This window comes from Lagenorhynchus albirostris, chromosome 7 (assembly GCF_949774975.1).
Source record: "Lagenorhynchus albirostris chromosome 7, mLagAlb1.1, whole genome shotgun sequence".
NCBI classification, from domain to species: domain Eukaryota; kingdom Metazoa; phylum Chordata; class Mammalia; order Artiodactyla; family Delphinidae; genus Lagenorhynchus; species Lagenorhynchus albirostris.
In genome coordinates this window covers 90998568-91142746 of record NC_083101.1, presented here as the reverse complement: position 1 = coordinate 91142746, position 144179 = coordinate 90998568, and the positions used below count along the sequence as shown (strand labels likewise).

The following is a 144179-nucleotide window of genomic DNA, read 5'->3' as shown; positions in this document are numbered from 1 at the left end:
TCGCACGGCAGGCATGGCTGCGAGAGGGAAGAGACGGTTTCACGAGGAACCGGGGCATTCCAGTTTCTCGGTCAGAGCTCATCCTGTCCTGTTCCGTAGCTAAGGGGAAGCTCCAAGTGAGGCCTAGCTTCGAAGGAGGGCCCTGATACGCCGTGCAGCCGGGTAGGAGTGCAGCAGCTCCCAGGAGGCCTTAGCTCTCTCTTCTGCTTCGGTGGAACGGTAGTAAGCTTTTCGGGTCCCCTAGACTCCTCGCGGCAGCACCCGTTTCCGTACAAGGACACTGAGGACCCCCGGGCTCTCCTGAGCTGAAGAGCCACATTCACACCCCTAGACACTTCGGAGTACCCGTGTGCGTGCCGAGTGAAGGGCAGCAGCTTTCACGCTGCCTCAGGGGAGCTAGATTGCCTCAGCTCACCAACAGCCTCAGGAACCTACTTGTAGCTCTAGTTGCAGAAGGCCATGGAAGTGTGCCTCATTACCGTAGTCAGAGCTGTCCTGAGAGAAGCACTTTGCTTACAATTCCCTCCAGGACCTCATACCTGAAGTCAACCTAACTCAAGGAGAATGTCGGCTTGGGGAGGGCGGGGCGGGGGTGTGTGTGTGTGTGTGGGGGGGGGGGGGGATTCCAAGTGCAACCGGAGCACAGTTTCTGGTGTAAAGCCGCAGGCTTTGGGACGATTCGCAGGACCCAAGAAACCTAGCGCACTCTTTCGTTCAGGCCGTTCACCTCAGGAAGAAGACCCTGCATAGAAAAGTTGATTGCGGAAGGACTCCGTGAGAAGCTAGGTCCCTTTGACTTGGTAGAAACCACGGAAGAGTCTGCCCCGTGTCAACCTGGAAATGGCCGTTTGAGACAAGCCTTGCTTTCCCGCCTTGAAAGCTGCATTTATGCGGCCTCGAAGCTACCTGGAAAGCACTGATGTGGCCCGGATTCTCATCCGCGCAGGCGTGGCTCTGAGAAGAGAAAGAGTTTCCACGAAAGAAACAGGGTGCCTTCCCGTTCCTGGTTGGGAGCTCATCCTCCCTGCCCTATAGTTACCTTAAAACTCCACTGAGCAGAAGCCTCAAAGGAAGGCCCTGAATTGCATGCAGAATGGTAGGCGCGCAGCAGTTTCCATGAGGCAGTCGTCGTTGCCCTTCCTTAGTGTAACGCTGCTAAGCTTCTCAGGATTCCTAGGCGCCTCGCGTCGGCCCGTGTCTCTGTACAAGGACGCCGTGTAGTGCACGGACCCCGAGCACTACCCCTGGGCCTCCCGAGCAACGTCCAGCCCAGGAAGCCCTTCGGAGTACCCCTGTGCGTACGCCTATTGATCGGCAGCATTTGCACACTCCCTTGGGAGAGCTAGATTTCCTCAGCTCTCCAGCAGTTTGCGGAACACGGTTCTAGCCAGTGCAGCGTGCCGTGGACTTCTGCCTCGCCGCCCTTGTCTGAGCTGCACTGAGAAAAATCCCTCTGCTTTTCAGTATCCCTAGCACCTCATCTCTGAAGTCACCCCACCGCAAGGAGGCATTCAACTAGTGCTCCCACTGCAACTAGAGCACCGTTCTCCGTGTAACACTGCCGGACTTTGGAAGCTGCCCTTCTAGGAACTCATACCCCAAGTCACCGTATCTCAGGGGGAAAGGCGGCTTGCCTTCCAACTTCCACGAAAGCACAGGTCTCTGTGTAACACTTCAGGCTTTTAGTAGAGGCAAGGGACCCTAGGAGACCAAAGGCATTCCTTGGTCTAGGCAGTTTGGTACACCCAGAGCACCCTGTGAAGAACGCTTGAAGCAAGTATGTACTAGGTCGCTTTTGCCTTGGATAGAAAGCACAGCTACTTATGCTCCGTGTCATCCTGGGGCTGGTGCCCGATGGGAGCAGCCTTGTTTCCGCACCTTGAAGAATCCTCTATCGCGCCTTGAAGCTCCCTGAGAAACACTGCTGTTGCCGGGCCTCTTCTCACGGCAGGCATGGCTGTGAGAGGGAAGAGACGGTTTCACACGGAACCGGGGTACTCCACTTTCTCGGTCAGAGCTCATCCTGTCCTGTTGTATAGCTAAGGGGAAACTCCAAGTGAGGCCCAGCTTCGAAGGAGCACCCTGATATGCCACGCAGCAGGGTAGGAGTGCAGCAGCTTCCACGAGGCCTCAGTTCTCTCTTCTGCTTCAGTGGAAGGGTTGGAAGCTCTTCGGGACTCCTAGACCCCTCCCGGCAGCACCCGTTTCCGTACAAGGACACTGAGTACCCCGAGGCTCTCCCGAGTCGAAGAGCAACATTCAGACCCGGAGGCACTTTGGAATACTCGTGTGTGTGCCGAGTGAAGGGCGGCAGCTTGCACACCACTGCCTCGGGGGAGCTAGATTTCCTCAGCACACCAACAGCCTCGGGAACACTGTGGTAGCCTGGGCAGCAGGCCACGGAAGGCTGCATCATCACTGTAGTCGGAGCTGCGCTGAGCAAAACGTCTTGCTTACAGTTCCTTCTAGGACCTCATGCCTGAAGTCAGCCTACCTCAAGGGGTAAGTCGGCTTGCCGTCCAAGGGCCTCTAGAGCACAGTTTCTAGGGTAACGCTGCAGGCACTCGGAAGATGCACGTGAGCCTACGACACCTAAGGCGTTCTTTCATTTAAGCAGTTCGCTACACGCGGGGCACCCTGCCTAGAGAAGGTGATTCTCGGGGGACCCAGTGAGCAGCTAGGTCTCTTTGGACTTGTTAGAAACCACAGACGCTGCTTCTGCACGTAAACCTGGAAAAGGCGGCCCTCTGAGGCAAGCCTGGTCTTCCCGGCTTGACAGCTCCATTCATGCGGCCTTGAAGCTTCCTGAACAACGCTTTGGTTGCTGGACTGGTACTCACTGCAGGCATGGCTCTGGAAGCAACAGAGTTTTCTCGAAAGGAAGGGGGGGCTTTCAGGCCCTGGGCGGGAGCATACCCTGCCCTGCTCTAGAGCGAAGGGGAATGCCAACGTGGGCCGTAGCCTCTACCTAAGGCCCTGATTTGCCATCCAGAAGGGTAGCTTTGCGGCCTCTTCCTTGAGGCCTTTGTCGCACTCCTGCCCTCGTGTAACGGTACTAATCCTGTCAGGACTCCTGGCCCCCTCGCGTCAGCACCCGTGTCCCTACGAGAACTCTGAGTACCCTCAGGCTCCCCTGGGCCTGCTGGGCCACACTCAGACGCGTAGGCCCTTCTGGGTGCCCCTGGCTAGGCCGAGTGAAGCGTAACAACACACCGCACTCTCTCCTGGGGGGAGCTAGATTGCTTCAGCTCACCAACGGATTCAGGAACACGGTTCTAGCAAGTCCAGCATGCCACGGAAGTCGGCCACGTTGCCCTGGTCTGAGCTGTACTGAGAAGAACTCTGCGCTTGCTAGTCCCTCTAGGCACTCATACCTGAAGTCACCGTAGCTCAGGTGCAAAGGCGGCCTGCGTTACAAATTCCGCCAAAGCACAGATCTCTGTGGAACACTTCAGGGTTTCGGTAGAGGCACAGGACCCTGCGAGACCTAGGGCACTCTGTGGTCCCGGCAGTTCGCTACACGCAGAACGTCCTGTGTAGGAAAGTTGAATCAGGGAAGAGCCAAGTGTGTCGCTAGGTCTCTTTTGACTTGACAGAAACCACAGACACTTGCGCTGCGTGTCTTCCTGGAGCTGCGGCCTGATGGGACTGGCCTTGTTTTGGCACCTTGAAAGGTCCTGTTACGCGCCTTGCAGCTCCCTGGAGAACACTGCTGTTGTCGGGCCTCCTCGCACGGCAGGCATGGCTGCGAGAGGGAAGAGACGGTTTCACGAGGAACCGGGGCATTCCAGTTTCTCGGTCAGAGCTCATCCTGTCCTGTTCCGTAGCTAAGGGGAAGCTCCAAGTGAGGCCTAGCTTCGAAGGAGGGCCCTGATACGCCGTGCAGCCGGGTAGGAGTGCAGCAGCTCCCAGGAGGCCTTAGCTCTCTCTTCTGCTTCGGTGGAACGGTAGTAAGCTTTTCGGGTCCCCTAGACTCCTCGCGGCAGCACCCGTTTCCGTACAAGGACACTGAGGACCCCCGGGCTCTCCTGAGCTGAAGAGCCACATTCACACCCCTAGACACTTCGGAGTACCCGTGTGCGTGCCGAGTGAAGGGCAGCAGCTTTCACGCTGCCTCGGGGGAGCTAGATTGCCTCAGCTCACCAACAGCCTCAGGAACCTACTTGTAGCTCTAGTTGCAGAAGGCCATGGAAGTGTGCCTCATTACCGTAGTCAGAGCTGTCCTGAGAGAAGCACTTTGCTTACAATTCCCTCCAGGACCTCATACCTGAAGTCAACCTAACTCAAGGAGAATGTCGGCTTGGGGAGGGCGGGGCGGGGGTGTGTGTGTGTGTGTGTGGGGGGGGGGGGATTCCAAGTGCAACCGGAGCACAGTTTCTGGTGTAAAGCCGCAGGCTTTGGGACGATTCGCAGGACCCAAGAAACCTAGCGCACTCTTTCGTTCAGGCCGTTCACCTCAGGAAGAAGACCCTGCATAGAAAAGTTGATTGCGGAAGGACTCCGTGAGAAGCTAGGTCCCTTTGACTTGGTAGAAACCACGGAAGAGTCTGCCCCGTGTCAACCTGGAAATGGCCGTTTGAGACAAGCCTTGCTTTCCCGCCTTGAAAGCTGCATTTATGCGGCCTCGAAGCTACCTGGAAAGCACTGATGTGGCCCGGATTCTCATCCGCGCAGGCGTGGCTCTGAGAAGAGAAAGAGTTTCCACGAAAGAAACAGGGTGCCTTCCCGTTCCTGGTTGGGAGCTCATCCTCCCTGCCCTATAGTTACCTTAAAACTCCACTGAGCAGAAGCCTCAAAGGAAGGCCCTGAATTGCATGCAGAATGGTAGGCGCGCAGCAGTTTCCATGAGGCAGTCGTCGTTGCCCTTCCTTAGTGTAACGCTGCTAAGCTTCTCAGGATTCCTAGGCGCCTCGCGTCGGCCCGTGTCTCTGTACAAGGACGCCGTGTAGTGCACGGACCCCGAGCACTACCCCTGGGCCTCCCGAGCAACGTCCAGCCCAGGAAGCCCTTCGGAGTACCCCTGTGCGTACGCCTATTGATCGGCAGCATTTGCACACTCCCTTGGGAGAGCTAGATTTCCTCAGCTCTCCAGCAGTTTGCGGAACACGGTTCTAGCCAGTGCAGCGTGCCGTGGACTTCTGCCTCGCCGCCCTTGTCTGAGCTGCACTGAGAAAAATCCCTCTGCTTTTCAGTATCCCTAGCACCTCATCTCTGAAGTCACCCCACCGCAAGGAGGCATTCAACTAGTGCTCCCACTGCAACTAGAGCACCGTTCTCCGTGTAACACTGCCGGACTTTGGAAGCTGCCCTTCTAGGAACTCATACCCCAAGTCACCGTATCTCAGGGGGAAAGGCGGCTTGCCTTCCAACTTCCACGAAAGCACAGGTCTCTGTGTAACACTTCAGGCTTTTAGTAGAGGCAAGGGACCCTAGGAGACCAAAGGCATTCCTTGGTCTAGGCAGTTTGGTACACCCAGAGCACCCTGTGAAGAACGCTTGAAGCAAGTATGTACTAGGTCGCTTTTGCCTTGGATAGAAAGCACAGCTACTTATGCTCCGTGTCATCCTGGGGCTGGTGCCCGATGGGAGCAGCCTTGTTTCCGCACCTTGAAGAATCCTCTATCGCGCCTTGAAGCTCCCTGAGAAACACTGCTGTTGCCGGGCCTCTTCTCACGGCAGGCATGGCTGTGAGAGGGAAGAGACGGTTTCACACGGAACCGGGGTACTCCACTTTCTCGGTCAGAGCTCATCCTGTCCTGTTGTATAGCTAAGGGGAAACTCCAAGTGAGGCCCAGCTTCGAAGGAGCACCCTGATATGCCACGCAGCAGGGTAGGAGTGCAGCAGCTTCCACGAGGCCTCAGTTCTCTCTTCTGCTTCAGTGGAAGGGTTGGAAGCTCTTCGGGACTCCTAGACCCCTCCCGGCAGCACCCGTTTCCGTACAAGGACACTGAGTACCCCGAGGCTCTCCCGAGTCGAAGAGCAACATTCAGACCCGGAGGCACTTTGGAATACTCGTGTGTGTGCCGAGTGAAGGGCGGCAGCTTGCACACCACTGCCTCGGGGGAGCTAGATTTCCTCAGCACACCAACAGCCTCGGGAACACTGTGGTAGCCTGGGCAGCAGGCCACGGAAGGCTGCATCATCACTGTAGTCGGAGCTGCGCTGAGCAAAACGTCTTGCTTACAGTTCCTTCTAGGACCTCATGCCTGAAGTCAGCCTACCTCAAGGGGTAAGTCGGCTTGCCGTCCAAGGGCCTCTAGAGCACAGTTTCTAGGGTAACGCTGCAGGCACTCGGAAGATGCACGTGAGCCTACGACACCTAAGGCGTTCTTTCATTTAAGCAGTTCGCTACACGCGGGGCACCCTGCCTAGAGAAGGTGATTCTCGGGGGACCCAGTGAGCAGCTAGGTCTCTTTGGACTTGTTAGAAACCACAGACGCTGCTTCTGCACGTAAACCTGGAAAAGGCGGCCCTCTGAGGCAAGCCTGGTCTTCCCGGCTTGACAGCTCCATTCATGCGGCCTTGAAGCTTCCTGAACAACGCTTTGGTTGCTGGACTGGTACTCACTGCAGGCATGGCTCTGGAAGCAACAGAGTTTTCTCGAAAGGAAGGGGGGGCTTTCAGGCCCTGGGCGGGAGCATACCCTGCCCTGCTCTAGAGCGAAGGGGAATGCCAACGTGGGCCGTAGCCTCTACCTAAGGCCCTGATTTGCCATCCAGAAGGGTAGCTTTGCGGCCTCTTCCTTGAGGCCTTTGTCGCACTCCTGCCCTCGTGTAACGGTACTAATCCTGTCAGGACTCCTGGCCCCCTCGCGTCAGCACCCGTGTCCCTACGAGAACTCTGAGTACCCTCAGGCTCCCCTGGGCCTGCTGGGCCACACTCAGACGCGTAGGCCCTTCTGGGTGCCCCTGGCTAGGCCGAGTGAAGCGTAACAACACACCGCACTCTCTCCTGGGGGGAGCTAGATTGCTTCAGCTCACCAACGGATTCAGGAACACGGTTCTAGCAAGTCCAGCATGCCACGGAAGTCGGCCACGTTGCCCTGGTCTGAGCTGTACTGAGAAGAACTCTGCGCTTGCTAGTCCCTCTAGGCACTCATACCTGAAGTCACCGTAGCTCAGGTGCAAAGGCGGCCTGCGTTACAAATTCCGCCAAAGCACAGATCTCTGTGGAACACTTCAGGGTTTCGGTAGAGGCACAGGACCCTGCGAGACCTAGGGCACTCTGTGGTCCCGGCAGTTCGCTACACGCAGAACGTCCTGTGTAGGAAAGTTGAATCAGGGAAGAGCCAAGTGTGTCGCTAGGTCTCTTTTGACTTGACAGAAACCACAGACACTTGCGCTGCGTGTCTTCCTGGAGCTGCGGCCTGATGGGACTGGCCTTGTTTTGGCACCTTGAAAGGTCCTGTTACGCGCCTTGCAGCTCCCTGGAGAACACTGCTGTTGTCGGGCCTCCTCGCACGGCAGGCATGGCTGCGAGAGGGAAGAGACGGTTTCACGAGGAACCGGGGCATTCCAGTTTCTCGGTCAGAGCTCATCCTGTCCTGTTCCGTAGCTAAGGGGAAGCTCCAAGTGAGGCCTAGCTTCGAAGGAGGGCCCTGATACGCCGTGCAGCCGGGTAGGAGTGCAGCAGCTCCCAGGAGGCCTTAGCTCTCTCTTCTGCTTCGGTGGAACGGTAGTAAGCTTTTCGGGTCCCCTAGACTCCTCGCGGCAGCACCCGTTTCCGTACAAGGACACTGAGGACCCCCGGGCTCTCCTGAGCTGAAGAGCCACATTCACACCCCTAGACACTTCGGAGTACCCGTGTGCGTGCCGAGTGAAGGGCAGCAGCTTTCACGCTGCCTCGGGGGAGCTAGATTGCCTCAGCTCACCAACAGCCTCAGGAACCTACTTGTAGCTCTAGTTGCAGAAGGCCATGGAAGTGTGCCTCATTACCGTAGTCAGAGCTGTCCTGAGAGAAGCACTTTGCTTACAATTCCCTCCAGGACCTCATACCTGAAGTCAACCTAACTCAAGGAGAATGTCGGCTTGGGGAGGGCGGGGCGGGGGTGTGTGTGTGTGTGTGTGTGGGGGGGGGATTCCAAGTGCAACCGGAGCACAGTTTCTGGTGTAAAGCCGCAGGCTTTGGGACGATTCGCAGGACCCAAGAAACCTAGCGCACTCTTTCGTTCAGGCCGTTCACCTCAGGAAGAAGACCCTGCATAGAAAAGTTGATTGCGGAAGGACTCCGTGAGAAGCTAGGTCCCTTTGACTTGGTAGAAACCACGGAAGAGTCTGCCCCGTGTCAACCTGGAAATGGCCGTTTGAGACAAGCCTTGCTTTCCCGCCTTGAAAGCTGCATTTATGCGGCCTCGAAGCTACCTGGAAAGCACTGATGTGGCCCGGATTCTCATCCGCGCAGGCGTGGCTCTGAGAAGAGAAAGAGTTTCCACGAAAGAAACAGGGTGCCTTCCCGTTCCTGGTTGGGAGCTCATCCTCCCTGCCCTATAGTTACCTTAAAACTCCACTGAGCAGAAGCCTCAAAGGAAGGCCCTGAATTGCATGCAGAATGGTAGGCGCGCGGCAGTTTCCATGAGGCAGTCGTCGTTGCCCTTCCTTAGTGTAACGCTGCTAAGCTTCTCAGGATTCCTAGGCGCCTCGCGTCGGCCCGTGTCCCTGTACAAGGACGCCGTGTAGTGCACGGACCCCTGGGCCTCCCGAGCAACGTCCAGCCCAGGAAGCCCTTCGGAGTACCCCTGTGCGTACGCCTATTGATCGGCAGCATTTGCACACTCCCTTGGGAGAGCTAGATTTCCTCAGCTCTCCAGCAGTTTGCGGAACACGGTTCTAGCCAGTGCAGCGTGCCGTGGACTTCTGCCTCGCCGCCCTTGTCTGAGCTGCACTGAGAAAAATCCCTCTGCTTTTCAGTATCCCTAGCACCTCATCTCTGAAGTCACCCCACCGCAAGGAGGCATTCAACTAGTGCTCCCACTGCAACTAGAGCACCGTTCTCCGTGTAACACTGCCGGACTTTGGAAGCTGCCCTTCTAGGAACTCATACCCCAAGTCACCGTATCTCAGGGGGAAAGGCGGCTTGCCTTCCAACTTCCACGAAAGCACAGGTCTCTGTGTAACACTTCAGGCTTTTAGTAGAGGCAAGGGACCCTAGGAGACCAAAGGCATTCCTTGGTCTAGGCAGTTTGGTACACCCAGAGCACCCTGTGAAGAACGCTTGAAGCAAGTATGTACTAGGTCGCTTTTGCCTTGGATAGAAAGCACAGCTACTTATGCTCCGTGTCATCCTGGGGCTGGTGCCCGATGGGAGCAGCCTTGTTTCCGCACCTTGAAGAATCCTCTATCGCGCCTTGAAGCTCCCTGAGAAACACTGCTGTTGCCGGGCCTCTTCTCACGGCAGGCATGGCTGTGAGAGGGAAGAGACGGTTTCACACGGAACCGGGGTACTCCACTTTCTCGGTCAGAGCTCATCCTGTCCTGTTGTATAGCTAAGGGGAAACTCCAAGTGAGGCCCAGCTTCGAAGGAGCACCCTGATATGCCACGCAGCAGGGTAGGAGTGCAGCAGCTTCCACGAGGCCTCAGTTCTCTCTTCTGCTTCAGTGGAAGGGTTGGAAGCTCTTCGGGACTCCTAGACCCCTCCCGGCAGCACCCGTTTCCGTACAAGGACACTGAGTACCCCGAGGCTCTCCCGAGTCGAAGAGCAACATTCAGACCCGGAGGCACTTTGGAATACTCGTGTGTGTGCCGAGTGAAGGGCGGCAGCTTGCACACCACTGCCTCGGGGGAGCTAGATTTCCTCAGCACACCAACAGCCTCGGGAACACTGTGGTAGCCTGGGCAGCAGGCCACGGAAGGCTGCATCATCACTGTAGTCGGAGCTGCGCTGAGCAAAACGTCTTGCTTACAGTTCCTTCTAGGACCTCATGCCTGAAGTCAGCCTACCTCAAGGGGTAAGTCGGCTTGCCGTCCAAGGGCCTCTAGAGCACAGTTTCTAGGGTAACGCTGCAGGCACTCGGAAGATGCACGTGAGCCTACGACACCTAAGGCGTTCTTTCATTTAAGCAGTTCGCTACACGCGGGGCACCCTGCCTAGAGAAGGTGATTCTCGGGGGACCCACTGAGCAGCTAGGTCTCTTTGGACTTGTTAGAAACCACAGACGCTGCTTCTGCACGTAAACCTGGAAAAGGCGGCCCTCTGAGGCAAGCCTGGTCTTCCCGGCTTGACAGCTCCATTCATGCGGCCTTGAAGCTTCCTGAACAACGCTTTGGTTGCTGGACTGGTACTCACTGCAGGCATGGCTCTGGAAGCAACAGAGTTTTCTCGAAAGGAAGGGGGGGCTTTCAGGCCCTGGGCGGGAGCATACCCTGCCCTGCTCTAGAGCGAAGGGGAATGCCAACGTGGGCCGTAGCCTCTACCTAAGGCCCTGATTTGCCATCCAGAAGGGTAGCTTTGCGGCCTCTTCCTTGAGGCCTTTGTCGCACTCCTGCCCTCGTGTAACGGTACTAATCCTGTCAGGACTCCTGGCCCCCTCGCGTCAGCACCCGTGTCCCTACGAGAACTCTGAGTACCCTCAGGCTCCCCTGGGCCTGCTGGGCCACACTCAGACGCGTAGGCCCTTCTGGGTGCCCCTGGCTAGGCCGAGTGAAGCGTAACAACACACTGCACTCTCTCCTGGGGGGAGCTAGATTGCTTCAGCTCACCAACGGATTCAGGAACACGGTTCTAGCAAGTCCAGCATGCCACGGAAGTCGGCCACGTTGCCCTGGTCTGAGCTGTACTGAGAAGAACTCTGCGCTTGCTAGTCCCTCTAGGCACTCATACCTGAAGTCACCGTAGCTCAGGTGCAAAGGCGGCCTGCGTTACAAATTCCGCCAAAGCACAGATCTCTGTGGAACACTTCAGGGTTTCGGTAGAGGCACAGGACCCTGCGAGACCTAGGGCACTCTGTGGTCCCGGCAGTTCGCTACACGCAGAACGTCCTGTGTAGGAAAGTTGAATCAGGGAAGAGCCAAGTGTGTCGCTAGGTCTCTTTTGACTTGACAGAAACCACAGACACTTGCGCTGCGTGTCTTCCTGGAGCTGCGGCCTGATGGGACTGGCCTTGTTTTGGCACCTTGAAAGGTCCTGTTACGCGCCTTGCAGCTCCCTGGAGAACACTGCTGTTGTCGGGCCTCCTCGCACGGCAGGCATGGCTGCGAGAGGGAAGAGACGGTTTCACGAGGAACCGGGGCATTCCAGTTTCTCGGTCAGAGCTCATCCTGTCCTGTTCCGTAGCTAAGGGGAAGCTCCAAGTGAGGCCTAGCTTCGAAGGAGGGCCCTGATACGCCGTGCAGCCGGGTAGGAGTGCAGCAGCTCCCAGGAGGCCTTAGCTCTCTCTTCTGCTTCGGTGGAACGGTAGTAAGCTTTTCGGGTCCCCTAGACTCCTCGCGGCAGCACCCGTTTCCGTACAAGGACACTGAGGACCCCCGGGCTCTCCTGAGCTGAAGAGCCACATTCACACCCCTAGACACTTCGGAGTACCCGTGTGCGTGCCGAGTGAAGGGCAGCAGCTTTCACGCTGCCTCGGGGGAGCTAGATTGCCTCAGCTCACCAACAGCCTCAGGAACCTACTTGTAGCTCTAGTTGCAGAAGGCCATGGAAGTGTGCCTCATTACCGTAGTCAGAGCTGTCCTGAGAGAAGCACTTTGCTTACAATTCCCTCCAGGACCTCATACCTGAAGTCAACCTAACTCAAGGAGAATGTCGGCTTGGGGAGGGCGGGGCGGGGGTGTGTGTGTGTGTGTGTGGGGGGGGGGGGATTCCAAGTGCAACCGGAGCACAGTTTCTGGTGTAAAGCCGCAGGCTTTGGGACGATTCGCAGGACCCAAGAAACCTAGCGCACTCTTTCGTTCAGGCCGTTCACCTCAGGAAGAAGACCCTGCATAGAAAAGTTGATTGCGGAAGGACTCCGTGAGAAGCTAGGTCCCTTTGACTTGGTAGAAACCACGGAAGAGTCTGCCCCGTGTCAACCTGGAAATGGCCGTTTGAGACAAGCCTTGCTTTCCCGCCTTGAAAGCTGCATTTATGCGGCCTCGAAGCTACCTGGAAAGCACTGATGTGGCCCGGATTCTCATCCGCGCAGGCGTGGCTCTGAGAAGAGAAAGAGTTTCCACGAAAGAAACAGGGTGCCTTCCCGTTCCTGGTTGGGAGCTCATCCTCCCTGCCCTATAGTTACCTTAAAACTCCACTGAGCAGAAGCCTCAAAGGAAGGCCCTGAATTGCATGCAGAATGGTAGGCGCGCAGCAGTTTCCATGAGGCAGTCGTCGTTGCCCTTCCTTAGTGTAACGCTGCTAAGCTTCTCAGGATTCCTAGGCGCCTCGCGTCGGCCCGTGTCTCTGTACAAGGACGCCGTGTAGTGCACGGACCCCGAGCACTACCCCTGGGCCTCCCGAGCAACGTCCAGCCCAGGAAGCCCTTCGGAGTACCCCTGTGCGTACGCCTATTGATCGGCAGCATTTGCACACTCCCTTGGGAGAGCTAGATTTCCTCAGCTCTCCAGCAGTTTGCGGAACACGGTTCTAGCCAGTGCAGCGTGCCGTGGACTTCTGCCTCGCCGCCCTTGTCTGAGCTGCACTGAGAAAAATCCCTCTGCTTTTCAGTATCCCTAGCACCTCATCTCTGAAGTCACCCCACCGCAAGGAGGCATTCAACTAGTGCTCCCACTGCAACTAGAGCACCGTTCTCCGTGTAACACTGCCGGACTTTGGAAGCTGCCCTTCTAGGAACTCATACCCCAAGTCACCGTATCTCAGGGGGAAAGGCGGCTTGCCTTCCAACTTCCACGAAAGCACAGGTCTCTGTGTAACACTTCAGGCTTTTAGTAGAGGCAAGGGACCCTAGGAGACCAAAGGCATTCCTTGGTCTAGGCAGTTTGGTACACCCAGAGCACCCTGTGAAGAACGCTTGAAGCAAGTATGTACTAGGTCGCTTTTGCCTTGGATAGAAAGCACAGCTACTTATGCTCCGTGTCATCCTGGGGCTGGTGCCCGATGGGAGCAGCCTTGTTTCCGCACCTTGAAGAATCCTCTATCGCGCCTTGAAGCTCCCTGAGAAACACTGCTGTTGCCGGGCCTCTTCTCACGGCAGGCATGGCTGTGAGAGGGAAGAGACGGTTTCACACGGAACCGGGGTACTCCACTTTCTCGGTCAGAGCTCATCCTGTCCTGTTGTATAGCTAAGGGGAAACTCCAAGTGAGGCCCAGCTTCGAAGGAGCACCCTGATATGCCACGCAGCAGGGTAGGAGTGCAGCAGCTTCCACGAGGCCTCAGTTCTCTCTTCTGCTTCAGTGGAAGGGTTGGAAGCTCTTCGGGACTCCTAGACCCCTCCCGGCAGCACCCGTTTCCGTACAAGGACACTGAGTACCCCGAGGCTCTCCCGAGTCGAAGAGCAACATTCAGACCCGGAGGCACTTTGGAATACTCGTGTGTGTGCCGAGTGAAGGGCGGCAGCTTGCACACCACTGCCTCGGGGGAGCTAGATTTCCTCAGCACACCAACAGCCTCGGGAACACTGTGGTAGCCTGGGCAGCAGGCCACGGAAGGCTGCATCATCACTGTAGTCGGAGCTGCGCTGAGCAAAACGTCTTGCTTACAGTTCCTTCTAGGACCTCATGCCTGAAGTCAGCCTACCTCAAGGGGTAAGTCGGCTTGCCGTCCAAGGGCCTCTAGAGCACAGTTTCTAGGGTAACGCTGCAGGCACTCGGAAGATGCACGTGAGCCTACGACACCTAAGGCGTTCTTTCATTTAAGCAGTTCGCTACACGCGGGGCACCCTGCCTAGAGAAGGTGATTCTCGGGGGACCCAGTGAGCAGCTAGGTCTCTTTGGACTTGTTAGAAACCACAGACGCTGCTTCTGCACGTAAACCTGGAAAAGGCGGCCCTCTGAGGCAAGCCTGGTCTTCCCGGCTTGACAGCTCCATTCATGCGGCCTTGAAGCTTCCTGAACAACGCTTTGGTTGCTGGACTGGTACTCACTGCAGGCATGGCTCTGGAAGCAACAGAGTTTTCTCGAAAGGAAGGGGGGGCTTTCAGGCCCTGGGCGGGAGCATACCCTGCCCTGCTCTAGAGCGAAGGGGAATGCCAACGTGGGCCGTAGCCTCTACCTAAGGCCCTGATTTGCCATCCAGAAGGGTAGCTTTGCGGCCTCTTCCTTGAGGCCTTTGTCGCACTCCTGCCCTCGTGTAACGGTACTAATCCTGTCAGGACTCCTGGCCCCCTCGCGTCAGCACCCGTGTCCCTACGAGAACTCTGAGTACCCTCAGGCTCCCCTGGGCCTGCTGGGCCACACTCAGACGCGTAGGCCCTTCTGGGTGCCCCTGGCTAGGCCGAGTGAAGCGTAACAACACACCGCACTCTCTCCTGGGGGGAGCTAGATTGCTTCAGCTCACCAACGGATTCAGGAACACGGTTCTAGCAAGTCCAGCATGCCACGGAAGTCGGCCACGTTGCCCTGGTCTGAGCTGTACTGAGAAGAACTCTGCGCTTGCTAGTCCCTCTAGGCACTCATACCTGAAGTCACCGTAGCTCAGGTGCAAAGGCGGCCTGCGTTACAAATTCCGCCAAAGCACAGATCTCTGTGGAACACTTCAGGGTTTCGGTAGAGGCACAGGACCCTGCGAGACCTAGGGCACTCTGTGGTCCCGGCAGTTCGCTACACGCAGAACGTCCTGTGTAGGAAAGTTGAATCAGGGAAGAGCCAAGTGTGTCGCTAGGTCTCTTTTGACTTGACAGAAACCACAGACACTTGCGCTGCGTGTCTTCCTGGAGCTGCGGCCTGATGGGACTGGCCTTGTTTTGGCACCTTGAAAGGTCCTGTTACGCGCCTTGCAGCTCCCTGGAGAACACTGCTGTTGTCGGGCCTCCTCGCACGGCAGGCATGGCTGCGAGAGGGAAGAGACGGTTTCACGAGGAACCGGGGCATTCCAGTTTCTCGGTCAGAGCTCATCCTGTCCTGTTCCGTAGCTAAGGGGAAGCTCCAAGTGAGGCCTAGCTTCGAAGGAGGGCCCTGATACGCCGTGCAGCCGGGTAGGAGTGCAGCAGCTCCCAGGAGGCCTTAGCTCTCTCTTCTGCTTCGGTGGAACGGTAGTAAGCTTTTCGGGTCCCCTAGACTCCTCGCGGCAGCACCCGTTTCCGTACAAGGACACTGAGGACCCCCGGGCTCTCCTGAGCTGAAGAGCCACATTCACACCCCTAGACACTTCGGAGTACCCGTGTGCGTGCCGAGTGAAGGGCAGCAGCTTTCACGCTGCCTCGGGGGAGCTAGATTGCCTCAGCTCACCAACAGCCTCAGGAACCTACTTGTAGCTCTAGTTGCAGAAGGCCATGGAAGTGTGCCTCATTACCGTAGTCAGAGCTGTCCTGAGAGAAGCACTTTGCTTACAATTCCCTCCAGGACCTCATACCTGAAGTCAACCTAACTCAAGGAGAATGTCGGCTTGGGGAGGGCGGGGCGGGGGTGTGTGTGTGTGTGTGTGGGGGGGGGGGATTCCAAGTGCAACCGGAGCACAGTTTCTGGTGTAAAGCCGCAGGCTTTGGGACGATTCGCAGGACCCAAGAAACCTAGCGCACTCTTTCGTTCAGGCCGTTCACCTCAGGAAGAAGACCCTGCATAGAAAAGTTGATTGCGGAAGGACTCCGTGAGAAGCTAGGTCCCTTTGACTTGGTAGAAACCACGGAAGAGTCTGCCCCGTGTCAACCTGGAAATGGCCGTTTGAGACAAGCCTTGCTTTCCCGCCTTGAAAGCTGCATTTATGCGGCCTCGAAGCTACCTGGAAAGCACTGATGTGGCCCGGATTCTCATCCGCGCAGGCGTGGCTCTGAGAAGAGAAAGAGTTTCCACGAAAGAAACAGGGTGCCTTCCCGTTCCTGGTTGGGAGCTCATCCTCCCTGCCCTATAGTTACCTTAAAACTCCACTGAGCAGAAGCCTCAAAGGAAGGCCCTGAATTGCATGCAGAATGGTAGGCGCGCAGCAGTTTCCATGAGGCAGTCGTCGTTGCCCTTCCTTAGTGTAACGCTGCTAAGCTTCTCAGGATTCCTAGGCGCCTCGCGTCGGCCCGTGTCCCTGTACAAGGACGCCGTGTAGTGCACGGACCCCTGGGCCTCCCGAGCAACGTCCAGCCCAGGAAGCCCTTCGGAGTACCCCTGTGCGTACGCCTATTGATCGGCAGCATTTGCACACTCCCTTGGGAGAGCTAGATTTCCTCAGCTCTCCAGCAGTTTGCGGAACACGGTTCTAGCCAGTGCAGCGTGCCGTGGACTTCTGCCTCGCCGCCCTTGTCTGAGCTGCACTGAGAAAAATCCCTCTGCTTTTCAGTATCCCTAGCACCTCATCTCTGAAGTCACCCCACCGCAAGGAGGCATTCAACTAGTGCTCCCACTGCAACTAGAGCACCGTTCTCCGTGTAACACTGCCGGACTTTGGAAGCTGCCCTTCTAGGAACTCATACCCCAAGTCACCGTATCTCAGGGGGAAAGGCGGCTTGCCTTCCAACTTCCACGAAAGCACAGGTCTCTGTGTAACACTTCAGGCTTTTAGTAGAGGCAAGGGACCCTAGGAGACCAAAGGCATTCCTTGGTCTAGGCAGTTTGGTACACCCAGAGCACCCTGTGAAGAACGCTTGAAGCAAGTATGTACTAGGTCGCTTTTGCCTTGGATAGAAAGCACAGCTACTTATGCTCCGTGTCATCCTGGGGCTGGTGCCCGATGGGACCAGCCTTGTTTCCGCACCTTGAAGAATCCTCTATCGCGCCTTGAAGCTCCCTGAGAAACACTGCTGTTGCCGGGCCTCTTCTCACGGCAGGCATGGCTGTGAGAGGGAAGAGACGGTTTCACACGGAACCGGGGTACTCCACTTTCTCGGTCAGAGCTCATCCTGTCCTGTTGTATAGCTAAGGGGAAACTCCAAGTGAGGCCCAGCTTCGAAGGAGCACCCTGATATGCCACGCAGCAGGGTAGGAGTGCAGCAGCTTCCACGAGGCCTCAGTTCTCTCTTCTGCTTCAGTGGAAGGGTTGGAAGCTCTTCGGGACTCCTAGACCCCTCCCGGCAGCACCCGTTTCCGTACAAGGACACTGAGTACCCCGAGGCTCTCCCGAGTCGAAGAGCAACATTCAGACCCGGAGGCACTTTGGAATACTCGTGTGTGTGCCGAGTGAAGGGCGGCAGCTTGCACACCACTGCCTCGGGGGAGCTAGATTTCCTCAGCACACCAACAGCCTCGGGAACACTGTGGTAGCCTGGGCAGCAGGCCACGGAAGGCTGCATCATCACTGTAGTCGGAGCTGCGCTGAGCAAAACGTCTTGCTTACAGTTCCTTCTAGGACCTCATGCCTGAAGTCAGCCTACCTCAAGGGGTAAGTCGGCTTGCCGTCCAAGGGCCTCTAGAGCACAGTTTCTAGGGTAACGCTGCAGGCACTCGGAAGATGCACGTGAGCCTACGACACCTAAGGCGTTCTTTCATTTAAGCAGTTCGCTACACGCGGGGCACCCTGCCTAGAGAAGGTGATTCTCGGGGGACCCAGTGAGCAGCTAGGTCTCTTTGGACTTGTTAGAAACCACAGACGCTGCTTCTGCACGTAAACCTGGAAAAGGCGGCCCTCTGAGGCAAGCCTGGTCTTCCCGGCTTGACAGCTCCATTCATGCGGCCTTGAAGCTTCCTGAACAACGCTTTGGTTGCTGGACTGGTACTCACTGCAGGCATGGCTCTGGAAGCAACAGAGTTTTCTCGAAAGGAAGGGGGGGCTTTCAGGCCCTGGGCGGGAGCATACCCTGCCCTGCTCTAGAGCGAAGGGGAATGCCAACGTGGGCCGTAGCCTCTACCTAAGGCCCTGATTTGCCATCCAGAAGGGTAGCTTTGCGGCCTCTTCCTTGAGGCCTTTGTCGCACTCCTGCCCTCGTGTAACGGTACTAATCCTGTCAGGACTCCTGGCCCCCTCGCGTCAGCACCCGTGTCCCTACGAGAACTCTGAGTACCCTCAGGCTCCCCTGGGCCTGCTGGGCCACACTCAGACGCGTAGGCCCTTCTGGGTGCCCCTGGCTAGGCCGAGTGAAGCGTAACAACACACTGCACTCTCTCCTGGGGGGAGCTAGATTGCTTCAGCTCACCAACGGATTCAGGAACACGGTTCTAGCAAGTCCAGCATGCCACGGAAGTCGGCCACGTTGCCCTGGTCTGAGCTGTACTGAGAAGAACTCTGCGCTTGCTAGTCCCTCTAGGCACTCATACCTGAAGTCACCGTAGCTCAGGTGCAAAGGCGGCCTGCGTTACAAATTCCGCCAAAGCACAGATCTCTGTGGAACACTTCAGGGTTTCGGTAGAGGCACAGGACCCTGCGAGACCTAGGGCACTCTGTGGTCCCGGCAGTTCGCTACACGCAGAACGTCCTGTGTAGGAAAGTTGAATCAGGGAAGAGCCAAGTGTGTCGCTAGGTCTCTTTTGACTTGACAGAAACCACAGACACTTGCGCTGCGTGTCTTCCTGGAGCTGCGGCCTGATGGGACTGGCCTTGTTTTGGCACCTTGAAAGGTCCTGTTACGCGCCTTGCAGCTCCCTGGAGAACACTGCTGTTGTCGGGCCTCCTCGCACGGCAGGCATGGCTGCGAGAGGGAAGAGACGGTTTCACGAGGAACCGGGGCATTCCAGTTTCTCGGTCAGAGCTCATCCTGTCCTGTTCCGTAGCTAAGGGGAAGCTCCAAGTGAGGCCTAGCTTCGAAGGAGGGCCCTGATACGCCGTGCAGCCGGGTAGGAGTGCAGCAGCTCCCAGGAGGCCTTAGCTCTCTCTTCTGCTTCGGTGGAACGGTAGTAAGCTTTTCGGGTCCCCTAGACTCCTCGCGGCAGCACCCGTTTCCGTACAAGGACACTGAGGACCCCCGGGCTCTCCTGAGCTGAAGAGCCACATTCACACCCCTAGACACTTCGGAGTACCCGTGTGCGTGCCGAGTGAAGGGCAGCAGCTTTCACGCTGCCTCGGGGGAGCTAGATTGCCTCAGCTCACCAACAGCCTCAGGAACCTACTTGTAGCTCTAGTTGCAGAAGGCCATGGAAGTGTGCCTCATTACCGTAGTCAGAGCTGTCCTGAGAGAAGCACTTTGCTTACAATTCCCTCCAGGACCTCATACCTGAAGTCAACCTAACTCAAGGAGAATGTCGGCTTGGGGAGGGCGGGGCGGGGCGGGGGTGTGTGTGTGTGTGGGGGGGGGATTCCAAGTGCAACCGGAGCACAGTTTCTGGTGTAAAGCCGCAGGCTTTGGGACGATTCGCAGGACCCAAGAAACCTAGCGCACTCTTTCGTTCAGGCCGTTCACCTCAGGAAGAAGACCCTGCATAGAAAAGTTGATTGCGGAAGGACTCCGTGAGAAGCTAGGTCCCTTTGACTTGGTAGAAACCACTGAAGAGTCTTCCGCAAGTCAACCTGGAAATGGCCGTTTGAGACAAGCCTTGCTTTCCCGCCTTGAAAGCTGCATTTATGCGGCCTCGAAGCTACCTGGAAAGCACTGATGTGGCCCGGATTCTCATCCGCGCAGGCGTGGCTCTGAGAAGAGAAAGAGTTTCCACGAAAGAAACAGGGTGCCTTCCCGTTCCTGGTTGGGAGCTCATCCTCCCTGCCCTATAGTTACCTTAAAACTCCACTGAGCAGAAGCCTCAAAGGAAGGCCCTGAATTGCATGCAGAATGGTAGGCGCGCGGCAGTTTCCATGAGGCAGTCGTCGTTGCCCTTCCTTAGTGTAACGCTGCTAAGCTTCTCAGGATTCCTAGGCGCCTCGCGTCGGCCCGTGTCCCTGTACAAGGACGCCGTGTAGTGCACGGACCCCTGGGCCTCCCGAGCAACGTCCAGCCCAGGAAGCCCTTCGGAGTACCCCTGTGCGTACGCCTATTGATCGGCAGCATTTGCACACTCCCTTGGGAGAGCTAGATTTCCTCAGCTCTCCAGCAGTTTGCGGAACACGGTTCTAGCCAGTGCAGCGTGCCGTGGACTTCTGCCTCGCCGCCCTTGTCTGAGCTGCACTGAGAAAAATCCCTCTGCTTTTCAGTATCCCTAGCACCTCATCTCTGAAGTCACCCCACCGCAAGGAGGCATTCAACTAGTGCTCCCACTGCAACTAGAGCACCGTTCTCCGTGTAACACTGCCGGACTTTGGAAGCTGCCCTTCTAGGAACTCATACCCCAAGTCACCGTATCTCAGGGGGAAAGGCGGCTTGCCTTCCAACTTCCACGAAAGCACAGGTCTCTGTGTAACACTTCAGGCTTTTAGTAGAGGCAAGGGACCCTAGGAGACCAAAGGCATTCCTTGGTCTAGGCAGTTTGGTACACCCAGAGCACCCTGTGAAGAACGCTTGAAGCAAGTATGTACTAGGTCGCTTTTGCCTTGGATAGAAAGCACAGCTACTTATGCTCCGTGTCATCCTGGGGCTGGTGCCCGATGGGACCAGCCTTGTTTCCGCACCTTGAAGAATCCTCTATCGCGCCTTGAAGCTCCCTGAGAAACACTGCTGTTGCCGGGCCTCTTCTCACGGCAGGCATGGCTGTGAGAGGGAAGAGACGGTTTCACACGGAACCGGGGTACTCCACTTTCTCGGTCAGAGCTCATCCTGTCCTGTTGTATAGCTAAGGGGAAACTCCAAGTGAGGCCCAGCTTCGAAGGAGCACCCTGATATGCCACGCAGCAGGGTAGGAGTGCAGCAGCTTCCACGAGGCCTCAGTTCTCTCTTCTGCTTCAGTGGAAGGGTTGGAAGCTCTTCGGGACTCCTAGACCCCTCCCGGCAGCACCCGTTTCCGTACAAGGACACTGAGTACCCCGAGGCTCTCCCGAGTCGAAGAGCAACATTCAGACCCGGAGGCACTTTGGAATACTCGTGTGTGTGCCGAGTGAAGGGCGGCAGCTTGCACACCACTGCCTCGGGGGAGCTAGATTTCCTCAGCACACCAACAGCCTCGGGAACACTGTGGTAGCCTGGGCAGCAGGCCACGGAAGGCTGCATCATCACTGTAGTCGGAGCTGCGCTGAGCAAAACGTCTTGCTTACAGTTCCTTCTAGGACCTCATGCCTGAAGTCAGCCTACCTCAAGGGGTAAGTCGGCTTGCCGTCCAAGGGCCTCTAGAGCACAGTTTCTAGGGTAACGCTGCAGGCACTCGGAAGATGCACGTGAGCCTACGACACCTAAGGCGTTCTTTCATTTAAGCAGTTCGCTACACGCGGGGCACCCTGCCTAGAGAAGGTGATTCTCGGGGGACCCACTGAGCAGCTAGGTCTCTTTGGACTTGTTAGAAACCACAGACGCTGCTTCTGCACGTAAACCTGGAAAAGGCGGCCCTCTGAGGCAAGCCTGGTCTTCCCGGCTTGACAGCTCCATTCATGCGGCCTTGAAGCTTCCTGAACAACGCTTTGGTTGCTGGACTGGTACTCACTGCAGGCATGGCTCTGGAAGCAACAGAGTTTTCTCGAAAGGAAGGGGGGGCTTTCAGGCCCTGGGCGGGAGCATACCCTGCCCTGCTCTAGAGCGAAGGGGAATGCCAACGTGGGCCGTAGCCTCTACCTAAGGCCCTGATTTGCCATCCAGAAGGGTAGCTTTGCGGCCTCTTCCTTGAGGCCTTTGTCGCACTCCTGCCCTCGTGTAACGGTACTAATCCTGTCAGGACTCCTGGCCCCCTCGCGTCAGCACCCGTGTCCCTACGAGAACTCTGAGTACCCTCAGGCTCCCCTGGGCCTGCTGGGCCACACTCAGACGCGTAGGCCCTTCTGGGTGCCCCTGGCTAGGCCGAGTGAAGCGTAACAACACACTGCACTCTCTCCTGGGGGGAGCTAGATTGCTTCAGCTCACCAACGGATTCAGGAACACGGTTCTAGCAAGTCCAGCATGCCACGGAAGTCGGCCACGTTGCCCTGGTCTGAGCTGTACTGAGAAGAACTCTGCGCTTGCTAGTCCCTCTAGGCACTCATACCTGAAGTCACCGTAGCTCAGGTGCAAAGGCGGCCTGCGTTACAAATTCCGCCAAAGCACAGATCTCTGTGGAACACTTCAGGGTTTCGGTAGAGGCACAGGACCCTGCGAGACCTAGGGCACTCTGTGGTCCCGGCAGTTCGCTACACGCAGAACGTCCTGTGTAGGAAAGTTGAATCAGGGAAGAGCCAAGTGTGTCGCTAGGTCTCTTTTGACTTGACAGAAACCACAGACACTTGCGCTGCGTGTCTTCCTGGAGCTGCGGCCTGATGGGACTGGCCTTGTTTTGGCACCTTGAAAGGTCCTGTTACGCGCCTTGCAGCTCCCTGGAGAACACTGCTGTTGTCGGGCCTCCTCGCACGGCAGGCATGGCTGCGAGAGGGAAGAGACGGTTTCACGAGGAACCGGGGCATTCCAGTTTCTCGGTCAGAGCTCATCCTGTCCTGTTCCGTAGCTAAGGGGAAGCTCCAAGTGAGGCCTAGCTTCGAAGGAGGGCCCTGATACGCCGTGCAGCCGGGTAGGAGTGCAGCAGCTCCCAGGAGGCCTTAGCTCTCTCTTCTGCTTCGGTGGAACGGTAGTAAGCTTTTCGGGTCCCCTAGACTCCTCGCGGCAGCACCCGTTTCCGTACAAGGACACTGAGGACCCCCGGGCTCTCCTGAGCTGAAGAGCCACATTCACACCCCTAGACACTTCGGAGTACCCGTGTGCGTGCCGAGTGAAGGGCAGCAGCTTTCACGCTGCCTCGGGGGAGCTAGATTGCCTCAGCTCACCAACAGCCTCAGGAACCTACTTGTAGCTCTAGTTGCAGAAGGCCATGGAAGTGTGCCTCATTACCGTAGTCAGAGCTGTCCTGAGAGAAGCACTTTGCTTACAATTCCCTCCAGGACCTCATACCTGAAGTCAACCTAACTCAAGGAGAATGTCGGCTTGGGGAGGGCGGGGCGGGGCGGGGGTGTGTGTGTGTGGGGGGGGGGGGATTCCAAGTGCAACCGGAGCACAGTTTCTGGTGTAAAGCCGCAGGCTTTGGGACGATTCGCAGGACCCAAGAAACCTAGCGCACTCTTTCGTTCAGGCCGTTCACCTCAGGAAGAAGACCCTGCATAGAAAAGTTGATTGCGGAAGGACTCCGTGAGAAGCTAGGTCCCTTTGACTTGGTAGAAACCACTGAAGAGTCTTCCGCAAGTCAACCTGGAAATGGCCGTTTGAGACAAGCCTTGCTTTCCCGCCTTGAAAGCTGCATTTATGCGGCCTCGAAGCTACCTGGAAAGCACTGATGTGGCCCGGATTCTCATCCGCGCAGGCGTGGCTCTGAGAAGAGAAAGAGTTTCCACGAAAGAAACAGGGTGCCTTCCCGTTCCTGGTTGGGAGCTCATCCTCCCTGCCCTATAGTTACCTTAAAACTCCACTGAGCAGAAGCCTCAAAGGAAGGCCCTGAATTGCATGCAGAATGGTAGGCGCGCAGCAGTTTCCATGAGGCAGTCGTCGTTGCCCTTCCTTAGTGTAACGCTGCTAAGCTTCTCAGGATTCCTAGGCGCCTCGCGTCGGCCCGTGTCCCTGTACAAGGACGCCGTGTAGTGCACGGACCCCTGGGCCTCCCGAGCAACGTCCAGCCCAGGAAGCCCTTCGGAGTACCCCTGTGCGTACGCCTATTGATCGGCAGCATTTGCACACTCCCTTGGGAGAGCTAGATTTCCTCAGCTCTCCAGCAGTTTGCGGAACACGGTTCTAGCCAGTGCAGCGTGCCGTGGACTTCTGCCTCGCCGCCCTTGTCTGAGCTGCACTGAGAAAAATCCCTCTGCTTTTCAGTATCCCTAGCACCTCATCTCTGAAGTCACCCCACCGCAAGGAGGCATTCAACTAGTGCTCCCACTGCAACTAGAGCACCGTTCTCCGTGTAACACTGCCGGACTTTGGAAGCTGCCCTTCTAGGAACTCATACCCCAAGTCACCGTATCTCAGGGGGAAAGGCGGCTTGCCTTCCAACTTCCACGAAAGCACAGGTCTCTGTGTAACACTTCAGGCTTTTAGTAGAGGCAAGGGACCCTAGGAGACCAAAGGCATTCCTTGGTCTAGGCAGTTTGGTACACCCAGAGCACCCTGTGAAGAACGCTTGAAGCAAGTATGTACTAGGTCGCTTTTGCCTTGGATAGAAAGCACAGCTACTTATGCTCCGTGTCATCCTGGGGCTGGTGCCCGATGGGACCAGCCTTGTTTCCGCACCTTGAAGAATCCTCTATCGCGCCTTGAAGCTCCCTGAGAAACACTGCTGTTGCCGGGCCTCTTCTCACGGCAGGCATGGCTGTGAGAGGGAAGAGACGGTTTCACACGGAACCGGGGTACTCCACTTTCTCGGTCAGAGCTCATCCTGTCCTGTTGTATAGCTAAGGGGAAACTCCAAGTGAGGCCTAGCTTCGAAGGAGCACCCTGATATGCCACGCAGCAGGGTAGGAGTGCAGCAGCTTCCACGAGGCCTCAGTTCTCTCTTCTGCTTCAGTGGAAGGGTTGGAAGCTCTTCGGGACTCCTAGACCCCTCCCGGCAGCACCCGTTTCCGTACAAGGACACTGAGGACCCCCTGGCTCTCCTGAGCTGAAGAGCCACATTCACACCCCTAGACACTTCGGAGTACCCATGTGCGTGCCGAGTGAAGGGCAGCAGCTTTCACGCTGCCTCGGGGGAGCTAGATTGCCTCAGCTCACCAACAGCCTCAGGAACGTATTTGTAGCTCTAGTTGCAGAAGGCCATGGAAGTGTGCCTCATTACCGTAGTCAGAGCTGTCCTGAGAGAAGCACTTTGCTTACAATTCCCTCCAGGACCTCATAGCTGAAGTCAACCTAACTCAAAGAGAAGGTCGGCTTGGGGGATTCCAAGTGCAACCGGAGCACAGTTTCTGGTGTAAAGCCGCAGGCTTTGGGACGATTCGCAGGACCCAAGAAACCTAGCGCACTCTTTCGTTCAGGCCGTTCACCTCAGGAAGAAGACCCTGCATAGAAAAGTTGATTGTGGAAGGACTCCGTGAGAAGCTAGGTCTCTTTGACTTGGTAGAAACCACTGAAGAGTCTTCCGCAAGTCAACCTGGAAATGGCCGTTTGAGACAAGCCTTGCTTTCCCGCCTTGAAAGCTGCATTTATGCGGCCTCGAAGCTACCTGGAAAGCACTGATGTGGCCCGGATTCTCATCCGTGCCGGCGTGGCTCTGAGAAGAGAAAGAGATTTCATGAAAGAAACAGGGTGCCTTCCCGTTCCTGGTTGGGAGCTCATCCTCCCTGCCCTATAGTTACCTTAAAACTCCACTGATCAGAAGCCTCAAAGGAAGGCCCTGAATTGCATGCAGAATGGTAGGCGCGCAGCAGTTTCCATGAGGCAGTCGTCGTTGCCCTTCCTTAGTGTAACGCTGCTAAGTGATTCAAACCAATAAGATGCAAAAATCTTTCCCATAAGAGGATGGGGGAGAATGCCTCCTTTATAAGAAAGCTTACTCCCAAAAATTGATCTCCCAGAGATCAATTTTCAAAACACATACAGACACAAACAGAACACCCTAGGAAGATCATCAGGTAGAATATTTACATCTCAAAGACACAGAAAGAGAAATGTAAGTTCCCCCTTGAAGGCCTTCATTTAAAATCAGAATTTTGCAAAGATATTTTATCAAGCCAGCTTATTAAACTTGATTTAATTTAACTTAACTGTGTATGAAATAAAAGAGGCCCCTCATTTTTAGAGTGAGGTTTCCTTTAATTTCCAACTAAGTAAGTACTTGTAAGTGTAAGTTTTGTACATACATAAACCTGACTGGGGTGTTAGTCGGAGGCTGGCAATCTGTTCTTTCTTTTTGTTTTTCTCTGAAAACTTTTATACCCCATTCAGAGGTTGGTTTGTTGAATTACCATCACTAGTATAGCCAATTCAAGGAAAAACAACAAGCCAGTCTTCCCACTAATTACCCAGTTCAACACCACTCAGCCTTTAACTGAGCAAAGTCTTCCCAGTCTTTCAACTGAGGATAAACCACTCAGTGTCTAAACTAAGCAAAAATCTTCCCGTTGTCTCTTACACTGAGGATAATCCAGGTACCTCTTCTTGACACTAAGTTTCAAGGAAGATCTACTCCTCCAGAGAGGAGTTTAACATAACTGAATAAAACTTAAGATCATCACCTAGATCTAGGAGATCCTAGAACCCGGAAAGATTCACCCAAATTCGTGGAAGGAAGTGGATGGGCCTAAGAGGCCTCTGCTGGTACCAAGGCTCTGGATACTCATAGAGTTCAGGCAAAGGAGAGAAGTCTGCTCTGGTCCCTTCATGGTTGCCAAAATACCAGAACTGTCAACTGAAAAAAAAAGCACAACCTAAAAGTTGAGAGTTATGTTTTATTCAGGAGACATTCTTAGGACTTCAAGCCCTGAAGAGAGCCTCTCAGATAAATGCTGAGAAAACTGTTCTGAAGAGGAAGGCGGGGAGGCCAGAATATATAGGAGTTTTTGCAACAATACCACATAGAACAAAATGTTACTGTTAATAAAACAAAACTAGATATCTCAAGTTAAAGAATTTTTTGCTTTTCTATGTATGGGAAGATGCAAGAGTCTAGATTCACTGAAGTCATTCCCTTGATATGCACCTCAGCTATCTGGGGCCAGTATCCTGAGTTTTCTCATCCTGAGTTTCCTCAGGCTGCACTATCAGGGGTGGCTGCAGTCTGATGACTGCAAGATGGTGGGCATTCCTTTTTGCCATCCTGAACTCCCTCAGAGCCCACTGTTTTGGGTGGTTGCAATTGCTGCAACATCCTTTGTTTACTGATATGGCAGGCAATATTTCATTTATCATTTTTATTAGATGAGATTAAGAATATTAATGATTTCCTTTCAAAACTTCAGCATTGTCATTTCTTTTTTCCACTTTTTTCCACTTTTTCCTTGTAACAAGTGACCCACTTTTGTTGAAAAGATGTTTCCATACCCCATTTCTGGTCATAACTGCAGTGCTACGTGGGAAGAACAGTTCTGCTTAGAAGCCACTTACAGTTTGTAACTCAGACAGTTTTACTTCCTCAGAAACTTCACAGAATCAATAAGCAGCTTATCTAAGAATGACTTTTAGTGATCTGCATATGAAATTGTGACCAGGATTGATTGCAGCATCAGGAAGAAGTTTCCCTGCCTCTGCAGAGTTAGGCAATGCAAAGGGTGTGGAGAGGCTAGTGTCTTGGGCCTCCAACTCAACAGGTTTCTCTGGGTCCCAGTTCTGTGAGCTTCACCAGTATCTAAGGTAACAAAGGCTGTAACAGAGGACAATATGATACAGTCTAAAATATATTTGGAGTTGGCTTTGTTTCCCTAGTAATCAGGCTCATTATCCAAGATTGTGGGCTTACCATCTAGCTAATATTTGTGGATGGTTAGACTGTATTTCCTAGCCACTCTCAGAAGAAGTCAGGGCAACCAAGACTTCTGTGGAAAAGGAGGGGGACTCTACTAAGACTCTGTCTTGTCTTAAGATTTTATGAATGAAAGGAAAATTTTTCTCCTTTTATCAGACCTTGTGGAGACACTTGGAAAGTCTGGACTCCTGAGGAGGAACATGCGGTTGAAGATCCTTTAAATTAAAGGGAGATCCTGGGTCTAGTATGCAGAATATATAAAGAACTCTTACAGGACAGAACAGTGGCTGCCAGGGTCAAGGGGTGTGGGAAATGGGGAGAGTTTGTCAAAATGCATAAACTTCCATTTATAAGATGAGTAAATTCTGGGGATGTAATATAAAGCATGATGATACAGTTAATAATACCACTTTATGTACATGAAGTTGCTAATAGAGTAAATTTTAAATGCTCTCACCAAAAAAAGGTAATTATGTGAGGTGATGGAGATGTTAACTAATCCAGTAAAATGGCAATTATTTTGCAGTACATACAGGCATCAAATCATCACCTTAAATTTACACAATATATATGTCAATTCTGGAAAAATCATATTTTAAGAATTAGAAAAAGAAAACTTTTACAACTCAACAACAAAAAGACAAGCAACTTAATCAAAATATGGGCCAAGGACTTGGATAGATATTTCTCCAAAGAAGATTACAGCCAATAAACACTAAAAGATGCTCAACATCATTAGTTGTTAAGGAAACTCAAGTCAAAACCTCAATGAGGTACCATCTCACACCCAAGATGATAACTATGACAAAACAAAGCAAAAATAGAAAATAAGTGTTGGCAAGGATGTGGAGAAATTGAAACCTTCCTACATTGCTGGTGGAAATGTAAAAATGGTCTCACCACTGGGGAAAACAGTATGAGAGTTTCTCAAAAAGTTACACATAGAATTATGATGCAACAATTGAACTCCTAGGTATAAAGTCAAAAGAATTGAAAAGTGTTCCAATAATTTGTACACAAATATTCATAGGAGCATTATTTATAACAATCAAAAGGTAGAAACAACCCAAATGCCCATCAAATGATGAACAGATAAATAAATGTAGGGTATACATACAATATTATTCAGTTAAAAAAAGAAGAAAATTCTGCAATATGCTACAGCACAGATGAATCTTGAGGATATTAAGCTAAGTGAAATAAACCAGTCACACAAAAAAAATACTGTATGATTCCACTTACATGAGGTTCCTAGAGTAGTCAAATTGATAGAGACAGAAAGTAGAATGGTGGTTGTCAGGGACTGGGGTGAGGAAGAAGTAAGGAGTTATTGTTTAGTGGATTCAGAGTTTCAGTTTCATCTTTCATTGGGAAGATGAAAAAGTTCTGGAGATGGATGGTGGTGATGGTTGTACAGAAATGCTAAAATACTTAATGGTGCAGAACTGTAAACATAGTTAAAATGATAAAATTTTATTTCATGTATCTTTTATCACAGTTTAAAAAAAAGAAATGAAGTATGCTACATACTACAATGTTGATGAACCTCGAAAATGTTATGACAAGTGAAAGAAGTCAATCATAAAAGGTCATATGTTGCATAATTCCATTTATATGCAATATCAAGTCGGTATAGCCACAGAAACAGAAAGCAGATTTGTGATTGCCAGAAGCTGGGGAGGAGGGATTGGGGAGTGACTGCTTGATGGATATGGGGGTCTCCTTTGGTGTGATAAACAATGTTTTTGAAATAGATAGAGATGATGGTTGCACAACCTTGTGAATGTTCTAAATGTCACTGAACTGTATGCTTTAAAATTGTTAATTTATGTTACGTGAATTTCACCTCAATTTTTTTTTAAATGCAGGTGAGGCACCTTCAGGGTTAGCAAAGCCCTGTAGACCAGTGTGCAGATCATGAAAAAGAGGGAAAAAAAGAGACTTTCAATGCAATGCAAGTGATGCAGGTGTACAGGCTAGGAGCTTGACCGGCCAGCCTCCCTTAATAGCACAGTTATTGACCATGTCATCCTTATCCGAAACCCTGGTTTTATTTTGTTATTTTCTTATCATAAGTACCGGTGTTACCTGCAAGCCTATACTAATGTTTTCTTAAATACTGCAACCAATATATTACCTTCAGAACCAAAATCCTTAGAAAACCACAGCAAGGAACTGTGTGTTGCAAACAGCATCAGACTGGAGAATAGGGAGCAAGAAGTGATATGCAGCAAATGGAGCAAGAGTTGAGAGAAAGAATGCAGAGCAAAAGAGAGCTTAGGCAACCTTCAGGAAAGACCTGTGGGACAAGCACAATTTCAGAGGCCTGATAAAGGGCTAGACTTCCAGCATTCACTCAAGGGGGCTAGACTCTTCTTATATAGAAATTAAAGACTAGAGAAGCTGAGGTAATCTGGTTTATACTGAAAAACATATACAGTGCCGAGGACCAGCCAGAGAAAGAGGATTTCACCGCCCAGGGTCAGAAGAGAAGGGGTAAGGAACTGAAATAGCACCGACAAGTGGGGTCAGAAGGACCAAGACAACTGATGGTTGCAAGGCAAATTTTATTATGCTACAGTTGCAGATTATATAGACTAGAAAAAGGAGAGTTGCCAGATGGTGGTTTACATTATCTACAGACTGTCTCGGCTCAAGGTTAACTTCCCTGGGAGAAAACCCATAAACCCAGAATCATTCAAAATAACCTGCACGTGCAGGGGGGAGACAGCTTTGCTTGTCTCATTTTACATTCTTTCTGATCTCTGGGCCCTGGTAATTTATCTCCCATGGAATGAAACAAGGAGAGGAACAAGTAGGCACAGTCCCTTCGAGCAGCGGTGGTATGCCTGGCATGTCCACAGCTTGCTCTCAAGGCTGACCGTTTCCCAGAATACAGAAGTTTTCCTGTGAAGTGGAATTCTGGAAAAGATCATGGCCCAAAACATAATGCATGCTCCCAGGCACAGCACCTGCCAATCCTGAAAGAGTGTCAATTCTCTATCTAGGCAAGGACTCTCCCATAACACCCAGGGAAGGGAATTCACATAAAGGTCAGACCAACTTCTCCAAATCTGCCTTAACCATCCTTGTCTATTGATGGTACTTGTGGGTACAAGGTGAAATCCTAAAAGCTGCAGGGAAAATGGTACAAAAAGTGTCACAACAGGAGTTTCCTGGGAAGGTTGGGGCTTGGTATAAACTGTCATTTGTTCTGGTTGGAGGCAAGTATGGGATGACAGCTTGTCCCAGCACCAGGCACATGAAACTCTCCAGTGCCTGAAACCAAGCAGGACCCTGTGGGTCCCTCATGGATACAAAAGCCTTTATGTTTCCCCCATTTCTTGTTTGTGGCAAAAGGTCTGTCAGCCTCCTAGACCTTCCCTGAGTTCCAAAGGGCAGATTCAAACAGTTACCAATTAGCGAAGTTTGGGCTTTTTGAGCATGAGCTGCCTGTTCTCTTTGCTTGGCCCTTGAAATAAAACTTTTTCTGCTCCAAATGTCGATGTTTCTGTTTGGTATCACTCCACGTGGGGCACACAATCTTGGGTTTGACAACATGTCCAGGACTTCTGATGATGACTCCAAAGCACAGTTGGGGAGGCACATGAAATGCAGACCCCATGTGGATAGGTCATTGGCTTTGTTCATGGCAGTGTTCCTAGTGCTGAGAACACTATCTGGCACATAGTAGCTGAAAAAAATAATTGTATGTACCTGAATGAGTGAGAGGTAGGGAAGAGGAATTGATCCCAGCTAGAAACTAAAAGACCTCATTTAAAAAAAAAAAAACCTCCTGTGTAGAAACACTAAAAAGAAAGCTCCTAAGTCAGAAAGAACCCAACTCCATCTCAGCACAAAATGGGGATCATCACTGCAGTCCCTTCACTTAAGTTGTTTTGGATTGCTTTGTATGTAATACCTCTGTTTCAAGATAGAAATCTCTCAAAATTCAGATTCAGTTTGTCATTTAAGTCCATAAAAATTCCTCTCACACAAAAAATATAGGAATCAGAAAAATATGGCTTAAGGAGTTTTACTTTGTGTGTCCCCTTCTAGCAGTTTCTAGTATACTCCACAAGGTGCAAAAACAGTTTACTTTAAATGTTGGATAAATTCCAGCTGTGGGATTGACTGGCCACACACTATGAAGGCGAAAGTGTGACAGAATGTTCTCAGTAGGTACCAAGTGCTATGAGCATAGTACAACCCCATAGGATTAGCCCTAATTTTCACATGAAGGGGATCTTCAAGGAGGTTGAGAAATTCCTTTAAATAGTATGAAGGAGCTAAGTCCTCTTTGATGTCAAAGGTGAAACTCATGCACCAGGCAGTGTGGTGTGTCAGCTTCTAGTATCCAAAGATATGGGATTCTGTGTCATACTCTGCTCCAAAACATCCTCTGCTCCCTTCTCAGCCAAAATATCTATATTTTTATTATTAAACATTGTACATAGAATATTGGTAAGTCCATAAGATTTCCATGACTACATTTTTGGAAGGTAACTTGACACTGTTAATTAATTATAACTGATAACATAACCTTATACTCAGCCATCCATTTCAGGCACTCTAAAAATGTATGTGCAGCCTTACTGATTATGTCCTTCCCCCTCCACAAAAAAAAAACCAAAAATAAAAATGAAAAACAAATTGAAAATAAGTTAATGCCTACCCACAGGAGAAAGATGAGTCAGTCATGATTTATGCAGACTATGAGATATGTGGAGGCTCCCAAGAATGGGTTGGGGCCATGTTGGCTGCCCAAGGCTTGCTGTTGAAAGTGTAATGACTTCACCAGGCTTTCAGATGACTTGGTGCTTGCTTCCTTGCTGAGACCATCCTGCTCTGACCTCCAGACTGTCCCTCATGTCCTGCTCACCTTTGACATATCACAGGATCCCAGTATCCTCATACAACCCATATCCACATGCTCTGTTCATGTACTCTGCTTTGTTCTGTCTCAGCCTTATATCCCATCCATCAAACTTTTCTTCCACAACACTTCAGAATTCAGCCACTCACAATCCCCATTACCACTTCTCATCTGGACTCTGGCAACAGCCTCCTAAGTGGTCTCAGTGTGTCCACTCTGGCCCCTACACTCTATTCACTATACTAGAATTGGAGAAATCATTGCAAAACAAAAATCATTGTGTCGCTCTTGAAACATTTGATGGCCTCCAGCACATTTGGACATTGACATTGCCTCATGGAGGCTACACCTCTTGGCTTCATCTTTCTCTCTATTGCTCTTAGTTATGATGCTCCAGTCACACTGGCCTTTGTCTCTCAACCACCATAAACTCATTTCATTTCTGGGCCTTTTACACAGGCTGTTTCTCCTGTTCTGACTGCTTGCCTCTCAGATCTCCCCATTGCTGCTTCCTCATCATCATTCAGATCTTAACTAAAATGTCTGCTTTTCAGAGAGGATACCTCAAACATCAGGCAAAACCACGCTCATAAATTCTCTACTTTATCTTTTCCATGGTAATTATCAATATCCTTAATGATCTTATTTGTTTGTTAAAATGTTTATTCCCTATCTTTTTGGCACAATATAGGCAGGACTCTGGCTTATGATTAGAACAATACCCAGCTCACAATAGGGAATCAATACACGGAGGAAGAAAAAAAGATAACACACCAAAGTGATCAAATTGGTCTCCCTGAGCACAGAGTGGGCAGGAGAGATAAGGGGGGAAAAGGACTGTAAAATAAAAAGAAAAATGTCCATTATAAGAATGCACACATAGTGAAAAATGTTTTTCACATGCATAAAACTGAGCATGTGTGAGTTTGCGTGTGTGCGTGTGTGTGTGTTATTAAAGAAAAAAATATTTATGACACTTGTTAAAGATAGTAGGGAAGACTTTATTCAAGGGGTCTACTACAATGAGGTTTTTTTTTATACATCTTTATTGGAGTATAATTGCTTTACAATGGTGTGTTAGTTTCTGCTTTATAACAACGTGAATCAGTTATACATATATATATGTTCTCATATCTCTTCCCTCTTGCATCTCCCTCCCTCCCACCCTCCCTATTACACCTCTCCAGGTGGTCACAAAGCACCAAGCTGATCTCCCTGCGCTATGCGGCTGATTCCCACTAGCTATCTACCTTATGTTTGGTAGTGTATATATGTCCATGACACTCTCTCACTTTGTCACAGCTTACCCTTCCCCCTCCCTATATCCTCAAGTCCATTCTCTAGTAGGTCTGTGTCTTTATTCCTGTCTTATCCCTAGGTTCTTCAAGACATTTTTTTCCTTATATTCCATATATATGTGTTAGCATATGGTATTTGTCTTTCTCTTTCTGACTTACTTCACTCTGTATGACAGACTAGGTCAATCTACCTCATTACAAATAGCTCAATTTCGTTTCTTTCTATGGCTGAGTAATATTCCATTGTATATATGTGCCACATCTTCTTTATTCATTCATCCAATGATGGACCCTTAGGTTGTTTCCATCTCTGGGCTATTGTAAATAGACCTGCAATGAACATTTTGGTACCTGATTCTTTATGAATTATGGTTTTCTCAGGGTATATGCTCAGTAGTGGGATTGCTGGGTCATATGGTAGTTCTATTTGTAGTTCTTTAAGGAACCTCCATACTGTTCTCCATAGTGGCTGTACCAATTCACATTCCCACCAGCAGTGCAAGAGTGTTCCCTTTACTCCACACCCTCTCCAGCATTTATTTTTTCTAGATTTTTTGATGATGGCCATTCTGACCGGTGTGAGATGATATCTCATTGTAGTTTTGATTTGCATTTCTCTAATGATTAATGATGTTGAGCATTCTTTCACGTGTTTGTTGGCAGTCTGTATATCTTCTGTGGAGAAATGTCTATTTAGGTCTTCTTCCATTTTTGGATTGGATTGTTTATTTTTTTGTTATTGAGCTGCATGAGCTGCTTATAAATTTTGGAGATTAATCCTTTGTCAGTTGCTTCATTTGCAAATATTTTTTCCCATTCTGAGGGTTGTCTTTAGGTCTTGTTTATGGTTTCCTTTGCTGTGCAAAAGCTTTGAAGTTTCATTAGGTCCCGTTTGTTTATTTTTGTTTGTTTTTTAACATCTTTATTGGGGTATAATTGCTTTACAATGGTGTGTTAGTTTCTGCTTTATAACAACGTGAATCAGTTATACATATGTTCCCATATCTCTTCCCTCTTGCATCTCCCTCCCTCCCACCCTCCCTATCCCACCTCTCCAGGTGGTCACAAAGCGCCGAGCTGATACCCCTGTGCTATGCGGCTGCTTCCCACTAGCTATCTACCTTACTTTTGGTAGTGTATATATGTCCATGCCTCTCTCTTGCCTTGTCACAGCTCACCCTTCCCCCTCCCCATATCCTCAAGTCCGTTCTCCAGTAGGTCTGTGTTTTTATTCCTGTCTTACCCCTAGGTTCTTCATTACATTTTATTTTCTTAAATTCCATATATATGTGTTAGCATACGGTATTTGTCTTTCTCTTTCTGACTTACTTCACTCTGTATGACAGACTCTAGGTCCATCCATCTCATTACAAAGAGCTCAATTTCGTTTCTTTTTATGGCTGAGTAATATTCCATTGTATATATGTGCCACATCTTCTTTATCCATTCATCTGATGATGGGCACGTAGGTTGTCTCCATCTCTGGGCTATCGTAAATAGAGCTGCGATGAACATTTTGGTACATGACTCTTTATGAATTATGGTTTTCTCAGGGTATATGCCCAGTAGTGGGATTGCTGGGTCATATGGTAGTTCTATTTGTAGTTTTTTAAGGAACCTCCATATTGTTCTCCATAGTGGCTGTACCAATTCACATTCCCACCAGTAGTGCAAGAGTGTTCCCTTTTCTCCACACCCTCTCCAGCATTTATTGTTTCTAGATTTTTTTTATGGTGGCCATTCTGACCGGTGTGAGATGATATCTCATTGTAGTTTTGATTTGCATTTCTCTAATGATTAATGATGTTGGGCATTCTTTCATGTGTTTGTTCACACTCTATATATCTTCTTTGGAGAAATGTCTATTTAGATCTTCTGCCCATTTTTGGATTGGGTTGTTTGATTTTTTGTTATTGAGCTGCCTGAGCTGCTTGTAAATTTTGAAAATTAATCTTTTGTCAGTTGCTTCATTTGCAAATATTTTCTCCATTCTGAGGTTGTTTTTGGTCTCATTTATGGCTTCCTTTGCTGTGCAAAGCTTTGAAGTTTCATTTGGTCCCATTTGGGGTTTTTTTGTTTGTTTTTATTTCCATTTCTCTACGAGGTGGGTCAAAAAGCGTCTTGCTGTGATTTATGTCATAGAGTGTTCTGCCTATGTTTTCCTCTAAGAGTTTGATAGTTTCTGGCCTTACATTTACGTCTTTAATCCATTTTGAGCTTATTTTTTTGTATGGTGTTGCGGAGTGATCTACTCCCATACTTTTACATGTAGCTGTCCAGTTTTCCCAGCACCACTTATTGAAGAGGCTGTCCTTTCTCCATTGTGCATTCCTAACTCCTTTATCAAAGATAAGGTGACCATATGTGCGTGGGTTTATCTCTGAGCTTTCTATCCTGTTCCATTGAGCTATCTTTCTGTTTTTGTGCCAGTACCATACTGTCTTGATTACTGCAGCTTTGTAGTATAGTCTGAAGTCAGGGAGCCTGCTTCCTCCAGCTGCGTTTTTCATTCTCAAGATCACTTTGGCTATTCAGGGTCTTTTGTGTTTCCATACAAATTGTGAAATTTTTTGTTCTAATTCTGTGAAAAATGCCAGTGGTAGTTTGATAGGGATTGCATTCAATCTGTAGATAGCTTTGGGTAGTAGAGCCATTTTCACAATGTTGATTCTTCCAATCCAAGAACATGGTATATCTCGCCATCTATTTGTATCATCTTTAATTTCTTTCATCAGTGTCTTATAATTTTCTGCATACAGGTCTTTGGTCTCTTTAGGTGGGTTTATTCCTAGATATTTTATTCTTTTTGTTGCAATGGTAAATGGGAGTGTTTTCTTGATTTCACTTTCAGATTTTTCATCATTAGTGTATAGGAATGCAAGAGATTTCTGTGCATTAATTTTGTATCCTGCAACTTTGCCAAATTCATTGATTAGCTCTAGTAGTTTTCTGGTAGCATCTTTAGGATACTCTATGTATAGTATCATGTCATCTGCAAACAGTGACAGGTTTACTTCTTCTTTTCTGATTTGGATTCCTTTAATTGCCTTTTCTTCTCTGATTGCTGTGGCTAAAACTTCCAAAATTATATTGAATAAGAGTGGTGAGAGTGGGCAACCTTGTCTTGTTCCTGAGCTTAGTGGAAATGCTTTCAGTTTTTCACCATTGAGGATGATGTTGGCTGTGTGTTTGTCATATATGGCCTTTATTATGTTGAGGAAAGTTCCCTCTATGCCTACTTTCTGCAGGGGTTTTATCATAAATGGGTGTTGAATTTTGTAAAAAGCTTTCTCTGCATCTACTGAGATGATCATATGGTTTTTCTCCTTCAATTTGTTAATATGGTGTATCACATTGATTGATTTGCATATATTGAAGAATCCTTGCATTCCTGGAATAAACCCCACTTGATCATGGTGTATGATCCTTTCAATATGCTGTTGGATTCTGTTTGCTAGTATTTTGTTGAGGATTTTTGCATCTATGTTCATCAGTGATATTGGCCTGTAGTTTTCTTTCTTTGTGGCATCCTTGTCTGGTTTTGGTATCAAGGTGATGGTGGCCTCGTAGAAGGAATTTGGGAGTGTTCCTCCCTCTTCTATATTTTGGAAGAGTTTGAGAAGGATAGGTGTTAGCTCTTCTCTAAATGTTTGATAGAATTCACCTGTGAAGCCATCTGATCCTGGACTTTTGTTTTGTTGGAAGATTTTTAATCACAGTTTCAATTTCAGTGCTTGTGATTGGTCTGTTCATATTTTCTATTTCTTCCTGATTCAGTCTTGGCAGGTTGTGCATTTCTAAGAACTTGTCCATTTCTTCCAGGTTGTCCATTTTGTTGGCATAGAGTTGCTTGTAGTAATCTCTCATGATCTTTTGTATTTCTGCAGTGTCAGTTTTTACTTCTCCTTTTTCATTTCTAATTCTATTGATTTGAGACTTCTTCCTTTTTTTCTTGATGAGTCTGGCTAATGGTTTATCTATTTTGTTTATCTTCTCAAAGAACCAGCTTTTAGTTTTATTGATCTTTGCTATTATTTCCTTCATTTCATTTTCATTTATTTCTGATCTGTTCTTTAAATTTCTTTCCTTCTGCTAACTTGGGGTTTTTTGTTCTTCTTTCTCTTATTGCTTTAGGTGCAAGGTTAGGTTGTTTATTCAAAATGTTTCCTGTTTCTTAAGGTAGGATTGTATTGCTATAAACTTCCCTCTAAGAACTGCTTTTGCTGTAACCCATAGGTTTTGGATCGTCGTGTTTTCATTGTCATTTGTTTCTAGGTATCTTTTATTTCCTCTTTGATTTCTTCAGTGATCACTTCGTTATTAAGTAGTGTATTGTTTAGCCTCCATGTGTTTGTATTTTTTTTACAGATATTTTCCTGTAATGGATATCTAGTCTCATAGTGTTTTGGTCGGAAAAGATACTTGATACAATTTCAATTTTCTTAAATTTACCAAGACTTGATTTGTGACCCAAGATATGATATATCCTGGAGAATGTTCCATGAGCATTTGAGAAAATTGTGTATTCTGTTGTTTTTGGATGGAATGTCCTATAAATATCAATTAAGTCCATCTTGTTTAATGCATCATTTAAAGCTTGTGTTTCCTTATTTATTTTCATTTTAGATGATTTGTCCGTTCATGAAAGTGGGGTGTTAATGTCCCCTACTAGGAATGTGTTACTGTCGATTTCCCCTTTTATGGGTGTTACTATTTGCCTTATGTATTGTGGTGCTCCTATGTTGGGTGCATAAATATTTACAATTGTTATATCTTCTTCTTGGATCGATCCCTTGATCATTATGTAGTGTTCTTCTTGGTGTTTTGTAATAGTCTTTATTTTAAAGTCTATTTTGTCTGACCTGAGAATTGCAACTCCAGCTTTCTTTTGGTTTCCATTTGCATGGAATATCTTTTTCCATCCCCTCACTTTCTGTGTGTATGTGTCTCTAGGTCTGAAGTGGGTCTCTTGTAGACAGCATATATATGGGTTTTGTTTTTGTATCCATTCAGCCAATCTGTGTCTTTTGGTGGGAGCATTTAGTCCATTTACATTTAAGGTAATTATCGATATGTATGTTCCTATTCCCCTTTTCTTAATTGTTTTGGGTTCGTTATTGTAGGTCTTTTCCTTCTCTTGTGTTTCTTGCCTAGAAAAGTTCCTTTAGCATTTGTTGTAAAGCTGGTTTGGTGGTGTTGAACTCTCTCTGCTTTTGCTTGTCTGTAAATGTTTTAATTTCTCCATCAAATTGGAAAGAGATCCTTGCTGGATAGAGTAATCTTGGTTGTAGGTTTTTCTCCTTCATCACTTTAAATATGTCCTACCAGTCCCTTCTGGCTTGCAGAGTGTCTGCTGAAAGATCAGCTGTTAACCTTATGGGGATTCCCTTGTGTGTTATTTGTTGTTTTTCCCTTGCTGCTTTTAATATTTTTTCTTTGTATTTAATTTTTGATACTTTGATTAATATGTGTCTTGGCATGTTTCTCCTTGGATTTATTCTGTATGGGACTCTCTGTGCTTCCTGGACTTGACTATTTCCTTTCCCATATTAGGGATGTTTTCAACTGTAATCTGCTCAAATATTTTCTCAGTCCCTTTCTTTTTCTCTTCTTCTTCTGGAATCCCTATAATTCAAATATTGGTGTGTTTAATGTTGTCCCAGAGGTCTCTGAGACTGTCCTCAGTTCTTTTCATTCTTTTTTCTTTATTCTGCTCTGCAGTAGTTATTTCCACTATTTTATCTTCCAGGTCACTTATCCGTTCTTCTGCCTCAGTTATTCTGCTATTGATCCCTTCTAGAGAATTTTAATTTCATTTATTGTGTTGTTCATCATTGTTTGTTTCATCATTAGTTCTTCTAGGTTCTTGTTAAATGTTTCTTGCACTTTCTCTATTCTATTTCCAAGATTTTGGATCATCTTTACTATCATTATTCTGAATTCTTTTTCAGGTAGATTGCCTATTTTCTCTTCATTTGTTAGGTCTGGTGGGTTTTTATCTTGCTCCTTCATCTGCTGTGTTTTTTTCTGTCTTCTCATTTTGCTTATCTTACTGTGTTTGGGGTCTCCTTTTTGCAGTCTGCAGTTTCGTAGTTCCCTTTGTTTTTGGTGTCTGTCCCCAGTGGCTAAGGTCTGTTCAGTGTGTTGTGTAGGCTTCCTGTTGGAGGGGACTAGTGCCTGTGTTCTGGTGGATGAGGCTGGATCTTGTCTTTCTGGTGGGCAGGTCCATGTCTGGTGGTATGTTTTGGGGTGTCTGTGGACTTACTTTGATTTTAGGCAGCCTCTCTGCTAATGGGTGGGGTTGTGTTGCTGTCATGCTAGTTGTTTGGCATAGGGTGTCCAGCACTGTAGCTTACGGGTTGTTGAGTGAAGCTGGGTGTTGGTGTTGAGATGGAGATCTCTGGGAGATTTTCACCATTTTATATTACGTGGAGCTGTGATGTCTCTTGTGGACCAGTGTCCTGAAGTTGGCTCTCCCACCTCAGAGGCAGAGCACTGACTCCTGGCTGCAGCACTATGAGCCTTTCATCCACACAGTTCAGAATAAAAGTGAGGAAAAAGTAAAAAGAAAGAAAGAAAGAAAAAACGGAAGAAAGAAAGAGGATAAAGAAACTAAATAAAGGTAAAATATAATAAAGTTATTAAAATAAAAAATAATTAAGAAAAAAATTTTTTTTAAAGTTAAAAAAAAATAACAGATGGATAGAACCCTAGGACAAATGGTGAAAGCAAAGCTATACAGACAAAATCTCACACAGAAGCATACACATACACACTCACAAAAAGAGGAAAAGGGGAAAAAATGATAAATCTTGCTCTCAAAGTCCACCTCCTAAATTTGGGATGATTCGTTGTCTATGCAGGTTTTCCACAGATGCAGGGTACATCAAGTTGATTGTGGAGATTTAATCCACTGCTCCTGAGGCTGCTGCGAGAGATTTCCCTTTCTCTTCTTTGTTCCCACAGCTCCCGGGGTTCAGCTTTGGATGTGGCCCTGCCTCTGCCTGTAGGTCACCGGAGGGCGTCTGTTTTTTGCTCAGACAGGATGGGGTTAAAGGAGCCGCTGATTCGGGGGCTCTGGCTCACTCTGGCTGGGGGGAGGGAGGGGTATGGAATGCGGGGCGAGCCTGCAGCGGCAGAGGTCAGCATGACGTTGCACCAGCCTGAGGCATGCCTTGCCTTCTCCTGAGGAAGTTGTCCCTGGATCCTGGGACCGTAGCAGTGGCGGGCTGCACAGGCTCCCGGGAGGGGATGTGTGGATAGCGCCCTGTGCTCGCACACAGGCTTCTTGGTGGCAGCAGCAGCAGCCTTAGCGTCTCATGCCCATCTCTGGGGTCCGCGTTTTTAGCTGCGGCTTGTGCCTGTCTCTGGAACTCCTTTAAGCAGTGCTCTTAATTCCGTCTCGTTGTGCACCAGGATACAAAGAGGGAAGAAAAAGTCTCTTGCCTCTTCGGCAGGTCCAGACTTTTTCCTGGACTCCCTTCCAGCTAGCCCTGGTGCACCCACCCCTTCAGGCTGTGTTTACACTGCCAGTTGTCTCCCTGGGCTCTGAGCCTCAGCTCCCAGCCCCACCCGACCCGGCGGATGAGCAGACAAGCCTCTTGGGCTGGTGAGTGCTGGTCAGCACCAATCCTCTGTGCAGGAATCTCTCCGCTTTGCTGTCCGCACCACTGTGGCTGCACTCACCTCCACGGCTGTGAAGCTCCCCCCCTTTGCCACCCGCAGTCTCCTCCCGTGAAGGGGCTTCTAGTGTGTGGAAACATTTCCTCCTTCATGGCTCCCTCCCACTGGTGCAGGTCCCATCCCTATTCTTTTGTCTCTGTTTATTCTTTTGTGCTACCCAGGTACGTGGGGAGTTTCTTGCCTTTTGGGAGGTCTGAGGTCTTCTGCCAGCGTTCAGTAGGTGTTCTGTAGGAGTTGTTCCACGTGTAGATGCATTTCTGATGTATCTGTGGGGAGGAAAGTGATCTCCACGTCTTATTCTTCCGCCATCTTCCCCCTCTCAACACAAAGTATTTTTTTCAAAAATATAAAAGTCTACAAAGAAAGAGAGGCTGTTTGGTACAAAAATAATTGTAATAAGGATAATAAAAAAGAAGTGTGCACAAGGAAAAAGGTAGCAGACACAGGGAAATTGGCCAGGAAATCTAAATTTTATGTCAATAGTAATATAATCCAAGCTACCTTGGTTGACCTGCACTTCCCAAACACATACCACAGGAAGCCAGGATGAGATCAGGTTTTAGGACCTTTCCACCCATTCAACTAGAGGCGTTAAGTAATGGGGACAGATATGTGAGTTTTGAGCGAACTTTCAGAGTGCTAAAATCAAATCAGTGGAAAAAAGATCAGCTGACCAGGCTGAAGGGAGAGGCAACACAAAACTAGTGAGGCACCACAATGCTCAGCAAGTCAACAACAAAAAGATGAGGGTGTTGACTGTGGCTTCAACTGGAGTTCAGATGTCCAGAATTTTCTTCCTAGGCAGTTGTCTTCATTTTTTTGCTTGTTGCCTCTTAAAGCAATATTAAACAAACAAACAAATAAAACCTATTCAACCTCACATACATTTTTAGGTTGACATTTCAATTGCTTTATCATTAGTTTACGGATACAAAGGATATATTTTCCAGGATATTGCAGACAGGATTTTAAAATTTTTTGTAAAATTCTTGGGGTCAATTTGGCTTTTTCACTTTATGGAAAATAAACACCCTTTGACTTATTTGCCAAAACTAATCATCATTGTCAAATAAGTCAGCCAAATTCAACTCACATTCTGACAGAAATGTTCTCATTTTATTGTTTAATCCAAATAAACATGGTGTTAGGAGTCTCTGTGACTGGAGACTTGACAAGAGCCTGTTGCTTAAATGAAATGTCACTCTCAGGGATGAAGCTTTCTCAAACTGTCCCCTTGTTTGGCCCTTGGAAGTATTTAAAACCAGGGTCTGTGGTCAGATTTGGAATGGGTGGAGAGGCTTTAGTGAAGTGGGTGAAGGATGACTATGGAAGGGGATGTGGGAAAGAAGAATATGCAAAGCAGTGACACTTTTTGGAGCAAGGTATCTGTAGTAAAGAGTACCTGCCTAAGGTGAGAATCTGGAAATTAGGTATTTAAAACTATCAATGGCCATATAACCCCTGGAAAGTCTTCTCATATCCCAAGGGGTACACATATCCTAGTCTGAATAACAATAATCTAAGTTCCCTCAAGTTCAGTGTGTGCCAGGATTGAATGAACTAAAAAGTACACTATCAAGGTAGTCAATAACAGTACTAATAAAAATTACTCCAATCTTGGAAATAAAGCAAGGAGATGCCATATCAATACATCATGCTAGAAGACAATTGTTGAAAAAGTCCATCTAAGGGTCATCTGACTCTTTAGGGAAAAGTTTGATTATTTATTTTTAACTATGTATTATTGACTAAGCCCAGATGTTTTACAACCCTGAAAAGTTAGAAGTTATCCCATAAGAAACTGATGAGATGATTTTCTTTATAATGGTGGGAAAATAAGCCCAAATGTTACATTTAATTACCCTATAGGACATAAAGTAGGGCTGCATCTAATTTAGCAGTCTTAATTCATTATTCCTTTTTGTTCTCATTCATTGTAACAATCAGTTTTTCAAATTCTCTTTGAACTCATTTCATGGGTTCCCTTAATAATGAGATAATGAAACATTGGCATGAGAATTATGTTTTAACATTTAGAGAATTACATGTTGACAGAAAAAGTATACACAAAGTACAAACAAGTTGCAAGGAAAGTGTATGTGATACAGAAGAAGACATATGAGGAAGACCTGGTAGAGATGATACCTGAGTTGAGGGAGAAAAGGAGGCTCTTCTACACAGGAAGAGCCTCAGGTTTGGGAGCACAGTGGCATGGTTGTAGGATGTACTAGAGGCTGAGAGATGGGAAAAAGTTATCCTGGGCCATGCATATCATGCTAATGTGTTGGAGACTTGCCTTGCATAAAAACAGGAGACCTTGAATAATTTTTAGCAACAAAGTGACATAAGATGGATTTGTATTATAAAGACCAATTCTGTTTGAGGAGAGCATGCATAGGTGGAAATAAACCCAAAGATAAAGACACTAAACTACTGAGAGATGAGAAGGTTATGAACTATGGCAGTGTCAGTAGGAATGAGCAGGTACAGAATAAATAGGACACGATCGTTGCTTCAATGTGGGGATGGGGAAAGAGAGATAGGAGGTGAGAAAATGCATAAGTATAAGTAACATTTGATAATTGATTATGAGGGGGTGCCAAGGAGCAGGAGGAGCTGACATATCCTGACATATCCATATCAACAATAATTACTGCTTGAGGCATAGAATTGTATCAGGTGGCAGGAACACAAATATCTAGCATGTGAAACATATAGAAGTAGGGCAAGGGGAAAAGGCTTTAAATTTCTAACTTTTTGCATAGTTCATATACATTGTAGAATAAACTCTTTTTCTGCCTGGATTACTCAAAATTCCATCCCTCCTTATGGAATGTTTGCTTAATTGATCTGATTCTGAATCATCTCAGTATGCATAACAGTATAACTTTTTTTTTTCAGAAGGTAAGTCACATTTGCCTTTTAGCCAAATTTGTCAAATAGAATGCTTTGCTGGATGGAATGTAAGGAACTGAAAAGATTAAGTAAGTATAGTCCTCCATGAGAAAAAAAGCCAACTAAAGTGAATCCTTTCAAACAAATATAAAAATATAGATTTGTGTATAAATTAAATGACCTAAAAGGATTGACACCTCAGTGACAATGAGCACACCCACCACCCAAATCTTGGTTTCTAAGAATCATTCTGTAATAAAAGAAACCAGAAATGGCTGATCCTAAGGCTGGGCTGAGAAAATACTAAATGAACCTGGAGCATCCTGTAGTGTCAGAAAGTAACAAAGTTCTAAAGAAAAAAAATAATTCTCAAAAGGACACAGGAGAAAAACTGAAAGAGCTCCCAATGGCCAAAGATGGAACAATTTGAACAACAAAATAAATAATGATAGAATTCTAGGGTGAGGTTGACTTCTTTTCTTCTTTCAGTACTCTACAGATGTTGCTCCACTGTCTTCTACCTTGCATTGTTCCCAGTGAAAAATATGGTCTCTTTCTTAACTTTGTTCCTCTGTACATAATTGTACATAATGTGTTTCTTTACTTGGCCTGATTTTAAGATTTTCTGTTTACAATTAATTTTAAACAATTTGATTATGACATACTTTGGTGTTTTCTTCATGTTACTTGTGCTTATGTATTATTGAGCTTCTTGGATCTATGGGTTTATAGGTTCATTAAATTTATACAATTTTGGTCATTATTTTTTCAAATACTTTCTATGCCCCTCCCTATTCTCCTTTGGGGACTCAAACTATAAATTAGACCAGTGTGTGTGAAGTTGTCACACAGTGAGGCACTCTTTATTTATTTCCAATCTTTTTTTCACATGGTATTTCATTTTGCATAGCTTCTATTGCTGTTTTCAAGTTCACTAATCTTTTCTGCCAGGTCTAAACTGTCATTAATCCCATACAGTGTACTTTTTATCTTAGATATTGTATTATATTACTAACTCCATTAAAAACCACACCAGCATCCCTATCAAATTACCAATGGTATATTTTACAGAACTAGAACAAAAAATCTTAAAATTTGTATGGAGACACAAAAGACACAAATAGCCAAAGCAATCTTGAGGGAAAAAAATGGAGCTGGAGGAATCAGACTCAAATATAGACTTCAAACTATACTACAAAGCTACAGTAATCAAAGCTATGGTACTGGCACAAAAACAGAAATATAGATCAATGGAACAGGATAGAAACCCAGAGATAAACCCACGGATCTATGGTCAACTAATCTATGACAAAGGAGGCAAGGACATAGAATGGAGAAAAGACAGTCTCTTCAATAAGTGGTGCTAGGAAAACTGAACAGCTACATGTAAAAGAATGAAATTAGAACACTCTCTAACACCATACACAAAAACAAACTCAAAAATGGATCAAAGACCTAAATGTAAGATCAGACACTATAAAACTCTTAGAGGAAAACATAATTTGACATAAATCACAGCAAGATCTTTTTTGACCCACCTCCTAGAGAAATGGAAATAAAAACAAAAATAAACAAATGGGACCTAATGAAACGTCAAAGCTTTTGCACAGCCAAGGAAACCATAAACAAGACAAAAAGACAACCCTCAGAATGGGAGAAAATATTTGCAAATGAATCAACGGAGAAAGGATTAATCTCCACAATATACAAGCAGCTCATGCAGCTCAATATCACAAAAACAAACAATGCAATCCAAAAATGGACAGAACACTGCAATAGACATTTCTCCAAAGAAGACATACAGATGGCCAAGAGGCACATGAAAAGCTGCTCAACAACACTAATTATTAGAGAAATGCAAATCAAAACTACAATGAGGTATCATCTCACACCAGTTAGAATGGGCATCATCAGAAATTCTACAAACAACAAATGCTGGAGAGGGTGTGGAGAAACGGGACCCCTCTTGCACTGTTGGTGAGAATGTAAACTGATACAGCCACTATGGAGAACAGTATGGAAGTTCCTTAAAAAAACTAAGAGTTATCATATGACCCAGCAATCCCACTACTGGGCATATATCCAGAGAAAACCATAATTCAAAAAGACACATGCACCCCAATGTTCATTGCAACACTATTTACAATAGCCAGGTCATGGACTCAACCTAAATGTCCACTGACAGACAAATGGATAAAGAAGATATGGTACATACATACAGTGGAATATTACTCAGCCATAAAAGGGAAGGAAATTGGATCATTTGTAGAGACATGGATGGACTTAGAGACTGTCATACAGAGTGAAGTAAGTCAGAAGGAGAAAAACAAATATCATATATTAACTAATATACGTGGAATCTAGAAAAATGGTACAGATGAACTGGTTTGCAAGGCAGAAATAGACACAGATGTAGAGACCAAATGTATGGACACCAAGGAGGGGAAGTGGGGGGGGGTTGGTGGGATGAACTGGGAGATTGGGATTGACATACATACACTAATATGTATAAAATAGATAACTAAGAACCTGCAGTATAAAAAATAAATAAAATAAAATTCAAATAAAAAGAGAGCTATTAAGCCACAAAAAAATAAAATGTTACTGCTACTTGCAAACCAACCAATGTTTGAAGTTTGAGGAATGTTAATTCTGTATGAGAATAGATCTATATTCAATAATAATCCTTTGTACCTCTAAAAAAAAAAAAACCAAAGCAGGATTTCTTTGTGTAACTTGGATGGCTGATTCTATAATTCTTCTTAGAAGAGATGTGGTAGATATGACAAATTTCTTTACCACTGGTGTTTTACCGGGATCCTTGTCTTTGAATAGCTCTTCTAGGAGCTGCCTAGAAGGAATACTGCAGGTCTGTGTATGTGGTTGAAGAAGTTCTTTTGGACATATGTATATTTATGTGTGTGTTAAGGGGAATGTAATGGGGAGTGGGAAGGAATGCTGGGATATCAAAGTAAGTAAGGCTTACACTGGTAGTGGAATCCTAGTATGTTTCACTCCTGCACTTCAAAGTACAGTTCCTTTTACTTTTTGTTTTCTTAGTGTCTGCCATGGCACTTCACTCACAGAACTTCAACAGTTTCTCTATTTCTCTTTCAAGCCCCATGAATCTACCAGGAGCACCAGTGTTTTTAGTAAACAGTTCACAGACTTTAGCCTCAGTGAAAATTTCACCATTCTAGGTGTTCCACTTCTACATAGAGAGCTGAGCAATCTGACTGTTTTAAGTGCACTTTATTAACTGCTCCCACATCCAGTCCATAAGCAAGGCCTTTTGGTCCTGTTTCCAATCCATCCTTTTCTCTCCATCCCCATTGCCATCACCCTATTCAAGTCACCACCATATATTACCTGGACTATTGAAGTAGCCCTGTACCTGGTTCTCTTCCTTCTGTTTTTGCCTACAAAGCTACCAAAAGATTTTTTATCCATTTGTTTAATTATTGACTTTGGGCAGATTCTACAAATTGTTAAACTTGTAGAATAGGTAGGTCAAAGGAATATTTATGTAAAAATTTGCTCATATTGTCTAATTCATTACCTCCAAAAAGTTGAACTAATTTACACTTCACCAGTATTTACACATTCACCAACTTTGAATATTATTATTCTGTTTAATCTTTGCTGTTCTTAAAATGGAAAGTGATGTTTCATTATTCTAATTTACATTTCTTTGGTTACTAATCAGAATGAATATATCTTTTTATGTTTTTTAACAGTTTGTATTTCTTATTTTGAAATTGCCCTGTTCATGATTCTTTGCTCATTTGGGGGGAAGAGAAGATTATGTGTCTTTTTAAAATTGATATATAGAACTCTTAGTAAAATACAGATACTAACCTTTTCACTGCCCTCTATGTTACATATTTTCTCCCCCAAATATATTTTATTGCTGCCTTTATTTATTATTTTTTAAACTAAGGATCCAATAAAGGTTGTTTATATTTGGTTGTTAGGTACCTTTAGTTTCTTTTTAATATAGAAGAGTCTCTCAAAAATTTTTGTATGCATATAGTCTCTTACTTCTCTCTGTTGCATAGTGTTCTATAGTATGCATCTGTCACATTAAATTTATCCAGCCATGGAGGCCTAGATTTTCTCCAACACCCTCATCCCACAAATAATGGTACAATAAAAATTCTTGCCACTATCCTTTTATGTGTTGATGTGAGAATTTCTCTGAGATACACAAGTATGGTTTGTTTGGTTGCTGAGCAATGCATATTAACATCAATAAGAATTACCTGATTTCTTTCCAGAAAGGCCTTACAAGCCTAAATTCCCACCAGCAGTAGACTACCAAGACTTGTATCTTGTTTAACCATTTACTGGCAGCAAAGCAAAGGTAAATTTCTAAATATATCTCATTTGGTTTTATCCATATGTAAATGAAGATTAAAATGCCTACCTTATAAAGTTAAGATGAAGATGAAAGGTAATATATAAATCACTTATCACCAATCACTCACTAAATGGTAGCCAGTGTTATTATCACGTCTCTTCTGTTAGACTGTCCGCTCTTTGATAGCATGCATAAGTCTTCAGCTATTTCTGCCTGTCTCTCTTCCCCCATTCCAAATTCTCTGAGTTACAAATTGTGATGGGGGTATCCTTATTAACCTGACAATTTACTTCTAGAAGTCACAAATTGAGTAGCAAGAGTCTAGGCTCTAGCACACATTATAAAACATTTTGCTTTGGAGAAATCACATTTAAGTTGTTTATTTTATTAGATTGTGTTCAGTGAAGGACTAACTCAGCAGGCCTGGCTCACCTAAAGCCTACATATTCCAAACAAAGGTTTGGCCTGGAGGAGCTTCAAGATGGCAGAAGAGTAAGACATGGAGATCACCTTCATCTCCACAAATATATCAGAAATACATCTACATGTGGAACAACCCCTATAAAACACCTACTGAATGTTGGCAGAAGAACTCAGACCTCTCAAAAGGCAAGAAGCTCCCCACATACCTGGGTAGGGCAAAAGAAAAAGAAAAAACAGAGACAAAAGAATAGGGATGGGACCTGCACCAGCGGGAGGGAGCTGTGAAGGAGGAAAAGTTTCCACACACTAGGTAGCTGTGGGTGGCGGAGGGAGGAAACTTCAGAGCCATGGAGGACAGCATAGCAACAGGGGTGCGGAGGGCAAAGCGGAGAGATTCCCGCACAGAGGATTGGTGCGGACCAGCACTCACCAGCTTGAGAGACTTGTCTGCTCACCCACTGGGGTGGGCGGTGGCTGGGAGCTGAGGTTCAGGCTTCGGAGGTCAGATCCCAGGGAGAGGACTGGGGTTGGCTGCATGAACATGGCCTGAAGGGGGCTAGTGTGCCACAGCTAGCCGGGAGGGAGTCCGGGAAAAGGTCTGGAGCTGCCGATGAGACAAGAGACTTTTTCTTGCCTCTTTGTTTCCTGATGCGTGAGGAGAGAGGAATAAGAACACCACTCAAAGGAGCTCCAGAGACGGGCGTGAGCCACGGCTATCAGCGCGGACCCCAGAGACGGGCATGAGACACTAAGGCTGCTGCTGCAGCAACCAAGAAGCCTGTGTGCAAGCACAGGTCACTATCCACACCTCCACTCCCGGGAGCCTGTGCAGCCTGCCACTGCCAGGGTGCCGTGATCCAGGGACAACTTCCCTGGGAGAACACACGGTGCGCCTCAGGCTGGTGCAAGGTCATGCCAGCCTCTGCCGCTGCAGACTCATCCTGAACTCCGTATCCCTCCCTCCCCCCAGCCAGAGTGAGCCAGAGCCCCCGAATCAGCGGCTCTTTTAACCTCTTCCTGTCTGAGTGAAGAACAGACGTCCTCTGGCAACCTACATGCAGAGGCGGGGCCAAATCCAAAGCTGAACCCCAGGAGCTGTGCGAACAAAGAAGAGAAAGGGAAATTTCTTGCAGCAGCCTCAGCAGCAGCGGATTAAATCTCCACAGACAACTTGATGTACACTGCATCTGTGGAATACCTGAATAGACAACGAATCATCTCAAATTGAGGAGGTGGACTTTGAGAGCAAGATTTATTATTTTTCCCCCTTTTCCTCTTTTTTGAGTGTGTATGTGTATGCTTCTGTGTGAGATTTTGTCTGAGATAGCTTTGCTTTCACCATTTGTCCCAGGGTTCTGTCTATCCATTTTATTTTTTATTTTCCTATTATAATTTTTAGCACTTGTTATCATTGGTGGATTTGTTTTTTGGTTTGGTTGTTCTCTTCTTTCTTTCATTTTTTCTTTTTTTAATTACTTGAAAAATTTTTTAATAATTATTTTTATTTTAATAACTTTGTTTCATTTTATTTTACTTTACCTTATTTTATCTTCGTTCGTTCTTTCTTTCTTTTCTTCCTTTATTGTGAGCCGTGTGGATGACAGGCTCTTTGTACTCCAGCCAAATTTCTACTGTCAGGGCTGAGCCTCTGAGGTGGGAGAGCCAAATTCAAGACACTGGTCCACAAGAGACCTCCCAGCTCCACATAATATCAAACGGTGAAAATCTTCCAGATATCTCCATCTCAATGCCAAGACTCAGCTCCACTCAACGACCAGCAAGCTACAGTACTGGACACCCTATGACAAACAACTAGCAAGACAGGAACACAACCCAATCCATTAGCACAGAGGCTGCCTAAAATCATAATAAGGACACAGACACCCCAAAAGCTACCACAAGAAGTGGACCTGTCCACTGGAAAGGCAAGATCCAGCCTCATCCACCAGAACACAGGCACTAGTCCCCTCTACCAGGAACCCAGCACAACCCACTGAACCAACCTTAGCCACTGGGGACAGACACCAAAAACAATGGGAACTACGAACCTGCAGCCTGTGAAAAGCAGACCCCACATGCAGTAAGTTAAGCAAACTGAGATGACAGAGAAACACACAGCGGATGAAGGAGCAAGGAAAAAACTGACCAGATCTAACAAATGAAGAGGGAATAGGCAGTCTACCTGAAAAAGAATTCAGAATAATGATAGTAAAGATGATCCAAAATCTTGGAAATAGAATGGACAAAATACAAGAAACGTTTAACAAGGAACTAGAAGAACTAAAGTGCAAAGAAACAGTGATGAACAACACAATAAATGAAACTAAAAATTCTCTAGAAGGGATCAATAGCAGAATAACTGAGGCAGAACGGGTAAGTGACCTGGAAGATAAAATAGTGGAAATAACTACTGCAGAGCAGAATAAAGAAAAAAGAATGAAAAGAATTGAGGACAGTCTTAGATATCTCTGGGACAACATTAAATGCACCAACATTCGCATTATAGGGGTCCCAGAAGAAGAAGAGAAAAAGAAAGGGACTGAGAAAATATTTGAAGAGATCATAGTTGAAAACTTCCTAATGTGGGAAGGGAAATAGTTAACGAAGTCCAGGAAGCACAGAGAGCCCCATACAGGATAAATCCAAGGAGAAACATGCCAAGACACATATTAATCAAAGTATCAAAAATTAAATACAAAGAAAAAATATTAAAAGCAGCAAGGGAAAAATAAATAAATAACACACCCAGGAATCCCCATAAGGTTAACAGGTGATCTTTCAGCAGAAACTCTGTAAGGCAGAAGGGAATGGCAGGACATATTTAAAGTGATGAAGGAGAAAAACCTAAAACCAAGATTACTCTACCCGGCAAGGATCTCATTCAGATTTGACAGAGAAATGAAAACCTTTACAGACAAGCAAAAGCTAAGACAATTCAGCACCACGAATCCAACTTAACAACAAATGCTAAGGGAACTGCTCTAGGCAGGAAAAACAAGAGAAGGAAAAGACCTACAATAACAAACACAAAACAATTAAGAAAATGGCAATAGGAACATACATATTAATAATTACCTTAAATGTAAATGGATTAAATGTTCCAACCGAAAGACATAGACTGGCTGAATGGATACAAAAACAAGAGCCGTATATACGCTGTCTACAGGTGACCCACTTCAGACCTAGGGACACATAAAGACTGAAAGTGAGGGGATGTAAAAAAATATTCCATGCAAATGGAAATCAAAAGAAAGCTGGAGTAGCAATTCTCATATCAGACACAATGTACTTTAAAACAAAGACTATTACAAGAAACAAAGAAGGACACTACACAATGATTAAGGGATCAATCCAAGAAAAAGATATAACAATTGTAAATATTTATGCACCCAAGATAGGAGCACCTCAATACATAAGGCAAATAGTAACACCCATAAAAGGTGTAACGACAGTAACACAATCACAGTAGGGGACTTTAACACCACACTTTCACAAATGGACAGACCATCCAAAATGAAAATAAATGAAAATAAATAAGGAAACACAAGCTTTAAATGATACATTAAACAAGATGGACTTAATTGCCATTTACAGGACATTGCATCAAAAAACAACAGAGTACACATTCTTCTCAGGTGCTCATGTAACATTCTCTAGGATAGATCATATCTTGGGTCACAAATCAAGCCTTGGTAAATTTAACAAAACTGAAATTGTGAGAGGCCCGTGTACCACAAAAAAAAGAAAAAAATTCAACATGCATTTATGACAAAAAAAAAAAAACCCTCCAGACAGTAGGCATTAGAGGGAACCTACCTCAACATAATAAAGGCCACATATGACAAACCCACAATCAACATTGTCCTCAATGGTGAAAAACTAAAACCATTTCCACTAAGATCAGGAACAAGACAATGTTGCCCACTCTAACCGCTATTATTTACATTGTTTTGGAAGTTTTAGCCACAGCAATCAGAGAAGAAAAAGAAATAAAAGGAATCCAAATTGGAAAAGAAGAAGTAAAACTGTCACTGTTTGCAGATGACATGATACTCTACATAGAGAATCCTAAAGATGATACCAGAAAACTACTAGAGCTAATCAATGAATTTGGTAAAGTAGTAGGATAGAAAATTAATGCACAGAAATCTCTAGTATTCCTATACACTAATGATGAAAAATCTGAAAGTGAAATTAAGAAAAGACTTGCATTTACCTTTGCAACAAAAAGAATAAAATACCTAGGAATAAACCTACTAAGGAGACAAAAGACTTGTATGCAGAAAACTATAAGACACTGATGAAAGAAATTAAAGATGATACAAATAGATGGAGAGATATACCATGTTCTTGGATTGGGAGAATCAACATTGTGAAAATGACTATACTACCCAAGACAATCTGCAGATTAAATGCAATACCTATCAAACTACCACTGGCATTTTTCATAGAAGTAGAACAAAATAGTTCACAATTTGTATGGAAACACAAAAGACCCCGAATAGCCAAAGCAATCTTGAGAAGGAGCTGGAGGAATCAGCCTCCCTGACTTCCAACTATACTACAATGCTACAGTAATCAAGACAGCATGGTACTGGCACAAAAACAGAAATATAGATCAATGGAACAGGAATGAAAGCCCAGAGATAAACCCATGCCCATATGGCCAACTTATCATTGATAAAGGAGGCAAGAATATACAGTGGAGAAAAGAGAGCCTCTTCAATAAGTGGTGCTGGGAAAACTGGACAGCTACATCTAAAAGAATGAAATTAGAACACTCCCTAACACCATACACAAAATAAAGTCAAAATGGATTAGAGACCTAAATGTAAGGCCAGACATTATAAAATTCTTAGAGGAAAACAGAGACAGAACACTCTATGACATAAATCACAGCAAGATCCTTTTTGACCCACCTCCTAGAGTAATGGAAATAAAAACAAAAATAAACAAATGGGACCTAATGAAACTTAAAAGCTTTGCACAGCAAAGGAAACAATAAAGAATACAAAAAGACAACCCTCAGCATGGGAGAAAACATTTGCAAATGAAGCTACTGACAAAGGATTAATCTCCAAAACATACAAGCAGCTCATGCAGCTCAGTATCAAAAAAACAAACAACCCAATCGAAAAATGGGCAGAATACCTAAATAGACATTTCTCCAAAGAAGATATACAGATTGCCAACAAACACATGAAAGAATGCTCAACATCATTAATCATTAGAGAAATGCAAATCAAAACTACAATGAGATATCATCTCACACCAGTCAGAATGGCCATCATCAAAAATGCTGGAGAGGGTTTGGAGAAAATGGAACCCTCTTGCACTGTTGGTGGGAATGTACATTGATATAGCCACTGTGCAGGACAGTATGGAGGTTCCTTGAAAACCTAAAAATAGAACTACCATACGACCCGGCAATCCCACTACTGGGCATATACCCTGAGAAAACCATAATTCAAAAAGAGTCATGTACCACAATGTTCATTGTAGCTCTATTTACAATAGCCAGGACATGGTAGCAACCTAAGTGTCCATCGGCAGATGAATGGATCAAGATGTGGCACATCTTGTTACAATGGAATACTACTCAGCCATAAAAAGAAACGAAATTGAGTTATTTGTAGTGATGTGGATGGACCTAGAATTTGTTATACAGAGTGAAGTAAGTCAGAAAGAGAAAAACAAATACCGTACGCTAACACATTTATATGGAATCTAGAAAAAAAGGTCATGAAGAATCTAGGGGAAGGATGGAAGTAAAGACACAAACCTACTAGAGAATGGACTTGAGGACATGGGGAGGGGGAAGGTTAAGCTGAGGCAAAGTGAGAGAGTGGCATGGACATAGATACACTACCATATGTAAAACCGATAGCTAGTGGGACGCAGCCGCATAGCACAGGGAGTTCAGCTGGGTGCTTTGCGACCACCTAGAGGGGTGGGATGGTGGGGCAAGGGAGATGCAAGAGGGAAGAGATATGGGGATATATTTATATGCATAGCTGATTCACTTTGTTATAAGGCAGAAACTAACACACCCTTGTAAAGCAATTATACTCCAATATAGATGGAAAAAAACACCCCAAGAAACAAAGGTTTGGCCCGTGACTGTCTTCTGGGAGATAACCTCTAAGCCCTTGGAATTTCCCTATAAGCCTGATAATAATGGCTTTGTTTACCTGGGGCCTTGGAGTATGCTAGGAAGCTTATGCTAACAATGTGATTTATGATGGGGTCTTTGGGCCACTTGGTATCAATATCATCTCTGGAGGGGCTGAGGACTGAGTACCTAAGGTCAGTCACTTGGTGCTCCATGCTATGTGACTGACCCCCAATAAACACCTTGGATACCAAGGCTTAGGTAAGCTTCCTGGGCTTCATGCATATTGTCACACATCATTGCTGGGGTAATTAAACGATATCCATAGCCTCCACTCAGAGAAGACAACTGGAAACTTGTTGCATGGTCTCTCCTGGACTCTGCCCTATGTGCCCTTTAACTTTTCTGATTTCAATCTGCATCCTTTCACTGTAATAAACCATACCATGAGTTTAACAGCTTTTCCTTTTCTTAATTAAAATGTTTATTAAATTATTTTTTATTAATTATTGCTCCAGCTTTATTGAGGTATAATCAATAAAAACTGAAAAAATTTATGGTGTTCAGTTGATGTTTTGATATTCATATAGACTATGAAATAGTCACTCCAACCAAGCTATTAACATATCTATCACTTCACAGTTGCCATTTTCTTTCGTTTTTCTTTTTGTAATGAGAACACTTAGGATCAACCCTCTTAGCAAATTTCAAGAACACAATACAGTACTGATAATGACAGTCACACTGCTGTACATTAGGTCTTCAGAACTTATTTTGCATAACTGAAATTATATACTCATTGACAAACATCTCCCATTTCTCTCTTCCTCAAACCCCTGGAAACCACCATTCTACTCCACTGCTTCTAGGAGTTTGGCTATTTTAGATTCCACATGTAAGTGACATCATGCAATACTTGTCTTTCTGTATTTGGCTTATTTCATTTAGCATAATGTCCTCCAGGCTCATCCATGTTGTCACAAATGGCCATATTTACATCGTTTAAAATGATGAATTATATAATATTGCAATATACATATATATATATATCACATTTTCTTTAAACAATCATCTGAAGATAAATATTTATGTTGTTTCCATATCTTGCCAACTGTGAATAATGCTGCAATAAACATGGGAGTGCAGATATCTCTTTGAGATTCTGATTTTATTTCTTCTGGATATATACCCAGAAGTGGGATTGCTGGATCATACGGTAATTTTGTTTTTTTACATTTGGGGAGAAGCTCTATACTGTTTTCCACATTGTCTGTACCAATTTACATTCCCACCAGCAGTGTACACATGTTCACTTTTATCAAAATTCTTGCAACACTTGTTATTTTATGTCTTTTTTATAACAGCCATTCTAACAGATTTGAGGTGGTATCTCACTGTGGTTTTGATTTGCATTTCCTTGATGATTAGTGAAGTTGAGCATCTTTTCATATACCTGTTGGTCATTTGCACATCTTCTTTTGAGAAATGTCTATTTAGGTCTTTTGCCCATGTGGTTTTTTTGGGGGGGTTTTTTGGGTTTTTTTGCGGTACGCGGGCCTCTCACTGTTGTGGCCTCTCCCTTTGCGGAGCACAGGTTCCGGACGCGCAGGCTCAGTGGCCATGGCTCACGGACCCAGCCACTCCGCGGGACGTGGGATCTTCCCGGACCTGGGCACGAACCCGTGTCCCCTGCATCGGCAGGCAGACTCTCAACCACTGTGCCACCAGGGAAGCCCTTGCCCATGTTTTAATCAGGCTATTTATTTATCTATTTGCTATTAAGTTGCATGAGTTCCATATATATTTTAGATATTAACCCCTTATTGGATATATAATTTGAAAATATTTTCTCCCATTCAGTAGGTTGCTTTTTCATTTTGTTGATTATTTCCTTTGCTGTACAAAAGCTTTATATGCAATCTCACTTGTCTAATTTTGCTTTGTAGCCTGTGCTTTTGGTGTCATATCAAAAAAATATTTGTCCAGTCAGATTTTTTCCCTGTTTTCCTTCAGTAGTTTTAGAGTTTCAGGTCTTATGTTTGAGAATTTCATCCACTTTGAGTGATGTATGGTGTAAGACAAGGGTCCAAGTTCATGGATTGCATATGGATATCCAATTTTCCAAATACCATAACACACGTATCCTTCAGTGAGTGCCATTATTTTCCTAGAGCCTAGGATGTTGAATTAAATTATGTGGAATCCTAGGTCTTTGACATTGATTAGTGCAGAATTAATTAGAAGGTAAGAATAAGGGTCTATTTAATTCCTATGGTATAACTATCAACACAATGCAATAAATAATTCATCTCCTAAAATTTACTTTTATGACTCTGCAAATCAAGGGACCAGACCTCACAGTGCCATCATCAAATATTACTTCCAGTGTTACATTTCTGGCAATGCATTTTAATTGGGATTTTCACAAACTGGTATGTATTTAGAATATAATCAAGAAAGATGACAAGTTCATTTTGGCATTTCAAACAAATGGAATTAGACATGTTTGTACAGATATATAAGGCAGAACCAGAATCAAAGTATGGATGAAATAGTTTTTGGCTTAATAAAAAGGACATAATTCCAAAATATGATAGCTATCCATAAATGGATTGGGCCTATTTAACATATCCTCTTTTCTGGCTATATTTAAGAACAGGATAGGGGACAACTGGTCTGAGGTATCGTTGGGGGAATTTCCTACTCACAATTCAAGGCTGGTGGCTTCTAAAATCCTGTCAGTTTCCTAGTGCCGACTAAAAAGCCTTCAGTCAAGGATAAGTAGCAGTAAAGTCCCTGATAGAAGGGGCAGTCTAGGTAGATGACCTGAGCTCAATACAAGAATTTCTATGTTCTTTCAGGAAAAACTGATTTTGGACATCAATATGCTTTGGGAAGCAATGTCTGATCAGTGAGTGTAAATGAAGCTATAACTCAGTACACCAAGTGCTATGGACTCAAGCCCTGGAAGGGACCTAAGCCAATGGATACACAATAGCAAATCAAACAAAAATCTTTAGGATTGTACAAGACCCATTTAAAACAACAACAATAATACAAGATGCAAATCAATAGTGAAATGACTGGACTTACTCCATTCTTCAGTTAAGTCCACCTGGGTCTCTTTAATAAGGAGGAAGACATAAGTTCTTCAGAGTTTCAGTGTTTGTCTTCTTTCAAATAGGCATCGAATTCTCAAACACCTAATAAAAAATATTCTGACTATATTTGTTCCCCAAATTCGTGGAGCAGGTCCTATCTATCACATTAACTCTTTAACTAGCCAAGCCACTTTACTTTTGGAGCTTAGGTTGGCATCTGCAAAGTAGGAATATCTCACAAGGTCCTTTCCAGCCAGTAATCATAACATTTATAGAGCCACAATTAGTGTTAGCTGATTTCTGTACATCAGCACTTTACCCAAACATGATCTGAGACTTTGAGTAATCAGTTCATATACACCATGTTGGTACCATCAAGTAGCTCTGGATTGGAACAGGAATCTGTATGTTTCCTAAGACTGTCCTTCCCATGAATCCCACAGCCCAGGTAAGCTCTCTGTCAGCTTCTTTATAGACTTTGAAGAGGAACAGAATATCGTAGTTATAGCATACGGCACTTCCCCGGTTCGGGATTCCAGATCCCGGGGCTCTGTATCCGTGTCTGAACGTGCCCATCCATATACTTGTTGGCGGCACCAAACCAAGACCACAAGTGCAGTCACTAACAAAACCCCCTGCACCTGACACCCTCAGCTCGCCAGGTCCGGTTCTGTCTCAGGAAAAAGAAACTACTCTTGGGGGCCTTGGGAGATGACGCATTTCCGGCGTGCTGCGGAGTCCTGACGCCAAGGAGGCCCGGAAACGTGGAGGCGGGGCCTGAGGTGGGCGGGCGCTGCTGAGGCTTTGGGCGCAGGCGACGAACTTGTGGCGGGAGCTGAGATCCGGGGCGGGGCTTCCTGCCCCTCGCCGGCTTGTGGGGAAGCGGAGCGGGGCTACCTCGGCCGCTGGAGACGCTGTTGGCAGCTCTCTGAGTTGAGTTCTGTTCGTGGCTGTGGCTTGTGCCCGCTTTTAGCTGCTCTTCTCGCCTCGTTTCTCTTGCTGCTCCGGCCTCGGCAGCGCTCACAGCCCTCGGAGTCGCCACTGGCGCCGCCGCCTGAACCGCAGGCCGCTTTGGGCCGCGGAGCCCATGAGAGCGCGGGCCCCGCCGCCGCATTTGCGGCGTAGCTGTAGTCCCGGAACACCCCTAGCCGGCGCGGGCATGGCAGCGGCATGAACGCGGAATCTCCACTGGAGAGGGAGGAGAAGGCGGCGTCGGAGCCCGAGGCGGGAGCCATGGTGGAGAAGCGCGCGAGCGCGCGGGCCGCGAGTGGCAGCTCGGTGAGCGCGGGCTCGGAGTTCGGACGCTTTACTCAGCCCGAAGCCCCAAGCCAGGGGAGGTTGGGCGGCGTCGCGGCCGGAGTCCGGGGACGCCTGATGCGGGGCTGGGGCCTGGGTCGCCTGGGGATGAGGATATACTGATCCTCCGCGTCGGCTCGAGGGGCTCTGGCTGTCGGAAAGCCTGTCCTTTTCCGTGTCAGCCAGCCGAATTCATCACTGCTAGGCTTTCCTAGCACTGCTCATCGCTAGACAAAAATGTAGGCGACTTGGTTACTGATTCAAAAGACACCCGACGTGGGACCGTGAATATAAGTAATTTGGTTCTTTCAGAGTTCTCCATACACGTGACAGTGGATACTATTTTCATGGTGCACTTTCTGGCTTGAGCCTACTTAGAAGATGTATGGAGAACCTTTAGAACCGGCATTGGGCCCTGGACCGGGAAGCTGGCGGTGGAGGCTGGGCAGCGCCTTCCTGTTCCTTCATGGTTCTCTAGGCGGTCGCAGAAGCGGTTGGTGAGCAGGATTTCAGAGGAAGCTGCCTATCCCAGGGCCCAACTGAGGAGCGTATTCAGGCTAATCTCTTTTAACAGTTTCACATGAGATTCAGATGGCTTCCGAAGCACTGGTTTAATTGGCCTGGATTCAGCAGAACAGGCTGTCAGTGGCGCTAAAGTGTCTGACGTTGGAACTCTAAGCATAGAGTGTCATTTCTCAAAGATATATTTTTTCTATTTAGGACAGGAAATATAGAAACAGTACAGTGAATAGAAACTAATGCCAAGGAGACTTTTCCCAAAGAAAATAGAAACTTTAGGGAAATTAAATTATATGCAGTCGGCTTCAGATTTAATTTGCTTTTAAAGAATGCTAAATGATGTTGAAGGCCCCTTCCTGCCCAAGTGTCTTCTTATTTTTGAGAAAAAAAATTAGGAGTTCTTCATTTCGAAGATAAGATTTCTGGAAAGTGGGAAAGTGTTTTTGGTAGGAGGAGGGAAATTCTATAGAATTGGTTTTTCTCGTTTTGTTTTTGATTACATAAAATGTAGACTTATCTTCCTGCCGACTAAGGGAAATGAAACTGCCAGCTCCTCCTCCTGTCTTTGAATTGATAGACCATAATTACCAGTGGCCAAGCTAGTAACCTGAGAGGTAGACTCCATCCTTTCCCATCCCTTCATCCAATAAGTTAGTAAGTCTAGCTAAGTTTACCAGGTAAAGATTTTAGGTTTTTTATCCTTTCTGCATTCCTGTGGTTCAGTTCCTTAGCATTTTTGACCTAGATTTTGACTATCTCTTGAGACCCTTGCTTACTTCATCATCATGCTGCTCTCCATAGTATTGATTAGTGTAATCTAACGTGTAAATATGATCATTACTGCTGTCCTTAAATATTTTCATTGGCTCTCTTTGGCTTATAGGATAAAAAAAATAACCTGGCAGGTTGAAGCATTAAAGCATAGTGATTAGGTGAGCATGCTTGGAATCCCAGTTCCCACTTTTTATTATCTGTATAACTTTGGGCAAGTTATATAACCTCTCCACATTAATGATAGTGTTTACCTCAGAGAATTGTGAGGGTTACTACAACCTGGCACCTGGTAAGTCCTCAATAAATATTAGCTTTTATTGTTATTATTTCTCAATATTTTAAGCATGAATGATTGGTCAGAATGTATGGTGATCCTTGTCTGATAAAAAGCATTCATTTCTCTCCCATTTACTAATCTATAGAGGAACTAGACCCCAACCTAAAAGTTAAAGTTGCTGATTTTATATGCTTAGAACAGGAGTTTTTGAGGAATGTGTACTCAAAGAAACTGAGACAGTTTATTCCCTGATTGCTTTCCCTGTGAGTTGATGCTAATTTAGGCACAAACAGATTCCTGTCCAGTCTTTCCTTACCTCTTAGGGTGTGTCTAGTCAGTATTGATAAATTGCAGTGAATTCTGACAGTGAGTTTTGGTGCTTGCTCTACTTAGATGACTATAGCATGCGTAGGTAGCAGGGTTCAGCCACTGGTGCTTTTTGTAATGTGTGTTGCCTGGGAAAGCAGTGAATGTCTTTAATCATATATGTTCGTGTCATATGCCAGTACCCCCAAATTATACATCTTTCCTGTTTGCAGTTTCTTTCTAGTATTGCTTCCAGGGGCTACATTCTTTGGCCTCCAAGACTTGACTTCATTTTAATGTGTTGGAATTTCCTTATAGCTTGATTCTAGTGTATTCATGGTTTCAGTTTCGATGCCAGAAGCACAAGCAAGACTGCCCACATACAGGAAATCAGCTGAAACTTTTCTACCTTGTTTGGCAAAGAGATGTATTGACCTGAATAATAGAAGGGAATCACATATTTATTCTAAGAGACGATTGCAATCTAGAAAAGGGAGTTTCGTATAGTAAATAAGTTCTTGTTTTATTGTCCTTTCTTTGCCCTATCCCTTCCTAATTGTGCGTGTACATACACCTTGAAATGTTGTGTCAGAATTATTTGCATTATCATTGAATGCATATCCTTTTGGAATCATTTACCTTTGAGCATCTGAAGAGAATTAAGGATTTTCTGCAAAGAAAACACAACTGAGTTTAGCATACTGTGTATTTCAGAATGTTCATTGACTCCAAAAAGCCAGTACTTAGATACCAGTTAAGATCTCTGATGTAGGGCCTCTCAGGATCAATGCCATTCTGGTGACATTTGATGTGTTTTTAGTTGATTTTCCTCAGACCGTTTCAGAGGGGCTCCTGTAAAGACTAATTTTGATTTATAAGGACAAGAATATTATATACTTTATAGGCAAAATGGAAATAGTACTCAAGGGCAGTTTGTTACCCCCAAAAAAAGGCTAAAATGACTAGATATGTTTTGTTTGTAAAGAGGTGAAAGAGGGGACTTCCCTGGCGGTCCAGTGGTTAAGACTCCACGCTTCCACTGCAGCAGGGCACGGGTTCCATCCCTGGTCAGGGAACTAAGATCCCACATCCCATGGGTGGCACGGCCAAAAAAAAAAAAAAAAGTGAGAGCGGACCTAGGGACATTTTAGGGGAATTTTTTTTTTAATTAGCTTTCAATTCTTAACACTGTTAGGAATCAGTATGATCATTTTAGTAATAAAATAATACTGGGACATTAGCACAACCAAACTCTGTTAAGTAAATTATAGCAGATAAAAGAAATGAAAAGCATTTGTGAGCGGTTGATCTATCGCAATTCATAAAAGTAAATGCATTGTGCTTTCATAGCAGAAACATTTATATTTCATATTAAGAATTATGCAGATCTCTAGTCAACTTTCAAGCCTTTATCAGAACACAGACGTTGTTGCTGCTGTTATGTTGTTCTTAGGCCTAGTATAGGCAGGATTTTGTAAAACTTGCTTCTTAGGATATCTGAGCATCCTTTCCCACTGGTTTTCTTACTAGATTAAGTCTTTGAAGACAGGAACTACAGCTGTGTATATTTTAATCTAAAATAGTCCTTTAATCTAAAATAGTCTAAAATGAATGTGTGTTAGAGAAGTAAATTAGTCTAGTTTAAACCAGTAATTATGCTTATCAATGAAATTAGCTTGTTGCTTTTATATAAGTTTTGGTTGGACTTATAAAACAGATTGGAGAGTCTGTTTTATTCTCTGAAGAGTTTGTGTAAGATGGTAATACAGTTGTAGAACTTTGTGGTTCTTCAGTTTTTTTGGCTAATGTAGTTCTAGAACAATGTAGATTTTCCGTTTGATTTTCTGTTTCTTTCTGTCAATTTTAGTAAGTTTTATTTTCCTAGGAATTTGTCCACTTCATCTAAAATTTCAAATTAATTGGCATAAAGTTGTTCCTAACAGCCTCTTAGGCTCTTTTTAATTACTGTAGGATCTTTAGTCTATTTTTTTTTTATTGCTGACATTGGTAATTTTTACCTTATCTTTAAAAAATATTCTTTAGGGTCTTCTGGATAAATATTCACGAATTTTTCAAGTGGCATTAATTTCATGTCTTATTTCTGTATTATATGAACTATATCCAGGAAAATGTTCAGTAGTAATTGTAAAAGTGCACAGCCTTCTCTGCATACCAGGAATATATACTTTTTCCACTGTCAAGGATGATGTTAGCTATACAGGTGAGATAAACATGCTTTATTACACTATGGAAGCGTCTTTTTATTCCTCATTCTCCTTCTTGCTGGTGTTTTCTCTCTCCTTTCCCCCTTCTTTCTCTTTCCTTCCTTCCCTCTCTCCCTCCTTCTAGTGTAGTGTCTCATAGAACCTTCACAAGTGGTTTATGAAATCTGAGATGTGCCCTGGGGAAAGAGGTTGTGGCGTAGCAAGGGCATTGTTATATGAAAATTGGAAGAGAAATTTGTCCTTAGTATCTGTAATCAATTATAAAAAATAAGAGTTTTTAACCCTGCAAAAAACATCATATTTGTGAAGTTTGGTCAATTTCCTATCTAGATGCCTGACTTTTTTATATGTAGCTTTGTATTTGCTTGTCTTTTAAAAACAGCTTTATTGAAATGTAATTATAAAAACTATATATGTTTACAGTGTACAGATTTGTGTTTTGACACTTGTGAAATCGTTACTGCAATCAACATAGTGAACATATCCATCACCCCTAAAAGTTTCCTTGTGCCCATTTGTACATCCTCTATCCACCTCCACCTTCCCAGGCAAGCATTTATCTACTTTCTGTTACTATATATTAGTTTTAATTATTTTAAGTTTTATATAAATGGGCTCATACAGAATATATTCTTTTTGGTCTGGCTTTTTTCAACTCAGATAAATTATTTTGAGATTTATTCATGTTGTTGTATAAATCAGTAGTGCATTCCTTTTTGTTGCTGAGTAGTGTTCAGTTGTATGGATGTATCAGTTTGTTTATCCATTCATCCCTTGGTGAACATTTGGTTTATCACCAGTTTTTGGCAGTTACAAATAAAGCGGCGATGAGCATTCATGAACCAGTCTTTGTATGGAGTATACTTTATTTTCTTTTATTTTCTTTTTAAGTAAATAAGTGGAATGGCTGGATCATATGGTAGGTGTATTGTTTAACTTTTTAAGAAACTGCCCAGCTGTTTTGAAAATTTTTAAATTTTAATTTTGCATTGGCACTAGCACTATGAGAGTTCATCTACATCCTCATCAACACTTGGTCAGTCAATTTTAGCCCTACCTACTAGAAGTAGGTCTGTAGTGGTATCTTACCATGCTTTTATTTTGCATCTCCCTATGGCTAATTATGTTCAACATCTTTCCGTAAACTTACTTGCCATTTGTATATCCTCTTGGTGAAGTGTCTGTTCACATCTTTTGCCTATTTATTTGTTGTTGTTGGGTCGTTTATTATTTTATAATTGAGTTTTAAGAGTTCTTTATATATTGGGTTTGTAAGTCTTTTATCAGATATATGTTTGCAAATATTTTCTTCTCAGCAGAAGTTTTAATGAAATTTAATTTTATCAATATGCTCTTTAGGGATTGTGTTTTTGGTTTCATATCCAAGAAATCCTAACTCAGTATCACAATAATTTCCTTTTATATTTTTAGAATGTTTTTAAATTTTACAATTAGGTTTATGACCCATTTTGAATTAATTTTTTATATGGTGTACAGTATTAGTGGCAGTTCTTTTTTTGCATATGGTAACGTGAATTGTTGCCTCTTCTGTTGAAAAGACTTATTCACTGAATTGCCTTTGCACCTTTGTCAAAATTCAGTTATCCATGTATGTGTCAGTCTATTCTGGATTCTTTATTTTGTTTCATTGATCTGTTTGTTTATCTTTACATCAGTACCATTCAATCGCTATTACTGGAGATTCATAGTAAGATTTGGAACGAATAGAGTTTGTCCTACAACCTTGTTCTTCTCTTTTAAAACTGTTTTGGCTATTCTGGGTCCTTTGCATTTTAGAATTATAGAATCAGCTTGTCAATTTCTACAAAAAAGCCTGCTGATATTTTCATTGGGCTTTTGTTGATCCAGAAGATCAGTTTAGGAAGAATTGAAAACAGTATAGTCTTCTGATCCATAAATGAGGTATTTCTCCATTTATTTTAGATCTTTAATTTCTTTCAACTGTGCTTTATAAGTTTCAACAGGTCTTTTGTGTCATTTGTCACATTTTCCCTATATCACATGTTTTAGGTGCTATTGAACATGTAAATGTAATATAAATGTAAATTATTAAGAAATTTTAAATTCACAACTGTTTGTTGCCAATATATAGAAATACAGTTGATTTAAGAAAAAATTTTAATTGTGATATAATATACAAAATTGTAAATTGTAACAAAATTTACAATTTAATTATTTTTATGTGTATAGTTCAGTAGTGTTAAGTATATTCACATTGTTGTGCAACCAATCTCCAGAACTTTTTCATCTTCTAAAACTGAAACTCTATATCCATTAAAGAGCAACTTCCCATTTACTCCAGCTCCTGGTAACCACCATTCTGCCTTCAGTTTCTGAGTATTGACTACTCTAGATACCTCATATAAGTGGAGTCATATACATAATTTGTCATTTTCTGACTGGCTTATTTCACTTAGCATAATGTCCTCAAGACATGTTGTCTTCAAGATTGTTGAAGGCATGTATGGCATGTGTCAGGATTTCCATTTTTAAAAAAAAATAATTTATTTATTTATTTATTTTTGGCTGCGTCGGGTCCTTGTTGCTCCCTGCTTTTGGCTGCGTTGGGTCCTCATTTCTGCTCACGGGCTTTCTTTAGTTGAGGCAAGTGGGGGCTACTCTTCTTTGCGGCGCATGGCTTCTCATTACTGTGACTTCTCTTGTTGCAGAGCACGGGCTCTAGGCACGCGGTATTCAGTAGTTGTGGCACACAAGTTCTAGAGTGCAGACTCAGTAGTTGTGGTGCATGGGCTTAGTTGCTCCGCGGCATGTGGGATCTTCTCGGACCAGGGCTCGAACCCATGTCCCCTGTGTTGGCAGGTGGATTCTTAACCACTGTGCCACCAGGGAAGGCCTTTCCTTCCTTTAAGGCTGAATAATATTCCATTTTCTGTATGTGCCACATTTTCTCTATTTATCTTTTGATGAGCACTTAGGTTGTTTCTGTCTTTTGGCTATTGTGAATAATGCCACTGAACATGAATGTACAAATATTGGGTTGACCAAATTGTTAACATATTATGGAAAAACCCGAACAAACTTTTTTGCCAACCCAATATTTCTTTGAGATCCAACTTTCAGTTCTTTTGCATATCTACCCAGAAGTGGAATTGCTAGATCATTGGATAATTCTATTTTTATTTATTTTTTTTTTTTGGCAGTACGTGGGCCTCTCACTGTTGTGGCCTCTCCCGTTGTGGAGCACAGGCTCCGGAGGCGCAGGCTCAGCGGCCATGGCTCACGGGCCCAGCCGCTCCGCAGCATGCGGGATCCTCCCGAGCTGGGGCATGAACCCGTGTCCCCTGCATCGGCAGGCGGACTCTCAACCACTGCGCCACCAGGGAAGCCCTATTTTTAATTTTTTAAGGAACCATTATACTGTTTCCCATAGTGGCTGTACCATTTTACATTCCCACCAACAGTGCACAAGGGTTCTAGTTTCTCAGGTGGAGAAACTCCTCATCAACACTTGTCATTTTCTTTCTTTCTTTTTTTTACAATACAGAATACAGTTAACTTTTATTTTTTTAATAAATTTATTTATTTATTTTTTACTGCATTGGGTCTTCGTTGCTGCACATGGGCCTCCTCCACTTGTGGCGAGCAGGGGCTACTCTTCATTGCAGTGTGTGGGCCTCTCACTGCGGTGGCCTCTCCTGTTGCGGAGCACGGGCTCTAGGCACGTGGGCTTCAGTAGTTGTGGTGCATGGGCTTAGTTGCTCCACGGCATGTGGGATCTTCCTGGACCAGAGCTCGAACCCGTGTCCCCTGCATTGGCAGGAGAATTCTTAACCACTGTGCCACCAGGGAAGCCCAACACTTGTCATTTTCTGTTTTGTTTTTGTTGTGGATAGTAGCCATCCTGATGTGTATGAAGTGATATCTCATTTTGATTTTGCATTTTCCTAATGATTAGCATGTTGAACATCTTCTCATATGCTTGTTTGGCCATTTGTATATTTTCATTAGATTTTGAATTGGATTATTTGGATTAACTCCTTATCAGATACATGTTTTGCAGATGTTTTCTCCATAGGTTGCCTTTTCACTCTGTTGATTCTGTCCGTTGATGCACAAGTTTTAAATTTTTATAAAGTCCAGTTTATCTATTTTTACTTTTGTTGCCTGTGTGTTTTGGTGTCATTGCCAAGAAATCATTGTCAAATCTAATGTTGTGAAACTTTTCCCCTATGTTGTCATCTAAGAGTTTTAGAGTTTTAGGTCTTATGTTTAGGTCTATTTTTTTCCCCGCTAATCCCAAACTCCTAATTTATCCCTCCCCATAGGTCTTTGGTTTATTTTAAAAGTTTGTAATTTTGTTGAAGCTCGATATATGTTGTTTCTTTTGTTGCTTGTCATTTTGGAGTCATGTCTAAGAATCCATTACTAAATCTAAGATTTTATCTCTGTGTTTTCTTCTAGGAGTTTTATGGCTTTTAGCTTAGTTCATTCATCTGTTTTGAGTTAATTTTTGTGTGTGGTGTGAGGTAGGGTTCCACCTTCATTCTTTATATGTGGAAATTGAGTTGTCTTAGCATCATTTGTTGGAGAGACTGTTGTTTGCTCATTGATTGAATGGGTTTGGCACTGTTGGCAAAAATCAGTTGGACATAGATATATGGATTTCTTTGTGGGCTTTCAGTTTTATTCAGTTGGTATATATGATAGACTCTCTCTTGCTTCTATGTCGACAAGTCACTGGTGTTTACTGTGTACTGTGATCCTTGAGTTGGGGGTTATGTGGGGGACAAAGGGAGTAGCTTTCAACCTTATCTTTTTCCAGTTGGCAGCAGATGACCTGATTGACAAAAGCCAGATGTCCTAGTTCATCTGGACTTTTTAGGTCATGTTGAGAAAGCAGGTGAAGGGGTTGGTGAAGATTGTCCTTTGCCTAGATACACACTATCCAGGCCAGACTTCTTAGTGTGGGTAAGGGATAGGTGGGTAAGTAAAGGTCTGTGCTTTACTTTGCCTGAGACTCCTATTACCACTTAACTCAGGTTGCTGCAGTCCAGGCTACCTACCATATGTATGTGCTGATTCTATTTGTGGAGAAATTCGGGCTCTCTAAGAAAGGCATTGTAAGTAATACAAGTGGTTAGTAGCACATACTCTGGAGGTATGTGACTCCCTGGATGTAATGCCAGCTTTGCCACTTACTAATCACTTGAATCAGGCAAGTACTTAAGCTCTGTGCATCTGAGTTTGGTCATCTATAAAGTGGGGATAATAATAGTTCCTGTGTCAAAAGATTGTAGTGAGGATAAAATGATAGTAATGTGCTTTGATCAGGGCTTGGCATGGTGTCTATTGCTGCTGCTGTAAAAGGATAATTTTTGCCTGTGTGTATCTCAGAATCCTTTGTAATAGACTGTCCCTCACCTGTGTCCTTGTCCTTCAGAGTGTTTATTTCCATTTTAAATTTTACATTTCATGAAGTGGGAGCCGGGATAGTTTCTTCTATTGCTGCCATGGTTCCCAGCATCTAGCTGACATATGGTAGAGCTCAACAAATATGTGTTGAATGAATTGATCCCTTGGAGTTTAATTTTTTTTTTTTTTTTTGGGCTGCGCCACATAGCTTGCGGGATCCTAATTCCCAGACCAGGGATTGAACCCGGGCCGCAGCAGTGAAAGCGCCAAGTCCCAACCACAGGACCACCAGGGAACGCCCTGGAGTTGAGTATTTTTATTGTTAAAGAATGTTGATAGAAATAGGAATATTTACAAAGACAGTTCTTGGGATCTTAGTTTGCTTTAAGTTGGTTGGTAGTTGATAAATTAAGTTTGAAAACTTGAGTGAGGGAAAAGCAGTTCTTTTACAAATATTTAATGAATGCTTGGTCTGTCCTACATGATAGCCATGTCATTTATTCAGCTATTTAATGTGAGACTGACAAATTTTTTTTTTTTTTTGCGGTACGCGGGCCTCTCACTGTTGTGGCCTCTCCCGTTGTGGAGCACAGGCTCCAGACACGCAGGCTTAGCGGCCATGGCTCACGGGTCCAGCCGCTCCGCGGTATGTGGGATCCTCCCGGACCGGAGCACGAACCTGTGTCCCCTGCATCGGCAGGTGAACTCTCAACCACTGCGCCACCAGGAAAGCCCGAGACTGACAATTTTCTTTGAAGTTTTGCGAAAAAGTCATTTCATCTGGAAAAATAAGCAGTAAAATTGTTTTTCTGACTTGCATTCCAATATTATTAGGTAGGAGGAAGAAAAGCAAAGCCTTTAGGTATAGTCATTTATTTGCTTTTTAAAACCATTTGTGTTCTCCTCGTGTTTATATTTAAAAGCTTTCTAGTAAAAAATTTATTTTTGATGGAGCATTTTACTAACCAGGTATATATGATATAAGCAGAAAGTACCATAAGTATGGATTATTAAAATATTGAGGGCTAATAGTGAAACATACTTTTCCTACATGTCTTTTATAGTAAAGCAGAGATGACTGACTGAATCTTGTGGCAGTACTTTCCAACTATGGAGTACCAATTTTCAATTAGAATGTATTTTAAAATAATTTTTTTTCTGTCCAGAAGTATGATGGAGCCAACAGTTTACATAGTTATAGACTTGGTTCCTTAAAATATCAAACTCAAATATTTCATTTTAACGTTGTGCATGACATAATAATGTATTTGATAAAGAGATTTATTATTATACATAAGAAATCCAGGAATAGTGTGCTGTGCTTAGCAGTTTAATATCACCAAGGACCTGGTGGGCTCATTACATTCATAAGCTTCACTCTTCTCAATATGTTGGCTTTTGGTCTTTAGGATTGATCCCTTGTGGTCTCTTAAGTTCAAGTGCATTTTAACAACCCTGCATTTTTAGTCCTGCCACCCCACATTTACTGTTTTTGACATTCTATTTTACATCTTTTTGTTTTGCGTATCCCTTAACTGCTTATTGCAGATATAGATGATTTTGCTACTTCTTTCTTTACACTTTCCCTACTAGCTTTATACATGGCAGATTTATTACCTTTACTGTATATTTGCCTTTACCAATGAGATTTTTCCTTTTATAATTTTCATGTTTCTAGTTGTGGCCCTTTTCTTTTTTTTTCCTCTTAGAAAAGTTCCTTTTAACATTTCTTGTAAAGTTGGTTTGATGGTGCTGAACTCTTAGCTTGCTTGTCTGTGAAACTTTTGATCTCTCCATCAAATCTGAATGAAATTCTTTGTTGAAGGTTTTCCCCTTTCATCACTTTAAATATCATGTCCCTTCCTTCTGGTCTGCTGAGTTTATGCTGAAAAGTCAGCTGATATTCATGGGAATTCCCTTGAATGTAACTTGTTGCTTTTATTCTCTCTTTATCTTTTATTTTTGCCATTTTAATTACTGTTTATCTTGGTGTGGTTCTCTTTGGGTTGATCCTGTTTGGGATGTCTGTGATTCCTGGACCTGGAGGTCTGTGTTTCCTTTCCCCAGTTAAGGAAATTTTCAGCTATTATGTCTTAAAATATGTTTTCTCTCTCTTCTCCTTCTGGGACCCCTATAATGCAAATGTAGTATGCTTGATGTTGTTCTAAAGGTCTCTTAGGCTGTCCTCCTTTCTTTCTTTTCCTTTTGTCTGTTCTGCTACAGTGATTTCTACTCTGTCTTCCAGCTTGCTGATCCATTCCCTTGTATCATTCAGTTTGTTGTTGATTCCTTCTAGTGTATTTTTCATTTCACTTATTGTATTCTTTGTCTCTGTTTGGTTCTTCTTTATATTTGCTTGTTATATGTATTATATACGCACAAAAGTTTAACTCTTTGTTAAACACGAGTTTTTAACTGTAATAGAGTCCAACATAACTTTTTCTTGCATGGATGGTGACAATAGTGTTGTGTATACAAACTCATCATGAAACTAAGGGACCTAATTTTGGGGTCTGTGATCTGTTTTGAGTTGCTTGTTTTTTAGTGTAGCAATATATACATAACATAAAATTTATCATCTTAGACATTTTTAAGTTCATAGTTCAGTGGCATTTAAGTATATTAAAGTTGTTGTGCAACCATTACCATTGTCCATCTCCAGAACTTATTCATTATCCCAAACTGAATTCGGTACCCATTAAACTATAACTCCCCAATTCCCTCTCCTCCCAGCCCCTGGCAACCACCATCTACAATCTATCTCTATGAGTCTGACTACTCTAGGTACCTCGTATAAATTGAATTATACAGCAACTGTCCTTTTATGACTGGCTTATTTCACTTAGCATATTGTCTTCAAGGTTTATCCGTGTTGTAACATGTCAGAATGTCCTGTCTTTTGTACTGCTGAAAACTATTCCCTTGCATGCATATACCATATTTTGTTCATACATTCTCCACCAATGGACACTTGGGTGGCTTCTACCTTTTGGCTGTTGTGAATAATGCTGCTGTGAACGTGGGTGTAGATACCTCTTGGAGACCCTGCATTCAATTCTTTTGGGTATATACCCAAAAGCAGAATTGCTGGACCTCTAGGTAATTCTATTTTTAATTTTTTTTTAGGAACCCCATACTGTTTTTCACAGTGGTTGTAGCATATTACATTCCCATTAACGGTGCACCAGGGTTCCAGTTTCTCTAAATCTTTGTTAACAATTAATTTTTTTTTTAGTCATGGCCATCCTAATGAGCACAGGTAATATCTCATTTTGCTTTTGATTTTCATTCCCCTAATGCTTAGTGATGTTCAGTGTCTTTTCATGTATTTATTTGTTCTTTGCCCAATTTTTTTTTTGTCCTTGAGTTGTAGGACTTTTAAAAAATATACTCTGTATGTTAATTTCTTATCAGATATGTGATTTGCAAATGTTTTCTTCTATGCGTTGTCTTTTTACTCTGTTGGTAATGTCCTTTAATGCACAAAAGCTTTCTATTTTGATCAAGTCCAATTTATCTATTTTTTTATTTTGTTGCTTTTTCTTTTGGTGTTATATCCAAGAAATCGTTGCCAAGTCCAGTGTCATGAAGCTTTTCCCCTATGTTGTCATCTAAGAGTTTTATAGTTTTAGCTCTTATGTTCAGGGCTTTAATCCATTCTGAGTTAATTTTTTGTGCATGATGTAAGGTAGAAAAGGTCTACATGTGAATATCCAACTTCCCCAGCACGTTTGTTGAAGAGACTGTCCTTTCTTCATTAAATGGCCTTAGCACCCTTGTTGCAAATGATTTGACCATTATGCAAGTGTTCATTTCTGGATTCTATTATACTCCTTAGGTCTATATGTCTGTCTTTATGCCAGTACCACACTGTTTTGATTAGCTTTGTACTATGTTTTGAAATCAGGAAGTGTGAGAACTACAGTTTTGTTCTTCTTTTTCAAGATTGTTTTGGCTATTCAGGATTCCTTGAGATTCCATGTAAGATCATGATATCCTCAAGCAAATAATTTTACTTCTTCCTTTCCAGTTTGGATGTCTTTTATTTCTTTTTTTCCCTAATTAGTCTGGCTAGAACTTCCACTACTGTGTTGAATAGAAACTGAAAGCGGGCATCTTTTTCTTCTTCCTGGTCTTAGAGGAAAAGTTTTTTCAGCCATTGACAATTTTGACATTAGGTGTGGATTTTTCATATGTGGCCTTTATATTGAGATAAGATAATTTCCTTCAATGCTAGTTTTTTGGAACTTTTTTTTTATCATAAAAGGGTGTTAATTTTCTCAAATGCTTTTTCTGCATCAGTTGAGATGGAGCATGTGGGTTTTTACCCCCCTTCATTTTAATGTGGTGTATTCCATTGGTTGATTTTTATATGTGAACTATTCTTAACATTCCATGAATAAATCTCACTTGGTCATGGTGTATAACCCTTTTCATATACTGCTGCATTTGGTTTGCTGGCGTATTGTTAAGAACTGTTGCATCAACAGCATAAGGAAAATTAGTCTCTAGTTGTCTTTTCTGGTAGGGTCTTTATCTGGCTTTATACAGGTAATGCTGTTTTCATAGAGAATGTTGATAAAATGTGGTCAGTTGTGAGAAGAGTTTGAGAGGGATTGGTGTTCTTTAAATGTTTGCTTTAAAGTGAAGCCATCAGGTTCAGGGCTTTTCTTTGTCAGGAGGTTTTTGATCACTGATTCAATCTCTTTATTAGTTCTAGGTCTGTTCATATGTTCTGCTTCTTTATGATTCAGCCTTAGTAGATTTCTAGGAATTTGTCTCTTTCATCCAGTTAATCCAACTTATTGGCTTACACATGTCCAAGTACTGCCTTATAACCTTTCTTTCATTTCTGATTTTAGCAATTTAAGTCTTCCTCTAGTTTTTTTTGGTTTTCCAAAGATTTGTCAATTTTTTCATATTTTCATAAATATCAACTTCATTTTGTTGATTTTCTGTGTTGCTTTTCTGTATTGCATTTATTTCTGCTTTAATCTACTGTTTCCTTTTTCTTGCTTTGTGTTTAGTTTTCTCTTTTCTAGTTTCTTACAGGGAAAAGTTAGATTGTTGATGTCAGATCTTCTGTAATAATCAGGCATTTACAGCTGTAAGTTTCTCTCTAAGCACTGCTTTAGCTGCATTTAACAAGCTTTGATATGCTGTGTTTTCCTTTTCCTTCATCTGAAAGTTTTGTAACTTTCTGTGTGATTTCTTTTTTGACACATGGCTATTTAGGAGTATGTTGAATAATGTTCATATTTATGAATTTTCCAAATTTTCTTATGTTACTGATTCCTAGCTGCATTGTGTTCAAGAACATAGTGTGATTTTTAATTCTTTTTTCTTTTTTTTTTTTTTTTTTTTGCGGTACGCGGGCCTCTCACTGTTGTGGCCTCTTCCATTGCAGAACACAGGCCCCGGACGAGCAGGCTCAGTGGCCATGGCTCACGGGCCCAGCCACTCCGCGGCCTGTGGGATCTTCCTGGACCAGGGCACGAGCCTGTGTCCCCTGCATCGGCAGGCGGACTCTCAACCACTGTGCCACCAGGGAAGCCCCACCTCATTGTGGTTTTGATTTGCATTTCTCTAATGATTAATGATGTTGAGCATCCGTTCATGTGTTTGTTGGCAATCTGTATATCTTTGAAGAAATGTCTGTTTAGGTGTTCTGCCCATTTTTGGATTGCATTGTTTGTTTTTTAGATATTGAGCTGCATGAACTGCTTGTACATTTTGGAGATTAATCCTTTGTCAGTTGCTTCATTTGCAAATATTTTCTCCCATTCTGAGGGTTGTCTTTTCATCTTGTTTATGGTTTCCTTTGCTGTGCAAAGGCTTTTAAGTTTTCTTAGGTCCCACTTGTTTATTTTTGTTTTTATTTCCATTACTCTAGGAGGTGGGTCAAAAAGGATCTTGCTGTGATTTATGTCATAGAGTGTTCTGCCTATGTTTTCCTCTAAGAGTTTTATAGCATCTGGCCTTATATTTAGGTCTTTGATCCGTTTTGAGTTTATTTTTGTGTATGGTGTTAGGAAGTGTTCAAATTGCATTCTTTTCCATGTAGTTGTCCAGTTTTCCCAGCACGATTTATTGAAGAGACTGTCTTTTCTCCATCGCATATTCTTGCCTACTTTGTCAAAGCTAAGGTGACCATGTGTGCATGGGTTTATCTCTGGGCATTCTATCCTGTTCCATTGATCTATATTTCTCTGTACCAGTACCATACTGTCTTGATTACTGTAGTTCTGTAGCATAACTTGAAGTCAGGGAGGCTGATTCCTCCAGCTCTGTTTTTCTTAAGATTACATTAGCTCTTTGGGGTCTTTTCTGTTTCCATACAAATTGTGAAATTTTTTGTTCTAGTTCTGTGAAAAATGCCATTTTTAGTTTGATAGGGATTGCATTGAATCTGTAGTTTGCTTTGGGTAGTATAGTCATTTTCACAGTGTTGATTCTTCCAATTTAAAAACATGGTGTATCTCTCCATCTGTTTGTATCATCTTTAATTTCTTTCATCAGTGTCTTATAGTTCTCTGCATACAGGTCTTTTGTCTGCTTAGGTAGGTTTATTCCTAGGTATTTTATTCTTTTTGTTGCAGTGGTAATGGGAGTGTTTCCTTAATTTCTCTTTCAGATTTTTCGTCGTTAGTGTATAGGAATGCAAGAGATTTCTGTGCATTAATATTGTATTTTGCTACTCTACCAAATTCACTGATTAGCTCTAGTAGTTTTCTTGTAGCATCTTTAGGATTCTCTATGTATAGTGTCATGTCATCTGTAACAGTGACAGTTTTACTTCTTCTTTTCCAATTTGGATTCTTTTTATTTCTTTTTCTTCTCTGATTGCTGTGGCTAAAACGTCCAAAACAATGTTGAATAATAGTGGTGAGACTGGGCAACCTTGTCTTGTTCCTGATCTTAGAGGAAATGGTTTCAGTTTTTCACCATGGAGAATGATGTTGGCTCTGGGTTTGTCATATATGGCCTTTATTATGTTGAGGTAGGTTCCCTCTGTGCCTACTTTCTGGAGGGTTTTTATCATAAATAGGTATTGAATTTTGTCAAAAGCTTTTTCTGAATCTATTGAGATGATCATATGGTTTTTCTCTTTGAATTTGTTAATATGGTTTATTACATTGAATGATTTGTGTATATTGAAGAATCCTTGCATTCCTGGGATAAAACTCGCTTGATCATGGTGTATGATCCTTTTAATGTGCTGCTGGATTCTGTTTGCTAGTATTTTGTTGAGGATTTTTGCATCTGTGTTCATCAGTGATATTGGCCTGTAGTTTTCTTTCTTTGTGACATCTTTGTCTGGTTTTGGTATCAGGGTGATGGTGGCCTTATAGAATAAGTTTGGGAGTGCTTCTCCCTCTGCAGTATTTTGGAAGAGTTTGAGAGGGTTTGGTGTTAGCTTTTCTCTAAATGTTTAATAGAATTTGCCTGTGAAGCCATCTGATCCTGGGCTTTTGTTTGTTGGAAGATTTTTAATCAGTTTCAATTTCAGTGCTTGTTCTGTTTATACTTTCTATTTCTTCCTGGTTCTGTCTTGGAAGGGTGTGCTTTTCTAAGAAGTTGTCGATTTTTGTCCATTTTATTGGCATATAGTTGCTTGTAGTAATCTCTCATGATCCTTTGTATTTCTGCAGTGTCAGTTGTTACTTCTCCTTTTCATTTCTAATTCTGTTGATTTGAGTCTTCTCCCTGCTTTTCTTGATGAGTCTGGCTAATGGTTTAACAATTTTGCATATCTTCTCAAAGAACCAGCTTTTAGTTTTATTGATCTTTGGTATCCTTTCCTTCATTTCTGATCTGATATTTATGATTTCTTTCCTTCTGCTAAATTTGAATTTTGTTCGTTCTTCTTTCTCAAATTGCTTTAGGTGTAAGGTCAGGTTGTTTATTTGAGATTTTTCTTGTTTCTTGAGGTAGGCTTGTATCGCTATCAACTTCTCTCTTAGAACTGCTTTTGCTGCATCCCATAGGTTTTGGGTCATCGTGTTTTCATTGTCATTTGTTTCTAGGTATCTTTTGATTTCTTCTTTGATTTTTTTCGGTGATCTCTTGGTTACTTAGTACGAATTGTTTAGCCCCCATGTGTTTGTATTTTTTACAATTTTTTTCCTGTAATTGATATCTAGTCTCATAGTTTTCTGGTCGGAAAATATACTTGATACGATTTCAATTTTCTTAAGTTTACCAAGGCTTGATTTGTGACCCAAGATAGGATCTATTCTGGAGAATGTTCCATGAGCACTTGAGAAGAAAGTGTATTTTGTTGTTTTTGGATGGAATATCCCATAAATATCAATTAAGTTCATCTTGTATAATGTGTCATTTAAAGTCTGTGTTCCCTTTTTTATTTTGTTTTGGATGATCTGTCCATTGGTGAAAGTGGGGTGTTAAAGTACCCTATTATTATTGTGTTGCTGTCAATTTCCCCTTTAATGGCTGTTAGCATTTGACTTATGTATTGTGGTGCTCCTATGTTGGGTGCATAAATATTTACAATCGTTATATCTCCCTATTGGATTGACCCCTTGATTATCATGTAGTGCCCTTTTCTGTGTCTTGAAATAATCTTTATTTTAAAGTCTATTTTGTCTGATATGAGAATTGCTACTCCAACTTTCTTTGATTTCCATTTGCATGGAATATCTTTTTCCATCCCCTCACTTTTAGTCTTTATGTGTCCCTAGGTCTGAAGTGGATCTCTTGTAGACAGCATATGTACAGGTCTTGTTTTTGTATCCATTCTGCTAGTCTGTGTCTTTTGGTTGGAGCATTTAATCCATTTACTTCTAAGGTAATTATCGATATGTGTGTTCCTATTACCATTTTCTTAATTGTTTTGGGTTTGTTTTTGTAGTTCTTTTCCTTCGTGTTTCCTGCCTAGAGAAGTTCCTTTAACATTTGTTGTAAAGCTGGTTTGGTGGTGCTGAATTCTTTTAGCTTTTGCTTGTCTGTAAAAGTTTTAATTTCTCTGTAGAATCTGAATGAGACCCTTGCTGGGTACAGTAATCTTGGTTGTAGGTTTTTCCCTTTCATCACTTTAAATATGTCCTGCCACTCCCTCTGGCTTGCAGAGTTCCTGCTGAAAGATCACCTGTTAACCTTATGGAGATTCCCTTGTATGTAGTTTTTTGCTTTTCCCTTGCTGCTTTTAATATTTTCTCTTTGTACTTAATTTTTTTTTTTTTTTGCGGGCCTCTCACTGTTGTGGCCTCTCCCATTGCGGAGCACAGGCTCCGGATGCACAGGCTCAGCGGCCATGGCTCACGGGCCCAGCCACTCCACGGCATGTGGGATATTCCCAGACCGGGGCACGAACACGTGTCCCCTGCATCGGCAGGCGGACTCTCAACCACTGCACCACCTGGGAAGCCCCTGGATCATCTTTACTGTCATTACTCTGAATTCTTATTCAGGTAGACTGCCTATTTTCTCTTCATTTGTTTGGTCTGGTGGCTTTTTTACCTTGCTTCTTCACCTGCTGCATACTTCTCTGTCTTCTCATTTTGTTTAACTTACTGTGTTTGGGGTTGGGGTCTCCTTTTTGCAGGCTGCAGGTTCATAGTTACCGCTGTTTTTTGTGTCTGCCCCCAGTGGGTGAGTTTGGTTCCGTGGCTTGTGTAGGCTTCCTGGTGGAGGGAACTGGTACCTGTGTTCTGGTGGGTGGGACTGGATATTGTCTTTCTGGTGGGCAGGGCTGTGTCTGGTGGTCTGTTTTGGGGTGTCTGTGAACTTCTTACAATTTTAGGCAGCCTCTCTGCTTATGGGTGGGGTTGTGTTCCTGTCTTGCTAGTTGTTTGGCATGGGGCATCAAGAACTGGGGCTTGCTGTCCATTGGGTGGAGCTGGGTCTTAGTATTGAGACAGAGGTCTCTAGGTGAGCTCTCACCAACTGACATTACGTGAGGCCAGGAGGTCGCTGGTGGTCCAATGTCCTGGTCTTGACCTGCCACCTTGGAGGCTCAGGCCTGACACGTGGCCGGAGCACCAGGACCTCTCAACCACACTGTACTCTTGTTTCCAACACACCCTGCAGGCAGAGATCCAGGAGACTGAATGATGTGGTAGGAATTCTCACCTTCTTCTGGCTTCTGTCCGGTGTCCCAGCATCTCTTACTGCAACAGCTTTGGGGCAAGTAGTATCCAGCCACTAAAGTTGCATCCCATTCTCATCCCAGCTGTTTGGTAGGAAGAAATTGCCCTCTACCCTTCTAGGTTATTCTGGCTGGTCAAAATGGCTGAAACTCTCACCTTAAATACCATCTTCTACTAAAGATAAAAGTGGGTGTATCTTTTATTTTTAAAGGGTATGGGTGCTAGTGGATGAGAGAGAATGATTTAATGTTGCACAATATAAATATCTTTGATATTGATTGTAAACAGGTCCTATAAATGAATATGAAAGATTATACTCTTTATGAAAAAAAGTGTGCAAAGAATGAACAGACAATTCATAGAAAAATAAATATAAATTCCTAATAATCATAGGAAAGAAGCTCAACTTCACTTGTAATCAGAGAAATGAAAAATAAAATGATAATCATTTTAAAAATCTAACAAATTTTAAAATTATTTGTAGTCTTAGAATATGGGGAAACAGGTATTTTCAAACACTGTTAATGAGACCGGTTCTTTTTAAAATTTTTGGTAACTTTTAAAAAGTTTTTTTTGTTTTTTATTTATATTCAGTTATGGATACACTCATATATTCATCCCCCTACTCCACCAGTTGAAACACAGTCTTATTTCATCTGCATTTTGTGTAAACTGGTCCTTAAGTATCAGCTGAGTTGAATCCAAGCTTTTGTTTGTTTTATTTTATTTTGGCAAGAATAAGTTATAAGTGGTGTTATTTCTTGTTGTAGCACATGATGCAAGAAATAATCTTTGACTCTCTTAGTGATGTTATGAATGATCAGGTTTCAGGTGTTAGTCTGATTATTCCTTCATGAAGTACCTTGTTCACTTTTACCTAATGACTTTCACGGCCATTAATAGTTATTGCCTAGATTTACTATTTAAGTGAGCTTATTACAAAGTGTGAGGATTATATGTTAATCATTCCTTCTTCATTCATTATTGAAATTCTTAAAAAGGAGAACTTTAGCTAATCAGTATTGGGTTACCCTGAGATATGGAAAAGCAGAATAAATGCTTCTCTCTTTCTCTCTTTTTTTTTTTTTACTCCACATTTACCAATTTTCAGAATAATGGCTTAGTTTTCTAGCATCCACCAAAGATTGATGGACTTACAAATTTGAATATATATATGTTTCAATCTGTGGCAGACATTACTCTTTTTACTCAGTCTTTGCCCAGTGCCGTTTCCTTCATGTTGGCTCCTGAATCCTTTTGATATGACTGTAGTCTGTGATAGCATCTTTGCTTTTGGAAAGATATGTTCCAGGATCATGTACATATTTTGCCCCAAACCTGGAATCAGCTCATTGTCTAAAAAGTTCAATTTTCTTTTAGTGGGAAATGATATTTCAAGACCACAGTCTGGGCTCTAGGAGATGTTCGCTTCTGTTGGGTTTGCTCATTTTTTTCTAGATCTTTTCAGTGAATAGAATTAGGAAATCGTAACTATTTTCCTTTAAGGTAATGTGTATCATAATCTATACTGATATTTTTAAACCAGATTTAGGATTTCAAGTATTTACTTCTTTGATTTTATATTTGTATCTTTTTCTCTTACAAAGAAAATCTTGGTTCCTAGAGACAATAGCATAGTACCTTATTTACTCTGTTCTACTAGTTACATTTGAAAGTTTCAGGAAATAAAAACAATGTTATTAGTACCAACATGATTACTTTAAAACAGTTCAAGATTTTTTTGACCCTTAGAATGTAGCCTCTAAGGATGTGCGTTCAAATTCTGTGTTTTAAAGCAACTAAACAACATCTTGATACACAGGTTGATTTATTTCATTTGGATTTAATTTTGTTTTAGAATTAGGTAACGCATTTACATGGTTCCAAAGTCAAATATATAAAACAAGGTATGAAATCTTGCTACCATCTCTGTGGCCTCCATTTCTCTCCCTCCTTCCTTCTGTATGTAACTGCTTTTCTTTGGTTGCTTATTTTTCTTTCCACCTGTGTTTTGTTTTTTAATATAAGCAAATATATGTGTGTGCATAGGTATTCATATTATTTGATCATCTCTTAGATTAAAAAGTACTGTACATTGCACAGTATTGTGTGCCTTGCTTTTTTTTACTTAACAACATATTCTGATCATTGCTCCAAAGCAATATGTAGACATCTCCTTTTATTACTGTATAATACTCCAGTGTGTGGATTTACTATAGTCTACTCTGTCAGTACTTTACTGAATGAACCGAGTCCCTTGTGAAGGCAGAAGCACTATCAGAGTGTTCCCAAAGCCTTGTGTGTATGACACCTCATATTTTGGCCATTTTGTCTTTGGGACAAATCCCTAAAGTGGGATTGTTTCTTTGGAGGATAAATATGTAAGTAATTTTGCTAGATGTTGCCACATTGTACCATTTTTCATCCCATTAGCAGTGTAAGAGAATATTGTGAAACTTTGGAAGTTTTGCTATTCTGATAGTGAGAAATTATCTGAGTAAACCTCAATTTTGCATTTTTCTTATTATGAATGATGTTGTTGAAGTGCTATTTGATATCTTATTCTATGAACTGTTTGTGCTTACCTTTTGCCCATCTTACTATTGCGTTGTTAGTCTTTTTCTTCTTGATTTTTTAGAAGAATTTTATATGTTAGAGATATTAGTTGATTAGCTGATGTAAGTTGAAGTGTATTTTTTTTTACCCACAGTTTGTGCAGCTTTTTGATTATAATTGGTTCTTATTATAATTTAAAGTGTGTATATAACCTTTGGCGCAATTCTACTTCCAGGAATTTATCCTAGAATGCTGTACATTTGTATATATGAAAGGATATTAATTGTCCCAACAATTCCATTCCTTGGTTATAGCCAAGGGAATTGGAAATCTATGTTTCTACAAAAACTTGTACATCAGTGTTTATAGCAGCACTATTCATAATAGCCAAAGGTAGAAAAAACTCAAGTGTCAATTAAACTGATGAATGAGTACACAAAATGCAGTATATCTATACAATGGAATATTGTTTGGCCATAGAACTGAAAAATGAACATGGATGAACTTTGAAAATATTGTGCCGAATGGAAGCAGCAAGACACAATAAGCCACACGTTTTATGATTACGTTTGTGAATTCTATTTATATATGATTCTAGAATAGGCAAATCCACAGAGACAGAAGGTAGATTAGCTGTTACCAGGGGATGGGGTGAGGAGAAAATGGGGAGTGAGTGCTAATGGATATGAGATTTCTTTTTAGGTGATGGTTTTAGAACTTTGTGAATATATGAAAAACCACTGAATTGTATATTTGAAAATGGTGAATTTCATGGGATATAAATTATATCCCAATAAAAAAATTTTAATGAGTATCTCCAACCTAATCATGAGAGAACATTAGACATATTCAAACTGAAGGGCATTCTACAAAATAACTGGTGAAGTATATACCAGAACTCCTCAAAAGTGTCAAGATCATGAAAAATAAAAAATAAAAATCTTAGGAATCATCTCAGATTGGAAAAGCTTAAGGAAACATGAGACCTAAATGCAGTGTGAAATCCTGGATTAGGTCCTAAACTAGGAAAAAGAAAAAATTAGTGGGGAAAATAGTGAATTCAAATAAGATTTGTAGATTAGCTAAAGTAGTGTAGTAATGTTAGTTTCCAGGTTTGAATAATTGTACCATAGTTATTTAAGATGTTAACATTTGGGGAAGCTGGTAAGGGGTATACAAGGACTCTACTGGTTTTACAGCTTTCTATAAGTTTAAAATTATCTCAGAAAGTTTTAAAATGAAAATTATTAATTGCAACAACATTGAAAAAGTGGAAACTCCATTGATAACGATCAATATGGAATGGTTAAAATAATGCTATATTCATACAGTGGAATACCATGTAGCTATTTGTATACAGTGACATGGAAAGATATAGAATAAGGTAAAAAAAAAAGGTAATATGTATATTCTGTTACCATTTATATAAAAGGATGTTTTTACCTGTGAATGTACATTCATAAAAATATATGACAGATTTCTAGCATTGTGATTGCCTATGGAGAGTAGAACATGTATATTCCCTTACTTTAAGGTTTTATGACTTTCATTTGTTCATGTAACAGTTGTAATATTTTTAAGTGTATATATTCCATAAAAAGGAATGCAGAAAGATAATAAACTCATTAGTCTCTACTGTTATATAAAACATTAGGTGGAAGAGAAGTGCTAAGTCCAAGTATGTAGTTCCCTTAATACTGCCTTTCATGTATTTGATATTTTGGTTCTTTGTATTAAAGCTCATCAGCTAACTTTTAGGAGTATATGTGCAGTGATTCATTGGTTTGTTGCTGTGTCCTACTTTGAATGAAATCCATGGAGTACTTGTTTTGCACCATGTCTTGTTTTGATGACTAGTTACAAGCTTCTATACTATAGCCAGAGTGATGTTAAACCCCTTGTCATGTCTCCTTAGGAGAGAATCACAGTAGGCTTAAGAGAGCTGAGACTAGGGGCTTCCCTGGTGGCGCAGTGGTTGAGAGTCCACCTGCCGATGCAGGGGACACGGGTTCGTGCCCTGGTCTGGGAAGATCCCACATGCCGCGGAGCGGCTGGGCCCGTGAGCCATGGCCACTGAGCCTGCGCGTCCAGCGCCTGTGCTCCGCAACGGGAGAGCCCACAACAGTGAGAGGCCCGCGTACACACACACACACACACACACACACACACACACACACACACACACACACACACACACAAGAGAGCTGAGACTAGAAGTTGTTTTCCTTCTTAAGCAATACAATGTTAATTCCTCATATTAAAAAAATAAAATCAGTGCTTACTGTTTCCTATGACGGGTAGTATACAGTCTTTTAAACAGAATGCTATGGACAATGCCTTTTATTTACCTATAAGCTAACTTTCAGTATGCTAGGAAAATCATCACTGAGTTAAAAACTTCCTGCATTTAGCACCCTGGAGTACCCTACATGTGAGAGGAAGCTCAAAGACAAGTCTAGACCTACAACTGCTCTTGGCTTTTTCTATTTGAAGTTTATGTTTGAAAGAAATAGGTCTTAATCCATATGGATGCCTCATCATTAATCACACAGGCTTCCTTTCCTTCTATTGAAGAATGCCCTTTTGGGGTCCCTTACATGATTTCGAATATTCCACATGCTTATATATGTAAATGTATGTATATATACATTTTTCTTTAATTGTGGTAAAATACACATAATATAAAAATGGATAAAATGGTAAATTTTAAGTGTACAGTTCAGTAGTATTAACTATATTTGCATTGTTAATCGACAGAACATTTTCATCTTGCAAACCAAACTTATACCCATTAAACAACAATTTCCTCTTTCCTCCTACCCTGGCCTGTGGCTTTGGCATCCATCATTCTACCTTTTGTTTTTGTTTTTTTAAAAAAAATTATTTATTTTTTGGCTGCGTTGGGTCTTCACTGCTGCACACGGGCTTTCTCTAGTTGCAGCAAGCAGGGGCTACTCTTTGTTGCAGTGAGCGGGCTTCATTGCGGTGGCTTCACTTATTGCGGAGCACGGGCTCTAGGCACGTGGGCTTCAGTAGTGGTGGCTCACGGGCTTAGTTGCTCCGCAGCATGTGGGATCTTCCTGGACAAGGGCTTGAACCCGTGTCCCCTGCATTGACAGGTGGTTTCTTAACCACTGCGCCACCAGGGAAGTCTCATACCTTTTGTTTCTATGTGTTCTTCTACTTTAGACACCACATATTAGTGGAATCAAAAAGTATTTGTTTTTTTTTGTGACTGGTTTATTTCACTTAGCATAGTGTCCTCAAGGTTCATTCATGTTGTAACATGTTTCACATGCTTATATTTTAAGCCATTTGTCACCCACGTTCCCCTGCTTCCGAACACCACTGATACTGTGAAGTGTTGTGTTTTTTTTTGTAGTCTAGCGTTCAAAAAATGATTTCTCAGACATTTGTGTTTGCTCTTTCTAATCACAAATGTCTATAACATATAGTGACTACACAATTTACTCTTTTAAATAAAATAGTAAAAAATGATGTTTGTGATGAAGGGTAATCTCACACATTTTTCATTGAGTTATGTTTGGACTAAGGATGATATTGGAGAGTTACAAAAGAGACTCAAAAATAATCTTAAGAGTTTAAAATTAATCATGAGGGCAACGGGGTGGGGAGTTGTATCAGTTACTATTTGCTACATAAGAAACTACCCCAAAATTTAGTGGCTTAAAACAAATATTCTTTGGGTTAGCAGTTTGGGCTAGGCTCAGTGTGGGGTTCTTCACTGGATTTTTTTGGAGTTACTCATACTTTAGTCATCTGCAGGCTTGATTGGAGTTGGATGATCTCAACTGGCCTTGCCCCTGTATCAGGCAGTTGGCAATGGCTATTCACTGGTTGGTCTGGAGGGCCTCATATGCTCTCATTCTCCTATGCCTAGATGGTATTTCTTCATGTGGTCTAGAAGGCCTCTGGAGGCCTATGTCAGAAGTCCGTGTTGTTACTTTACCTATCTGTTGGTTAGATCAAGTTATTAAACCACCCCAGATCTAGGGAAGTGGAGAAATAGACTGTACCTTTTGATGGAACTGACAGCACAGTCATGTTGTAGAAAGGTTTTGTGTACAGGAATGGGAGGAACCTATAGCTCATTTTTTGCAGTCTTCTACAGGAGTAATAGAATAAGATTTGTATTTTAGAATGATCACTCTGAGTGTAGTGTCAAGAAAGATTTGGAGGGGGCAGTGAAGAGGAGTCAAGGCAGGATCATCTGTGGGAGAGATGGTAATGTGAGTGTGTAAAAACATCATCACACACTTTTCATCCTCTGCTTCTAAACATCTCAAGATGTTCCATACTGATTTATAAAGAGGCAAAATGGAGAGGGGAGACATTGAACTGATCCAGAGAGGCTGCACTAGATAATGTTCAACAAGAAATAATCAGTTAAGCTTTGATAAATACTTTCTAATTAGCTCATAATTTAAAGGAGAAGCCTGTGTCACTTTTTTCATTAGCATACTAGCCACCAAGAGCTTAGGAAGAATTGGAAGGAAAGCAGATTTATTTTTGTCACCATTTCATATCCAGTTGCCCACACAAAGTTCCCACCATACCAGGGCCCGGCTGTCATGCCACATTGGTATTTGCTAGGGATGAATGATAATTCAATTAAAGTAGTTTATGTAGAGGTGAAAGAAAGTGTTTGCATTTTAGAAGAGGTGTTTGTTAATTTAAACAATTTCTCACTGACAGATGTAAGCTTTTAATGTTTGAACAAAAGGTGGGTTGTCTATTTTTTGCAAGGTGTTAAAAATAGCATAATTATATAATGATATGTGCACACAGACAAAAGTGTGTACCTGTTTTTATATTTAATCAGCATTGCAGCCACATGGATCTCTTTTCCAGTGGTCTCCATAAATAGAGCTTGCCTGGGAAAGAAGCACTAAATCACAGAAATTGCAAATGAGAAATAGGGTGGCCCGCCTATGCTTTCTACTGTGGGTGGTTTTCAGAGGGTTATTTTGTTTTGTTTTGTTTTTAATTCTTGTGTGCATGATGCTTGATAAACAAAATGATTTAAAAGGAATAGTTAGGCTATTTGTTGACATATTCACTCGAAGTTTGAGAGTAGTTTCTTTGCAGTGTGGGGTGGGTAACTATCAGAATTTCCACCCAAATAATTTGGAAATTATTAGTAAATGCATATAACCCATTTACTTTTTTAAAAGTTATTTTTGCCACCACTTCTGCTTTTGTTTTCATGCTGTGGATTTTAAAACAGATTACAGATATCTTCTTATTTCAAAATTTAATACATTAGCATGTGGCTCTAAGGTGTGAGGATATTTTTAAAAATCTTACTTCAGTACCATTATTACAATGAGTATAAGTCTTGAGTATCATTTAATATTCCATTTTCAAATTTCCATGACTGTGTTGATGAAAAATTAATCAGTCGATCTAAGAAAGAAATGGAAAATTTTGAGCCAAATTTGAGGATTATAACTGGGAAGAGTATCTCAGAAAACTCTGACAACTGTTTGGCCCATCAGAAGTCAAGACACAGTTATATTAAGCTTTTCTGAGACAGAGCGTTGTCCATCAAATGACATATTATTGACAGTTCACACAATCCAGATCTGAGTGCCATGTGACACCTTATCAAGAAAAGAATGTTATCTTTAAGGAGTTGACTTAGGAGAATGTTGTTCTTCATGGTTGAGGGGAAATTTCTGCTGATGGGGAAGGTTTGGTTGATGCATAATGCAGATACACAATCCACAGTGGGGAGAGAGGGGGTGCCAAATGGCAGAGAAAATTTTTTATGTTTAAATTTTTCTTGTCTTGGCATAAAATACGAATTTTATTTCACAGTTGACTCAGTTTTTTTCCAGTTAGTTTGAGTCAAAACCCAAAGTGCACATATTGCTTTTGGTTAATATTTCTTAAATTTGTTTTAATCTATATACTGATGTAGTATATGGTTCCTCCCCCCCACCCCATACTGTTTCTTTGAGGAATATGGGTCATTTTTTTCTACATTCTGGGGTTTGCTGTTTAAAAGACCAGAGAAAAGACATCAGTCTCAGAAGAGCTCCTTCTTCTATATCGTGTATTTTGTCGAGTGCTTGTTATATAGAGAGAAGAGCTATTTGGGATACATCTCTGAACAAAACAGACAAAAAATCCTTTTCCTTCATGGCATTTACATTCCCATTCCAGGGGAGGTAGACAATAAACAGAATGAAGTTTGTTAGACATCTTCTAGAAAACAATAGAGCATAACAAGGGAATAGGGACGTGTAGGACCAGTTGGATGTGTTAGATGTGTGGCCAAGTGCAGTAGGAGCTAGGGAGGGTGGAGCAGAGGAGTAACATCTGATTTACATTTAAATGGTTGCTCTGGCTGCCCTGCAGAGGGTGAAGGAGCTAAGATGGAAAGCTACTCTGTTATTGGCACAATTACAATGGCAGAGTTTCTGACTCCAGGGGCTGGAACAACTGATGCAGAAGGTCTCCTCACAGGCAGAGGCTGATGAGTTGCTACCATTTCCATTCACTATTCTATTGATAAAGAACTGATGAAACTGAAACCTCACAGCTCAGATGGGATTTGAACCCACAGGCTGGGATTCGAACCCAGACTTGAACCCACTGTCTTTTAATTGAGGTCACACACCTGGTCTCAGGATTTAATGATGCTCAGGTTCTTTATGTCTTGTCACAGAAAGAATTCAGTGAGAGACAAAGTGATAGGTAAGTAGATTTATTTAGAGAGATAACACATTCCATAGACAGAATGCAGTTGTCTTGGAAAGTCAGAGCGGCCTAGGGAGAAACACTGCACAGACAGAGTGTGGGCCATCTAAGAAGGCAAGAGGCCCTGAAATATGGGGTGGCTAGTTGTTAAGGGCTGGGTAATTTCATTGGCTAACGAGTGGGAGGATTATTCCAACTATTTCGGGAAAGTGATGGGGATTTCCAGGAATTGGGCCACGACCCACTTTTTGGCCTTTTGTGATTGGCCTCGGAACTGTCATGGCGCCTGTGGGTATGTCATTTAGCATGCTCATGTATTACAATGAGTGTATACTGAGATTCAAAGTCTAGTGGAAGTCGAATCTACCACCATCTTGGACCTAGTTGGTTCTAACTAGTTTATGCTGTATTCAAGGCTATGTCATTCTTTTAAAGGTTGTGCTCTACCCCCTTCCCTCCTTGTTTCAAAACATGGTTTGAAGGCTGGGTTATATTAAAGATCTTTTTTTTAGTTGTTTGATGCTTAATTTCTTCTTTTTCTTTTAAATTTTGTAAAATGCTTTCTGTTTTTCAAATGTCTTATTTAGTGACATTTAAAACTACTTATTATTAGACATTGCAAAAATCTAGAAATTTACAAGTTTGGATTTTTAATAACAATTGTTCTTGGCCTGTTTTGAAAATTTTCAAAACTACAAAAATTAAAAGAATAGTAAAATGAATAGTCATTCCCTTCATCTAAATTCAACAATTTAACAAAATTAAATTTTGTGACATTTGCTTTAGAAAGTATATATGTTCCTTTTTTTTTTTTTTTTGCCAAATCATTTGACAACAAGTTGCAGTAACATTAAGGCTGTTGCAGGAAAGATAGCGGGAGTGAGAGGATGGTCACCTCCTATCTCAGGCGAGTCCCTGGGACAGCCACCAAGTGTGGGTTCTTGGCTTTGCACAGGAAAGAATTCAAGAGCAAGCCATAGTAAAGTGAAAGAAAGTTTATTCAGGTAGAAACACACTCCATATACAGAGTGTGGACCATCTCAGAAGGTGAGAGAGGCACCAGGGTACGGGGTTGTCAGTTTTTATAGGGGTAGGTAATTTCATAGCCTAATGAGTGGGAGGAGTATTCCAGCTATTTTGGGGAAGGGATGGGGATTTCCAGGAATTGGGCCATTTCCCACTTGTTGACCTTTTATGGTCAGCCTTGGAACTGTTATGGCACCTGTGGGTGTGTCATTAGGTGTGCTGATGTGTTACAGTGAGCATATACTGAGGCTCAAGGTCTAGTGGAAGTCGACTTGTGCGCCATCTTGAACCTAGTTGGTTCTAACCAGTTTATCGTGTCCTCAGGCCATGTCATTCTTTTAAAGGTTGTGCCCTGCCCCCTTCCTGTCTCAATGCCAAATGATTATCTAATATATAGTACATATTGAAATTTTTTCCTCTTGTCTCCTTTTTATCCAGGATCCAGTTCAGTATCCCCCATTTGTTTTCTATGACTCTTGTTTCCTTTAATTTATACAAGTCTCCTACCTTTACTTTGGTCTTTTATGACATTGACTTTTGTGTGTGTGTGTGTGGTACGTGGGCCTCTCACTGTTGTGGCCTCTCGCGTTGCGGAGCACAGGCTCCGGACGCGCAGGCTCAGTGGCCATGGCTCACGGGTCCAGCCACTCCGCGGCATGTGGGATCTTCCCGGACCAGGGCACGAACCCATGTCCCCTGCATCGGCACGTGGACTCTCAACCACTGCGCCACCAGGGAAGCCCCGACATTGACATTTTTAAGGAGACCAGGCCAGTTGTCTTGTAGAATGTCTCACAATCTGAATTTGATCATTTCCTCATGATTAGATTCTAATTAAACCATGCAGATGTGCTTTTACCTTTTGAAGTCTTAAAAATATAAGCTTAGGAATAATGGGGATTTTGCAAAGTCTTTTGTAAGTATCACTTCCAGTTATTACAAAATGCTAGTACAGCACTTGATTTTGTAAAAACCATTGGCACAGAGTCAAAGAACATTAAATTGAGTGGACTTTTAGGTTTTATCTCGAGAAGTCATAAACTGCAGAAAACTAGCAGAATAGGCACAGTTTTTCAAACAAAACAGAAACAGAAAGCTGGATTTTGACACCTTGAGGTATCAAAGTGTGTTTTCAGATTTGACCTAGTCCTTATTGTTCTTCCCCACCTCCTATAATTTTACGTCATCTGTGCTGCCCCTGAAGCTTTTGAGCATATCCCCTGCTACACTCTTGTGTAGCAAGGGAAACTTCAGGCTTAGGCCAAATTGCTAAGGAACACATAATTAATGTGTTCAGACAGAATATTCAGGTCCTGGAACTCCAGTCTCTTGAAGAAGCAGTTGATTTCCTACCAAAGTTCCAGTGATTTGCATTGATGGGACAAGTAGAAAGTCTCATCAATGGCACCTTCCATGATTAGGGAAGATGAAGAAATCAGAGATACCACAGAATTAAGTTTTATCTTAAATAATATAGGTAGGTCCTAAGTTTATTTTATACAGTTTGTGTGTGTGTGTGTGTGTGTATGTTAGATACCATTTTAGGATAATGAGTTTCTTATAGCTGTTTACTATTTTTCATAATAATTTCCTTCCTTTTTTAGCTACAAGGCTTTGGCCGACCAAGTGTACACCATGCTGCTCTTGTCATCTTCCTTGAATTCTTTGCATGGGGCCTATTGACAACTCCAATGTTAACTGTAAGTATTGCTGAACTAGGTCCTTGTTTATGAGAGCAGAGACATTGTTAAGCATATGTCCCCAGAGCTATATGTCTAGGTATGTATTTGAGAGTAGCTCTTGACAATAATTTAAGACTGTTTACCATTGGGTTGTTTCCACTGTGTAGACTGTGAACCACCTGCAACTAAATACCTGCTTATTAAATATTCCTGGGTAGCAGGGCCACTCCCAGAATCTCGGGAGTGCTGTGAATGAACTACAGTCTGTATATCTAGGAAAATCTTTAAGAAGTCTTTAAGAAATTATTGCAAAGCTTTGTTGAAGTTTGTAACTTCCTTTGTATGGGTGTAATGACCTTTGACTTAAGAACACAGTAACAGGAGATTAGTAAGTACCATTTAACAATGACAGTGATGAATGTAAGAATGCCCCGATTTCCGTTTTTGATAGCTGACCTACAGCCATTTCTTTGTAGAAGCCATTGAATTTCTTAGTAAGAACTTGGATGTTTGATATATAGTGTGGTTAGAGGGAAGGGAGATGCTGAAGAAAAGATTGGGGTGCAGATTTTAGGTGCCTAGTAACTACTTAACACTTAGTTTTAGTAAAGGTATTTTTTAATTGGCCTTACAGTTCAGTTGACTTAAATTGTTTTTTAAAAATCGTTGGTTAGGGCTTCCCTGGTGGCACTGTGGTTGAGAGTCCACTTGCCGATGCAGGGGACACGGGTTCGTGCCCCGGTCCGGGAAGATCCCACATGCCGCGGAGCGGCTGGGCCCGTGAGCCGTGGCCGCTGAGCCTGCGCGTCCGGAGACTGTGCTTCCGCAACGGGAGAGGCCACAACAGTGAGGGGCCTGCACACTGCAAAAAAATCTTTGGTTAACCCTTCCCAATCACCAGCCTTACCAGAGAATCCCTTTGGGTTCAGATAAACTTTGTTCCCAAGTTAGGTTTAGAAAATAGAGAACTTTAGAGGATGACTATTAGCCTTACATATGACTTTGCTATACCCTTTTTAAAATTTTTAATTCTTTTGGCACAGTTAAAATTACATTTTGGATGGAACAGGTTAAAAAACTGCCTGTGTTTTTATCCTCTATTTTATTCTTTTTCATTGCATTTCCTTTTTCTTCATAATGCTTTACTGCAGGAGGTAACTGGTTATTAGTTAATGGGGGATAAGCGGTCTCCATTTTAAGTTTCACGAAATCCTGCGTGCTGTGTGAATCACAGTCTCTAGTGCCTAGGGCTGCCTGGAACACAGTTGATGCTCAACGTGTATTTTCTTTGAACAAATGTATGTGTTGTGGGCACACACATAATGTGTTGTGAAGTTATTGCTTCTCCAAGACATATTTTTAGTGTAAATATAGACACACCATGCTGCTCATTTTAATAAACTGTTATAATAATTTTTTTTTTTTTTTCCCCGGTACGCGGGCCTCTCACTGTTGTGGCCTCTCCCATTGCGGAGCACAGGCTCCGGACGCGTAGGCTCAGCAGCCACGGCTCACGGGCCCAGCCGCTCCGCAGCATGTGGGATCTTCCCGGACCGGGGCACGAACCTGTGTCCCCTGCATCGGCAGGCGGACTCTCAACCACTGCGCCACCAGGGAAGCCCATATAAAAATAATTTTTCATTAATTTTTAATTTTTGGCCCTAGTTCTCTGAATTTTTCCCCACAGTTTCTTTAGCTTACAAAGTTAAGAGTTTCAAACTAGTATTTTTCTGATGCAACCCGTTGCCTATAATTGCTAAATGTAGAAGTAATTCTGTAATCATTCTTCATTTGGTAAGAATTCAAATTGAAATGAAGAATGTTGTAGTGTTTTTGATACCATGTGAGAAATTCTAAAACCTCCTTCCAGATGGTTAAAATTCTTGGGCCTTTTTGACCCTAGACCAGATTATCAGATCCCTTTTAAATTTAATTAATAAGTTAATGGACTAATTAATGTACCTTCTTCCTTCTTACTGCCCAAAGCAGATAATTTTCTTAGGGTTACTGTGTCCCTGTTAGACCCTGCAGTGCAGTCTTAGAAACCAGCTTAAGTGCTGCTTTACTGCCTCTTTGCAGTTTCTGAGCAATTTTGCTTCTTGCAAAGATTTGGTTAAAAAGAACATTTATGTGAGGAATACAGAGTTACTAGCGTCACTCTACAGTGTCATAGAAGAAGTGTTGTTGAGTTAATAGATGTGCTTATTCTCTTTCTCTAAGCTCTTGGTGTTGCTAAATTAAGCTAAATGTCCTTTACTTTCCTATCTCCCCCAGATTTTACACCACAGTTTAACTCTCTTTCTTTTTTGACATGGGGGGACTGGTTCACTCCTCCTTTTGAAAAGAAAGATCTCTTTTTTTCCCCCCTTGCTGTAGCTAGTGGGCAGCACTCTGTCCTGTTTCCAAAGCAAGAAAATACAGTCTTGAGATGAGGATTTGGAAATATAAAACAGTACATACATATTCATATATTGTCCAATCTGACTATCTCTGCATCCTAGCATTCATTAGGACCCTCTGTTTGAAGTAGTGTAGAACAATTTCTTCTTCTTAGTCATTTTCTCTGAGATTTGTTGCCTGTTTCATGTGGCCATGTCATAGATTACAACTTTAGTTTGCTAATTAAGCACCATCAGAAAGGTCTCCACCCCTAATACACTGAAGCAAAACCACAAAGTTGGCCTTACACAGTGACCTTAACCTTCTAGTAGTACTATTAGTTCTTCGTACATAAAAATGACCTTTCTCTTGTCTTACATCCCTGCCTGACATTCTACCCTCTACTCAAAATGTGCATCCTTTTAGAGGGCCTGATCTCATTTTAATATAAATAAAGTAATCTGATTAAATTTATTTAAAAGTCTTTAGGTATATTTAAATAGAGCACTTATTTCAATAAAGATATACTTAATATTCTTGTGAGTGAAGAATTTTAGTTTTGCAATTTGCAGATTTTCTTTTATAAGCTCACCTTCCTGGAATCCTGATAGAGATTCAAGGACTCAATATTCCTTACTATACCATCTTCTGTCTGTATGGTGATCTAATAATCCAAAGAATTCTCTTTAAACACTTCCCTGCTGCATTCAGTTTTCCTATCCCTTCTTACTTACTCTCAAAATATGTTTTCATTTAACAAACATATATTCTATCTCATCAGCCCCTTATTTGCTCCACAGTCCAGCGCTTCTGCTTCCTTTGCTTTAATCAGTGTTTCCTCTTGGGAGTTGAGGTGGATGGAATGGATAGAGCTGTTTGTCAGGCATTTTGGGCATAATACACAGGCACTTTGAGGCATGATTTGCTCTGCACATGAAAAGGAAGTAAGTTCTAACCATAGTCACATGGACACTGTTTGCTTTCTGGATTCATAAGATTTTCCAGGCTCATTTTTATGGTTTTGACAGGTTCCTAATAGTGTTTTGACCAAAGTACCCAGAACCTACCCTCTTGTGTGTCATATAATTATTAAAATAAGTAGCATTCACTAAAGGTATCCATAATATATGATGACAGTGTGTTAAATTTTTGCCTTCTTTTGCCAAGCTGACCGTTATGATATCATGAGTATTAATTAGACACAGTGACCTTTGTTTGGCATTTATTTCTGACCTATTTTTGTGTGTTGTATGTTGTAATCTGTAGCATGCTTTTATATCTATAAACTTGTGAATGCTTAAAAAAAACAATGCTGATTTCCAACTTACCTAATTAATACAGTTATAAGAAGAGTTGACATGGAAATACAAGGAAACTGTTGGTGGGTCTCTTCGGCTTAAAATTTGGTATATAAAATATTTAGTGTGCATTCTGTTTTTTTCATAGATTTTTCAGCATTTTAATATGTCATTATATTGTCTGGCATCCATTGTATCTGACAGGAAGTCAGCTGTTAATAAGTATTATTGTTCTCTTGATGTCAGGGGGTCTGCAAACTATGGCCCACAGGCCTAATCTGGCCTACTGCGTGTTTTTATGTGGTTTGTATACTAAGAATGTTTTTTACATTTTTAAAAGGTTGGAAAATATCAAAAGAAGGTATTTGGTGACACATGAAAATTATATGAAATTCAAATGTAAAATTCTGTTGGACCATGACAATGCCCATTGAATGTGACAGCTTTTGTTCTACAATGGCAGAGTTGAGTAGTTGCACCACAGACAACCTTACCTGAAATATTTACTATGTACTGTATGTTCCTTTATGGAATAAGTCTGTCAGTCCCTGATGTAAACGGTAATTCATTCCCTTTTTCTTGCCGCTTTAGAGATTTTCTCTTTGTCTTTCAACAGTTTGACTATGCTATAATGTGTCTAGGTGTGGATCTTTCTGTGTTACATTTTTTTTGGCCATGCCCTGCAGTTTGTGGGATCTTAGTTCCCTGACCAGGGATTGAACTTGCCCCCTCGGCAATGAATGCTGAGTCCTAACCACTGGACTGCTAGGGAATTCCCTTTTTGTGTTACTTTTACTTGGGGTTTGTTTGGCTTCCGGGGTCTGTAGATTAACATTTTTAATCAAATTTGGGAAGTTTTTGGCCATTATATTTTTTAATATTTTTGCTCCCCTTTCTCTCCTTCTCTTTTGGGACTCTCATTATACTTCATAATGTTTCACAGGTCTTGGAAGCAAAGTTCATCTTTTTTTTTTCCCTCAAAAATTACTGTCAGACTTTTGACTTTTGATATTACAGGAGGTCAACAAATTCTGTCCTAATAAAGCTGGACAAAACAGTCAAAAACAACCATTTCAGTGCTCTGGGATTCAAAGGCACACAACAAACTGAGAAGCATTTATTTATTAAGCTACTGAACTTCAGGCAAGAATAGTGAGTTTGCAGTTCTGAGCTATATCCTTTTGCTATAATTATAACTGTGAGTATAACAGTTTCTGAGTCCTGTGAATCCTTTTAGCAAATCTCTGAAATCCGTTCTATCGTTGATGGACATTTGGGTTTACTGTGTTTGCCTATTACAAATACTGCTTTTGTGATATTTCTTGTATATGTCTTATCAGTTAAGGTGTAAACATTTTTTCTTGTTTCTTGTAATACATACTTAGGAGAAAAATTGGAGGGTTTTGTTCAATTTAGGTATATACTGCCAAAAGTTTTCCAGAGTGGTTGAATCAATTTACCCTCCAACAAGCCAGGCTCTACATCTTCACTCACAGTTGGTATTTCATTTTAGTCATTCTGATGGGTACAGTGTGGCCTTAATTTGCATCTTCCTAATGATCAATGAAGTTAACCCCCTTTATGTATATTTATTTGCCATGTGAATATCTGATCATATTTCTTTTCCCTCCTTGGATTGCCTTTTCACTCTCTTAATAATGTCTTTTTATGAACAGTAGTTCATAATCTTTACATAGTTCAGTTAACTGACGTTTTTCTGTTTGGTTGCTTTCTTAAAATCTTGCTAAAGAAACTTTCTTCTTCCCCAGAGCTTTATTGGTTTATTTTACACACACAGATCTACCATACATCTAGAAAAAAATCACTGTATTTATAGTGGTCAAGATTCATTTTGGTTCATATATAGTTGAACCAGCATCATTTATTTAAAAAATCTTTCTTTCCCCACTGTATGTGTCAACTTTGTCATAAAGCAGGCAGCCATATTCATGTGGATTTGTTTCTAGGTTTTGTATTCTATTTGTGTATGTATCCTGTGTCGATACTATGCTGTGTTGATTTCCATAGCAATATCTTGATATCTTATATAACTTTCATAACTTGGTTCTTCTTTCTCAAGATTGCCTTGGCTATTGTAGGTCTTTTCTATATCCATATACATTTTGTAGTCAGCTCTTCAATATTCACAAAATATCTTGCTGGGAATTTTGATTGTGATTGCATTACTACAGATTAATTGAGGGAGAACTGACATCTTTACACTATTGAGTCTTCTAATCTACATGGTATATTCTCCTTTTATCCAGTCTTTAAAACTTTCTCTGAATAATGTTTTACATTTCTCAGTGCATGAATTTTTCACGAGATTTATTCCTAGGTATTTGGGTTTTGATGCTATAGTAAATAATGTAGTTTTAAAGGTTAATTTTCTAATTGTTGATGGTACATAAAACAATTTGTTTTTGTGTCCTGACCTTGTGTTTAGTAATTTTTCTAGATTCACTTATTAATCCTTATAGTTTATCTGTAGGTTTTATACACATTCATATCTTTTATAAATAATGACAGTTTTTAACTCATTCCAATCCTTTTTATTTTTATTTCTTTTTCTTTCTTTGTTGTATTGATTATGACATCCAGTATAAGGTTGAATAGAAGCAGTCATAGCGGGTGTCCTTATCTCATAAATGATTTGATATTCTAAAATTCACCACTAAGTATGATGTTTGCTGTAGATTGTTTTTATAGACACTCGTTATCAGAGAAAGGAAGTTCCCTTCTGTTTCTGTTTTGCTTATTGTTATAATGAATGGGTGTTAACTTTTATCAGATGAAGTTTCTGCATATAACCAGACAATTAGATTTTCCCCTTTATTCTGGTAATGTGGTCAGTTATATTGATTTTTGAATATTAAGCCACCCTTGTATTCTTGTAGTAAATTCCACTCAGTTATGAGAAATATATAATTTTAAAAACCATCACTGGATATGATTTACTAGTATTTTGTTCGTGTCTTTGTAATTATGGGCACAATAGAGATTGGAGTGTAATTTTCTTTTCTTGTAATGTCCTCATCATGTTTTAGTATTAAGGTTTTGTTGGCCTTATAAAAATTAATTTGGAAAGGGTCTCCTCATTCTCTGGGAAAGTTTGATTGAGATTGCTGATATTTCTTCTTTAAATGTTTGGAAGAATTTGGTGAGGCTGAAGTTTTTTGTTCTTTTGTTTATTTTAGCAAAGATTTTTAATAACATTTCATTTTTTTAATGAGATGTGACTATTCAGATTATGTATATTTTCTAGTGTCTGTTTTGGTAAGTTCTGTTTTTCAAAGAATTTTTTCACTAAACGTATAAGAGTCTAGTTTATTAGCAAAAAGTTCATAATATCTTCTTTCCTTTTTTTTTTTTTTTTTTTTTTTTGCGGTACGCGGGCTTCTCACCGTTGTGGCCTCTCCCGTTGCGGAGCACAGGCTTCAGACGCTCAGGCTCAGCGGTCATGGCTCACGGACCCAGCCGCTCCGCGGCATGTGGGATCTTCCCAGACCAGGGCACGAACCCGTGTCCCCTGCATCGGCAGGTGGACTCAACCACTGCGTCACCAGGGAAGCCCCTACTTTTTTTTAAAATTGAGGTCTAATTGATGTATAACATTAGTTTCAGGTTTACAACATAATGATTTGATGTTTGTATATATTGCAGAATGATCACCACAGTAAATCTAGTCAACTTCCATCACCATACATAGTTATAAATTTTGTGTGTGATGAGAACTTAATTTTAAGATATACCTGCTTAGCACTTTTCAAATATGCAATACAGTATTATTAACTAAAATCAGCATGCTGTACACTACATCTCTATGACTTATTTGTTTAGGGTTTTTTTTGCCTTTTTTATTATTAATTTTTATCCGAGTATAGTTGATTTACAATGTTGCATTAGTTTCTGCTGCACAGCAAAGTGAATCAGCTCAATGTATACATATATCCCTTCTTTTTTGGATTTCCTTCCCATTTAGGTCACCACAGAGCACGGAGTAGAGTTCCCTGTGCTATACAGTAGGTTCTCACTAGTTATCCATTTTATACATAGTAGTGTATATATGTCAATCCCAAGCTCCCAGTTCATCCCCCCTCCCCCCTTGGTATCCATACATTTGTTCTCTACATCTGTTTCTGCTTTTCAATTAGGTCCATCTGTGCCATTTATCTAGATTCCACATATAAGCAATATCATACGATATTTGTCTTTCTCTTTCCGACTTACTTTACTCTGTATGACGGTCTCTAGGTCCATGACTTATGTGTTTTATAATTGGAAGTTTGTACCTTTTGACCCCCTTCATTAATTTGCCTACTCCCTGCCCCCTTGCCTCTGGCAGCCACAAATCTATGAGCTTGGTTTTTTGCTTTTGTTTTTTTAGATTCTACATATAGGTGAAATTATACAGTATTTGTCTTTCTCTGTCTGACTTATTTCACTTAGCATAATGCCCTCAAGTTCCTTCCATGTTGTCACCAAGATTCCATTCTTTTTTTTTTTTTTTTTTGGCGGTACGCGGGCCTCTCACTGTTGTGGCCTCTCCCGTTGCGGAGCATAGGCTCCAGACGCGCAGGCTCAGCGGCCATGGCTCACGGGCCTAGCCGCTCCGCGGCATGTGGGATCTTCCTGGACTGGGGCACGAACCCGTGTCCCCTGCATCAGCAGGCAGACTCTCAACCACTGCGCCACCAGGGAAGCCCTCCATTCTTTTTTTATAGCCGACTAATTAATGTTCATATATATGTGTGTATATATACACACATACATACACAGCACATCTTCTTCATCCATTGATGACCATTTCAGTTGCTTCCATATCTTGCCTACTGTGAATAATGACGTGATGAACACAGAGGTGCATAAATCTTTTCAAATTAGTGTTTTTGTTTTCTTCAGCTAAATACCCAGAAGTGGAACTCCTGGATCATATGGTAGTCCAATTTTTTGAGGAACCTCCATACTGTCCTCCAGTAGTTGCTGCACCAATTTACATTCTCACCAACAGTGCACAAGGGTTCCCCTTTTCCCACATCCTCGCCAGCACTTGTTATTTCTTGTCTTTTTGATAATAGCCATTCTAACAGGTGTTAGATGATATATCTCATTGTGGTTTTGATTTGCATTTCCCTGGTGATTAGTGATATTAAGCATCTTTCATGTACCTGTTGGCCATCAGTATGTCTTCTTTGGAAAAATGTCTGTTCAGATCTTCTGCCCATTTTTTAGTCACACTGTTCTGTTTTTTGCTATTGAGTTGTATGAGTTATTTATATATTTTGGATATTAACCTATTATAGGTACATGATTTGCACATATTTTCTCCTAGTTAGTAGGTTGCCTTTTCATTTTGTTGATGGTTTCCTTTGCTGTACGTAATCTTCATTCTTGTTATTAGTAATTTGTGTTTTTTCCCTTGGTTAATCTTATTGATAGTTTATCACTTTTACTAAGCTTTCAAAGAAGTTATTTTTGGCTTTGTTGATTTCCATTATTGAATGTTTGGATTTTATTTCATCGATTTCTCTTTTTTATTTTATTTATTTATTTTTTTTTTTTGGCAGTACACGGGCCTCTCACTGTTGTGGCCTCTCCCATTGCGGAGCACAGGCGCTGGACGCGCAGGCTCAGCGGCCATGGCTTATGGGCCCAGCCGCTCCACGGCATGTGGGATCTTCCTGGACCGGGGCACGAACCCATGTCCCCTGCATCGGCAGGTGGACTCTCAACCACTGCGCCACCAGGGAAGCCCCTGATTTCTCTTTTTTAAAACATTACCTCATTTCCTTATTTCTTTGGGTTGGATTTGCTGTTCTTTTCCTAGCTTCTTCATAAAGAAGCTTAGAACATTGATTTCAGCCCTTTTTTGGTTTTCAGTTACATGTATTTAAAACTAAATTCCTTTCAAGCATTAATATTGATATACATATAACTCATGAGGTTTAATTTATTATATCTTTATTATCATTTTGTTCATTCTTTTTTCTAATATTTCTTATAACTTCTTTGAATCACGGATTATTGGAAGTGTATTTTCTAATTTCTAAACATTTGGGATTTTTCTAGCTTGCGTTATTAGAGAACATATTGTGATGAATTGTTTCGGTTCTTTGAAATTTGTTGAAGTTTGCTTTATATTCTAGTATATGGTTAATTCTGATAAATGTTCCATGTGATCTAAAGAGAGCAAGTATTTTGTGGTTGGAATAGTGTTTTAAGTGTTAACTATTTTGAGTTAATTATGTTTGATGCCTTTTATATAATCACTGAAGTTTTTGTCTACCTGTTCTGCCATATGTTGAGAGAGATGTGTTTCTCTTCTACCTCCATTATTGTTGTGCAGCTAAATTATATATTTTTTAAACAATATAATACATTGTTATATTTTATACAGTCAGTATTCAGTTAGATTTACCCTATTATATTTCCATTCTGGTGCTCTTCTTCCTCTTTCTATATTATCTTCTAATCAATTCTTGAAGACTTTCCTTACTTGTTTTGCTTTGTTTGGTGCTGGTCCTTGTGTAACACATTGTTTTTAATGCATGTGGCATCCTCTTGAAACTTTTGGAGGACACTTATACTTATTTTAAAGCTTTCTTCTGTTTCCTACCATGATTTGGTTATTTGGCAGTGAGGTAGATTATCTTTTCCTTTCTATGTTCTTTTTTGTGCCTTCCAGTGTTTTTTTTCAACTTCTTTTGTTGAATTTTATACATATTTATATTTACAGATGAGGGGGTAGGTCAGGGATTGTGAAAACAAATGTCTTCTGGGGCTATGCAAGTGTAGTAAACGTGAGAAGTGGGGGTAAGAATGGGTTGGTGTTATCGGTGGAATACATGCTCTTTCTACTGCAGCAGCCACTATCTACTTAGCCAGTCGATGACATGGCAGTTCAGGCCCCATGTTTTGAAATCTTCTGACTTCCTATGAAATACTAGAAAACCATATGGAGTTTGGTGAAATTTCCTGAAATCTACACATGACAGCCAGCTCACTTTGGAAAATATGAGTCAGAAAGCGTATCATTTTACCAATTTGCCACCCATGTTCTAGACACCTCGTAGCTTATAGAGTGTCATTCTCCAGCCCAGGTGGAAATCCCTGTTCTGTAGTACCGAATACAAGCACTGCTTGTAGGAGTTCTGGAAGTCTGGGTGCTCTGGGATTTCCTCTGTAGTGCTGAAGTAGTTTCTCAAGTGATTGTAAGGCTTTGTGGCACTCTTGGCAGCCATAAGTGACCTGGGAAACTAAGTTTTGAATCCCACCCCCATTCAGTTCTGCACGTATCCCACTTACAAGCCCCACTTCAGAGAACTATGCTTGTGATTGTTATCTTGGGGACAAATATAGAGGTCAGCAGCTTTGAGAGCAAGATAGCAGGGGCTTATTTTGTAACCTTTTAATGACCTATTCAGTTATGGATGTTCTTCCTCCTCCTCCAGTTCTGTTTTTTTGTTTTTTCCTTGGATTCTGAAAAATTTACTTCAAAGATCTTTTTCACCTTAACATGTGACTATTTTCTTCAACTCGTTTAGGGTTCATTTTCAGCGTTTTCCTATCTGCTCTGTATCATCCAGAAGTGTTTCACTATTCTTCCAAGTAAATAGTGAATGCTATAAATTGATTTCATATTTTTTCTGTCATATCAGTGATACTTTAGGTAGAAGTGGAGAAGAACAGCTGTATATGTGTGTATGTTTGAATGTAATATACATACACAGATATTTATTAGCTTCATTGTACTGGAAGTCAATTCAGTTCTCTGAAGTTTCTAAATTTCTTTTTTAAGTGATAAGCAAATGCCATTGTATTTTATGTTTACTGTATTCCTTCTCAAGAAAAAAGATAATATCTTTCTTGAAGTTTTTAGTATAGAAAGATATTTAAAATGAAAGCTTTGATCTTATCTGAGATATTTAATATACTTTTTATCATTAGGTTTACTTTATTATGGTAACAGTTATTGTCTTTTGTAGTAAAATTATATACTTTATTTTAATTTTTTTGAATTTATCATAAGTTTGGAACGTTGCTGTTTTCAGCTGCTTTATTTTGTGAAGGTTTAGTCCTTAGCTTTGTAAAAAAAAATTTATTGACTTGTTTTGTTTTACGTACTTGTTTAATAAAACTTTACTATTTCTTTTTTTTTAAATAGGAAAAAGTAGGAAAGTTTTAAAAAGCACAGATTGAAAATTTTTAGAGGAACTTCCTGCATCATGGCTCTATTACCCAGAAACAGTCTCTCGTACTGCCAGAAATTCCATTAGATCTTTATTTTAATGTGCAGTTCAGTAAATCCAAGTTCTGTCATTCATACATGGATATGGTTTTGCCAAATTAAAGAGGTTATCTCTTATTCCTAGATTGCATCACCTGCATAAGTGAATGCATGTTTGGGTCATGTTGAGTGTAGAATTGTTTTAGGGGAGGTCAGAGGTCTGGAGGGTGAGGACGAAGCAGGGGGCAGCAGAGGAGAAGTATTGCTGCCCCTTTGACAGAATGAAGACAGCTCTGAAGTTATTGGTGTAGTGTTCACCAGCACTACCCCAACCCTATTGTTTCCCACTGGCAAAAACTGTGAAGAAATCCATGGGCAAAGGGGAGTTAGAAAAATATCTGTAAGCTCTCAGCCTTGGTCTGACAGAGTATAATAGGGAAAAAGTGGGGCTAAGACAATGGATAAATAACTGGCACACCCAGGATCAGAGAAACTTTATTTAAAATATACTGACTCTGGTGTTTTGCTATTGTACCATATTTCGGTGGTGCATATGACAAATTATTAAACAGTTCTAATATTGATTTGTATTCCTTTTTCTTTAAAGAAAATTTCTGTATCTCTGTATCCTGTGAAATTTGTTATTTAAGGAAGATTTTTCTGAAAACTTTGATGATTTTCTGCTTGAGATATTTGGTGTCCTTCATTTACTTTTCTGTTTTTTCAGTACAGGAAGTAGAGTTCAAATGCCACTAGCTTAGATGACACATTTTTTTCTAAACCTTAAAAATTATGTGTTAGGAGATAGATTGGAAGTAATTTTTCTATGGATACATTTTAATTTCATTTTTTGAAGAACCTGTGGAGATAAACTGTCTAAAGTTAGAATACAGTTGCTCTATCCTGCCCCCCTTTTTTATAATTCATAGGACTTCAGGTGTATAGAATTAGATTAATCATAACTCTTTTTTCATGATACATAGATTTCATTGTTTCACTCATGGAATGAAACATTCATCCCCCCTTATTTTATGTTTTATCCTTCTTTGTTTTTAAAATTTATTTCTATAACATATTTTTTAAGGATGTTTGGAACACCTGTGAACCCATGCTTAACCCAACAACAATTTATTTCTATCTGTGTCCTCTTTGCCTACTCTTTCCCTGCCTCCCCCACAAAGACAACCACAATTCCGAATTTATTTATTTATCATTTACTTGATTATTTTCTAGTTCTAGCTCACATTATTATATGTATACACACACAAAGATATATCTATGTTATTTAATTCTGACTATTTTTGAACTTCTAAAAAAGAGTATATAACATGTATAATGTTCTGTTGTCTTCTGGGACTTCAAGCTTTTTTTTCTATTATGTACTTTTAACACAAGTTATTTTTCTGTTCTCCTGGTAGTGAACATTTGTTTCCAGTTGTTCCATTGTCTATACAGTGCTGCTATAAACATTCTTGTACATGTCCTGGCGTTCACATGCTTGATTTTCTTTGGTGGTTAAACACTGCTGGATCATAGGTATTCAAAAGTTCAGTTTAACCAGATTTTGCTAAATTGTTTTGCAAAGTGATTATACTAATTTAGATTTCTACCAGCAATGTATAAGAGATCCTGTGGTTCCAAATGCTGTGGTTCAGTTTCTGTCTAAAATTTGGTTTTAGAGTGGTATACTTTTTGCCTTTTAACTGGTGTATTAAGTCTACGTGAATTCAGTTACCTCATTATTTTGTTCTGTGTACCACAGTTCTCAGTTGTCATTTTATTCCTTTTTGCCTTCTTTTGCATTGAATAGTTAGGCTAATTTTTCTCCTATTATATTAGAAGTATTCTACTCTATTCCTGTCATTTTTGGTTACCATGGCATTACATGCAAACTTATCAAAATCTAATAATATCTTTACTCTCATCTAGGATAATATTAGCATAAATGAGGTAAATGAATTTAACGCTTTATAGTCATTTACCTCATTTATGCTAATATTATTAAGTATTTTAATTCTGTATAATTGAAAATAAAACCTATAAGACCCATTATTTTTGTTTTGTAGCATCCCTGTTCATTTATATTTACCATTTTCTTTGCTCTTTATTCTGTTTTGCATCTTGAACCTTAATTACATCTGGATTATTTTCCTTCTCCTGGAAGTATATTTTTTATATTTTATTAATTGGGGTCTATAAGTTAGTAAACTCATTACTGTAAGTTAGTAACCTAGTTTTTGCTAGGTCAAAAATGTTATATTTGCCTTTGTCCTCAAAGGACATTTTAACTGGGTATAGAATTTTAGATTGGCATTTGTTTTGTTTTTCTCATTATATTGATGATAGAATAGCATGCTCCTTGTCTGGGTTCAGTTGTTACAATTATGAAACAGTCTAACTGTTGTTCTTTTGAAAGCAGTCTGTATTTCTCTGGCTGTTTATAGGTATTTTTCTTTGGTTCTCTATAATTCTAATTGTGAATGTGGATTTCTTTTTATACTGCTTAGAAGTTGTTAGGCTGCTTTAATCTCTGCATTGATGTCTGTCATTGGTTCTAGTACATTCTCAGCCATTGGCTCCTGAAATATTGTCTCTGCCTCATTCTCATTACTGGACAAGTTTAATTGTCAGACTTTCTTACTGGACCCTCTGTGTTTCTTACTTTTTCTCTTATATTCTGTCTTTTTGTCTCTCTATGCTGCATTCTGGATGACTTCTTTTGACCAACTTTTCGGTTCAGTTATTCTCTTTAAGCTGTGTCTAATCTTGTTAAACATATCCATTGAGTTTCTAATTTAAAGTTAATGCATTTTTTCTCTTCTAGGATTTCTTTTTGTTCTTTTAATCTGCTACAAAGTTTCAAGCTTGTTTTATATATCTTGCAACAAAGTAATAAACATGCTAATTTTAAAGTCTGTTGAGTAATCCCAAAATGTGAGGTCTTTGAGAGTCTGTTTCTGTTTTGTAGTTTTGTTTGCTTGTTGCTGTTCATGATGTCTTATTTACTTTTTTTTTTTTTTTTTTTTTTACGGTACGCGGGCCTCTCACTGTTGTGGCCTCTCCCGTTGCGGAGCACAGGCTCCGGACGCGCAGGCTCAGCGGCCATGGCTCACGGGCCCAGCCGCTCCGCGGCATGTGGGATCTTCCCGAACCGGGGCACGAACCCGTATCCCCTGCATCGGCAGGCAGACTCTCAACCACTGCGCCACCAGGGAAGCCCTCTTATTTACTTTTGTATCTGATTACCTTTGATTATGTGCTTGTCATTATATTTGAAAAATACACATATGGTTGATTTGAAGCCAAGGTGATGACCTTTTCAGAAATGATTTTAGATATTTTTCTTCCTAGACATCTGGAGGTGCTACCAGTCTGGATCACTGTAATCCAAATTTAAAGGTTTGAGGTTTCCTGGACTTCGTAGGTGACATGAAGCTGGGCTGCAGGTTCATACCTGAGTTTGTATAGCTGCTTGTAGTACATACTTAAAATTGTAGGTGGTTGAGGGGGTAGCCAATTTAACAGTTTATTTTTGCTACAAATGCTTTTGTAGCAAAAGCAGCTGAATGTTGGGCATAACCTTTTTAGGTTACTGCTTTATTTAGATTTCTGCCTCACTATCTTGTTACCTTTTCATAAGTCATTGTTACCTAAATTTTTTTCATTCCAGGGTTTATTTTGTTTACCTAGTCTGCCATTAACAGAGGCAGAAATCATTTCCTTTAATTTGCTTTTGAATTTTTCTTGATGTTTGTTTGCTTTTTGTAGGTTCTGCATGAAACATTTCCTCAACACACATTCCTCATGAATGGTCTCATTCAAGGTGTAAAGGTAAGAACAATTTCTGTGTGGTTCACAGTGAACCAAAGCCAGGAACCCTTAGTAGTTTAACTCTGGAAGTTTAAACGGAACATAGGGAAATGGTTACCATTAGTAAATTCTATAAATCAAAATTTTAGCTGGATTATCAAAGTCAAAATAAAATATAACCCAAATCCATAAGACACTGCTAAGAACAGTACTTTATTTTTATTAGCATGTACAGAGCAGTATATGAAGGGTATAATTATGTGAACTTTTTTGTTTGTTTGTTTTTGTTTTTGTTTTTGCGGTACGCGGGCCTCTCACTGCTGTGGCCTCTCCCGTTGTGGAGCACAGGCTCCGGACGCGCAGGCTCAGCGGCCATGGCTCACGGGCCCAGCTGCTCCATGGCATGTGGGATCTTCCCGGACCGGGGCACGAACCCGTGTCCCCTGCATCAGCAGGCGGACTCTCAACCACTGCGCCATCAGGGAAGCCCTATGTGAACTTTTAATTGCTGTATCAACAGAATAAAATGGGCAAGTATTAATATCTTCTTTTGAGATAGACTTTGAGATTGAAGAAGAGGAGCAATCAGGATTTAGTTGTATATATAGTCTTTCGGCAAGGCTGGTGTTCTAGCCATAACTTTCTGAGCTCTCAACTACTTGACTTAATTAGGCTTAATTCATTGTTTAAATTTAATGTGATATTTGTCAGAAAAGCTTATAAATAAGGGTTAAAATATGATGTTATGTTCCGGTCGCAATTTGTAGTAAAGTATATGGGTATAGCATGTAATTTGTCCTTTTCAACTTAGATAGTATCAACCTACTTAATTTTACTTTGTGCTGAACAGCACACTTAAAATTATACCCTAGTAATTTGCTGAATTCATAGCTTTGAGCAGCATTAATTGTCATTAATACTATTTATTCTCTGCCTATTTTCAAAAAGCATTTTGAGAATGCTTACAATAATCACATAAGTAAACCAGGGCAATTTAAACAAAGTAAAACAAGAACTTTTTAATACTCATTGAGCGGAGGAATATTATCAAGAATCTGATGTGTGTTCATTTAAGCACCAGTTTGTGAGCAGTTTTTAACTACATGATAAAAAGAAAAACTAAATAAATGAGAGAGGGCATTGATTAAAAATACAACATAAGCTTATCCTTACAGTAGATTCTTGTGGAAGTTACCATGAATCTTTTTCTTTTGTCTTGTGGAGCTAATAAAATGTGTTTTAGTCTGGTTCTGCTAAATAAAACCAGTTAGGTCTGCACCCTAAAGTCAAGTGGCATGCTTATTACACTTTCACTTAGAGACATCCACAATATTATTCTAAAAAACCATAGAACAAAAAGTATTTGATTCAAGGGTGTGGACAAGAATTTATTTAACCTTCAATGACTATTGAACTTCAATTTATTGAACTTAAGTAAGGAGTTATATACTTTAATAATTGGCTATTGTTTCTGGGGTGGGGATATAATAAGAGAACCCAACAGCAAAGCACAGCTCTATTAAGATATCCTAATATGGATATGTGCACAGTGGCATGAATATGGCTTTGGATTGCTTTAACATTAAATCTCTGTCTACATCTTATTAACTGTTACCTTAGTCATATAATTTAATCTCCCCTTCATTATGAAGTAATGAGAAAAACAAAAAAAACTCTAGTAGGGTGATTATGAGGATTAAATGAGCTAGTAGATGTAAAGCTATTAGCATAGTACATTCATTCATGTGCTAAATACTCAGTAAATTTTGCAAAGAAGAGTACATAAAAAGCAAAAACTATTAGAAGGAAATCTTGGTGACCATTTTTCTTACCAGTTTGGGGAAAGATTTTCTTTTTTTAGAAAAAGAATTCATAAAGGAAAAAATTGAGTCATTTACATCAATATTTTAACTTTAGTAAGTCAAAGCCACCATCATCAAACTGAAAATACAAATGACAAAATGTTATTGGTAATAGAAGGAGGAATACATAAAAGCACTCACAAAGTAAAACCATAGGAAAATGACTGATGTCCCAGAAGGGCAAAGAAGGGTGTAACTTGGCAGTTTACAAAAGATGTCAGTGTGAAAATAAGTTTATCACTAATAAGCAGTAAGTCCCAAATTAAATGAGATAATATTTTTACATACTGGAAGAAATTTTAAACTGACAAGAACTACTTCAGTTTGTGGTAAATTGGGTCCCCGTGCACTGTTGATGACAGGATAAATATAGCTCTTCTGTAAGGCAGTATTTTAAGAGTTAAAAATATTCACATATTTTAACAAAGTAATTCCATTTCTAGAAAGTTGTTCTTATCAAATAGAGTTATTCAGAGGTTCGGGTAAAGGGCTATTTGTAATAGTAAACATAGAAACTTTTTAAATGCCTTAAAATTAAAAGAATAAATATGTTGTGGGGGCTTCCCTGGTGGTGCAGTGGTTGAGAGTCCGCCTGCCGATGCAGGGGACACGGGTTTGTGCCCCGGTCCGGGAAGATCCCACATGCCGCAGAGCGGCTGGGCCCATGATCCATGGCTGCTGAGCCTGCGCGTCCGGAGCCTGTGCTCCGCAATGGGAGAGGCCACAACAGTGAGAGGCCCACGTACCGCAAAAACAAAAACAAAAAAAAAGTTGTGGTATAGCCATATAATGTAATACAGGCATATAAAGAACATGTTTTTGAAGAACACCATGTAATGTGTGAAACAAAAAGGATATACAACTATACAGTATGGTTTCAAGTGTGTTTTGACCAAAATAAATGTAAATAAGCAGGGGGAAAAAATGATTTTAAACCTGAAATTTGAAAGTATGTGGATTTATGGATGATTTTTAATTTTCTTCTTTATGTATTTTGTTTATCTTTGTAGATTTTCTACAGTTAACTTTTACTTTTTAAGTTTACTGTCATAATGCATGGAAGAGAAGGTTTAGATTTGGGGTGAGCATCAATTAAGGATGCAAGAGTAACCAGTTCTGTTTTGTGAATTCTCCAGTTTTAGTTTTGGAGTTGTTTGTTTGTTTTTGTTTTTGGTTATTGCAGCAGCTTTATTGAGATATAATTCACCTATCATGCAAGTCACCCACTTAAAATGTACATTCAGTGGTTTTTAATATATTCACAAAGTTGTGCAGCCATCAGCACACAATTTTAGAACATTTTCATTGCCCCTGAAAGAAATCCTGTACTGATTAGTAGTCATTTCTCATTTCCCCCTAACCTCTTCAGTGTTAAGCAAGCACAAATCTACCTTCTGTCTCTATAGATTTGTCTCTTCTGAACATTTCATGTAAATAGAGTCATACAGTATGTTCTTTTGTGACTGGCTTCCCTCACTTATAATGTTTTCAAGGTTCACCTGTGTTGTAGCACATAGTAGTACTTCATTCTTTTTATGGCCAAATAATATTTTACTGTATGGATATACCACAGTTTATCCATTTATCAGTTGATAGACATTTGGGGTTGTTTCTAGTTTTTTGTTTGTTTGTTTGTTTTTGCGGTATGCGGGCCTCTCACTGCTGTGGCCTCTCCCGTTACGGAGCACAGGCTCCGGACGCGCAGGCTCAGCGGCCATGGCTTACAGGCCCAGCCACTCCGTGGCATGTGGGATCTTCCCAGACCGGGGCACGAACCTGTGTCCCCTGCATCGGCAGGCGGACTCTCAACCACTGCGCCACCAGGGAAGTCCTGTTTCTAGTTTTTGATTATTGTGACTAATGCTGCTGTGAACATTTGTGTACAGGTTTTCATGTGGACATATGTTTTCACTTCATCCTAGGTACATGCTTAGGAGTAGAAATGCTGGGTTATATGGTAACTTGAGTTTTTTTAAAATTATGTTTTTAAATTAACTTCTTTCTTAACCCTGTTTCTGGCAAGTAATATATGTTCCTCATCTCCTAGACTTCTGACAGATGGGTGGCTGAAGCCATGGACAACAATTTCTTTTATCTCTACACTTACTCCCTTGGTGGTATCGTCAGACTTACTCACTTTCAACTCTCAAATAAATATCTTCCTCGAGCTTGGGCCAGAACTTCAGACTTGTCTATCCAGTTGCCTAATTGACATCTCTATTTCCTTGCCTAATAAGTATCTCAAAGTTAACAGCTCCAAAACTAAGATCCTGGTCTTCCCCTCCAGCCTGACCAACCCACAAGTCTTCCTCATATCAGTTACTGGTCATGCCATTCTTGCTCACGCCAAAATTCCTGGAATCAGTCTTCTTTCTCTTCCATATCCCAAACCCAATCCATCAGCAAGTTCTGTGATTCTACCTTCAAAATAGAACTATAATCAAAACAGTACCTGGTCTCCTTTCAGTAGAGATCATGATAAAATATAAGCCAGTTTGTGGCACTCTTCTTAATCAACCCCACCCACAGCCTGTTTTCTCCTTTGGTGTCATCCCTGTTCTTTCCTCCACTTCCTGCTGACCTTGCGCAGCCACAGCTTCCTCAGCCAGTGCTTGCCTGAGGGCTTTGCAGGTACTGTTTTTTCTGCTTGCTTTTCCCAGATTTTGGCAGGCTTCACTCCTTAACCCCTCAGCTCTTCACCCAGATGTCATTTTTCAGTGAAGCCTTCAATGACTACCATCTTGAATAATGTGTCCAGTTCTCATCACTCCCAATCCCCCTTCTTTGCTTTTTCTTCAAAGCATTATCTTACCTGTGACATGCTGTATATTTTGCTTTATCTTATCTTGTTATTATGTGTTCTCATCACCCCTCCTCTTTTAGACTGGAAGTTTCTTAAAGACATGAATTTTTGTCCACTTTGCTCATTGCTGTCCCCAGCACCTAGAACAGTTCTTGGCACATGGTAGGCACTAAGTAAATACTGTTGAAATAACATTTCTTTCCAGTCTTTTTCTATGCATTTTTATATAGTCAAGATCCAGCTTACTCAGAGACTTTAACTGTGTATCTTTTTTTTCTTGTATCAGCGGTAACTAATTATATCATAGTAATTTCCCCATAACATTAAAACTACATAAAATACAGGCAGCCCCCTCTTGCATGTTCCAATATGCACAAATTTCAGTTACCACAGTTCGGTTATATAACATGAGTCTCCCAATTCAGCACGATGCAGGATTCCATTACCTGGTGTATTAACTGAGAAGCTGCATGAAATACAAACTGCTGCTAACTCCTCAGTCCACAAAACACTACATAAATAACAGATGCACATCATAACCAGTCACACATTTCAAAGTGTTGGTGACCAGTCACTGTGCATCTTAGTTCATGCACGTACAGCAAAACATGCCATTGTGTTGCCTCCTTGATCCAGTGAGAAACCCACATGACAGTTTACAAAAATGGATCATTGAAAGAAGGAATTGGCCAACAAGGATGAGAATGCAATAAAGAAATAAATAATGATAATGCTGGAAGTGGGATTCATATAGAACCTCAGAGGAATTATAGAAGAACCAGCTGGTTGGAGAGACTCTAGATGTGTAGCCAAAGGAACTTAGTGAAGATAAATTTATCAGCATAAATGAGGAAAATGGTTGTGATGAAAAGGATAAAGATGTCCCAGAGGAAGTGATGCCAGCAAAAAGCTTGGACTTATATACACTACCAAACGTAAAATAGCTAGCTAGTGGGAAGCAGCCACATAGCACAGGGAGATCAGCTTGGTGCTTTGTGACCACCTGGAGGGGTGGGATAGGGAGGGTGGGAGGGAGGGAGACGCGGGAGGGAAGAGATATGGGGCCATATGTATATGTATAACTGATTCACTTTGTTATAGAGCAGAAGCTAACACACTATTGTAAAGCAATTATACTCCAATAAAGATGTTTAAAAAAATAAAAGAGCTCTCAGAGATGATATTGCATGACACTGAAAGCACAAAGGATAAATGTTGGAAGCTGATCCAAACTTAAAAAGGCGTGTGACAGTTTTCCAAAGCAAAGAAGATACTGTGCATCATACATTATATGCCTTACAAAGAAGACAAGCACTGTTCAAATGACTCTTGATAAGTTTTTTACAAAGAAATAAAACACTTTAATTCTTTAAATTACAGTGTACTAAATACATACTATTGATAGTTTTACTATTTTTTTCATTTCACTAAATATGTATAACTGATAGTAAAAGTTTTCAGTGTTCTGACAAAAATTTCTAAATGTCGTAAAATAAATCAGTTTTTCCCATTGATTAAAATCACTTTACATGGTTTCAGCTTGCACATTTTTTTTCAGTCCTGTACTACCATGCAAAGCAAACACTGCCTGTATTTGAAGTGGTTATACGTATACTATTCTATTGTATGAATATGCTATAATTTATCCATTTCCTTGTATAAGTGGTTTCTAATTTCAAACTACTGAAGATAATTCTGTAACAAATTATTTTTTATTTTTATTTTTTTGCGGTATGCGGGCCTCTCACTGTTGTAGCCTCTCCCATTGTGGAGCACAGGCTCTGGACACGCAGACTCTGCGGCCATGGCTCACGGGCCCAGCTGCTCCGCGGCATGTGGGATCTTCCCGGACCGGGGCACGAACCCGTGTCCCCTGCATCGGCAGGCGGACTCTCAACCACTGCGCCACCAGGGAAGCCCCTGTAACAAATTTTTTTAAATAAATCTTTACATTTTTTATTGTTTCCCAAAAAATTAGAGTTGTAAAGGTATAACTAGTGAGTAGAAAAGTTTGGGCATTTTAAAAGATCTTGAATATATAGTACCACATTATCTCCTAGAGCAGTTGTGCCATTTCACACGTCCATCAACAGTGTGTGTATCTGTTTCACCATGCTCTAATACAAGTATTACTTTTCAGATCTTCACTAATCTGATAAGCTTGAAAATGATGTCTCAATGTAATTTTATTTCTTTGATTTCAAGTGAGGTTGGGTATTTTTACATTATTTGCTGGCTACTTTTATGAAGTGCCTTCAAGTTCTTTGTTTATTGTTTATTTTTCTAATGAGGATTGTTCAGTTCTTTATTTTTAAATGATGTACTTCATTTTATGATAATCCCCTCATTTTAATGATTATTAGTTTAAGTACCTGTTCATCTTAACAATTATAAAGGGAAAAACTCACACTTGATCCCTCTTCTCAGATTTTGAAAGTCCTATTCTCCAAACATTTTTCAATAGCAGTTTTTATTTTTATGGAATTGAAACATATGGTAGACATTGTTATGTGACTAGCAATAAGAAGTTTTGTTAGCGTTCTCCAGAGAAATAAGACCAATAGAATACATATAAAGAGGGTTATTTTAAGGAATTGGCTCACATGATTGTGAGGCTGGCAAGTCTGATATATGTACGGCAGGTTGGCAGGCTGGAAACTCAAGCAGGAGTTAATGCTACAGTCCTGAGGCAGAATTCTTTCTTCTACTGGAAACCTCAGATTTTGCTCTTAAGCCCTTCAGCTGATTAAACAAGACTTTCATATTATTGAGGGTAATACCCTTTACTTTAAAGCCAACTGATTGTAGATGTTAGACCACATCTACAAAATACTGTCACAGCAACACCCACACTAGTATTTGATTAAATAACTCGGTACTATAGCCTAGCCAAACTGACACATAAAATTAACCACTAAAGTATTATAGTTTTGGCTACACTTCATTGGAAGTGTAACCGGACTGAGATGCTGTGGTTTGACTTAGTAGATGAAGTCTAGGTATTACTGCTGGTTAACATGAGCAGATAGAGTGACTGTAATCATTTTTTCATGAAGACCAGCTGGTCTGATTGCCCAATGTCTACCTTGAAACTTCTTGAAGCTTTCTTCTTTAGCATGTTTTATATTTAATACAAAACTAGATATCTTCATCAGTGTCCCAAACTAAAACTAAGTGGGCCAGATGCCCAGGGTTGATTTACACCTGGATCAATTGATATGAAGAAGATGCCTCTGTAGCATGCAGCTTTAATCTTGTCTAGCTTTGACTTCACAGCAAGGGGTGGGAAAGGCAAAAAAGTAGAAGACCCAGCAGTCCATCCCAGGGCTTGGCCACAGAAGTTCACATGCATTGCTTCTTAGTCTAGACTTGATGGTCAAGTCTGATCAAGGAGATGGCCATGTAGATCTACCAGGACACTCATCCGGGGACATTTAATATGTCAAGAGTTTCTCAAATCCTGGGAATTGCTGCTGAGCTGTCTCATCCTGCTATTTAATGAATTAAATTATGAAGCAGCGCATAGCATAAGCACACAGAGAAACTGTTGGCTGATGTTTCTAAGAATTAAAAATAAAAAACAAGATACCTTTAAAGTCCTCTTATAGCTACTCTTTAGGATTACTAAGTACCGAAGTGCTTTGCGCGCGCACACACACACACACACACACACACACACACACACACAGTAATTCTTGCTTTCTTAATTTGGACAGGAACTTGTCCTTTTAATATCCTTTTAATTATCTGTAAATAAAATTGTTAAAACAACCTACTTGAGAGAGATGACTTCATAAATTTTAAATAGTTTTTTATAACAAGCTGCTAATTTATCCATTTATTAAAACATGTTTAAGAGAATTCACAAGTAGATAAGTCTAGTACTTTATATGCTTCAGGATAGAGCCACTAAAATGTCAGTAAAAAAAAAAAGTGTAATAATTGGTTTGAATTATGGGCTTATGGGTTAGTCTCAGGTCCTAGAGCCACCTCACACCTGAGCTGAATCCCTCTTCTACTGCTTATGAGCCGTGAGCCTTAGGCTACTTACCCTAATAGTACCCATCTCAGAAGGTAAGACATTTGTGTGAAAGGCATAGAACAGTTTGGCATATAGGAATGCTAGCTGTTATTCTTTCTTGTAATCAATTTGAAGTAATGGCCCTACTACTTCTAAGATTAAGGGAAAGCCTGTGACAGTCTGTTTCTTTATATTTTAATTAAATTTAATTGCACTTTCATATGCTTTTCTTTCTGCTTTCAGTGGATCTTCCCTACATCCATCCCCTTTTCTCCCCTTATCAAAAGAAAACACTCCAGCCCTCTTGCCCATATTGTTCTTTCCTTGAAGTCTCAGGATTACCAGCTGTTCTTAGACCTTCATGCTTCACAAATTCCCTTTCCCGGACTTCAGTTGAACTAAAGTCATTTTGTGGATCATATTTCTCATTTGCCCTGTTAAACTGATTGTTATGCACCCTGGGAAGGGAAGCTGTGTACTGTACAGGGTCTTACTGGGTCCTAGGTCTGAAAGGTGACCCCTGTTTTAGTACAGTTATTTTATGTGAAAGGATTTGCATTTGTCAGTTATGTAAATAAAAACCACAATTCCATTAGTGTGAAATTTTCTCTTTGATGTCCTTTTAAGAAGTGAAAGAAATAAAAGTCATTATTAGTAAAATACTGCATGAAAAATCAAAGTGAATGAATATAATTTTGGGGTAAACTATGTCTATATGTTGCAGGTTCCTTGCGGCTTATAAAGGATACTTATAAAAGGATACTTGTTATAAGATGCGAACTTTTTCATGGAAAAATGAAAATTTTCAGAAGTAGTTAAATAACTGTACTTTATTCTTCATTGGTGGTACCATTGCCCCCTCAAACTCAGTTGTAAAGTTAATTAAAATATTTGAAGGAAAAAAATTTTAGTTTTAAAATTTGTTAAGGGTTTTGACCTTATTATTTTAGTCAAATGTTTGCCAACTGCATATGTTAAGGAAAACTTACGCTTAAAACTTTTATGATGGCTATATAAAGTATAAAATCATGTACTTTTGCTTCAGATTTGCTATTCTTTGTATGCTCTAAAAAGTTTATTGGATAATTGTATTTAATTGAACAATAAGCTTTAATTGCTGTTTTGTCAAATTAGAGCCTGTAAGGCCATGTCAGAATTACTGGCCAATTAATTATGCCACCTTAAAAACCTGTTGGACTGGGAAGCTAATTTACAAAAGTGACGTATTAACTGTTGGTTAATTTTGCCATCCACACCTAGGCTCCTACACACCATGTTTTATCCAGTATTCGTTGGGCCACGATAGCATGGCTTAGTACATTCAGTCCTCATTTTTCCCGGATTTCATATTTGCAGATCTGCCTACTCGCTAAATTTATTTGTAACCCCCAAATCAATACAGTGCTTCCATGTTCATTTATGTATGGCATAAGGAGGGAATTTGAGTTGCCCAACTGCGAGTTTCCAGCTGAGGTTGAACAAGGGGACATTCTCTCTTCTTGTTTCAGGTCTCATACTATAAACATGTTCTTTTTGCAGTCCATGTAATGCCATATATTTTGCATTTTTGTTCCTTTTGTTGACAATTTCTCTGTTTAAAATGGCCCCAAGTGTAGTGCCAAAGTGTTGTCAAGTATTTCTAAATGCAGGAGGGCCTTGATGTACCTTATGGAGAAAATACTGTGTTAGATAAGCCTCATTCAGACATGAGTCATAGGGCTGTCAGCTGAAACTTCATTGTTAATAAATCAACAATATACATATTAAATAGGGCATCTTTAAACAGAAACACACATTAATCAATGTTATGTATTGATCAGTTAATGAAACTATGTGACCAGAGGCTTGCAAGAACCCAACCTTGTGTTTCCTCTATCAGCAATGGTTCCATGTTCTCTAATTCTGTGAATAATGAGAATCAACTGTATTTGTGTTAAAGGCTAGGGCCTTGATGTCAGTCTCGTTTTAATTTTTAAGCATTTTGTTCTCATTTGCAAATTATGCTCTGCATCTTTAGGACTGATGAAGTACTTGCCTAATCAAGGTACAGATATCCTTCTTAATCTACTGTTGTAATAATGTGGTCTGATAGGATCTAGGGCTAGATTGGGTAGTGAAGAAATAACTCTGGGACAGAAAAAAGTCTTTGATTTTTAAGAAATACAAGTTTTCCAAAGAGGCAAGTATTTATTAGATTGAATTTTAGCATCTTAATAAAAATGTAGGTTCTCCCAGAGGGTATTTTCAACATCTGTTGTCACTGAGAATTTTATTTAAATAATAATTATTTAATGAATAGATTAAATTACAACTTAAATCCAGAATCTAGATAGCAGTATCTTTTATCTGTAAAAACTACATTATTTTAAATAAAACTTCAGTGCTTGGCCTTCTCATATCCTTTGTTTTAATGGCATGCATTCTATAGCTTAAAGCATTGTATGAAATCTAAAATCAGAACTGTCCAAAAAGTTTTCCAGGGTTCTTTGTGTTTAGAGTTTTTATTACTGTTTTTGTGGTGGTTGTTACTTCAACTGCCTTGTCCTCTTAAATTTCTTTACGTATTTTTCTTGACCAGTTCTATACTGAACTGGTATTTGATATGCCAAGAACTCAGGCATTTGATATTTTAAAATTTTATTTATTTATTTATGGCTGTGTTAGGTCTTCGTTTCTGTGCGAGGGCTTTCTCTAGTTGCGGCAAATGGGAGCCACTCTTCATCGCAGTGCACGGGCCTCTCACTCTCGTGGCCTCTCTTGTTGCGGAACGCAGGCTCCAGACGCGCAGGCTCAGTAATTCTGGTTCACGGGCCTAGTTGCTCCGCGGCATGTGGGATCTTCCCAGACCAGGGCTCGAACCCGTGTCCCCTGCATTGGCAGGCAGATTCTCAACCACAGCGCCACCAGGGAAGCCCTGATATTTTTAGAGAATTTTAAAGCAACGTAAAAGATTTTCGTTTCTAAAATTTATGAAACTGATAGTTGCAAGTCGTGAATTTAAGCCCTGCTTCTGCAGTCGTTTAGCTCTTAGTTAAAAAGGAGATCATTTAACTGTCTTGATGCAAGAACAGACCAAATGCCCTGGAAATCCACTGTGGCTTATAAATTACAAGGTTTGATGCCTGGGTAGGGTTAATATTTTATTTCAGAGGAGCCAAAATGCTTTTCTCCTCAACTTGCCTGCCCTCCATTGAGTCTTCTCTCACCTCCCCTTACATCAGTTTACTGGTGACTGATAAGGGATTAGAATCCTATTCTTCTTCTCAGCCATGTGACCTTGGAAACTACTGTGAGTTGATTTGCTCTTAAAAGTTCTATTCAGTTTACCAAACCTCTTTGAAAGCCCTTATTACCAGACCCTGTGATAGGCATCAAGGGTACAGAGAAGGAAAGAAACCATTCCTCTGACCTTAATCTCAATTTCTAATCCAATAGAGAAGATAGACAAATAACAAGTAATTGTAATAGAGTGTTACAGTTATAATAGAAGCAATATGTACCAGGTTGGGGGGGAGGGTTGTTTGTTTTGCACCCCTCAAAAACCAGTGTGATTAATTCTGTTTGAGTAGCTAAGAAAATAGAGGAAGAGGTGCTTCTTGCTCGGAGTTGAGAAGAATGACTAGTAGTTTACCAGGTCCAAGTGTGGGAAGCATACAGGCACAACAAGGGCCTTTGCAATGCCTTTTGGCACAAAGGAACACAATATTGTATATGTTCAGAAAACTAAGAAGTATTGTATATAGACAAAACATAGAGGATGTGTGTTAGGTGATAGATGTTGGAGTGTTCTACCTGTATGCTATGCTGAGGAATTTTTTTAATGTATTATGAAATTCAAATACACAAAAGGAGAGAATAATGTAATAAACGCCCATGTACTTATCACCTAGTTTCTATTTGTAGTATTTAAAAGCAAAGTTCAGACACTCATTATTTCACCTATTAAATACCTGCTAAAGAATTTCAACTCTGCACAGTGGAGAGTTTTAAACAAAGGATCAAAGAACGGAAGTCTGCAGCTCATCAAGGTTCTCTTGGGGGTATGTGGAGGACAGATTGGAGGGAACTAGGACCAGGGGCGGGAAGCAGTTAGAAAGCAGTTTTATTTAAATCCAGGCAAGAAATGCTGAACAGTGTCACACAGCAGGGGATGGATAAAAAGAAATCATTACAAGAGAATGGTCTGAAAAATCGCCTTGGGGAGTGGAGGGATGATGGGAAAGCTTTGGACAGCTTCTTAGCAAAGATGGGAAGTGTGGGTGTTTGGTCAGGTTTATAGGGAACAGTGTGCATGTTAAATGTCGAAATAGGGAAGTCTATTTGGCTGTAGGCACAGAGCTCAGAAGAGATATTGCAAAGCTGTTCATAATGTAGGTGGTGGTGGCCATGTGTGCAGACAGAGCATGTAAAGGGAGGATGATAGCACCAACAGGGTCTGAGAGGCAAGCCTGTGGCCACCTCAAAGGGCCCTGATTTCAAAAAGGAAATAGATACGGAAGTGGCCAGCCAGCAGAGTGACTGGCAAATTGTGAGGAAGTGGTAAATGTGAGTTTCTTCCTTTGCTTATGTGTGGTGTTCTTGCTTCCCCTTAGCCTCAACTCTTTTTTCAAATCTTATGCAACTTGCATTATCTCTGTCCTAAGTTCACCAGGCAAATGGAACTTTAAATTTGATGCCAAGAAAATTTGCTTTTCTTATGGACATTTAGTATATGCATACTTATCCTGCTATCCCTATTAGTTTATCCCTTTGAGAGCAGAAGGTGTGTATTCATTTGAGTGTCTTCACTTCGGTTAATTCAGAGCTTTGCACGTGATAGATATGGTATACATATTTATTAAAATGAATTAAGTGTCTGGCTTCTTTCCATACACTTGGTGTGTGTTCACGTTATGGGCCAACTGTGGGTGTATATATTTTACATCACCTCTCTTTTCCAGTTTCTCCCAGAAAACGAGCTCTTATCCCTTTCTTCCCTCTCAAACAGCACGCTTAAAAATTTTGTTAGTTTTTTTTTTTTAATGGCAGGTTATATTTAATGTTTCAAATTACTCTGTTTTGGAGCCACTGAAATGAATTGGAGCATTTAGAAATACATTTAGAAAATAAGAATTACAAGTAGTTGGGGGATCACATTATAAATCTGACCTTTGCTTCTGCTTTCTTCTCCAGGGCCTGCTCTCTTTTCTGAGCGCCCCACTCATAGGTGCGCTGTCTGATGTGTGGGGAAGGAAGCCCTTTCTCCTCGGCACCGTCTTCTTCACCTGCTTCCCAATTCCACTGATGAGGATTAGTCCATGGTGAGTGGCTAGGTCCTCCATCATGACTGTCTGTTTTGGGTCACATGTGGACAGTACACCTGCAGTGTGCTTTTTAACCTTTGCAAAACAGTTGTACCTGTGTTTTCATTTGAACTCTTCGGTAATACTGAAAGCTAGTAGGCAGTTGCCATCATGCCCACCTAAGTTCTTCACTTAGGTGAAGAAATAGAAAGAAAAGATGTCTCTAAGGGCAGCTATTGTTGCCATGAGGTAAGTTACAAGATTGGGTCCTGGGAGGGGGCAGACAATCCCTGTACTCACTCAATTGTGGCTCATTTGACTTTGAAAATGTGTTGTTTTTGTCAGCTCATTGCTCTAGGGCACTGACATGAACATAGTTTATATCAAAAGGCAGGAGTCACTTTTGTGTGTACTGTATTAAGACCAATAACCTATTCTAAATCATAATGTGAATTTTAATTTGATCTCATTTTTTCATGATAAATAAGGAGAGAATAGTTAGCATGTAACCAAGGCTGTTTAGTTAATAAAAATGGGTTGGAATTTGCACCTGAGCAGTAACTTAGTTTTTCTGGAGTACAGAGGATGGTATTTTGGCCAAAATTCCTGTTGCTGAGATGCTATTCCTATGTGAAGAACATACTTTAGAATGGAGGGTTTTTGTGTTTCAGTTTTTTGGGTTTTTTTTTAAAATTCAATTAATAGTTTCGGAGGGGGGTGCTCATGTGAAAATACTCTCATTTGATAGAAATTTTAGGTCAACATTTGTCATGTTCCAAATGTGTTGGCTATCTATAATGAATCATTTTATTTCCTACCAGATAAATTTTTATAAAATACTTTTTGGTATTGAGTCTTTCTGTCCAAGAACAAGTCATGCTTTTCTGATGAATTAGGGGTTTTTTTTAATGTCCTCTCAATACCTTAAAATTATTTTCTTCAGATCTTTAAATGATTTTACCTCTTCTCTTCCAGTTTTTGTTGTTGTTTTTTTGTTTGTTTTTTTTTTTTGCGGTATGCGGGCCTCTCACTGCTTTGGCCCCTCCCACCGTGGAGCACAGGCCCTGGACGCGCAGCCCCAGCGGCCACAGCTCATGGGCCCAGCTGCTCCACAGCATGTGGGATCCTCCCGGACCGGGGCACGAACCCGTGTCCCCTGCATCGGCAGGCAGACTCTCAACCACTGCGCCACCAGGGAAGCCCTCTTCCAGTTTTCATGCTGCTGCTTCTGCTACTTGTGTAGACTAATGAATAATGTTAAATAAAAGTAATGATTATGGACCTATCTAGGACCTATCTACCTCATATATATGAAGGAAATATAATGTTTCATCATTGAGTATTAAAATGCCTTTTGGGTTTAAAAATACTTGTTCCTATTTTATTTAGAGATTTTCTTTTTTAAAATCAAGGTTGAATGTCAAATTTTATTTGATGCCTTTTGCATCAGTTGAGATCATTTGAATTTTCTTCTTAGATCTACCAGCATGATGAAGCATATTAATAGATTTCTAATATTGAAACATCCTTACCTCCTAGGATTAAACCCTACTTTTCTGTGAGATTCTGTTTGCTAATATTTTAACTAGATTTTTTAAGCATCTATGCATATGATAGAAATTTTTTGTCTTAATTACATTAATTTTTAAAATGCTTCCTGCTTTTGTGTATATGTATTATTCTTAGCTAAAGCTAGGAAGTTTAGAAAGTTTTCATTTCTGTTCTGGCTACCTTTAAAAGTGTAACTTTACTGCATACCCTTACTCTTTCATTTTTTTAAACTGCATTTACTGAAACCCCTTGAACAATGACAAAATTAGTATGTTTCTCCTTCCTCTCCATCTTGATTATAATTTTATTAGTTGTCCTCTATATCTTTAAATATACATGTATTTTTTAAATTTATTTGTTGGTTTATAGTCTTTACATGGTATCTTTGGCTTTAGTTATAAAAGTGTGTATACACTACCTCTCTCATGGGTGTTTAAAATAATCTTTTTATAGGTGGTATTTTGCAATGATTTCCATGTCTGGAGTCTTCTCAGTCACGTTCTCTGTGATATTTGCCTATGTAGCTGATGTTACTCAGGAGCATGAGCGAAGTACTGCTTATGGATGGGTAAGATAATAGATTGTTTTTTAATCAGAGAAATAATGAACATTCTACTAAAAATTCACTGGAAAGTGAGATTTTATTAAAATAGTGTTAAATATTGACTTATGTAAAAGAAAATCCAAAGCAATTGAAATGAAAAAGGAGACTTATGAGAAGTTAAAAATAGCAAGATAGAAATTGCTAGTAATTTATTTTCCGGTTTTAGTGTTGTAAGATTGGCAGGATGTGTTGAGTTGTCAGTTGCAAAGTTTTTCTAAAGTTGGTTTGATTTGTTTCTTGTTAGCTAATCTCTTGAGGAAACATAACAGTAAACAAGTGCTACGATCATAGGTCTCTGTGTACCTAATAAGAATTGGAGAGGTGATAAAACCTCAGCCATGTTAATCCATTGTTACTGTATTGCTAGTTGTGTGACTCGGGCACTTATTTGGGACATGGTACTACAGAAAAAGGACTACATTCATTCAGCAAATAATTGCTGAGTGTAAAACAAAAGTTATAGGAGAACTTTTTTGGGTAATTGACAATCATTTCTAATTTTCTTAGGCAAGGTAATGGCACTGTGGTTACATAGGGGAAGAAAGACCTGTAGAAGATGGCAGGCTGAAGCCATTTAGGTCAGAGTGTCACAACTCTGAAAATTACTTAAGTGGTTCAAGGGGAAAAGATGACAGGCGAGCATTTGTGGGTATGTGTTCAGTGTGTGAACCTCTTGGGGTAATTGGGTGTGGACAGGAAAAATTTTCCCTTCTTCCCTTTTAGGTTCTTTGGCCAGCATAATAATTAAATTGACGTAAGACAGATTAACAGGAGAAAAACACATTTAATTTCATTTGTATGGGAGTCCCACAAAGATGTGAGATACTCAAGGAAAGTCAGGCAATTGAGGCTTATATACCATCCTGAGCTAAGGAGAAAGAGGGTAGGGGTCTGGGGCTTCAAAGGGAAGGAAGACAATTCACAGGAAGATGAGAGCAAATATCTGGTAAACAAATGTTTGCCATTCCATGCAGATAAGTCTGATATAAAAAGTTATCTTTACTATTTGCTCTCTTCCTGGCATAGGCCTCCTGTCTAAATTCTTTTAGGCTGTTAAGGGAAAGGTAAAAAGCTTTTCCTGAGTCTCCTGGGTCTTAATTGCCTTCAGCTAAAAACAATCTACATGCCAAAGTGGCACATTTTGGGGTGGCTTATTCTGCTCCCCTTCAGTGTGCAGTGTGCACTTCTCTCCACTTTCCTGTGTTTGAAATGTTTATAGTAAGAAGATGGAAGAAGAAAGATGATCTGGCTGGGTTGTTGAATGTTTGGAGGGGGATTGAATGCCAGAAACTCAGATTACTTCTCTCCTGAGTCTTACTTTTTCTTTTAAATCCCACTTCCTAGAAGACAGTAAGTAGTCATTCAGTGTTGACTGAATGAATAATTGTATGGATCAGTGATGGACATATAAGTCAGTCACTGCTGTTCCACAGAACACAACAGCAATTTTTACTTTGTTGACTTTAGACATCAGTAGTTTAAAAACTTCTTCTTTGACCCCACTTACCCTGTAGCTATTACTTGCTCTCTCCTTTCCTTCTTCCCTCCTTCCCTGAACGTTTCTCATGTCATGTCCTAAAACAGGGGCATCTCCAGAGTGCTGCGGAGGAGGATAGAGGGAGAAGCAGATAGGAAGGCTTCAAAGAAGGCAGGGTGTTCAAGGTGGGCTCTCAGGGTCGGTCAGCAGATTTGAGGGGTGCCAGAAGCCTCATTTATCACACTTGTGCAGCTTTTCTCAACATCACAGAAAACACTCATTTCCCTCCAATTTTGTTCGATTTTTGTTCCTTGCTTCCACCAGAAAAACCCCTCATGAAGCTGTTGTGCTAAGCAGTCGTACTTAGGAAAGATTTCAGAGAGAGAGAGAGTTCTGGAACCAAAGTGATCATGACTTAGTTCCCCTGTCTCCAGCTCAGTTCTTCATCTGTAAAATGGCAATTATAATAATGGCTGTTCGTAGGTATGTTGAGAGAAGTTAGTGAGAGGAGCGCCCTACTGAAGTGTGCCCTCAGCCAGCATGTAAGGCTTCCTGGACTTGGTCACAGGACCCAGGATTTGGCCAGTGGCTAACCTTTACATTTACCTCTACATGTCAGATGTTGAGATGACAAACCTGAAAAAAGTAAAAGAAAAAAAGCTTGCAGGCTACCTTACAGATATAGGAGGATTTATTGCCAGTTAATTATAGGATTGTCAATCAAGTCTAGCTGAAATTCTAAGAAGCATTTTGAGATCTGTTAAAGAATATATATGTATATCTTCCTTACTGAAACTCCTCCAGTAAACAAAGAAAAGTGGTAATTTCTTTCAATGGCTGCAATAATGAATTTAAGTTAATGCTCATTGAGAGACTGTTGTGGTGAAGTCATCCTTTAGATTTATTCACTCGTGTCGTATTGAGTGTTAAAGAGGGATTTTAGATAAATACACAAACTAAGCAAGTAGGCTGCTTTAAGTTTTAAGAAAGATGCAACATTTTACATAGAATTTCATGGGGCCATAGATTCTCAGAAACTCATTCAACAAATATTTATTGAGCAATGTAACTAATCAAATAAAACAATTAGGAAACCACTGCTGCTCCCTGTCCCCTTCTGATATTTGAAATTTGGTGACTAACCTTTTTATTTTCATTTCCATATTCCACATGATTAAATTGGCTCTCAGAGTATTCATTATTAAATATTTTAATAACAGATTTTTTCCCACTAAATTCCTATTGTTTCTCACTATTACTACATGTATATAATAATTATGTTTTACTTTTTGCATATTTGAAGAAATTAAACTGATCTTTAAGTGTTATACCTGCTTCAGTGGACCGCTAAGGGAATGGAGGGAGGAAGATTAGGGTATTATAGGTGGGCATTAGTAGACAGAGAGATGGGAGGAGGAAATCCTGAGCACTGTAGGACCTAAACAAATTGGGCTGTGTTAGGAGGAGGGGATAGGCCTGCCCCTCTGTGTCTGAGAGAATTTGCCTTGCGGTACCATCTAAGTCAAGTTATGAAGCTTTCAAGTCTTCAGATACATAGACTTGTAAATAATAATGCTCATGTCTTTTTCGTGGTTTGCAAGACTTAAAGATTCTCATTAAGATTTCTGCCTTTGGTAATTTCTCCATGGCAGTGTACAAATGTTTGAATTATGGAAATACCAGAAAATAGAGCACTTCTCCCTTAGAGCAGTGTTGCAGGATACATCACATGGATGGGAAAGATGAATTTAAAAGTTTACCGTGGTTTGGAGTGCATCATTTATTGATAATGAGCATTAATCTCATAATCAATCATTATTTATCCCTCTTGTTTATATCTGAAGTAGTTACTGTATCCCCTTCAAATTTGTGGGGGAGCTTAGTAAAGAAGGCAGTCATTTTCTGTTCAAAACTGATGTATCGTGTATTCTTATATATTAAATTATTGTTATATAGATAATAATTTAATTCCATTGTTCTTTTTTTTTGCGGTATGTGGGCCTCTCACTGTTGTGGTCTCTCCCGTTGCGGAGCACAGGCTCCGGACGCGCAGGCTCAATGGCCATGGCTCATGGGCCCAGCCGCTCCGCGGCATGTGGGATCCTCCCGGACCGGGGCACGAACCCGTGTCCCCTGCATCGGCAGGTGGACTCTCAACCACTGCACCACAAGGGAAGCCCAATTCCATTGTTCTTAATGACCAAATCTTGAGTTATTGAACAGTCTTTATCTTAGAAAATGTCCAATTGGCTAGAATAGAATTATGATAGTAGAATTAGAAATGTCTTTGACAAATAACGAAATAAATGATTGAGTGTTTTCTTCTGTATACTCCATGATCTTTAGATTCTTTACACTTGGAATGCTGTGGAATTATAGAAGCAGTTTTAGCTGAAATTTAGGTCTAAGTCTGTGCATTTTAGTGAGAAAGATTAATTTGAGAAATTGGAAAATGGCTTCCAGTTCTTGCTCATCTATGTGAACTTAAGACATATATTGTTTCTTTATTTGTACATTGAGTTGTAGAATATCTTTTCAATTTACATACAGTAATTTGATAAGGATTAAGTAGTGGAAAACTGTTATGAATAAATGAGTGAATGACCCATTTTGTGCAGGTATGATGTTGTTAGTATTAGCACCTGAGGACCCTGCAGCAGTGCTTCCGTAGCACGTGAGGATGCTGCAGGAGTGCTCCCATAGCTGTTTGCATGTCATTGCAATTTATAATATAAAGTTACATGATTGCCTTGATCTTCTTAAATAAAATGAAAAACCCTGAAGGGCAGGAGCTCTGTCTTCTTATTTATCTGGCACATAGTAGATGCTCAATAAATATTGAACCAGGGAATTCCTGTTCCCCAAATTAGAATTCTCTATACTCCCTTTTTTTATCCAGAAATTTTTTTACTTTTGGCTTTTATAATATTTTTAGTATAATACTAATTTCCAATACGTTGTATTATCACATTCAGTTGGGGGGTGATGGATGAAGAAAAAATGTTATTGGCTACCCAGGAGTCATAATTTCAATCATAGATAATGATTTCTGTAGTTTCTGTTAAAATCCATTAGAAGTTTAAATAACCAACTTATTATAAATGTGCTTTTGACACTCAGTCTGGTTATAATTTGGAGACTGCCCATTTAAGCTTCTGAACATTCAGATTACATTTCAGAATAAAGGGAGCTTTCTACGTGCTTGTAGGAAAGCAGTGTGAAGAAGCTTCACATGGATTCAAGTTGCAAGGGTGATCAGTTGAGTCAGTGGTCTCTGGTATTAGGTGGAGGTTGGGGATGACAGCATGACAAAAGTCCCTAGCCTGGGGATTTCTCCATTTAAAAAGCTTTGACATCTCCCTCAACAAATCATTTCGGATTTTTTGTTGTTGTTATAGCTTTTTCTAAGATTACCAGAGATTTTTCCCCCTCTCAGTGCTAATGAAATGGTGAAACAGTACATGTTTTTGGAAGATGAAATCAAGCCTAGTCTCTGAGTAATTTGTAGATTTTATCATCAACCCTGCAGAAATTTTTTTCATACCTTTCTCTCTACATCCCCATTCCCCAAATAAAGAAGATTAAAACATGTATATTTTATTTATGGGGAAGGTTTTACAATTTTTATTTCTAACAAATCATTATTTTGTATTCTTGTAGCTTTCTAGAATAACTCCAATTAGTTAATAGCTTATGAACAAGTCCTTAAAACAAAATTACTTTCATTCTTTTTCATTCTTAAAAGTTGTGTGCAGCACAATCCTTTTGTCTTTTTAAAGCCAGGGATGGATGACTTTAGGTATGTACCTGTGGGAACCTGGATGAGAACAGGAATATAGCTGTGCACCTGCAGCAGATGGGACCCTGGGTGAGAGTGTGCTTTTTCCATAGGTCTCAGCCACATTTGCAGCCAGTCTGGTCAGCAGCCCAGCCATTGGAGCATACCTGTCCGCCAGTTATGGAGACAGCCTTGTTGTGCTGGTGGCCACAGTGGTGGCTCTTCTGGACATCTGCTTCATCTTATTGGCTGTTCCAGAATCTTTGCCAGAGAAAATGAGACCTCTTTCCTGGGGAGCTCAGATTTCTTGGAAACAAGCAGACCCTTTTGCGGTAAATAAAAACATGAAAACATTTACTTTCCTAAATATCTTTCTAAGCCATGCAAATAAAAGAACATTCCTGCAGCCTCAAGCATCCTAGCAGTTGTTGATCTATTTTTTTTTTCCAGTAAAAATAGAAAAAATGTATTTGCAAGTAAGGGAATGAGGTAGACTGTATACCAAGGAATATATAGAATTGCTACTTCTTAAGTCAAACGTGGTTATCCTGTGGGAAGAGACAAGAAATGTCCAGTTTATCCCTGATGAAGACTTGGGAAGGAAGGTTTTTTTCTTTTCGCATAGTTGTTTTCATCCTTCTTTTAACAAAATAAATGAAAGTGGCCATTTGAAGAGGTTGTTTCGATTCACTTAAATTCAAAAAGGTTAAATACATTTGGACCGACTAAAGTAGTTATTATCTAAGTTGTTAACATACACCCACGTTGAACAGAGGCTTTGAACTTGTCTTTTGCAGATTGAGTAGAGTCTTTGTTTTCTCTTTTGTCATGGGGGAATCCCATTAACAACTAGAAAAAGTACTGAGAAGAAGAATCTTCTCTCCCCACCTTCTCTGGTTTGAAATTGTTCTTGAAGAAAATATGTGCGGAAAAATATAACCAGAGATTTGATATTTGCATTTTTCCCTTAAGTTTACCTTTTAGGAAAAATACATATAAAAAAACTAACTCATGAGAAATTCTTTTCTAAAAAGCTCCCTCATTATATGACCTGGGGACCCTGCTCATTCTGTTCGTGCTGTAATGTCAGATATCAAGAAGTAGGTGTGGAGAAAAGGAAACCAGGAGTGGAGCCAGTCAGACCTCCCACCTTGTCAAGCTACACAGAGAAATTCCTCTGTGAAGTGGAACTATTGTGGCTTACTTTTCAGGGCTGTTACGAGGATTGCAGTGAATGTATATAAATTAACCAGTCTAGTGTCTGGTATATAGCAGGGTCCCAATAGACATTAGCTACTTTTGCTTTTAATTATGTGAAGGTTACAGTTATGATCACCTAGAATGCACTGCAGAATTCTACACTCTGTAGACAACTTTTGGTGCACCTTTTGGTCTACTCAAACATCCTGTGTAGAGAGGAGTATAGGATTTTGGACAAGGTTGTAACATTCAAAAAGTTGTTACTGGTCAGAGAATCTTGTCGTCACTGACCCCATGGCTGGAGCATACTTTTTTGTCTACCAATTTTAAAGGCAAATTTAATGCTAACATTTAAAAAAATAGAGTAAATTTATGTGTAATGAAAACACTGTACTGTTTATGGCTTTAAAGGAGTTGTATTATGAATGAAAGAGAGAGAGGAGATTTTCTTAAAAGGTTCTGGAGCAATGTTTTTTCAGGGTCTGTTCATAGGACGTTCAGGGTCTGTTTCAGGATGTGAACCAGTATTGTTAACAAAGAGAGAAAGCTGTAATATTTGAAACATACCTCTGAAATTAGGACTTGTAACCTCCTTAAAGAGATGGTGATAGATTTAATGTTAAGGCTCAATTCCTTTTATAATCCATTCATCTTTTGTTATCCACCTTAATAGATAAAAACAGTGCAGCCAATATCCCAGAATATCAGTGACATCAGTATCTATTTGCTTTTAATATGTTTCTGTTTCTGCTTATTCCTAGTCACTGAAGAAAGTTGGAAAAGATTCTACTGTCTTACTAATCTGCATCACCGTTTTTCTTTCATACCTTCCTGAGGCTGGACAGTATTCAAGTTTTTTCCTCTATCTCAGGCAGGTGAGTAGTGAGTGCCTAGTAGCTTTTGAACATGAGGAAAACCAGAGATTGGGATCGGGCTAGAGGTGTTTTGTGGGAAAACACTGTAGAGAAAAAAAATGTGTTAACTTGCTTCTAGTTATAAATGTAGGTGCTGACATATAATTAGTAGTCAGGAGACCTTTAGTGCAATAATTTTAAAAACACAATAAAATGTTTACTGTGGAAAAAATTTCTTTGAGAGTTATACAGAAAGAGAATTAGTAGAAACAGAATTTATTAAATCTTTAATAATACCCATTAAATTTCACAGAGAGGTAAAGTTTATTTCAGAAGTGCCCTGACCCCTGGGTCTGATCACAGCCAGCTTGCTTAGCCATCTGTAGTAGGCCATAGCTCAACACCACTGTAGACTTCAAGGTGGCTCACAAACAATAACCAAAATAATCTTTTCTCCCTTCTGATTTTTCTCTTTAAAAATTTACACTTTGGGCTTCCCTGGTGGCGCAGTGGTTGAGAGTCCGCCTGCCGATGCAGGGTACGCGGGTTCGTGCCCCGGTCTGGGAAGATCCCACATGCCGCGGAGCGGCTGGGCCCGTGAGCCATGGCCGCTGAGCCTGCGTGTTCGGAGCCTGTGCTCCACAACGGGACAGGCCACAACAGTGAGAGGCCCGCGTACCGCACACACAAAAATTACACTTTGTCCTCCCCAAAAGGCAATTGACTTACAGCAATTAAAAAAAAAGTTCCCTTTTCCAACTGTTGTTTTAGGTCTCTGGGATTGCTAAGACCTGAGTTGCCTTCCATTGCAATCCTGTCTTGGTCTTTTACTGATTTCACTAGAAGTCCTCCTGCTAATGGTTTACTTCACTTTGTCAGAGCAAGCCTCCTCCTAAGATAAATTCCTCTATTTTTAGAGATATTTTTAAATAAAATTTGTTAAATTCTCCGTTCTCATAGTTTTCCTGAGAGTATGAGACTATAATATTTTATATGGTGGCACGTTTAAGTAAAACTTTTTTCAAGCAGTTTTATTTTTGCTTTTGCTCATTATGGTGGGTGGATGCTGGAGATTCGGACGGAAGAGTGGTGAGATAGTGTGGTTAATGTAGAAAATTATATATGCATATATTAAATTACATTAAATTTGCATTTAATATAGAAAATAATGTAGGAAAAATGGGAAAGTCCAAGGAAGAAAGTGAAAAAACATGTCTCCTTTTCAAAGTGTTCAACATAGAGTTCCCAGCAAATCTATTTCTAGGTATATAGCCAAGAGAATTGAAAACACATACCTATACAAAAACTCTTACACAAATTATTATTCATAGTAGCCAAAAAGTAGAAACAACCCATATGCCTATTAACTGATGAAATGGATCAACAAATGTGAAATATCTATACAATGGAATGTTATTATTTGGCAGTAAAAAGCAATGAAGCACTGATACACGCTACAACATGGGTGAACTTTGAAAACATTATAAGTGAAAGAAGCCAGACCATATATAGTATGATTCCATTTGTATGAAATGCTCAGAATAAATAAATCCATAGAGATAGAAAGTAGATTACTGGCTAGGTGGTAGAGTAGGCTGGGGGAATGGGAATCCTAATGGGGTACGATGTTTCTTTGAGGAGTGATGAGAGCTTTTAAAATTGATCATGGTGATAATTTCCCAACTCTGTGAATATAAAACTAAAACCATTGAATTGTACACTTGTAATGGGTGAATTGTATGGTATTTTAATTCTGTCTCAATAAAGCTGTTTTAAAAAGTATATTTACGGGGGGTGTGGGGAGGGATGGACTGGGAGTTTGGGGTTAGTAGATGCAAACTATTACATATAGAATGGATGGAGAACAGGGTCCTACTGTATAGCACAAAGAACTATATATTCAGTGTCCTGGGATAAACCGTAATGGAAAAGAATATAAAAGAGAATATATATTATGCATAACTGAGTCACTTTGCTGTACAGCAGAAACTGATGCATTTTAAATCAACAATACTTCAATTAAAAATATATATATATTTACAAATTAGACTGAGAAATAGATTCCAATTTTTAAAAATTGCATTTGATTAGAGAGTAATAGGATATTATTAATGTCAGCAGCACTGGTTTGGGAACCAGAGGTTCTAACTCTAACTCTTTTTATTAGCTAGTTGTGTAACTTGAAGCAACACGGTCATTTATGAAATGTGAAGATTGTATACAATAATTTTTAAAGCTTTTTTTGGAATTTTATAAAGTTTCAATAGATAGGGCAAATAAAAACTTGATATTTAAAACTTAAAAGTTTTAGTAGGCATTTCGGAGCTGCTGTTAAGATTAAGAGGCTTAGAAATCATTACCAGCTAACTTTGGCTGCCTATTAGAATTAGAATCACCATGGAAGCTTTTTAAAACATACCTGTGTCTGGGCCCAGAGAGTCTAATTTAATTGGTCTCAAGTGGATTCCAGCATCTCATTTCTCCTCTCTCCCTTATTCTCTTCTCCCCTTCTCTGTTGCCCACATGATTTTAATGTGCAGCCAAAGTTGAGAGCCACTGACTTTGCCAGTGAGCATACTCTGTGTTGGCAGCATCAAAAATCGAATCATTTTCTTCATGTTCTCTCCAACGCTTGATAATGTTATGTTTGTCTCTTGGTGGGTTGCAGATGGGGATGGATATGAAAAAAATAGGTAGGCCTACAATAGAAAATATTATCTTAATATTTAATATTTGTTAAATTAAGTTGTGCCACTTATAATGATTTCTTATGACAGATTTAGATATAAATTATTGGTTAAATAGGTTCAACTTTGAGCACTGCCTAATTTGCCATTGTCAAGGTTTTATGAACTTTCCTCAACTATTTTATTTTATGGCTTTAATGGAACATAACATTCCTTATTTTTATAATATCTGTATTACAAAGTGTTTTCATTTCCACAGGTCATAGGTTTTGGATCTGTTAAAATTGCAGCATTCATAGCTATGGTAGGAATTCTTTCTATTGTGGCTCAGGTGAGTGTTATTTTACCCATCCTTTTTTTTTTTTTTAGTGTTTTTAATCTGAAGTAACTGTAGATTCATAGGAAGCTGCAAAGAAATATTCATGGAGATCTCCTGCATCACTACCTCAGTTCCCCTCCTCCTCTGCCATGGTAACATCTTGTGTCCTGTGGTACAATATCAAACCCAGTAAACTGACAATGGATACAGACCATAGAGTTATTCCATTTTTAATAGAATCTTAAGGTTATGATTTAGGAGGAATTTAACACAACTTTTCAATACTTTGTAGAGCATGTGTTGTTACCTCTAATGGATCAATTCAGCAAATAAAAATTTGCTTTTACAACCACCAGCCACAATCTAACTCCAGTATTGCAAAATTAACCAGAAAAATGTTTCAATGTTATTTTAATATTGAAAAGTAATGAAGGTGAAAAGCAGAAATGAAATTTTGTAACTATTACAATCCTTGCTATCCCCAGGACTGAAGAAATGGTGGTAAGTCAGTATGTTAGGATATATGTAATGAGTAAAGAGTATTTATTAAACATTTCCCCATCTATTATAGGACCACAAAAGGCAGGGCATATGTGCTTTAAATTAATTCATTGATATGCTTAGGTGCATTCACTATATCATATGGGACTATTATGAGGCTATTTTCCTGGAACCGCTATATGCTGCTTTAAAGCATGGTAGGCCAGGTGGAGCATTCTTCTGTGATAACTCTTTCAAAGAGAAATGAGAAGCCTGCAAAACTGCTTTGCCCAAATATTAGAATTGACAAGGCTTATAGGAATGCATCAAACCAAGGGCCTTTTATTTTTTTTAACTGTATCAGCAAATGTAAATTATGTTAAACTTTCAAGTTGCTTATGGTTTTGGCTTGTTTTTTATATTAACTCTGGTTAGTCAGTTAGCCCAGATTCACCTTTTATCCTATGCCTTTTCAGGCTATATCACCTAAGTTTTTAGTAGAGTATATATTTGTTAAAATCACATTTGTATCAGTCCAACTTTGTGAAACTGTTAACCCCCACCAAAATCCCACATACTCTGTAAATGTTCATCAGGGGTTTGCTATTCACTGGTAGTTAAATTATTGGCATTTCTCCAAAGAGACAGAGGCATTTTCTTCTCAATCACAGTAACTGTTGAACAGCTGTGATGACCTTTTGGGAAGTGATAAGCACCAGATAAACAGGTTTCTGGGGAGGAGGCCGAAGGCCCTGAGCCCAGGTTAGTCTGGGAAGGCCCCGAAGTTTCACCCCTTTTGAGCTACATCAGTACTGCATGGCCTCCAAGGTCTTAGGTCAGGTGGTCTGCTATTTTGAGATTCTTGGTCACCATTAATGGACTTCCCCACAGAACTTGCATCAGATCTTGTGCTTGTATTCATATGATTACTCAGGATTATCCCCTTTGCTTTGCAGACGGTCTTTCTTACCATCTTGATGAGGTCATTGGGGAATAAGAACACCGTTCTCCTTGGTTTGGGTTTTCAGATGTTCCAGTTAGCCTGGTACGGTTTTGGATCTCAGGCATGGTAAGCCTCTCCCATAGATTCTTATGAACTAATAGACAGATGTATCTTTTAGAGGAGCTCGAATTAGTTGAGTGTGATGTGAAGGAAGCAGGAGTTATTTTACTGGCATAGTGTATTCAACATTTCAAAAACTGTTTAGACTTAATTTGGGAAAGGGTAGAGCTGGTAATTTAGGATTATTTGGATAGATTGCCTTCACCTCAGCAGGCTTTCAGTGAGTTGTTACTTCCTCCGACCCTCCAAAAAAAAGTTTTATGCCTAATTTTTAAACACATTTGTCAGTTTTTGGAGACAACACATTATAGGCAAAAACAAAACAAGAAGACAAGGAAAAATGACTGATTATGGTGGGATTTATTACTATCATTAGCTGAGTGACTTTGGACAGTGACATAACCTTTATAATACAAAGCATATGAGTTAGATGAACACTGAGATCTCCTCCAGAATCTTGTATATCCTGATCAGTTATTACTCCTAATGTATTAGATTCCCATTAAGAGGAAGGAAGGTCAAATTAAGCCCTGTGGAATAAGAAGAAATAAAAAGAATTTTGAGTGCTATTTTGTTGTGTGGCAAGTTTCCCTATGTGCCTGGCTACCAAATACTAGAGTCCATATCTCCGTTTTAGATATTTGAATTGGTCCCCATTTTGCAGTCATAAATGGATGACACAATTTAGAAGAACTCGAAATGCTTTAGGTGGTCAGTGGTTGATTCTTTTTGTTCTTGGAAATCTTAATTTCATCCCATGAACTTTGGTTCAGTAGCTGATTCAGTCAAACTCATGCTACCTTAGAAAGATTCTGTCAACCTAAAGGGTTTTTCCTTTTAAGTAAGGACGTGCATGTCATCCCCAAGAGAGTCTGGCCAAGCAGGTTTTAAGCCCAGTTGGGGCCTCACTTTGCTCACACTCAACGCCTAATACTGACACACATGTAGGTCCCTTTCATTGAGAAAAAAACAAAGGTCTAAAGGAAGCACACTTGGAAGTCTGCAGGATGTCATCCTGAACTTCAGGTCTCTGAAGTGTTATGTGCCACCAACTTTTTCTGTAGGTGACACACAACACTTTATTGAGGGGTAGAAAACTGAGCAGCTCAAAGACAGTATGGAGGTGAGCCTTTGAGAAGTACAAAGAAAAAAGTGGAAAATTGGTAGTGAAAATGTGGTATTTATAGGAACAAGAAATCCTTCTGCATTTCATTGAGCTTGCATCTAAATACGGTAATAGGGAAACTAGGAAGAAGAACAGATTCGACAGAGGTAAAATAAAGAAATGAAACTTTCCCAGCCCGTGAAGTGATCAGTATAAACAGATGCATAACCTTCTAGGTTAAAAAAAAGAATCCATTTTTAAAGAGGAAAAAAATAAATGCAACTTAACACAAGAAAACAGAAAGCATTTAGTGCTTTTGCCATTGATTGTACTCTGAACAGCAAGCTCATTGGGGCTGGCCTGCTCCCTGACCGCAGCCTGTCCTGTCATTGCAGGATGATGTGGGCAGCAGGGACCGTGGCCGCCATGTCCAGCATCACATTTCCAGCAGTCAGTGCCCTCGTCTCTCGGAATGCAGAGTCAGATCAGCAAGGTGAGGTCACTGTTTTCCTCCTTCAACGGAGACGTACCTGCCATAAGCATGAGCAACTCTGAATCTCTCTTCACATCAACAAAGCAAGAGGTTACAGCCATGTGGTCCCTGCTCAACAATCATACCTATTTACTTTGGCAAATAGGAAAATTCTGTTTTCCTTCCTACTTTGATCTTTGATCATATTTTTGAAATCTGGACTCAGCAGGTCAGAATACTAAGATAGTTATCCATTTTCTCTTTTCAGTTTTGACTCCTCTTTTATTTGTCACTGTTAGAATTTACTAGACTTTAATCATATTTTAACAGACTAGTTGGTAAAACAATGAGTTCTTTATTTAATCACTGAAATTTCTTTAATTTGGAATCACTCAAAGTCCATTACTCAATTTAGGAAATGATTCTTTGAGTGGACAAAGAAAAATAAATCTGAGTAGTTCTTGATAATTGGATGCAGAGTGAGAGACAAAATTAAGATGACTGTGTAGAGTAGCACTCTGTCTAGACTCTTCATCCTTCTTGTGCCTCTGGCTTCCCTATCAAGCAGTTCCTACTGCCAAAATTAGTCCTTTTCTTTCACCATCACTTAATGGCTTACCTGACTGTAGTCAGGAAGTAGTGAATTTTAGAAGAAAAAAATTTTAATGCCTTAGAGATATTTCTAAAGTTTCAATTAAAAACTAGATTGGAAAAGCTAGTTTATTCATTGGAACTATTTTTCCGCATCAGAAATTAGCCATCTTATTCATATCTACTTTTTTTTAATTTTTTTTTTTTTTAACAGTAGGTCCTTGTTGGTTATCTATTTTAAACATAGCAGTATCATTTGAAGACCACAAATTCTGTGTGTTACCCTGGTTATGTTAACTTAGCTGACTGCATCCTTGGGGAGGTGTTGTGCTTAAAGTAAAGGCATGAGCTATCTGTGAAGGATGGGCATTGCCTTGGCATCTAAGAGACACTATCCTATCTCTCAGGGCATGAATTTTCTTTGGCTTTTTTTATGCTTACATGTATTAATACAGATGTTTCTAAATGTCAGCATATAAACTTATTAGAACACACTGTATTAGGGTGAATTACATTTGACCATTTTTGATTTACAGAAATATTCATCTCATGATTCAAGCTAATTTTTGACCTGCCACATTAGATACCAGAGATATCTAGAAATTAGCACTTGGATTTTTCAGTAGAGGTGTACAGGGAGATGGACCTGCAATATGGAGGTCACTGTGAGGAACAGAATCTGTCTGAAGGTGCTGGGAACACACAGCATCAGGACCTCTGTGGACTCACACATGGGCAGGGATACAAGAGGCAAAGGGCAGATTTTTATTGTAAAAGTGCCATTAAGTGAGTAGAAAAGGAAAATCTCAATCCACAGAAAAGTGTAAATTGCCTATAAATGGAGAATATTAAAACTTTTTTATTATTCCCTGATTATAGGAAGATCTGCTGTTAGGGAATTCAGCCTCAAAAGGATTTTAGAAACATCACTGTCATTTCATACCCTATAGATCTTAGGACATTGAGTGAGGACAACATTAAAAGGACATAGAAAACCAAGGAAACATTTGTGCAATGAATGAAAATATGATGGGTAAAGTCCCTAAAATATCCTTTCCACAGCCCAGACTACTCAGTCCAGCAGAAGCAGTATTTCATATTAGTAAGAAAGTACTGTTAAGTCTCCAGTCTTGAGATGCTTATCTGAGAAGACTGGCTCCCTTCTCTTTTTTCTGACTTAGGAGTTGCCCAAGGTATCATAACTGGAATAAGAGGACTGTGTAATGGCCTGGGGCCAGCCCTGTATGGCTTCATATTCTACATGTTCCACGTGGAACTGACTGAGTTGGAACTGGAATTGAATTCTAACAATGCTGCCCTGCAGGTAATTTGGTAATAAGTCTAGGTTTACAATAGCAGTTGTGTGTGATTATAGCAAAATCTTCTGACCTTAAATTTGGAAAGTGTTCTTATTTTTATAATACTATTGTATTTGACAGTAGTAAGTGCTATGTTCATTGCTTCCTGGGACTAGGGAGGGATCATTTCAGTGATTTAATATCTTATATAAAAGATTTGTCTTAACTTTGTTCAGATTCTGTTTTCACCTATATAATTACTCTGATCAGAATGCTGTCCTCTGGTGAAGCTCAGGCCAAATAAAAGATGAAATGACCTAAAATTCCAGCTAGAATTTGAGCTAGAGTGCTTTTTCTACTATTTATTTGCTATTACTTCCCTCCTTCCAAGCTATATTTAATATAGATTTCTATACAAAATTGGAATTACTGTTCATGTACATAGTTAATGATCTCAGGTCACAGGGCAGGATTAGAGATAAATAACTGTTGTTTACATGTTTGGTTAAGCTGTTGGAAAGTTTGGTTAAGCTGTTGGAAAGTGGTGCACAAAGCAGTGATTAGTTGCCCTCCATCATATTCCAGACACCAGGCTCTGTTAGAATTTGCTATGACACTTAATGAACATTTGCTTATGAGAAAATAACTCACTTCTCAGTGGTGTGCTTTTTTGGGGTCGTCCAGGACTAATTTTGATTGGAAAGACTAACCAGATTCTTCATTTGTTTCCCACACCCATCAGGGAGCTGTCATCCCAGGCCCACCGTTTTTATTTGGGGCATGTATAGTTCTTATGTCTTTTCTGGTTGCCTTATTCATCCCTGAATACAGTAAAGGCAGTGGAATTAAAAAACATAACAACAGCATCAGCGGCAGCCTGACCAACACAATAGAACGAGGCAGTGATGAAGACATTGAGCCACTACTGCAGGACAGCAGCATCTGGGAGCTCTCTTCCTTCGAGGAGCCTGGGAATCAGTGCACTGAACTATAAACTGCAGAAACTAGAATTCTGTAGACTCCATCTCTGAGAGCCATGGAGGAGCCACACCACACTGGAGACTTCATGGTGCTGGAGGGGAGATACTAGTGGCATGCTTCAGGGCTGAGTTTGAGAAGTAACCACCTCCATCCCTCGTCTCCCGCCCCTTCCTCCTCCTGTTCCTTTTCTACCATTCTCTTTCTTTCTGTTTATATGTTAGAACAAGTTAAGGTTTGAAATACTTTTCTGCAAATAATATGCAACTCTCAAAGTTATCTGGAGTCCACACTTCGAAACTCAGAAAAAGTCATCTCTGGTAGAAAGGATGACTTTCCTTTAATAACTCCAGAGTAAGAGTGACCATGTCCTTTTCAGTAGAAGGTGCAGGATTATAGTACAACTGCCTTCTCTGGCAAAATTTGAGATAAAGAATCCCATATTTTCTTCCCTCCTGTTTCTCTGAACTGTGCCCGTTTAGCCCATAGGTGTTTATGAGTGGCTGCTCAGTATCGGGGATCTATTGCCTTTGTTCAAAGGTCAAGCAAATAACTAGTCTTACTCTCCTTTCCTTATCTCTACTTCCTATTCTTGGCTAGAATGAAATTCAGCATATACACATCTGGACAGTAATAATATTGATTAGTGATAACCTTTACCAGATGAAGGAAATTTTTTAAATAAATTTAAATCATGAAGAACTAGCAATTCAGATCCCTGGGCCTAATGTTTTGGTTAGATCCAAGGTGATTTTACAGAAGAAAAACATACATCAGCCATTCTGGCAACATAGAAATTGGAGGGTGCGTGTAAGAAAGTTTTCAACAATGTAAACATTCCTAGGTGAGAATGAGAGTTAGTAACTGGATACCAGTGGAGTTTATATCCAAGTTTAGACTCATGTAATGCATTCTTACTATATTTGCTCCCACCTACATCTCCTGTGTCTTACTTTTCAGTGTTTTTCATTCATCACACCCCTGCCTTAACTGCTCTATGTAGGCATTTGTTTTCAGTCAGTCTTTATTTTCATCTATGTATCTGCCACTTGAATCTCATGGGAATATGCACAGTAAATTCCTTTCTAAAATATGATGGTTTAAGAAGCTCAGTTTCAAAATAAGTGTCTTGCTAATTTTTCGAGATGTTTTATGGACAAAGAAAACTTTAGATTATATGTGTTTTCCTGCACCAGTAGGTGGACCATTAACTAGGGCCCATCTTTAACACAGCACTCCTTTGAAAGTTTTATAGGTATGAAATATATGTAGATATTCATAAGGAGTTTTAATTTTTTTTGATGGGGTGCTATGTAAATCTTGTATTTATAAATGTAATGAAGGTATTGACAGAAAAAAATATATACAACTTTTATAAAGGATTGTGTACTGACTGAATACATTTAAAAGAAAATATATTTTGAAACCTGTTCTGCTGCGAACAAAGATAACATATCTTTTTACTATGCTGTTGGTTTTTAAGTTAAGCTTCCTAATGCATAATAAATTTGCAATGGATACTTTTATGTCTTTTGTGTTTCTTTACAGCGAACAGTACCATTGATCTTTGCGTTCTCCTTTGGGTGACTTTCAACTGAAATAAGTTTTTAGTCCTTAAGCTAATGAAGAAGATGTGTGTATTTTCAAAATAAGTTTCATTTCAAAATCTCCCTTCAAAAAGTTGTGATCTTCAAAAAGAGATCACAACTTTTTTTTTTTTTTAAAACAGGGATACAAACATACTTGTACACCCATATTTATTAGCAGCATCATTCACAGCAACCAAAAGGTGGAAGCAACCCAAGTGTCCATTGTTGGATGAATGGATAAAGAAAATATGGTATATATTATACATAAACGGAATATTATTTGGCCTTTAAAAGGAACGAAATTCTGACATACACTACAATGTGGATGAACCTTGAAGATATTATGCTAAGTGAAATAAGGCAGTCACAAGATGACAAATACTATATGGTTCAATTTATATGAAATATCTAGTCAAATTCATACAGAAAGTAGAATAGTGGTTGCAGGACTAAGGGGAAAGGGAAGTGGGAAGTTATTATTTAATGGGTAGAGTTTCAGTTTTGCAGGTAAAGTTCTGGAGATGGATGGTGAGGATGGTTGCACAACAATGTAAATGTACTTAATGCCACTGAACTACTTAAAAATGGTTTAAATGATCCATTTTATGTTAGGTATATTTTGCCACAATTTTTAAAAGATGCTCTCATGGAGTCTTTGTTCTTTACCACTGCTTATCAAAATTGTAGTTTCGTTTCTTTTTTTTAATTGTAGTTTCTTTACCCAGTGTAACAAATGTCATTTTTTAAAATTAGGTAGATTTTTTAAATTGAGATAAAATTAACCATTTTAACCATTCCAAAGTGTACAATTCAGTGGTTTTTAGTTTATTCACAAGGTTGTACAGCTATTAGCACTATCTAATTCCAGAACATTTCCAAAAGAGAAATTTCCATCATCCCAAAAGAGAAACCCCATACCCATTAGCAATCACTACCAATTCCCCCTATCCCCATCCCCTGGAAACCAGTAATATACTTTATGTCTATAGATTTGCCTATTTTGGACATTTCATATAAATGGAATCATACAGTATGTGACCTTTTGTGTCTGGCTTCTTTCACATAGCATGTTTTCAAGGTTCATCTATGTTGTAGCATGTGTCAATTTTTATTCCTTTTTAAGGCTGAATATTCCATTGTGTGGCATATACCACATTTTCTTTATTTAGTTAATTGATAATGTATCAATCAAATGTCAGTTGGCATTTGGATTGTTTTCACTTTTAGGTTATTATGAATAATGCTGCTATAAACATTCTTGTCTAAGTTTTTGTGTGAACATGTCCTCCTAGGTGTATGTCAGGGAGTAGAGTTGCTAGGTCATGTAGTAACTATGATTAGCCATCTGAGCAACTGACATAGAGCTGCACATTTTACATTCCCATCAGTAATGTAAGAGGGCTTCAATTTCTCTGTATCCTTGCCAACATTTATTATTTTCTGTTTTGTTGTTGTTTATAGACATCCTAGTGAGTTTAGAGTGGTATCTCACTGTGGTTTTGATTTGCATTTCCCTTATGATGATGATGTTGAGCATCTTTTTGTGCTTATTTGCCATTTATATCTTTTCTTTGGAGAAATGTCTATTCAAGTCCTTTGCCTATTTTTGAATCAAGATGTTTGTTCTCGTTGAGTTGTAAGAGTTCTTTATATATTCTGGACACCAGACTCTTACCAGATGTATGATTTGCAAATATTTTCTCCCATTCTGTGGGTTGGCTTTTCTGTTTCTTTATGGTGTCCTTTGATGCACAAAAGTTTGTGTTAATTAGGTCCGATTTATCAGCTTTTTTTCTTTTTGGTGTTTTGTATGGTGTCATATCTAAGAATCTGTTATCAAATCCAAAGTAATGAATTTATCCATTTGTTTTCTTTTTTCACACATCTTAAAAGTTACCATTTTAACCACTTTAAAAGTACAATTCAGTGTTTTTTAGTATAGTCATAATATTGTTTAGCCATCTGTACTATCTAACTCCAAAATCTTTTTGTGTGCTTGCTGGCCATTTGAATATTCTCTTTGCAGAAATGTGTATTCAAATCCTTTGCCCATTTTTAAAATGGATTATCTTTTGTTGTTGGCTTGTAAGTGATCTTTATATATTCTGGATGTAGACTCTTATCAGATATACTGTTTATAAATACTTTCTCTCATTCTGTGGTTTTTCTTTTTACTTTCTTGATAGTGTCCTCTCATGCACAGATTTTGATAAAGTCCAGTTTATTTATTTTTTTCTTTTGTCAGTTTTGCTTTTGGTGGCATATTTGAGAAACCATTGACTAATCCAAGGTCATGAAGGTTTACAACTATTTTTCCCTTCTAAGTGTTATATAGTTGTATCTCTTACATTTAGGTCTTTAATCCATTTGGGTAAATTTTTTGTATATGGTGTGAGATAGAAGTCCTAATTTATCCTTTTTCATGTAGTTATCCAGTGCCCTGTACCATTTGTGGTTGTCTTTTTTTAAAAAAAAATCTTTATTGGAGTATAATTACTTTATAATGGTGTGTTAGTTTCTGCTTTATAACAAAGTGAATCAGCTATACATGTACATATATCCCCATATCTCCTCCCTCTTGCGTCTCCCTCCCTCCCACCCTCCTTATCCCACCCTCCCTATCCCACCCCTCTAGGTGGACACAAAGCACTGAGCTGATCTCCCTGTGCTATGTAGCTGCTTCCCACTAGCTATTTTACATTTGGTAGTATATATAAGTCCATGCCACTCTCTCACTTCGTCCCAACTTACCCTTACCCCTCCCTGTGTCCTCAAGTCCATTCTCTACGTCTGCGTCTTTATTCCTGTCCTGCCCCTAGGTTCTTAAGAACTTTTTTTTTTTTTAGATTCCATATATATCTGTTAGCATACGGTATTTGTTTTTCTCTTTCTGACTTACTTCACTCTGTATGACAGACTAGGTCCATCCACCTCACTCAATTTCGTTTCTTTTTATAGCCGAGTAATATTCCATTGTATATATGTGCCACATCGTCTGTCGATGGAAACTTAGGTCACTGCCATGACCTGGCTATTGTAAATAGTGCTACAATGAATATTGGGGTGCATATGTCTTTTTGAATTATGGTTTTCTCTGGGTTTATGCCCAGTAGTGGGATTGCTGGCTCATATAGTAATTCTATTTTTTGTTTTTCAAGGAACCTCCATACTGTTCTCCATAGTGGCTGTATCAAATTACATTCCCACCAACAGTGCAAGAGGGTTCCCTTTTCTCCACACCCTCTCCAGCATTCGTTGTTTGTAGATTTTCTGATGATGCCCATTCTAACTAAGTGTGAGGAGGTGATACCTCATTGTAGTTTTGATTTGCATTTCTCTAATGATTAAGGATATTGAGCAGCTTTTCATGTGCTTCTTGGCCATCTGTATGTCTTCTTCAGAGAAATGTCTATTTAGGTCTGCCCATTTTTGGATTGTGTTGTTTGTTTTTTTGATA

At 41.0% G+C, this 144179-nt stretch overlaps 1 protein-coding gene across 5 annotated transcripts; it reads left to right on the top strand.

The window, feature by feature from the left end:
• The first annotated feature begins 58965 nt into the window (after positions 1-58965).
• On the top strand, positions 58966-140653 carry MFSD14B (major facilitator superfamily domain containing 14B). 5 transcript variants are annotated; one of them, XM_060155503.1, is made up of 13 exons: positions 59270-59382; positions 60803-60851; positions 90917-91012; positions 106667-106729; positions 120567-120694; positions 122681-122795; positions 128200-128418; positions 130048-130161; positions 133087-133158; positions 134583-134695; positions 136190-136287; positions 138039-138181; positions 138898-140653. In XM_060155503.1, the coding sequence occupies exons 3-13, from the start codon at positions 91004-91006 to the stop codon at positions 139147-139149; spliced, it is 1326 nt and encodes a 441-aa protein (XP_060011486.1). In that variant the 5' UTR covers positions 59270-59382; positions 60803-60851; positions 90917-91003; the 3' UTR covers positions 139150-140653. The 5 variants fall into 5 exon arrangements, with proteins under 5 accessions (XP_060011483.1, XP_060011484.1, XP_060011487.1 ...); XM_060155500.1 differs by lacking the exon at positions 60803-60851 and having other exon boundaries at positions 58966-59382; XM_060155504.1 differs by lacking the exons at positions 59270-59382; positions 60803-60851 and adding an exon at positions 59003-59036.
• Positions 140654-144179: the final 3526 nt, after the last annotated feature.

Excerpts from the sequence above, each read along its gene's own strand:
- MFSD14B (XM_060155500.1), top strand. The coding sequence starts at position 59,275 with ATGAACGCGGAATCTCCACTGGAGAGGGAGGAGAAGGCGGCGTCGGAG. Across the intron at positions 133,159-134,582 it reads TTCTTTCTATTGTGGCTCAG|ACGGTCTTTCTTACCATCTT; the intron begins GTGAGTGTTATT and ends TTTGCTTTGCAG. Across the intron at positions 136,288-138,038 it reads TGCAGAGTCAGATCAGCAAG|GAGTTGCCCAAGGTATCATA; the intron begins GTGAGGTCACTG and ends TTTCTGACTTAG.